This window comes from Anolis carolinensis, chromosome 3, assembly GCF_035594765.1.
Source record: "Anolis carolinensis isolate JA03-04 chromosome 3, rAnoCar3.1.pri, whole genome shotgun sequence".
NCBI classification, from domain to species: Eukaryota; Metazoa; Chordata; class Lepidosauria; order Squamata; family Dactyloidae; genus Anolis; species Anolis carolinensis.
The window spans coordinates 117340677-117457042 of record NC_085843.1 but is presented as its reverse complement, the minus strand read 5'-3'; the positions used below and the strand labels follow the sequence as shown (position 1 = coordinate 117457042).

At 39.9% G+C, this 116366-nt stretch overlaps 1 protein-coding gene and 2 long non-coding RNA genes across 7 annotated transcripts; 2 read left to right on the top strand and 1 right to left on the bottom strand.

The window, feature by feature from the left end:
- The first annotated feature begins 7168 nt into the window (after positions 1–7168).
- Positions 7169–9517, top strand: LOC134298075 (uncharacterized). The gene is made up of 2 exons (XR_010005048.1): positions 7169–7661; positions 8519–9517. It is a non-coding gene; the product is annotated as an uncharacterized LOC134298075 (long non-coding RNA).
- A 45615-nt stretch (positions 9518–55132) lies between these two features.
- slc5a7 (solute carrier family 5 member 7) lies at positions 55133–98451 on the bottom strand. Of its 5 annotated transcripts, none has more exons than XM_003218763.4 (11): positions 98296–98451; positions 92070–92194; positions 90167–90390; positions 88799–89024; positions 76532–76645; positions 75041–75196; positions 69553–69701; positions 68304–68447; positions 67799–67952; positions 66441–66658; positions 55133–64271 (listed from the first exon to the last, which is right to left on the bottom strand). In XM_003218763.4, the coding sequence occupies exons 4-11, from the start codon at positions 88974–88976 to the stop codon at positions 63651–63653; spliced, it is 1734 nt and encodes a 577-aa protein (XP_003218811.1). In that variant the 5' UTR covers positions 88977–89024; positions 90167–90390; positions 92070–92194; positions 98296–98451; the 3' UTR covers positions 55133–63650. The 5 variants fall into 5 exon arrangements, with proteins under 5 accessions (XP_003218811.1, XP_062831478.1, XP_062831479.1 ...); XM_062975408.1 differs by having other exon boundaries at positions 90167–90307; XM_062975409.1 differs by lacking the exon at positions 90167–90390.
- Positions 98411–113960, top strand: LOC134297556 (uncharacterized). The gene is made up of 5 exons (XR_010004346.1): positions 98411–98711; positions 99402–99465; positions 104746–104879; positions 107243–107288; positions 111848–113960. It is a non-coding gene; the product is annotated as an uncharacterized LOC134297556 (long non-coding RNA).
- The last annotated feature ends 2406 nt before the right edge of the window (positions 113961–116366 follow it).

The window sequence follows — 116366 nt, the reverse complement described above, 5'->3', positions numbered from 1 at the left end:
AGGATGTAGACCCACCATAAATACAGAAATGTGTACATCATGCAATTTATTAATGTGGAGAATATGTTAATTTTACAGAGAAGCACATGGCTATGTTGACCTTATTAACTAACTGCATTTGCTATTTACACAAAACCCAGAATTGTTAATAGATATTTCTTAATAGTCAGCTCTTCATGGCATGAATTTTGATGGTCTGTTATTGCAGTTTTGAAAACCTGGCAAGAGTACATTACCAAGAAGAAATACTTAATTCTGGAAACCAGCGGTCTGGTTTCCACAATTAAGCATTGTGTGAATATATTTCATGCTATGGTCTTGAGGATGTCATCTCAAGTTTGGATCCAGTTTCATTAATTTGGTGGTGTGTATATATATGTGTGTGTGTGTGTGTGTGTGTATGGTCATGAAATGTCAGGGCGAGTCCTATATACTTAACACTGACCAGACTAGTGCGAAGTTCTTCCTGAAGAAAGCAACAGCTGTCTTTCTTCTATGAAACCTACTGTTGTTTGAAGGAATCTTTTGGTAGTTTGTTTACATCAAGGATGAGAAATCTCTTCCAGCTTGAGGGGCAAATTCAGTTACAAAAAAGTCATTGGGGGCCACATTCTAGGGGCCGGAGGCCAAAGCTTGGAACCCAGATTAGCAGCCTATTTATCTCCAAAACAGCACCTAAACCTTCAAATAGTAATTTCAACTTTTCAGAAATGGAAGGGGCCACAATCAACTAGGGAATCCCACAAGGCTGGCTTGGGATCCCAGGAGGATGGGATTTGACCATAGCACATGATATCGCTCATCTTAGTTTATGTGCATCCTTGGACCCTGTGCAGCCTTAGCACTGTCTGCTTATACAGTAACAAAATACCAATATTTGACATGCATGATTTGCATTGTATTTCTTGTGAATGATACTGTGAATGTAGTGAAATGATATAGTGAAAGGGATGGGTGTGTTGAATCTGCCTCTAACGCCTGTATTGAGGACACTGACCTAGAATGATCTGTTTGATTCCAGAATCTCTCTCTTTATGCAGCAAAAATATGATGCAAGCCAATGTAGCACAGAGTTTGCTAGTGCAGCATTTACATAAGTGATCACACCCTATTGTAGGAGAGAACATACTGCCGCCTTTTCATGGCCCACAATATGCACTGGTTATGCAGCCACCTTTCTGGACCCTGTCGTCAATTTATTTTTTGGCAGACCACATTTGCCACAGTGAATTCAAGAAACCTGACGTGGAGGATGCTATGATGTGAAACGCTGTCCTGTACCTGTCATGGAGTGTGAGCCACTTGTCAGTTCATTGTGTGCACAGTGAAATGCCAAGAATGGGTTCTCTTTGAAAGTTTCAAAGGTTAGAAACCTGAAACTTAGAAGTTTTAAAAGTGAAAAGAGTTTGTCAGAGTCAGCCTTTGAAATGACTGAAGGAAATACACAAAATTAGCCACTGTATCTCTAAAATAATAAAGCAGGATTTATTGGTCTTCAAATGACTTTCAAAAACATTTTAGAACTACTGTATCTGGAACTGCAAATTACTCATTTTGATCAAATGTGTGTTGGTAAAAATTCTAGTTATGGAAGGCGGAGGAGAAGGATCATTGTTCAGGCTCATGTACCCTCTTTTCATTAGTACTTGGGGTTCTTCAGTTATGTAATTGAAAGCATGTTTTCCTGCTATCTCTGGGCAATACTGACAAACATTACATGCCACTGTCTTGTAGTAGTCTCCTTTTTAAGAAGTTGGTTTATTTAATTCAGTAAACAGGTCTCAAAAGATGTGAAATCTTACTATCATATGCAGAACTGGACATGCTCAATAGAAAGCAACAGGTTTGTGCACATCAACATTTAATCTGGTATCTAAGTGTTGGTTGATTAACTTCCTAGGTTTTGACAGATTAATTAAAATACTGAAAGTGCATTTTATATGCATCTGGGCTACATGTGGCAACTGGGGAAGACTAGCGGATCACATTAGTCCTCTAGGAGATCCTGAAGAACCACATCCACTCTTCACCTGCTACTACAAAAAACATACAAACGTATCTTTTAACCTCAAATGCTCCCACACCCCTCTAGGGGACATGTAAGCATGTTTGGGTGGGAACCATGAAGCCTTGAAGATATTGGTGGACTGCAATTACCATAGCCCTAGCCAGCAAAACCAATAGTGAACAATATTGGTTCAAGTTCAACAACAACTTCATATATCCTTCTCTTCTTCTCCATCAACAACCCCCTCCCACAGACATTGTCGTCCTCCTCTTCCCTGTTGTCTTCCTTCTGGCAATATGCTTCCTTCTTCTTTGTTTGGACCCTGTTACTGTAGGCTTCATTGGATGCTTTCAATAGCATTAGTTGCTATGAAAGGCAAGTCAAAATTTCAGCACAGAGTGGCAGTCAATGCCTTTAGGAAAGGCAGTGCCCTACAAAAAATAAAAAATAAAAAGACAAATTGATTCCATTTATGAGGATTCACAAAATAAATGCACTTTCTAAAATGGATGCCTCCACAAGTTGTAAACAGCTGAATAGTTATACTACTTACATTGCAATAACTAGAAGTGTCAAATTAAATATCTAGTTCTTTAATTTATATAGTTTCAGAACTGTTTTATTTGAAAATGAAGAACATTTCTTCTTCTCCATATAGGAGAGAGGCTGTTGTGCCTATAGGCACATTTTCCCCTTCCTGCTTATGAAGCGTACTGATATATTTGAAATTGCAGTCAGGCAACCAGCACTTTGGCTGCTCCTGCTATTTAGCTTAGGGCTCATTCAGATGGCTCTAATTTTAGGCTGGATCTGCACTGCCACATAATGCAGTTTGAATCACCATTATATGGTCAGTATAGACCAATGTAATACAGTTAAATGCAGTCAAACTGCATTATATGGGTCTACATTGCCCATATAATGCAAATTCAAACTACATTATGTGGCAGTGTAGATCCGGCTATAGTAAGAGTGTGTTGCTTTAGTACTTATTAGCACAGTCATAGAATTGAATGGGGGCCTGGTGGGCCATCTAATCCAACCATCTTCTCAGTGCAAGACATCCAAACTTAGAGTATCACCAGCAGATGGCTGTTGGATCTCTTTTTGAAATCGTCGAGCAAAAAGGCACCCACCTCGGCTTCCATTGTTGAACTGTGCCAAAAGTCATGATATTTTAGCCAATATGTACCCTTTAGTCACTGAAGCTTGCTAACTCTAGAAATGCCTTCTAAGGCAGTATAGAAAAAGGCTTTCTCTTTGTATGTGACAGCTCAGAGAGTCAGCATGGTGCAGTGATTTGAATGTTGGACTATGACTCTTGAAACCAGAGTTTGGATCTTTACTCATCCATAGGTCAGCCTCCAAGGAAAGCAAAGACAAACTATCTATATATATAAAAGAGTGATGGCATCACGGCGACCCACAAAACAACAAAACTACAGGCCCCCCAACCTCGAAATTTGACAACACAACCCATCATCCACGCCTCTAGGTTGATACAACAAAAAGAAAAGAAAAATAAAATCTTAATTAGAGAGAGAGGAATAATTGCTTTTATCCAATTGCTGCCAGTTAGAAGGCTAAGCTCCTCCAACTTGGTCTCCTAGCAACCCAATAAAAAATAATAAAAAACACTAAAAAAATTGATACAATAAAATACTATAATAACAGAAAATAACTAAAAATAATACAAGAAAATAATAAAATATAATAAATAAAAATACAACTTACAATAAAATTAATAAAAAATGCAAATAACGTCAAATAAAAATTACACAACAATTTTTAACCAATACCACCACCACTTTGCCAGAGCAACGCGTGGCCGGGCACAGCTAGTTTCTGAATAAATCTTGCCAAGAACATGCTTTGACATGTTTACTTTAGGTTAACCTTAAATTAGAAATGATTTGAAGGTACCCAACCACTGACATTTTTTTATCATCACTATGTTCATGTAGTAGTTCTGATACCAGTGGGATGGTAAACCAAATGCGAGCTGTTACATACAACACAACCTGAACATGTTATGGGTTCCTTATCCCTCATGATGAATCACTTGTGAGATCTGGGGTTGGGCTAAGAGGAGTAGTGATGACAGCTACATGTCTGCTGTCTCTTTGGTGACTGGTATCACAGTGCTTGGCTTGCCTTAGCCTGTCCTAGCACAGCAAGACATCAGTACAAAAGGCTACAAATTGACTATATCAGACATGTTCCCATGGCTAGTGTGAGTTTAACCTCATTACATTCTGCATGATCTCATTCAAAAATAAATTCTGAAGAGAGAGCAATGCAGAAATCGATGTTGTTTAAAGTCGGTTCTGACCTAAGGTGAACCTATTTTCTTGGCAAGAATTGTTCTGAGCAGTCTTCCTCTGAGACTGAGAGATTTTCCCAAAGTTATCCAGTAGGTTTCCATGGCCAAACAGAGGTTTAGATCCTCATCTTCAGAGTCCTATCCAACACTAAAAACACTACAAAGGCTAGCTCTTATAGCCAATAGGGCAGATTAAAGATTGAAGAAAGGGGATTTAATGTCTTATCTAGGTGGAACATCATGCTATACACGTTGAACAATTAGGGCATGTAGTTTGGGTGGAATTTGATCCTTTTGCCCTGGGATTGCTCACTTACTCATAATAACCAGCTTAAGAGCTAGGTACTAATGTAATAGATCTTTTGTGGTAGGACAGCATGGCAACTTCAAAACCACGGCCAAGTTGTGTTATCAGGGAAAAAAAGGTTTGAAACCAATCAGAGTATGGTTACACACCTCAGGTCAATCAAGCAATTTCCTTCAATCAACATTACTTTTTCAACATCTATCTTTTAAAACCAGCCAATCTAGCCACCACATTTTGTACTAGTGAATTCTAGACTTTAACAATATTCCATAACTGGCAGAACTCCTGTAAAATTCTAATCACCATAGTCTGCCCTTAAAATTAAGCCTGATTGCAATCAATGAAGCATGATTACATGTATGGTGGAGCACTTGACTGAATCTTATCTTTGTATTCCATTTAAAAATGTTTTCCTTAAACATCATTTAATAACAATATGTCTAGCAAAAGTTTCCTGGGCAGAACAACTAACAAGGTATCTTTGCACCTGCAGATTACAAATTACTTCCTTAGGCCAGAATAGGGATGCTGAAAAAAGGACAGTAATCCAAAGGATTCTAGATATTGAAGCCCAGAAAGACATAGCCATCCTGTAAAACACAGGATCTCTGAAGTGGTTAGGACACTTTAAACATAATTTCCAGCGGGCGCTGTACCTAAAAGCAGATATGCCAAGACACCTAAGAATCGCTTTCACCAGGGCAAGATTTGAACAAATGGAATCCATGGAGAGATATGGCAGATTCAACCACATCCCACGCGAAGACAGACTGTATCTGTGGCGCACCGGAAGTCGAAAATTTGAACCACACTTTGCATAATTGCAACCTATATGAAAAAGAAAGGAAACAATACTTATGGCCTTTTATTTGTAATAAAACATGCTGGGATTTAGCGCCCAAAACTTCATTTTTATTATTTTGTTGTCCCATTCTGACAACAAAAGTGGCCTTGTATTTGTTTAAAGCTGCTAAAAGGAGATCGGAGTACATAGATCAGATTGGGGTGCAGTGCATGGGAGATGAGGATAGTTGATGCATATATCTATGGCTAAGCTACATTGGCACGAAGCTGGCAAATACCTGTATATCTGTATTTTATTTTAAGTGAACTAGATGTATGTTGGGTTTGTACTGTCTGTTCTTGATAAGGCCAACTGGCTAATCAATAAATTGTTGTTGTTGTTGTTGTTGTCCTGCAAAATACATTCACACAGATGTTATTAATAAATGTTATTCTATTAAAAATGTGAAGCCTAATGATCTTCTGCATGCCTATTTGGAAATAAGCTCTATTAAGTTTAAGCATGTATAGGATTGCATCCATAGCTGATTCATGCATGCACGAGGGTCAATTTTAATGAAGAACACTGTGGTCTAGTAGTTCTGATATCTATTAGTATAATAAAGAATTTGAAGAAATAAATAAAATGTGACATTTCCTATTAGTATTGAGTGATTCTTTACATTTTAATGTTGTTTCTCAACAGGCCCCCAAACAATGTATTCCAGGTGAACTCTGGATGCAACTTTAATCCAACGGGTGAAACATTAATTTTGTTCGCTCTTCCTATCATCAGGCAGAGTGATTCGACTGTCTTAGGGCATCAGGAAAGATTTGAGAAGACTCTGGCTGGCATCTTTGTAGCTGATCAGGACTTCATAAGTTATACTTTGGACAACTAATGCTATTGAAAGCATCCAATGAAGCCCACAGTAACAGGGTCCAAACAAAGAAGAAGGAAGCATATTGCACAATGGCAAATGACCCTGAAATGCACATTAAAAGCCAATCAGTTATCTGAATTGATGGAGGACTATGATGCTGCTGAGTGGGACACTGTGGGATGACATGAACAGCCCCTTTCCACCAGCCAGTGCTTTTAAGGTCAGTTTCAGGGGCTGGGTGGGGAATTATAATGCATTTTAAATTGTATTATTAATGGATTTATATGTATTGTTCTTATTTTATTTATGTTTTTGGGCATTAAATTTTGCCAATCTGTGAGCCGCCCTAAGTCCCCTCGGGTGAGAAGGGCGGGGTACAAATGCTGTAAATAAATAAATAAATAAATAAATAAAACTGAATATAGCTCTAATACAGGGTGACATGTTCGAAAAACAAAAGGATCCTGTACCAAACTTATACAGTCACATTCTCACTTCACAACTCCCAAATTGCCCAAAATCATGGCTGAAAGTAATTTGGCCCCTGTTCAATAGTGCTCCCATTGTACACTTGCCCATTCTGCAATTGCCCAATCACAATTTATATGATCTGAAGGGAAAAAATAGGAATGTGATATTATCTAGAGTGTGGCAATCAACACACATCCTCTTAGTCAATTAGCAAGATGAAAATATGATAGGAAGGCATGCTAATGTTTAAAATTACAGCCATTAAACTGTTTTAGTAAAGCTAATTGAATGCTAAACAGTCTTTTCAGGAAAGTTGGAATCTTCTCATTAACAATTGGAAATGGCAGATACCTCAATGTCTTGATCTTAAGTATCTTGAGTATAAACTGACTACTAAGGATATACTATGGAGCAATTATGGAATGTTTTCATATAGTATATTTCTCTATAAGGGCGTTGTATGTGTGTGTGCATATGGCTCCCCCCCCCCTTTGTTTATTTGGTCACCTTGGATCTGACCGATCCAAGGTAATGGACTGATTTATTTTTTGTTCAAAACGTAAGGAAAACAGCCAAACTCTCACATGTAGGAAGACGTTTCACAGCTTCTTATTCTGCTCTGTTAAATTGATGTACTTCCCAAGAACTGTAGGCACTTCAAGCTTCAAAAAGGAACCAAGAGAAAAGGGATCAACATTAGCTGTTGTGATGGAATCTTCAAGTAGACATACTACTAGTTGTATTAGAAGAGGTAGGAAGACTGCTCGTGAGCAAGACTCTGATGAGGAGCAACAAAGGAAGAGAATCTGGGAAATACTTATGGAGCCCTCTGATGATGATACCTTTGAGGGTTTTGAAGGGGATTGTGGGACTGGGAGTCAGGAGGTGTGATGTCTCATGGGCCATGTAGTCCCCTTCCTAGTGTTATTGTGGCAGACGAAGAGGAAAACTTGGGTTTCCCACCGTTTCAGCCAGAATTGGAGCCCCTGCACCTGCAAGATGTTTGCCCACAAGAAGTCAGCCAAACAAGCCTTGAGCAGAAATCTCCCCCGTTCTCTCGCCGGGATAATTATAATCGAGATAGAGGCGCTAGGGAGGCGAATCGCCGAAGTGCCAGAATCGCTGCCAGACAATTAGATGATTAAGCCTGTTTCCCTTGGGAAATCTTAAGGAGTCATGCATCTGGACACAGTATGGGTTTCGCTTCTTGTTCCCCAGGGAAAATGTTCCTTGTTTACCCGCAAGGAAATCCTTGCGGAGTCAATTCGTTAGCTTCAGGAGTGAGATCGTGTGTGGACTACGCTACTCCAGTTCCTTGTTTCCAGGACCTTGCCACGGACCTTGTTCTAGTTCCAAGCCTGCCTTGTCCTCTGGACCTCGCCACGGACCTCGTTCTTGCTTCTTGCCTCTTGTTGCCATATATCAAGTCTTGTTTGCCAAGAATCTAGTTTTGTTTCCAGCCTTGTTGTCAAGCTCCATTGGACTAAAGGACCCTGTCATTTCCCCACACTTGCTCGGCAAGTGTGTTGTTTCGGTTATTGGATTATAACTTTGGACTCTAATATCACATATTGGACATTGTTTTCCTGGACTATATTTGACCTTTCCTGAAAGGTCTACTTCTGAACTATATTCTTCACTTGTTTTTATTGACTTTATATATTCCTTTAATAAAGATATTAGATAGAATCTGGCCTCTGCGCATGGTTATTGGTGCTCTGTAGCCTGGGTCCTGACAAGAGGATGGGATGTCAGACTCTGGGAGTGAGATGATGGATTGGACTAAGGTCCAGGAGATCCGGGAGATTCTTGAGGAGCCCACAAGCAATGATACATTTGAGGGATGGCACGGAGAAGATACAGATGGATCCTGGGGAGTTATGGGTTTGGATAGAAGGTGGTCTGGCTGGAGAGATCATAGAAGGGCTGCAGCTGGAGGTGGGGCATTGGGTGACTCCAGCTCTGATGAGGATTTGCAGCAACCAGCTGTGGATGGGGCGTTGGCTGGCTCAAGTTCAGAGGAGGACTTGTAGATAAAAGTAAGTTTGTTGCTAATGTAACTTTGCAATCGGCAAGGTGTTTTGTTGGGCTCTTTTAGGGATCTCTGTTTCAGAAGATGTGTTTGGAAGACTGCTTTGGGATGTAAGTGTTAACCCAGGTTTTTAGTGGCAACGTGGGCTGGCATTGTGTGGGTTTGCGCTGGATTGTTTTGTGTTGGTTTTATGCATTAGCTGCCGGCTTGCCTCTGTCGCTTTGGCTTTTTGTGTTTACCTTGGACTGGAATTCGGTGACTGTGACTTCTTCCTGACAACCTGGGCTGGAATTCGGTGACTGTGACTTCTCCTTGATGACTTGGACTGGAACTCGACGCCTGTGACTTCTCCCTAATGATGCAGACCGGACGTGGCAGCTGTGACTTCTCCTTTACAACATGGTTTTGCTTTAGCAACATTTTGGGGCATTATGTGGCTGTTGGTCACTGTGGGTTACTACTGGTAGCTTTCATGTGTTTGTTTAGCTCCAACCAGCAGGTGGAGCGAGTTTCCAGCCTTTTCAACTAAGTTTGTTTTAATCTGGATTACTTCCCAGGATAATCCAGATTATATCCCAAGTTTGGGTCTTTTGAGTTCTTTTTGGACATTGTTACCTCACACTGAAGAGAAAGTGTTTTGAGCCTCCTTTTGGTTGTTTCTTAGGCTCTTTTGTGTTGTTTTTGCAATAAACTGAGTTGTTTATATTGGCTGGTGTCTGACTCATAACATTAGTAAATAATATATAGCTCAGCATGACACATTCTTCAAGGAAAGTAGATTAATTAAAACATTATACTCAAAAATATTCTGCTATCTTCCATAGAAGCAGGATACAAAAACATTAACTTGTTTGTCAGGTGGTACTGATTTAAAAATAAAATGAAATGATTTTTCTACTTGAAAGTAAAAAAAAATGGAAAAAATCACTAAAGGATAAATAAGGCTTATGGGAAACCACAAAGCAAACATATGTTAGTCTTCTGAGAGGTTGAAGTCTTCATTCCCACATCATATCTGTCTTTCCAGTGCCCACACAAAACTGAACTGCAGTTGAAACAAAAATCTTATCTTTATCCTAAGTACACTGTGCACAGTGTCAAAAGCAGTAAAGCCCACAGTAGGTCAAAGTCATTGGTCCTGTGAAGTTTTAAAAACAGCCACATGGCAACTCACTAAAGGAAGAAAATCCAACAGTTCTGTGCACAATGGGATAGGTGTCTCCCAAACACATGGGGTCGACTATGAATAGCACCACTGGGAATAGCAATGCAATAATTAAGCAGTGTTCTTAGAAGAGTTATACCAGGGACTTTTATCAGGCAGAAATGTTCTGGTAGATAGGGGCAGTAATTACCATAACAATAAACAATTCTTCTGAAAAATTAAATTGCCAGTTAACTTGCACTGAACAATGATGAAAAGTACCCAGATTCTTATGGAACTTAAAACACATAGTGGAACGTGGACGTGTTTCATACTTTTTCTTGGAATTCTCAAGGTGCAATATTTGAGCTGGCTAAGTGGGGGTAATCAGAAAGCATTTTCAGACATTTGGAAAGCAAAAGTAACTGCAACTTAACAGTTAAATTAATAACAAATAACTTGATAAACTATCTTCTGGAGTGCTACAAGAGGAACATGTACTGATAATAATGAATAAATAACTTATTTTTAATAGTAGCATTCCAAGTTCTATTACTCTCAAGTAAACATTCATAAGGGCAATGTATACAGGAATACTGGATTAGATGGAACAGGTTTTGATGCTACAGATTTCCCTAAACATGCTGAATTCACCTTCTTGTTTTCATGGCTCCACTTTGATTACCTTGCATCACCTAAAATTCTGCTGTCTGAGGGAGTGATGGGACAGCAAGTGTAAAGCTCTTTTGGAACCTGTTATCTCCTTTCTCCGGGCTCAATAAATACTACTTTTCCCCATGTGAGGTAGTTTTATGAAAAACTAATGATGATAAATCACCTTGTACTGCCCTTGCCACAACATATAAGTATTAATGAATTGTACTAGTACCATGTTGTAATAGTCTTGACTTAACAACTTAGTAATTTCTCAGTCTAGTTGGTTTACTAGGCACTTTAATGCTGCAGTTTGCATTACTGCCTATAAAAACAATTAAACAACAATAATTTTACTATTATACATTTGCACTGTAATGAAGTTGCTGCCACATCACCTCATGCTATTTTGTCTGCACAATGGGACTATAGTTTAAAAAGCATATTCATTTAGTGTACCTTCCCTCAGACAGAAATAAAGTCAGTCACAAAATAAATTGCACTTTGCTGGCTGTTTTCTCTACTGACGACAGAGCCACATGAAAAAATATTATGACTTGGTTCTGTCGCATGCAGCGGAGTGAATTACTCTGAAGCATCCCTATTCCTGTCTTCTATTACATTTCTTGTCGTGCATTATGCCGATCATTCATTATAATTGATGGCTGAAAGCGGGAAGGCATCTCTCTCTTGTCGTCCTCTGGAGGATTTCAACTTGGGAGATTTTTTTAAACATTCAATCATAGCTAATAGCTCTTCTGGCACCAATTCAGAACAGTGTAATTTTTTTTTCCTAATTGTTATTTTGAAAAATGAATAAATGGGGTGGGGGCCAAATCATGGATGCCAGGAATAAACTTATGAAAACCACTTATCCATAATGTTGGAAAGACTTCATTTGTCTTACAATTGCCTCTGATAAAAATTTGATTCTATATTGACAAACTATTAAATGTTTTGGTTTCCCTACATTTATGGCAAGTGCAACCTGACAAGTTGAAAACAAAAGCCAATTTAAATTAAAATACAGTATCCCTTAATTTCTAAGATGCACTTTTCCTCACATATAAACATCTCTAAAAATTGGGTGTTTCTCAGAAACATGGGTTAAACTAAAATTAGTGTGTGTGTTACAATCGATGGCATCTTAGCATCAAAGAAATATGGCAGTATCAGAGTTAAATAACACTGTATTTGTGTTTTTCCCCCTCTAGTTTCTACTGCACAGCTTCTTTTCTGAACAGGTAAGAGTGCAATGATATGTGGGCATGTAATTCAGTGTTGACTGCATTTTTCCCCAGGAAAAATTATTTTAGAGAAAAGGAATACAGAGCAGAGAAGTGTGTGCTTTATACTTCCCACTTACAAACTGCTTTCACCTCAATCCCATTACTTTTATATTTATGGAACTGCAGAACCATAGTAAAGTTAAGGTTTCCCCCTGAAATTAAGTCTAGTTATGTCCAACTCTGGGGGCTGGTGCTGAACTCCATTTCTAAGCTGAAGAGCCAGCGTTGTCCGTTGACACCTCCAAGGTCATGTGGCCGGCATGAATGCATGGACCTCCATTACCTTCCTTCTGGAGCTGTACCTATTGATCTACCCACATTTGCATATTTTTGAACTGCTAAGTTGGCAGAAGCTGAGGCTAACATTGGGAGCTCACCCTGCTCCCTGGATTCAAACCACCAGCCTTTTGGTTAGCAAATTCAGCAGCTCAGCAGTTTAACTCGCTGCGCCACAGGGGTGCAGAACCATAGGACAATAGGAGATGTTATGTTCCTTTAGCCAACCAGTGATCTAGATTGGTGATATAGCATAGGCCATTTTCTTATATTAATCCTGTGGACTTAATATATAGTTATTGTTGACATGTATAACTACAGTTGTAGAAGCCACAAAAGGTAGCAGAGCTCAAAAAATTGCAACTAGACTCCCTTGAGAGTTTCCTTCTTGTCTCCTTCCCTGCCTTACAGATAGAGTTAGGTCTGATGACACTTCCTCTAACTATTTTTCCGATAGAATGTCTTATCCTGTAGGCAGCAGATTCAGTCCTATTTTGTCTTTAAAATGTGGATTTTTTTTTAAAATATGCTCTCCTTAAGGCAATTTTTGATACTGATTGCAAGTAGCCAGGTTCCTTTGTTATAATTCATTAGAAGTTATGTATCATTTCAGGGACATGGCTACAGCGTCATAAGATTACAACTGTAGCATCTGATGCAGGATCTCGGCCATTTTTAAAATCTTTGGATTGGGTTCTTTGTTACGTTTCCTTTAACCATTATACTTTGGAGCAAGCAAATCCTAAAAGGTTGTTAATCATCACATTTTTGAGAATACCCAAGATCAGGATTTATTAACGACCAAAACAGATCTTTCTACTCTAGTGCTGATAAAATCATTGACTGCAGCTGTCAAAATATAAACGACTCAAAGACAGATTGTCTACTTACAGGGGCCTTGCTTCAGTGGTCTGGAACTTACAAGCATTTTGGGGATATCAAAGCAGTAAAACCCATCTACAATTATAACATCACAGAAAAAATGCAACCAATATTGCTTAATGATTATCCTTTTGCTTATTAAACCAGTCCTACACTGCCATATAAAATCCAGAATATCTGATTTAAACTGGATTATATGGCAGTGTAGAAGGCATACACTGCAATATAATCCAGTTAAGAGCAGATAATCTGGATTTTATATGGCAGTGTAGAAGGAGCCTAAATCCCGCTGACCTCCCTAGTAAATGTTCTTTGTATTGTAAGTAATGTCTGCAGCCCTATACTCACTCACATGAAGCTTGAACTCTCACCATGAAATAAAGAGACCCGACACAAGAAAATGGATCTAAAGGGCAATTTTCTGACCTATTTATTGAAATAACTCTTAATAACCTGTAAAGGGAAAATTTGTAAACACATAAAATGTAACTCATGGGTTAATGGCCACCTAGTGAGCCTTATCCCCGGGCCTGGTGTCACTCCCTCTGATCACCTCCAAGGACATGTGTGCACCAAGGATCCCAAAGGCCAACCAAAATTCTTTGGCTGCACCTGTCAGCCGATCATTGTTGGCAGACCATCCTGAGGGTGCTCTCTCCCAAACCGCAGGGTTTTTTAAAGAGTGAGAACCCTCAATTCAGCCCCAAGGGTAGCTCCCATTTTATGAAATTTATAGGGACTTTTGTGGGAGTCCACCCTTCGACCCCTAAGGCAGAGGTGCCACTGTGCCTACAATAACTATTTAACCTTTATCATGCCTTGGAATCTTATTAATGACTCAAGGAAACCTTTTTAAATGATGCCATCCCAAAGCCAATTCCCACACCCATCTGAAACAGTGTGGGGCAGGTGAAAAACCCCTCAGTGCAAGCTAGGGAGCGGGATTCCTACCCGGCCTTTGTGCAACCAACCAGTCTATACTCACACTGTCCATAAGGTGAGAGGGTGGGTCATGCTGGCATGAGGCAAACTGAAAGAGGGGAGCAGAGCAGCCTCCTACAACTTGTTGCTCTGCCCCTTCACATGCATGGGACAGCAAACAAGCTAGCCCCAACCAAGTCTGACTCCTTCATGGGGTCATTCAAACTGCCCACCCCGGACTCTAAAACTTGCTTGGATGTGGGTGGGGCAACTGAGGGCCCTCCCAGACAGGCCTTTAATTCGAAACCTGTCTCACTTTTATCGGAGGCATCCAAATGATGCCTCTGATAAAAGTGAATTAATGTTGAGTAAACCCGGTTCCTCTGTTTTCATTAAGATCTGGATCTCATGAGGTATTGGGCCTGTGTGGATTGACTCTTGGGATGCCTCACATGTTTTACAAGGGGTCAATCCACACAGCCATCTCCCACTTTTGGGTCCCATTCCCCCCAAGCCCCACATTTTCCTTCTAAAACTTACTAAAAGAGGGTCCCTGGCAGCCATTAAGTCTCTCTTCGCATTGTTCTGAGGCAGTGGAGACCCTCTTTTAGTAAGTTTTAGGGGGGAAATTTGGAGTTTCGGGGTGGCTTCATGCTATCCGATTTCAATTGGGATAGCATGTAGCCACCCCTGCAGGGAAAACCCAAGTTTTTGGTTGGGGGTGGGGACTAGAACACAAGTGGAACTCATTTCCACTCTCATTTTAGTATAGTGTAGAAAGGCTATGAATTAATGGAAATTTAGGACTCATCTACACAATAATATAAAATTCAGATTATTTTTTTGAACTGGATTATATGGCACTGTGGACTCATTTCATCCACTTCAAAGTAAATAATCTGGATTATCTGATTTGATAATCTGGATTAAATGGCAGTGTAGATCCAGTTCAAAGCAGATAATTTGGATTGTCTATGTAACATGATATTTGTTTCTGGGTTATAAATGTCATTTCTTAATTGATTCTATCATAAAAAACAGGGGAAAGGTTTATGAAACTGCAAAAACTTTGTTTTTGCAGGACATCCTGCAGCACATTTCACTCAATGAATATCACATCAAGTCTCAACCAATTCAACATAGTTTCTGGCAGCCACAAAAACAAAATTTTGCAAAATTTTTGCAGTAATTTTGAAGTGTGTACTACACAATTACACAGGAACAATGCTTTCAAACTAGGAGAATTTTTTTTCCAAATTTTGTTGCATAGTATAATCTGGATTACAGACAGTCTCTGAGTTACAAACATCTGATATACAAAAGACTTATAGTTAAGAATGGAGTGAGATAACAGGAAATGAGAGAAATCTACCCCTAGGAAGGGAAATTCACTCATGTTACCACCACATCCTACGATGCTTCCACTCCAACTGCAAGTTGGATGGGCACTCTTCACTCTCAACACAGGGGGCTATCTGTTTGTAACTTGAGGACTGCCTGTATATGGGAGTGTAGGTCCCTATCTATACTGCCATAAAAAATCAGTCATGGAGCTCCATCCCCAAGACAGGGTGGAAGTGTCGTAGAACATTGATCTATGTGAGTGCGATGAGATTGTATGACTTTGGAAAACTGAATTTGAATCACCACTTAGCCATTGAAATCCACCTGGTGGCCTTGAGCAAGTCAAAGTCTTCCAGTCTCAGAGGAAGGCAGTGCCAAAACCCCTCTGAAAAAAAATCTGGGCAAGAGAACTCTGTGAGAGGTTCACCTTAAGCGTCACCATAGGTCACAAACAACATAAAGGCACACAGCAAGCTTCAAATCAAGCATTTCCTGCTTGTGCTCATCAATAATACATTGCCTTGAATCATGGAGATATCATTTTGTTTTCATGGTTAAACAGATCTTGAAAACAGTATTTTTATTTACTATGTCTCCCAGAATCTCCTAGTTAGCATATCGTCTGACTATATTGGCTTGTGGTTTCTTTGTGCCATAATCTCTCAAAAGGCCAAAAAAAGTAACTTGAGGAGACCAAAAAAATTTAACTTTTTCTAATATGGGTTATGCTTTTTTTATTTGCTTACTAGGAGAAAACACCATTTTGGAGTGAAAGGAAAAATAATAATTTTGGTCAAATGTCTGTAAAGTGGTAATGACCAAAATATTTCTTTTTAACAAGACAAAACTTAAGAAACAAAGCAACAGTATGAAGCAGGAAAGGAAAGTTAGAGGCTATGGCTATGAGCTAATCCTGTTCCCTGAACAGACTGTCTGCTTTTTGATGAATGTTGGAAAGTCTGCTCTTTGTCTATATGAAAGATGGAAAGAATGGCTGAGTCTGTGTCCTACCAGACCTATCAGTCATGATCAAGGGAAGTTGCTAACATATTGTCATACACATTCCTTCAGAATCAGGTTGGTAATATGTAGGTCTTCAGATGATTCCAGACTGCAGTTCACCATTGGCACAGCTAATGGTGAACAACTCATTTAAAGTTCAGACTAGCAACCTCATGAGATGGGGCAATTTGTCCATCATGCACCATTTGCTCTCCCATTTCACCACAGAACCCATTTCACAGTGCACATCTACTTTGGCTGGGCTCCGTGGCGAAACAGGAGAGCAAGTGGCGTATGCCTCTGCTGCAGGAACATGCAGCTTCCCATGTTGCCTTTGAAATAATGGGGGAAAGCAAGATAGTGGACGCTTCCCCCACAGGATTGGGCCAATGGTGTATCGGGCAATGTGGGACATGGGACATATGCAGGAAGTTTTTTTCCTTATTGATGCTCAAAGATGCTCTGCACCTCATAAGCGCTGATGCAGATATAACAAAGTGCACACAAGCAGGTTTATTGTCATTGTCTGTCCTCACCCTCCTGATGCCTTCAAGTTTGCTCTCTTGAACCCTGTTTTCCTTTGGGGTCACTTGCCTGCCATGCTGGTGCCCATTGTAAATTAAAGCTCTGTTTAATTTCAGAAATATGAGAACAAAAGAATGGTTGGAGTTGCCACGGGAGCTGCTTTCTTCTTGTGTTTCTATTTGGCTTCATTTGTTTACATCCCTCATAAACTGTTTTGGGATTATCAAATGAGGATAAGCGTTGGAACAGTGTACACCAGTGTATTGCAAGGAACTGTCATGTTTTTTTTTAAGTGCAGGGATATACAGTGTTTCACAGCAGCGCATTTTCTCCTATTGCGGAATTTAAACAGAAGGTTTTATCATGGTTTTTTATGCCATCCCGCAATCCAAGATACATTTTCAGTGCGCGTCATCTAACCCCCTTTTTACTCCGCTTTCTTTTGGAATTTAAGGTCTGTGTAGAAGGAACCTTAGTTATAGCTGTTGTGTGCTATTTTATTAAGATGTGGTGCAAAAGGTTTAGCATATGGAGGTCATATAGATGAGGTGGGAAGATGCCTAGAAGAGTAATTGAGCCTACAAAATTTCCTCCAGGTCCAGAAAAAATCATGGGGTCACATGGAACAGGGGCAATGATCAGTTATGCTTTATTTGTTTTAGTGACATCATTATACATTTTCTCCAGCCTGGTTTTTCTCAACTAATTGAAATAATTAATGTGTGTTTGTGTGTATGGGGAGGGGGGGGGGGAAGAGGAGAACAAAGAGGAGGAAGAAGTTGCTATTGTTGTTATTTAGCTTGCACACCTTTGCTCATCTGGCCCAGATGTAGGAAAGGTTACTTTTTTGAATGACAACTTCTGAAATTAGCCACTCAGCATGGCCACTTATGAGAGTTATGGTTTAAATTGCTAACTTTTTCTGCACAGATTGAGCATGCTTGTGTATGCTTGCAGAATCCGGGGCATAAGGTAGGAACTTTTGACTGAGAAAAAGTCCCACTAATGTAGAAATACTGGTGACCTCACTTTATTAACATTCTTTGTTACCAAATCACTGTGTTTACTACTACTGCACTTCTATTGCTGTGCCTCCATCAGTAGACTCCCCCTTAATCAAGGACATAACATTTTGCGATGTAAACATCTGATGCTGGAAGGAGCTTGAAATATGTCCCCTTGCTCCAATTCCATTAGGTATTCCTTTACTTAGTGCAATAATGTAATTAACATTGCAGGTCTCCTGGCCCTTTTTAAAGAAATTAGGCCCTATGACTCACTTGGGCATTATGTGAACGAACTCCTCCGACTCAAAATGATTCAATCACCAAGATTGAAATCTGGCAGCATTCTGAGATACATCCAGAACAGAAGAGACAGCACTTAATCTGATTTAGGGTGATCTCCAATGTTTTTCACCCTGTGCCAAAAATGTCTTTGGTGGGGGGGGGGGGGGGGGAGAGAGGAGAAAAATGTATTATTTTAGGTACACCATGGATTCAAATTTTCCATGCAGCATTATTTATCCTTTTAAAATAATGAGATAATGTTGTTTAAAAATAAAAGGCCAACAAAACTGAAGTAGTATTTGCATCAGAAAAGGGATGGTGTTTATTGTTCCAGTGCTGAAATTGGAATTAAAAAAAACACTATTAGTCATTTAATTTGATTTATTGATTCTTTTTTTACATACTAGTGTAGCAATGATATTGCAATGCATGATCCACAGCATGATGGAAAAATGCAGAAATATTAAAACACAACACGTGGAAACATTTAAACACAAAATGTGATTTAAAAAACCTTTGTACTTGGACAACAATACTAAGAGAATAACACTATTGTCCTTTTTATGCAAATAAGACACTGAGAAAGAGAAACGTTCAAGGCATCTTTGCGGATATGATTTGTATTTGAAAGTAGCACAAACAGCTTGCACATTTAGCATCTCATGTTGCTCTCTCAGTGCTCCTTTCTACCATTCTTTATACAAACATACTGAAAAAGAAGCATTTGGAGGTAGGTATCGACCTTTGGAACCTCTTTTTTCTTGATCAGGTAGGAATATAACACATCCAGGCTGATTAAAAGACCAGAAAGTCCCAGAAATTATTCCTGTTTTTTATGGTTGAATTTTATAGATCCATATACATTCTTTTTATCCCCTGGATAGTTTAACCCAGTATAAAATGGGAAACGGTAGGAACAAATTCTGAGACTTTCTATTACGACCTCAGCAGACAAGGGCCAAATTGGCGGCATGTGCCAGTTCACCTTCTCCATTACAACTGAGCCCGCCAGCTCCCATCTCACAGTGCACTTCCGGCAGTGCTCTGGCGTAAAGAAGAAGATGAACTGGCGCATGGCGTGGTGGTGGCAACATGGGAGGCTTCCCATGTTGCCTTGGATCAACGGGGGGAGCTGGGCAGTGGACGCTTCCCCCTGTGGGATGGGGATGTTGGTGAATCGGGCGATGTGGGGCATGGAGTGAAGGGTTTACCATGTCCCTGGATGGACACCATCAGAATTGCTATGATCTGTGGCGATTCCAGTAGCACATGTTAAGAGTTCAAAGTCTAGATGTGCCCTGTATCTATTCAGTTGCCCCTTTTTCTAACATAGAAATACTGTGCGTGAGGTACAGGCAAACATAACTATCCTAATCTTTACTAAAAGCAGCACTATACCTTTGGCCCATCTACACAGACCATTTAATGCAGTTTCAAACTGGTATTGAAGAAAGTGGTTTGTGCATATGATTACATTATCAATTCTGGAAGCAGTTTGAGACCTAGATGGTGATTACACAAACTTATGTGCACTAGGGGGTTTCTTTTGTGTGTTTTTGTTGGAGTTTGTTGTCTGGCCACCACAGTTTGAAGCTATATTTGCATTGCATTAAGCCGTCAGTGTAGATGGGGGCTTGTGTCTAATGAGAGGTCCATCCCACTAAGAGGGTATCTACACTATAGAATTAATGCAGTTTGACAATGAAGACACATCTGGCTGAAATAAAGAACACTCTTGGCTGAAATGAAGACCCAGCTGGCTGAAATATAATTTGAATAATTGTTAGATGAATAATTTCTGTATTAAATAGTCATTTTGAGATGTTGCTTCAGTAACACATCACAGATGAGAATGAGAGTTGGTTTCCAAAGCAGTGGGGAACATTCCCCATATTCTGACCCTCAAGCAGCCAAAAAATTAAGTTGGAAACTGAGAAAAACAACTACTTCATTGGGAATCTCACACATGTTCTGTGAGGCTAAGGGGGAAGGACAAGAGCAGGGTGTGGAGCCGGGGGTGGAGTTGAGAGGTGGGGTGAAAGAATGTTACTGTGTAATGTATGTCTGTTTGAACATGTATATACGGCCACCCGTTTTGTAAGCACAGGTGTGGCGTTATTCTGGCATTACATAAAACCACTATGGGTTTTGCTTCTGCAGAAATAAAGCTTCTATGTTTATAATCTACTCGTTCCTGATCTTAATTGGGAAACAAGGCCAGGAGTATATTTTTCAACCATCACTTTAACAGCCATGGTTCAATGCTATGGAATCATAGGGGTTGGAGTTTTCAAGGCCTTTAGCTTTTTTCTGCCAAAGAGTTCTGGTGCTTTACCAAACTACAAACCCCAGGATACCATTGCATTGAGCCACGGCAGTATTAACTGTATTAATTATACAGTGTAGTTTAGTGTAGCATACTCCCAGGTGAATGTTTCTAGAACCCCTTCTATACTGCCATATAAAGCCAGATTTTCTGCTTTGAATTGGGATTATATGGCAGTGTAGATTCATATAATCCAGTTCAAATCAGATAATATGGATTATCTACTTTGATAATCTGGATTATATGGCAGTAGAGAAGGGGCCTAAGACCCATCCAGTGATTGGTGCTTTGGTGAATATATGTATCTGGGAATCAAGGAGCCACTGTCAAAACATTTGTCTCCCTCAACCATGCTTTTACATATCTGTTAACCACTCTTCGCCCACAATATTGAGAAAACATACCTTTGGACTACAATTCCAATAGGCTGTCTGGAGATTCTGGGCGTTGTCGTCCAGAAGGCAACTATTCCTATGCCCCTACCAAAATATGGGGCATTGGCATTTTACTGCTAATGCTGCAACTAGGCTGCCTTCTTTTTTCTGAGACTCCTGATAAATTGAATTACATAATGATGTTGACCAAAGCTCTAAATGTAATTCATGATCTGAAGGCACTATGATCCCATTGGGTACTGTAGAGTCTCTAGGAGATTAGCAAAGAAGAAAGATAAAGTGGAACATATCTATACAGTTTAGAGTGTACACAGCAACTCCCAGATCAATGCACATAATAGAAAATCTACTGCCTTTAGTGGTTTCTACAATGTGATATAATCAGCTTTGATTTCTGTACATTCTTTTCCTCCCCCATTTTTTAAAAATCGGGCATTACTGAGAAGTTTAGCCCCTCTCTGTCATACATATTTACCCAGCAATTCACATGTAAAACAGTTTGTTGCCAAAGGAGTAGATGAATAGGTGTTTCAACACAATTACTAATGCACAAGCAGCTTTTAGAAAGAACTATTAAACTACTGACCACTGTTTAGTGCTTTCCCATCTTGCTGAGAAACATGTCAGACTACTACAAGGCAAGCTGTTTGTGGCCTTCATGGACCTGAAATCAGCATTCAATTCCACCTCAAGAAACAAATTATGGGGGAAAGCTGAAAAAGACACTAAAAGACAAAAGACCTAGGTCTTATCAAGGCCCTATACAGGGACAGCAAACTTCAGATCAGATGTGGCAATCTGGGCCAACTCTCTGGTGAGATATCCATGTCTAGAGGGAAACGTCAAGAATGTATCCTTACCCCCATTCTATTCAATATATCCATAAATGACATGGAGGAAACCATTTTGGACCCCAATTGACACTTGCCCAAACTAGAAACTAGGAGAATCCCCTTATCATCTGTCATCATCTCATGCTCCAGGGCAGGTTTAAATTACTTACTAAGGAAATTTCTGAATTATTGTTCCCAGAACGACCTAAAGATATCCTACGTGAAATCTAAAATTTTGGTATTTGAAAAACAAAAACAAAAAAACAAAAACCATTCCCCATGCCGTAGGTCTCTTGATGGACATATTCTAGAACAGGTCAAATGTTTCCAATATCTGGGGCTCTTTTCCCACCACAGGCTGTCCTGGTCTACTCATATTGCTTCTATTACACTCAAAGCTCAAGTAAGCAGTTCAGCCATTTTGCATTTTACCTCTACTAAAGGGGGCAATTCATACCTTCGGCAACTAAAGTCTTTAACACTAAGATAGCTTCCCAGCTGCTGTATGCTTCCAGCATCTGGGTTGTTGGCTTAACATCAAAAATAGATCAACAGTAAAAACATTTTTGAGGACCCTTTTCCAGCTCCCCAGATGAATACCATCCTGTGTCTTATTACTTGAATCCGTGTATGCTATTTCTCTTCTGTCCTAGGATTCTCTATTTTAACTTACTTTCTCAGACCCCTTTTACACTGTCATATAATCCAGATTATCCATGCAGATAATCCACATGATTTGCTTTGAACTGGATTATATGAGTTTACACTGCCATATAATCCAGTTCAAAGCAGATAATCTGGATTGTATATGGCAGTGCAGAAGGGGACTCCGTACTTCCCATTTCTTTCAGTGTATCCAAAGAATGCAAAAATGATGTCATCCATCTTCCCCAGAGACTGGAAGAATCCCAGTTTTCATTAATAGGGTAATGCAGCATCATTGATTTTTACACTGCATTTGTCACTAATATTGAGGGGCTTTAAAAATCAATAGTAAAAAGGAGACTCTTTTTCTGTTTAATTAAGACATGCTGTATATTCTCTTTACCATTCCTGAAAGATAAGATGGTAGAAGTAAAAAGCATGGTTGTTAAAAACATCAATTACAACTCACCGTGAAACCAACTGCTCTGTAGTATTCAAATTTGTTATATTCCCACCTTTCCATTCTTTGAATAGCTCCTTTTGGACTAAATTTTGAACTAAAACCCAGAGTTGATTCACTGTTCCCCTGACCTTGGATCCGTCTACACTATCATATAATGTAGTCTGAAAATTACCCTATCTTTCCAGGGGGACTAAAAAGGTATAACATACTTGAAGTGAAGGTGCAGCAGTGTCATCTGTTAAATGTCTATCTGCCATATCGCTTGGGAGTCCAGCCAAGGAAAAGCAGCTACTCAATATAATGATAATAGGCATATGGAAACTGCTGCCAGAATTGATTGTAATTACATCAGGGAAGAATTAAGCATTGTAGAAGACTGCATAACAAAATAGTGGTACAGACTGTGATGAACTATATATTTCTGTTAAGTCAGCATTGTAATGTACTGTTAGCATGCTGGCAGAACAAGGTAACCATGTGAAAAAAAGTGGTGACCCTCACGTCGATTAATTATCTAGAGTTTGTAGCTGTAATTTTGGTTAAATAAAAGCAGGGGCTTATTCTGAAGATGGTACAATAGCTCCCTCCAAAAAACAGCAGCACTCACTCTTAAGAGAGGGAAAGATAGGTGATGGGTGCCAACCAGGCTGGAAAATGGGTCAGAAAAACGAGGGGAAAACAGACTCTAGCACTCTCAGTAAGTGGATTCCACAATTTGCAGAAGTTACAAAATACAGTCATTCAATGATTCTTTAAACAAAAAGCTATGAAAACACCTCTACCCTCCAAACATATCAGCTCCCACAAAATCTAGCTCAGCAAAAAACTAAACATATCAAATGGTAATGATATTTTGAGGGGTGATCAGAAAAGAAAAATGGGAAATGTAAGAATGGGGGAGTTTGATGTTTTGCTCTGGCCTCTTATACTGAGGTAAGCCACACATAGCCCATTGGCTTCCTATGGTTTTGCCACACAATTTTGTGGTGTTCCCCTATTTTTTTGCTTCTTAAAAAAATTAACGATACAAAACCATGCTCCCAGAAAATTCGAGGGAATGCACTTTACCTTTGAATCACATTGTGTATCTGCATCTTTTAAAAAGAGTAACAGCTTTCAAGAAAACCAAGATTATGGACACCAGACAGATTGATAACTGGCAAATAGAGAGAGAAAACGTGGAGGCAGTGACAGACTTCGTAAGCACAAAGACAGACTGCAGCCAGGAAATCACATTTTTTGTTCATGCTTAATTTGTTGTCCACGAGGACTCCAAGATCTTTTTCACATGTACTGCTGTCGAGCCAGGCGTCCCCCATTCTGTATCTTTGCATTTCATTTTTTCTGACTAAGTGTAGTATCTTGCATTTGTCCCTGTTCAACTTCATTTTGTTGGTTTCGGCCCATCTCTCTAACCTGTTAAGATCGTTTTGAATTCTGCTCCTATCTTCTGGAGTATTAGCTATCCCTCCCAGTTTGGTGTCGTCTGCAAACTTGATGATCATGCCTTCTAACCCTTCGTCTAAGTCATTAATAAAGATGTTGAACAAAACTGGGCCCAGGACGGAACTCTGCAGCACTCCACTTGTCACTTCTTTCCAGAATGAGGAAGACACATTGGTGAGCACCCTTTGTGTTCGTTCGCTTAGCCAATTACAGATCCACCTAACTGTAGTTTTGTCTAGCCCACATTTTACTACTTTGTTTGCCAGAAGGTCATGGGGGACTTTGTTGAAGGCCTTACTGAAATCCAGGTACGCTACATCCACAGCATTCCCTGTATCGACCCAGCTTGTAACTCTATCAAAAAAAGAGATCAGATTAGTCTGGCATGACTTGTTTTTGGTAAATCCATATTGACTATTAGTGATGACCGCATTTGTTTCTAAGTGTTTGCAGACCACTTCCTTAATAATCTTTTCCAGAATCTTGCCTGGTATCGACGTGAGGCTGACAGGAAGGTAATTGTTTGGGTCGTTGTTTTCCCCCTTCTTGAAGATAGGGACCACATTTGCTTTCCTCCAATCAGCTGGGACTTCTCCCGTTCTCCAAGAACTCTCAAAGATGATTGCCAGTGGTTCTGATATAACTTCAGCTAGTTCCTTCAATACTCTTGGATGTAGTTGATATGGCCCTGGGGACTTGAATTTGTTTAGAGTGGCCAGGTGTTCCTGGACAACTTGTTTCCCTATTTGGGGTTGGATTTCCCCTAATCCTTCGTCCATTCCATGTTACTGAGGTTGAGGACGGCTTTCTTTTTGTGAGAAGACTGAGGCAAAGAAGGCATTAAGTAGTTCTGCCTTTTCCCTGTCCCTTGTCACCATCACCCCATCTTCTCCTTGCAGTGGCCCTATCGCCTCCTTGTTCTTCCTTTTTCTACAAACATAAGCAAAAAAGCCTTTTTTGTTGTTTTTTATGTCCCAGGCAAGCCTGAGCTCATTTTGCGCTTTAGCCTTGCAAACCTTTTCCCTACAGGAGTTGGCTATACGTTTGAATTCTTCTTTGGTGATTTCTCCTCTTTTCCACTTCTTGTGCATGTCACTTTTGAGTCTTTGCTCAGTTAGAAGTTCTTTGGACATCCATTCTGGCTTCTTTGCACTTGTCTTATTTTTCTTCTTTGTTGGCACTGTTTGCATTTGCGCCTTGAGTATTTCACTTTTGAAAAACTCCCATACATCCTTAACTCCTTTGTTTTTTAATATTGGCGTCCATGGAATGCCGCTCAGTAATTCTTTCATTTTTTGGAAGTCAGCTCTCTTAAAGCCCAGAATGCGTGTTTGACTTGTCTTAGTTTCAGCATTCCTTTGTATTGCAAACTGCAGGAGCACATGGTCACTTGCCCCTAAGGATCCAACCACTTTGACTGTATTGATCAGGTCTTCCACATTTGTTAAGATGAGATCAAGAGTAGCCGATCCCCTCGTTGCCTCTTCTACCTTCTGGACCATAAAATTGTGTGCAAAGCAAGCGAGGTATTCCTTTTATTTTTAATGTGTTTTTTTTGTTTCTAATGCTGAAATTTCACAATTGTGCTAAAAAAAAGGAGCCACAGAAAAGTTATGAGAGTGAGTGGAAGTATATTCACTGGAACAGCAAATTGGCATAACTGAAGAAAGGTCAGTATTGAAGGGGTTTTTTCATGTCAGAGCGACTTGAGAAACTGCAAGTCACTTCTGGTGTGAGAGAATTGCCCGTCTACAAGGACATTGTCCAAGGGACACCCAGATGTTTGATGTTTTACCATCCTTGTGGGAGGCTTCTCTCATGTCCCTACATGGGGCGCTGCAGCTGACAGAGAGAGCTCACCTGCTCTCCCTTTATTTGAACCGCTGACCTGTCAGTCAGCAGTCCTGCTGGCACAAGGAGGCTCCATTACAGAAGGTGGTCAACTTGGTATGCATTATTTATGATAATGCAGCTGCAGTGTGTGTGCATAAGGGTTTAAAAAAAAACATTTTTAGCACAATTGCACACTGAAATAAAAATAGGTGAAGATATGTTTAAAATATCTAGCTTGGCCTTCCCAATTCTGCAAACATTATATGTATAAATTTTGTTTTCTTATCATACACTAAATGTACGAAGTGACTCAGCTCTAAAACATTGTAGACTGACCATAGTACGTAATGATCTGTGACATTGACTCCAAGATAGTTGCTCCCATTATAGGAGAGCTATGGGCTTTTGCATGTGTTCATTCAAAACATTTTTCTAAACTAAGCCATATTGAATGCCTTAATTATATCCACTTGTGTTGTGCTCAGTTGGCTTTATAAGTCTCTAAGGAAATGCATGCAACTGTGTGTTCATTTCCCTATTAGTTTTATGATGGGGAAGGGACCATGAATTTGTATTGATTCCCCCTTGGCACAATGCTAGCTTATAGCCCAAGTGAGAGTCTTCATCTCATTAGAAATGGGCAGTTTAATGTTGACCCTTTCAGTCTGCTAGAAGTTGCACCCAGAGTTGGAGAAGCTACTAAGAACAGTATATTTGATTGCATTAGTTTAGAAGACAGCAAACATTCAGATGCTAGTGAGATGGAAAGGGAGCAGAGACCTTGGCAAAATATGGAATTTCTTGGCATGATGCCAAATGCTTACAACAACTAGACTGAATTGATAGCTCTAATGTGGTTATTTAAGGAAAAACACAAACACGATGATCAATGTGTTTGAGAAAGGAATGCATTTGCGTGCCTTAAATTAACTGGGCAGCCCACCTCTTGGAAATCTAATCATTCTGGGACAATTAGAGACATTTCATGTTTCTGCTTTAGTAGTTTTCCAAGACTATAGCATCTGGATAGTCTTAATTACTGATTTGGCTCAGTGGGAAGGAGAAGACAAAAGTTGTACTCGCATGATTAAGAATCTCTTTTCTTCATTAAGGTTTCTCTTTCTAATGTAATGTTGATACTCAGTGTGCATCATCTGAAAGATCATTATAGTAGAATTATTCTACCTCAATGGGGCAAAACACTCAAATTGAGTTAAAGACAATGACGTGGATCCTGATTAGTCTACTGAGAACACAGTCTCCTCTTGTGCATGGCTGCAATTGTTATGTGTCTTCAGTTCCAACTTTGTCTTTTTCTACTATCGTAGGGTTTTAATGGTACATTTTACTTTGAGGAAGTTTACCACCACCTTTCTCTAAGGCTGATAGAGGACCTTGCTCATGGTCACCCAGGGGTTTCCAGTCGAGATTCAAATTCTTGTCTCTACTGAAACTCTACATCATGCTGGTTCTGGTGCTATACATGGACTCCACTTAAATAATGTGACTCTCATTTATTTGTCTCCCTAGAGTCTCCCTATTCAGTTCTAGAGGATACCACATTCTCCAGAGCAAGAAGGAAGAGGAGCACAAGGTTACAGAAGGAAGAGGGAATTGGTGAATGTTGCACTCCCACTTATTCTGAGAAAAGAGGTCCCCAAGCTGAATTCTGCTCTGGGGACATTTCTGCCAGGGAAATCAAGCTCGGAATTTGACTTGTAAATTCAGCAACACCCGAATAATTCAAAATAATATGCATTCCTTCATTAAGCAAGGGAGAACAAGGAATCTTACTAATATTTAATGTAATTGACAAGATGAATTTCATTATGTAAACAAACCACATCTAGAATACCAGTAGGTGTTGCTGATGTATACAAAATCTGAATATTCATTTTATAACTCTGGATGGGATTATGAAAAAAACTCAATTAATTAAATCAGGGAAAGGCAGGAGGAGGATCTGTAGCTACTGGTACATATTTGGATGGTTTACAATAATTAGATTTCTAATTATTTACCCAAAGTAGCAACACTTGACTCTCACTCACATTGTACTATTCAAATAAAGAAAGCTTGGAGAAATCTAAAGTAGATTTTTGTGTGTAGATGTACTATGAGCTCGATTTAGTCCTGTGACTCAAAATAAACACAATCCCTCACAGTATATTAGTTTGAAGACTTTTGCATCCATGTCCATGCTGGCTGGAGCTTTCTGAGGATTACAGTCCAAAAATATAGCTTAAGACCATATCACACATCATATAAAATGTCTTTTCAGCAGGCAATATATGATTTAAGAAGGCTAGCAGAGGACTGGATACATGAACAATCACAACTCGTTCTCTCCTTTTTGTATCTTATAAAATAATGCACCCTTGACTTATCACATGGCATCCAACCCAGTCCGGCTCCATCACAGCTTCTGGGTCAGGACTCCAAATGGGATAGCCATAACTGTATATTGGGGTTACCTTCCATTCTGTTCCATTCATGAGTGTGTGTCTCCCCACTTTCCCTTAAAAACATTTTAGGTAAAAAGGGGTTGTGAGTTGAAAAAGTTAAAGAAGTTCTGCCCAGTGTGGTGGATCTTGCATTGTGGGAACATCTTATTGTAGGAACAGAGTTGTCCAGTTCCATTTTAAAATAAATAAATAGGCGACAATAATAGGAAAGTGAAAAACATGTATGGCTTTACTCAAGGTCTTCCTCTGATTGCACTTGAAATATACTGCTGGCTGTTTTCGCAAAAGAGAATCAAGTGGGATGAGAAAAGCTCTTTCCAAACAGCCCTGAAAGACACATCATTGCCAGAGAGGATGACCTGCAGTTGAGTGTACTATCACACCCAAAACAACACATATCTGATATGCACAGAGTAATAAAGGACTAATGAAGTTGATTGTTTCCCGTTTTACAAAAGGTACTGAAAACAGATTCTTTTCCTATGACTGCGAATGAGTTACCAATTAAATGGACCTTACGTCATACAATGGGATTTGTAGGCACCAATAGTCAAAGGGCATCAGAGACAGTGTATAAGGCTGTGTGATAAGATTCTTATCCAAACTGTATAAAATGGCTTAGTTGATGGGCAGAGATTATACCAGCATTTTCTCAGCAGGATAAAAGGAGGGCTATCTACACCTTTATGTAAGAAGATGAGTAAAGATTAAAATGGAAGTTTCTGAAATTAATTTTATTAACAAAGAAAAATAAAAGGAACCAACACAGACAACAAACTAAGAAACAAAAATACAAAACAATCACATAATATCCCCACTCCCTTACCCCCATCCCTGTCAACCAAAACTAAAAGCTGATCTCTTTCTCTCTCCTTTTTAAAAACAAACAAACAAAAAAAACCTAAAAATACAAAATAGAAAATAAAAAAACCATGAAAAACATAAATAACTTTTCTCCTCAAGCAAAGGTGACTATTGAACTATTACTTATACTTGTTATACTTAATTACATTTCAGCTTTGGATAAATATATATTTAAAATTCATCCATACCACAAGTAATACTCATATCAACTATTTATCAATTTTAACTGAGGTTCAAATTCTTGTAAATTCATCTTTAGTTTTCTGATGGAGATTGATGTTTTGCAGGCAGAAACAGACTTGAATTTAGTAATAATATTTATTATTATTTATTATGTTTGTTTATATCCCGCTTTTTCTCTCCATACAGACACTCAAAGCAGCTCACAACTAAAAGCATTACAATACAATTTAAAATATACAAATATACAAATATTAAAAACAGTATTAAATGTCATTAATATTTAAACAATTCAGCTTAAAACAATAAAAGCATATAAAATCACAGAAGCCCCTGATGATCTTAAAAACGTTCTTCTTTAAAAGCCTGTCTGAATAAAAGGGTTTTAGCCTGCTACCAGAAGAACAACTGGGGTGGGGGGTGAGGGTGGGATTCTGGCTTCCCTGGGAAGAAGGAAGTTCCAGAGTCCAGGGGCAGCCACTGAGAAGGAAGGCCTGCTCTCTGTTTCCCACCAACTGAGCTTGTGATGGAAGTGGGATCGAGAGAAAGGACTCTCCTGAAGATCTCAGGGCTCAGGCAGGTTTGTACAAGGGGATGCAGTCAGCTAAATAGCTTGCGTTTGAACCGTCTAGGACAGTGGTTCTCAACCTGAGGTCCCCAGATGTTTCTTGTCTTCAACTCCCAGAAATCCTAACAGCTGGTAAACTGGCTGGGATTTCTGGGAGTTGTAGGCCAAAAATATCTGAGGACCCCAGGTTGAGAACCATTGATCTAGGGCTTTAAAGGTCATAAACAGAACTTTGAATTGTGCCCGGAAACAGACTGGCAGCAAGTGGAGCTGCTGTAATGGGGGGTGGGGTGGGATTGTACGCTCCCTGTAGCCAGCTCCAGTTAGCAACTTGGCTGAAGCTCTTTGGATCAGCTGAAGTTTCTGAGCACTCTTCAGAGGCAGCTCCACATAGAGCACGTTAATCCAGATGGAATGTAACCATGGCCTGATCTAGCTTCTCAAGAAATGGGTGCAGTTGGCACACAAATTTTAATTGTGCAAAAGTCCTCCTGGTCACCACCAACACCTGGGCCTCTAGGTTCAGCGCTGAGTCCTGGAGGACACCTAAACTGCAGACCTGTGTCTTCTGTGGGGAATGTAACCCCATCCAGCACAGCTGGATCCTTATTCCCTAATCTGCCTTACTACTGACTAGGACTACTCCATCTTGTCTGGATTAAGTTTCAATTTGTTTGCCCTCATCTAGTCCATGACTGATGACAGACACTGGTTTAGGGTCAGGACAGCTTCATTGGCATTAGATGGAAAGGAGTAGTAGAGTTGGGTGTCATCTGCATACAGGTGGCACTGAACTCTAAAACTCCGGATGACCTCTCCCAGTGGTTTCATGTATATATTAAACATATGGGAGATAGCACAGAACCCTGAGGAACCCCACAGGTCAACGGCCAGAGGTTCAAACAGGAGTCCTCCAGCACCACCTTCTGGGAACAGACCTCCAGGAAGGACCGGAGCCACTGTAAAACAGTGCCTCCCAGTCCCATCTTAGTGAGATGACCCAGAAGGATATCATGGTCAATGGTATCAAAAGCTGCTGAGAGATCCAGGAAAACCAATGGGGACATACTCCCCCTGTCTAGCTCTCTGCGTAGGTCATCCACCAAGGCGACCAAAGCTGTCTCTGTTCCATAGTCAGGTCTGAAAATAGATTGAAATGGGATGATGATGATGATGATGAATTTAGAGCTCTAAAGTATTTTTGAATGGTTGCTGTATAAACAATAAATTCTGTATGCTTTTTGGATGAATATGCCTACACTGATATTAAAGTTATTTTTATTAATAAAGGTAAACTTTATTAATAAAGGTAATAAAGGAGCCTCTAATGGCTTCATTCTCATAGAAACCAAATTGAGTTACATATTGCACCTGTGGAACTTCCAACACTGAAAATGTGCAACACATCACTACCTTGGGGTGGAAAATTATTTTTATTTAATTTTTAAAAAGGACATTCAGAGAGATGCAGGTTGCTTGTTAGCAGTCCCCTACAGTCTCTCCTGCTGTTTATTCCATTACATGGTGAATCACCACTTAGGTAGCAACATGTTGATTTGCCACTGTGAGAACGATTTCTTTCACAAGGAAAAGCAATTAATTCACTTCAAGGGAGTAATTATCAGTCCTTACCTCCAAAAATGCACTCTAGCCTCCACTCAGGCAGAACACATATAAAAGAATTCCCCATCTGAATGAAGTTCATGTTTCTTGGTTTCATTCTGAATAACCTCCCAGACAAAAGAAACAAATATAAATGTCTATGTGCTTCAAGTTTCCAATCCATTTATGGCACTTCTATGAATTTCATAGTGTTTTCTTAGGTAAGGAGTAATCAGGTTTGCCAGTTCCTTTCTCTGAAACACAGCCTACACATGGTTTTCAGCAGTAATTCCCCCATCTGACCCTGCTTAACTTCCAAGGTAAAACAGAATTGTAGTTTGGTGAGATACTAACACTTTTTGGGAGAGAAGGCTGAAGACCTCACAAAACTACAACTCCCATGTTTCCATAGCATAAAGTGGTGTCAAACTGCTTCTATTCTATAGTGTAAAAGCATGTTTCAACTGCATAGCTTAGTGGCTCTTATCCCCTCTAAGATTAAAGGGAAACTCACTTTTGGACATTCATTTCATGACTGCCATCTGTGTCTTTAATGCTTACCTGTATTAATGTGTTGTGCTATTTTCATGAGACAAAACATTGAAAGGAAGAATAATGATACAGGTGAATGAATTTGCAGATATCATATTAACTTTACAACTTTTCTTCGAATCTAAAAAGTCACTTATTCAGGATGCCCGCTGGCACTATTATCCCACCGCCCGCAAGAGTTAAATACTTATACATTTACAGAAATCCTATTTGGAAGAATAAACCTTTGGCAGATATGACTAGAAGGTTTTTATTGTTTAGACCTCTAATAATTGCATGCCCTTTTAAAATGCCATGTTGTTTATTAATACAGCAAAAGTAGGGGTAGCCTAATGTAGAATATGCACTCCTTCCATGGATGCTCATAAATCATTTTTCTATGAGGTTATTTTTCCATTATAGAAATCAGCTAACTAGTATGACAAACAACCAGTTTTTTTTGGGGGGGGGGGCTGTGGTTATTATCAAGCCCCCCATATATTTATATATCATCAAGAAACTCCAAACAAGTTATATGATTTTTTTCTTTTTTATTACAATATTTTCTGCAGCTCTGAAGTTGTGAAATATTGAACCTCTATCATATCTAACTCCCTAATAAACTGTATCAACTTGATGATTTTTGTATAACCGGTATCCTTTATGTACTGTGTCAATTCTTAAAAGTATAAACTGTATTGAATGAAATATATCAAAATGTATCTAGAAGTCAGCTACTTCTCTATGCCCTCAGTTTACATAATCCCTTAGGAAAGGAGATTATGGTTAGGGTACCTCTAGCTATTTCCCAAGGCAGAGAAATATCAAAACATTTGTGTGTGTGTGTGTGTGTGTGTGTGTGTGTGTGTAGATAGAGCATTCCCTTTGTTACCAAGATGAACACAGGATGTTTTCTCATTCAACTTGAGGCTGAGATTTTACCGATCCCATGGAAGAGAGGGTTCAGTAGATATGACCACTGGCTCTCAATAAGAGCAGCCAAGCCCTTGATTGTCTGGAATCATTACCTTTGTCGCTTGGGTCTTGCACCCTTTGTTTCACATGGAACTGAACACCTGAGTTAATCAGGGACTCATCAGCATGTAACAATGTCCTCCTGGATTGTGCCCTTTTAGAGAGGTGTCTCCACAAAGGACCTACTCTTTAAACTGTCCAACCACCGACAATCCGGGTGTGGATCCTAGCCTGCATCTCTTTTCAGCCAATCAGAGGAGGAATCTGTTTTCCCCCTCCAGATTTTGCTGACAATACAATGGAGAAGAAATGGGTGATAATGGCTCTTGTCTGCGCAGCACTTTTTCTGTTTGCTGTAAATCCCTTTTTAAGGCAGCCGTGTAACTATAGACTCATTGAAGTCCTAGAGAAAGCAGAGAAGCATCCGTGGGGAAAGTAATTTCAATTATTCTTTAATTGATAGATCTCATAAACAGTATTTCCTTGAAAAATACACATAATCGATAACCACATCAACAAGTTAATTGAACATTACAAAAGTTGCTGGATTTATCCATCTACCCTCTTTAAAAGCTAAACTCATTAATACCAAAAAGAAAATGGAAAGAAAATACAATCGCAACACAGTATGACTAGTTGTGAAGCTATATGATGTGATTGAAAAGGATACATTGACGCAATTTATCAAAGAAGCATAGTTAGTATATTTCAAGAAATACTGAAATGTAGTGAGGATATTCCTGCCAACCTAGCAGTTCGAAAACATGCCAATGTGAGTAAATCAGTAGGTATCGCTCCGTTGGGAAAGTAACGGCGCTCCATGCAGTCATGCCGGCCACATGACCTTGGAGGTGTCTACGGACAATGCCAGCTCTTCGGCTTGGAAATGGAGATGAGCACCAACCCCCAGAGTCAGTCACGACTGGACTTAACGTCAGGGGAAAACCTTTACCTACCTTTACCTTTAGTGACGATATATTTGAGAGAATTATGGGAAAAATCCATAGTCTGGGACATTGAAGATTAGCAGATTATCCGAAGGGTAGATTAGTTCCAAAGGGGGGGAAAAATAACTTTTCACATTTAGTAGAAGAACATTGGAAGATTACTGTTAAGGTAAAAGATAGACTTTAGAATTATTACCTTAGCATAGATGGGAAAAGTTAATATCTTCTTTTTTAATGTACATTATTTTATCTTTAGTGTGTGTGTGTGTGTGTGTGTGTGTGAGGGGGGTTATGGCTGTGTAACAATGTTCATATTATATGATGTATTGATTTTACATGTGAAAAAATGTGTATATTTTAAATTGTATGCTGATGCTTTTATGTTAAGCCGCTATGAGTCTCCTTTGGGAGAGACAAAGCTGGGAATAATAATAATAATAATAATAATAATAATAATAATAATAACAACAACAACAACAACAATAATAACAATCGTCGTCATCATCATCATCATCATCATCATCATCATCAAGGTGGAAGAGCAATAGAGTAGTGATGTGACTACTTTCAGGCGTTTTTTAAAATAATATTTCAAAAACTATTAAACATAATTACATGAGCTAAAACAAATGAAATTACAAAATAAAATCTATGCTTATGTTCAAATTTCACAAAAAATGTTGATTAGAATAAGAGATATAGCATTTTGAAATATCGCACATAATTCACGTATATATAATAAGTGAATACATATATATTCACTTTAGATTGGAATATCTAAAAATCAAGATCAATGACCCATACTTATTATCACATTTTTAGAAACTACATAAAATATCTTTAATCTGGTATTTAGTTATTTAAAAAATACTTGATAGTTGAGAAGAAATTAAAGTACAGTAGAGTCTCACTTATCCAAGCTAAACGGGCTGGCAGAAGCTTGGATAAGTGAATATGTTGGATAATAAGGAGGGATTAAGGAAAAGCCTATTAAACATCAAATTAGGTTATGATTTTACAAATTAAGCACCAAAACATCATGTTATACAACAAATTTGACAGGAAAAAGTAGTTCAATACGCAGTAATGTTATGTTGTAATTACTGTATTTACGAATTTAGCACCAAAATATCACGATATATTGAAAACACTGACTACAAAAATGGCTTGGATTATCCAGAGGCTTGGATAAGCGAGGCTTGGATAAGTGTACTGTATAAGTCTACTGTATAAACTTTTAAAGTAAGCATAAATTATCATAGTTGTATACCTGGAAACATTGTAAATTGTATTTAAACTTAAGTTTTTCTTATGCAGTTTTTTGTTATTACAATCCCCCATATGGACGAGGCTTATCATAAGACAAAAGCACAGCCCTGAAAGACACTACCAGGATATTCACCATAACGAAGTAAGTAATATAATGGAGATTTATATTTAATCTGAGTGTGTATATCTTAGGCCCCTTCCACACAGCTGTATAAAATCTACATTAAACTGGAATATATGGCAGTGTGAACTCAGATAACCCAGGGCGCTTCCAGACTAAACTTAAACCCACTACGGAGTGAGTTTAAGTCCCCACACCTCCCCCCTAAAGCCTGGGCTTTCCCTGGTGGGTATCCCCATGCCATCCCAAAAACTTGGACATCACGTCACCCCCCCCCCCCCACACAAAAGCCTTAAAATAAAATAAAAACCTTACCAGGTTGCCATGAGGCTGCTCTGGCAACTCTCCTGGCATGTAAAAATGATGCTCCAGGAGGTGTGTGTGTGTGTGGGGGGGGGGGGGCAGGAGCAATTCCCCCCACCCACCTCTTGGTGCGTCATTTTTATGTGTTAGGAGGTCTGTTGCAGAAAGCCCAGGTCTAATAGGGTATCTAAATAATTTGGACAAAGCAGGGTTTACCTGCTTTGTCTCAATTATTCCTCTTTTACCTGAGGCACTGTTTGGACACTTCAGATAAAAGTCCCACAGGGCCCACATTTTGGGCCCTGTTTAGAAGGGTCCCCAGTTCAAAGAAGATATAATGGATTATCTGCCTTGATATTCTGGATTATGTGGCCATGTAGAAGGGCCCGAAGAGAAATTGTGTAAAAGATGAAATTAGTTTGTTTTCTGCTGTTTCAGACTAGAATCACAGAAAAACTTTTTGTAACATTACAAATGGCACAGAGAAAAAGTGAAACATGATGAATAGTGAAACCACATGCTCATACACACAGACAACGATGGTGTTTAGCTATGTTCTGTCCTGTTGGGGATCCTTTAGAGGTAATTGATTTATCTTTAACTTGTCCATAAATTCAATTTGCCTCTTTGACTTCCTATATTGATACAAATGGAGCAAATCAGAATATGGCTTAAGCAGTGTCTTGGCATGCATTTTTCATCCCTGTTTTGTCAATTAAATGAGTTGCAATTGAATTACAGACGACTCTGCTCCTAAAGCCCATAAATATTCTTAATGCATTCTGTCTAGTGAAACCCAGAGTGACGCAGGCAACTGCACTTATGACCCTTTCTTTTTTTATTCCTTAACATAACAGCTTGGACAGTTGCAACGTGTATTTTGCTTCTTCAGATGCAGGAATCTCAAAAAAGGTTGTTTTTCTTTGTCTTCATTCACTTGCTTATGCAGGAACATATTGTTTGGATCTCTCCACTCCCCTTTTTTTGAAAACCCCTTAGACGTCAAAAGATTTAGCTAGAAGCAAAAATGTTATAAGAGCAAGGAAAATAATTCTGGGGCAACTGACATTTGACACTCAGAATTTATTTTTCAGGTAGCTCCTTTCATAGAAAACTCAACTCATATAGGACAGATAGTGGTATCTTGCTTCAATAAACTTTCGAGAACATAGCTAAATTTCAATGATGAATTAGAGATAAGACAATCTAGAGAACACCCAGAAGAAGGTCATCACAATTTAGGGGCTAATTTAATTACTTCTTGGTGCCACAACTAGAATATTAGAATCATAGAATAGTAGAGTTGGAAGAGACCTCATGGGTCATCCAGTCCAACCCCCTGCCAAGAAGCAGGATATCGCATTCAAAGCACCCCCGACATATGGCCATCCAGCCTCTGCTTAAAAGCCTCCAAAGAAGGAGCCTCCACCACAGTCTGGGGAGAGAGTTCCACTGTCGAACAGCTCTCACAGTGAGGAAGTTCTTCCTGATGTTCAGGTGGAATCTCCTTTCCTGTAGTTTGAAGCCATTGTTCCATGTCCTAGTCACCTCAGACAATAAAGAAAAGAAGAGATTACTTTTTCCTGACAGATAAACTTGAGAAGAAATGCTACAGATTCCAATGGGAAAGCCCAGAAGGAGTGATGGTATCTTACAAAGGACAAAGATATTGGCTAATATCAGTAATTAAGGCCCATGTTTTTATAAGAAATTAAAAAAGACCTAGATTCAGAAGAAAGATCAGACCAAGGAGAAAGAGAACACTGTGTCTTACTAACACTTTATCTATATTGTGTATTGATATATAAGAGGAAAGATAAGGAGAGTATTGTTTTTTGAGGCCAGAAAACATACCAATACTTTTTAAAAAAATAAAGGGTTGCACAATGCATTGCTTTCTGTCCTTGCATGCCTATCTTGACACACATACAGAAAATTAAAATCTAACAATGATAAACTTCCAGCATTTTTTTTTTAAAAAAAACACATTTTATTTTTGTGCATGTACAACTTGGTGTTGCAGCTAGTGAATTTACTCAACAATATTTTCAATGTTATTCTGTTGTCAACAAATAGACCACTTCTACTGATGAAACAAGCTGCTTCAGACTAAGTGAGAGAGAGACTGCTGTGGCTTGAAGCACAAAAAGATATTTCATTGTGTATACCCCTGCAGAGTGCAAAAGTAAAGGAAAGGGAAAGAAAGCTTGTGGTGAGTTTTAAATTGACAAAAGAACAATTTTGTCTTTAGTTAGTTATGGCTTACAAAATCCTCACAACAGAAGACACCATGGTATTAGCATGACTCTCATGAAGTGTTCATATGTTCATTACTACTCAACAATCTTAATTTGGTGGAGGCACACCAATGATAATGATAATGTTTGGAATTCTACAGTGTGTGCTTAGTTATGTATGCATGACTAAGTAACATCCTGTGGCCAAACCTCCCCAAACCGACTTTGCCAAGCAGCAGCAGTATCTAAAGATGGAGATCCATTCTTCTGGTGATCAGGGTGCAGGTGGGCGAGGTTTCAGCTCTCTTCCCACCAGCAAGAAAGGTTGGATGAAAAATTGCAACAGAGGTTCAAGTTTTGACGATTACAGGCTCATTCACTGGAGGGAAAGGGAAGTGGAAGCACCATTCTCCTATGCCCCAATTGTAAGCATAGCCAACTTCCTTGTCTGATACCTGATAAAGCAGGTATCAGACCACAACTAGATAGAAATCATGGGACAGTTATGATGGGATACTGAATGTCAGACACTGTCAAAAATAATAATGTCAGACACTGTCAAAAAAAAATGACCACTGCAGGCAGACATATACAAATAGGCAGTACATTTTGTAATCAGAGCATTATTTGTGTACTTTATACAAATATTTCAATGAAATGAAATATGCCCTATTGGGAAGATACTATTATATTGGTTTCATTCACTACAGATATGGCATGATTTTTTTGGGCTCTTTTAGCCACTGCAATTCAGGAATGGCACAGATAATCTGTAGGAAAAATCAGAAGATATTAGGCATATAAAGACCTAATATACAATCTGGTAAACACCTTGGAACTGGGAAAAAACACAGAGGTGGCTAATAAGATTGGGGGGCGGGGAGCTTCTTCAGTTATCATAACTCTTAAATTTAGCAATAGCTGGTGGGTCTCATGCCAGTGAATCTATCCCAGGTTTCTGTCTGAACTTTCTATGATTTACCTTGGGTGCCAAATCTAATTCAGAAATAGATTCAGTACCATGGATGGTGCCTTTAAAGTGGAGACTAAACTCGAGAATGGCATGAGCTTCTACTGCTGAAATCTGAACATGTTTTAGGCATCCCTCCCCACGCTATAAGGAATCTGTACTGTATTTATTGATGCAACATTTGTCAAATAGAGTAAGAATAATTTAAATTTTGACCTTTTATTTATTTGAATGAATTAGAAATCACACCAATGAAACACACATAGACATACATAAGTATGTCGGTCATTTTGATGGGGCTAGGAGCCAATTCCATTTTTTTTTGCAGGGGTCTGATACAGGTCACAACCTCTGCCTTGGCACCCCACTTTTGTAGTAAAATCTTCAACTATTGTCATAGAATAATTCAACTATTTGCTGAACCAAGAAAGAGTTTTGGAAGGGATTCTGTGGAGAAATAATGCACAATCACAAATAAAATTTGTGGTTACATATTCAATTTACATAATACATTTCAGACTCATAAGGCATATCTCTTATTTGAGATTCTTAGTGCAAAATCTGAAACCCTCTGACAGAAGACCTTTTCTTTGTTTTTAATCATTACTTGTTCAGTGCTGGTGAAAAATTGCATTGCCTGTGAGTTATTGCCGATGTCTCAGAACACAGAGTACATCTTTTTGCTTTACCCAGGGCAAATAAAGCTGATTATTCATCCTTTGGGAAGAGAAATGTGCATATAACTAATAGCTGCTGTGGATGGTTCTGTACAGTGAGACTGACAATTAAACTGGTGTTAAACATGAACTGTTTTTCTTCTCCTTTTTAGGACACATTTTCTTACAATTAATAGCAAATAATTTAATGAAGAATATCTTTTAGTGAATGGCTTTAATTTAAGATTGGCGATGCTAACATAAATCTTGGTGAAATTATCCTGACAAAATGAATCACTAAGAGTCACTACAGAATATTTTTCAAGGCCTCTTAAAAATGTAAATAGCTTGTAGCATACTGGATTATTGTTTGAAAGTGTACAATATGCTTTTTTTGTATAGTTAGGCCTTGGTATCCATTGGGGTTTAGTTCCAGTACCCCCTGTAATGACAAATAATTATGGATAAGCAAGTCCCGTGATACACAATGGTAAAAGTGTGTTTTGGATTATTATTATTTGAATATATCTGCTAAATTCAGTTATTTGTTGAGGAAGGCACAGAGACGGACGTAATTATTTCTGTATGACAGTTCTCAGAATCCTTCAGCCACTGGACATTCAGACTTGGGGAATTTGGGAGCTCTAGTCCAAACACTGGCTGTGTCAATTTTGGAAGTGTGGCCTTCTGTTAAAAGGCTGTCAGTTTGCATGTAGAATCATCTGTTTTTTCTTGTGAATGGTAGTTTCTCATCTTTTTTCAACCTTTTCCCTTTTTTCTCATTTGAGTTTGTTAAATATTTCATAATAGAGGAGAAACTTTGTCTATTTCTGTCTGATGGTTCAGTCCTCAAGGATGGCACTTTGTCCAGAGCTGTAACAGAAATGTTTTATACTTAAAAACAATTCAATATCCTGACCCTTTTTGATTTCAGTAACAGAAGGAGGGGAAGCTGTTTAGCATGTCAAAGGCAGAATTCTCTAGGGAACAAAAATCACATCTTCATGTAATTCACTTTATTCCTTACAGACAGCATATCCTAATGGAATATGGGACAGCCCCTTTCTTTGCTAAAGGGCACAGTGGTTTTCTATACCACCAGCCCTGCTTGCCTTGCACCATTTATACTGCTGGTTTTAATACATTGGTGTTTCCCTGTTGTTTGAAGTTCTGTCTTTCTTCCACTGTGAGATTCAGTTTAAAGTCCTTGTGATCAAGTAGGCAAGTTTCCTAGCAAACATATTTTCTCCAAATCATCTCTTTCCAGATTTTCTCTCATCATGGAAAGTGAGATCTCTCTTGATAAACCTATCTGTGCAGTCAGTTGTTCGCCTGCGCTATTTTAAAAAAATCTTTTGGGGGTTGTGATCTTGACCAGGAAATGATGATGAAAATAGCAACTGAGGATTCTTCCTACCCAAAGTCTCATACTTCTTTGCAATATGTCTCAGTAACATTTTTCCAATCTAGATATATGGGAAAGGATGATGACCCATGGGATTCATGGGTCCTAGGAACATTTCTGATATAGCTTGGATCCTTGCACTAGAATTAATCATATCAAATTAGTACAATGTAGGACAACATGTAGAAGACAAAGGCACCACATTAATTAAACAACAGACTGCCAAGCTCCTTAGAGTTACTTAAGAATAATATTATGTCCAAGGGATTTAAGATACATGGGATCTTACTAAGCAGTATGTCCTTAAAACATGAGTTTCTTGGAATACTGGTAGGAGGTTCTAAGCAGCTTTAAGTCATGAGTTTTTCTACTCATAGGTATTTTTATTGTACTCTTTTATTACCAAATATTTATAATTCTTCTGTCTGTGATTGAGAGAGAGAAACTGTCAATAGCATCATCCGGGATTAATAAGGAATGCTATTTACAGAACTTGAAATATTTTGGATTTTTTACATTAAAAATACAATTAGGCTCCTGTCAATTGATATGCATTGGATACCATGTCACAATATTTAGTACACAAAGCAATCCTCATCAGGACAGAACATTGTGTACACATAGTGCTCATTTCACATTTCCAACCATCTACTTTCTGAGGAGTAAATAACAGCAGAACAAGAAATAAATCATGGAATAGAGCAGTGGCTTGATGAACAGTCAATAAATCATTTGTGAAGAAAATACAATTCAAGAGGTGTTATTTTTCCTTCTTTTTGTGAAAGAGGCAGTGGCTATTATCATCATGAGCAATGGTTTAAAAAGCAAAACAAACCTCCAAAAGTCAGCCACTAAAATGACCTGCTAAATCATCTGGGGTTAGGGCCAACTAGAAATGAGGCTCCCAGCTAGGATAAGCCACTCACACTATAAATCACACAGGCTGATGTTCCTGTGGTTAATTTAGCAATGATTGCACCAATTCACTTAATCAGTATGATTGCCTTGGGTGCTTTGCCTTTCTTTTTTAAAAAATTGGGACGAGGGTAAAAATGTGCAGGAATATACCTTTATCTAAAAGCATGTGTGAAAATACAAGATCTGGCTCATACTTAGAATCATAGAATCATAGAATAGTAGAGTTGGAAGAGACCTCATGGGCCATCCAGTCCAACCCCCTGCTAAGAAGCAGGAAATCGCATTCAAAGCACCCCCGACAGATGGCCATCCAGCCTCTGCTTAAAAGTCTCCAAAGAAGGAGCCTCCACCACGGCCCCGGGGAGAGAGTTCCACTGTCGAACAGCTCTCACAGTGAGGAAGTTCTTCCTGATGTTCAGGTGGAATCTCCTTTCCTGTAGTTTGAAGCCATTGTTCCGTGTCCTAGTCTGCAGGGCAGCAGAAAATAAGCTTGCTCCCTCCTCCCTATGACTTCCCTTCACGTATTTGTACATGGCTATCATGTCCCCTCTCAGCCTTCTCTTCTGAAGGCTAAACATGCCCATCTCTTTAAGCCGCTCCTCATAGGGCTTGTTCTCCAGACCCTTAATCATTTTAGTCGCCCTCCTCTGGACGCTTTCCAGCTTGTCAACATCTCCCTTCAACTGTGGTGCCCAAAATTGGACACAGTATTCCAGGTGTGGTCTGACCAAGGCAGAATAGAGGGGGAGCATGACTTCCCTGGATCTAGACGCTATTCCCCTATTGATGCAGGCCAGAATCCCATTGGCTTTTTTAGCAGCCGCATCACATTGTTGGCTCATGTTTAACTTGTTGTCCACAAGGACTCCAAGGTCTTTTTCGCACACACTGCTGTCAAGCCAGGCATCCCCCATTCTGTATCTTTGATTTCCATTTTTTCTGCCGAAGTGAAGTATCTTGCATTTGTCCCTGTTGAACTACATTTTGTTAGTTTCGGCCCATCTCTCTAGTCTGTCAAGATCGTTTTGAATTCTGCTCCTGTCTTCTGGAGTGTTAGCTATCCCTCCCAGTTTTGTGTCATCTGCAAACTTGATGATCGTGCCTTCTAACCCTTCGTCTAAGTCGTTAATAAAGATGTTGAACAGAACTGGGCCCAGGACGGAGCCCTGCGGCACTCCACTTGTCACTTCTTTCCATGATGAAGACGACGCATTGGTGAGCACCCTTTGGGTTCGTTCGCTTAGCCAATTACAGATCCATCTAACTGTAGTTTTGTCTAGCCCACATTTAACTAGTTTTTTTGCCAGAAGGTTGTGGGGGACTTTGTCGAAGGCCTTACTGAAATCCAGGTACGCTACATCCACAGCATTCCCTGTATCGACCCAACTCGTAACTCTATCGAAAAAAGAGATCAGATTAGTCTGGCATGACTTGTTTTTGGTAAATCCGTGTTGACTATTAGCAATGACCGCATTTGTTTCTAAGTGTTTGGCAAAAGTGGGTTAGGAATGGGTCAAAATGGTCCGTATTACTTGGACATGTCTGATTTTGGAAGTTGCTTTTTTCAGTGGGAAAGGGAAATCTCCTTCCTTCCCACAGGCTGCCATTCAAGAAATAAGCCTTTGTCTCATTGTTCTCATATTAGGTAAGAGATGGGACTGACAATACATTTATTGACATCCCTAGAGCTCCTAGGGCCCCTGGTGGCACAGTGAGTTAAAGCACTGAGCTGCTGAACTTGCGGACCAAAAGGTCCCAGGTTCAAATCCCGGGAGCGGAATGAGCGGCCCCTGTTAGCCCCAGATCCTGCTAACCTAGCAGTTCAAAAACATGCCAATGTGAGTAGATCAATAGGTACCACTCCAGCGGGAAGGTAACGGCGCTCCATGCAGTCATGCCGGCCACATGACCTTGGAGGTGTCTATGGACAATGCTCTTCGGCTTAGAAATGGAGATGAGCACCAACCCCCGGAGTCAGACATGACTGGACTTAACGTCAGGGGAAACCTTTACCTTTACCTTGCCCACAATTGGACACAGTATTCCAGGTGAGGTCTAACCAAAGCAGAATACAACCAGCTGGTAAACTGGTTGGGATTTCTGGGAGTCGTGGGCCAAAAACATTTGGGGACCCCAGTTTGAGAGCCATTGCTCTAGCAGTTGGATTAAGGCCTTTGTAAGTACATTTGGATTTAAAAAAATGTAAATGACAAGACGTTGGGGGGGGGGGGGTCAACAGTATTTCGTAATCCAGACACCCCTACATTTCCTGAGACTTTTTAATGCTGAAATGTATCTCCTATCTCCATGCTTCAGCCTTACTTTCCTATGACTCATGTTGGAAGCTGGAACTCTGTGGAACACATCCAGATGTGGATGTGACTGTTTTATTAATAGGGCAAGAAAAGTATGAAACTCTTTGATAAACTCAGCTGGAAGGGTTTGGCTTATTCTCAATACAATTAGCTGTAATGAAAATGCACATTTGTTTCTGGAGCCTAAAAGCCTGCCATTGGGCAGGTCAGCCACTGTGCAATGTTTAGTGACACAAATTGCTAATCAGTCAGAGGACCTTTTAGCCAGCTAATGAAAACTCTCCCTTAACTAGAAGTGCATTCAATCATTCACTGAGGACTTAGTGGAAAGAAAAGATATCATAATGAGCAGACTGCATTGCATTGCAAAATATCTTATACATTCTGAATCCACATAATCAATCTTTTTATAAAGTCACAACAATTAGCCACTTACAGTCTCGTCTTGCAACGTGCTGTTGCTGGTATATGTGTGAATAGCTAATTTAACAAAATGGCTTATATATTGAAATACAGTCTTGGTAGTGTAGGAGAACATCATCTTTTTTTGTAATTGCATTTTAGGGTTATTTATTTAAAATGACAGATGTAAAATATTGCTCCTATGAAAGTAGTGGTGGGGTGTATACAGGGCTGAAATCATATTCTCTGGCTGCTCTCATTGGGTAGGGGAAATCCCGATTAATTTTCTGTTTTTTTTCAATTACTTAAAAAAATACTTTTTCTCTCTCTTCCTTCTATCATCCTTTAGTTGCTGCAAATTGAGCCCAACATGTAAAAGTAGTGTACACTCATAAAATTCAGGTCTAGTCTACACTTACCTGGACTCACCTCGAATTCACCATTGTTTTTCTCCACACCACACAGCAGCCTCCACTGAATTTCCTGAGTTTAATCCAATGTTTCTCTGCCTTAGGGAAAGTTGAGGTACTCCAAAGTTTGTCAGAAATTCTAGAGTATCCCAAGGCTTTGTGGCAATTTGGACAGCTGGATCAGATCCATTTTGGCCTAAGTCCTTGTCCAGATGGACACCACAATTTCTCTGTGCTGATCAGCCCAAGGGGAAGGGGGTGGCATGTTCCCATGTCACTACCACTGCTGCCTGCTGGCCACAGAGCTTTATGCAAGTTCTTGGCCATTGTCTATTATGTCTGCTGATATCAGAATGGGGTGCTCATGTGGCCAGCAAGAAGGAGTGGGTTGACTTCCTTTTTCTTGCTGATCTCATGGATATCATGTTCTGACATCAGCAGATGTGACAGGCAATGGCCACCAGGTGTTTACACAAAGCTCTACAGCGAGCAGAGAATGATGGCGGCTACACAGAAAATGAGGTGATATCCCAGTGGGGCTGATGTGATCCCAACCCATCTGGACAGTGTTCAGATTCAGAATGTAGGTGCTGCATCTGGGTTGCTCCTGGTCAGATATATATCAGAATAACCTGCCCAATGTAGACAGCTTCAGTGGGGGGAGAGGACAAGGGACAATGGAATCTTGCTCTTTCTTGTAGACTAAGATGTTATCACATTAGCATTTTAAAGTAGGGACTTCCACTTTCCTGCAGAATTCTAGGAAATGTATTTTAGGACAGGCCAGAGAGACCCTCGGCTTTGCTAACCTATATTTCCCACAATTCTGCAGGAAGCAACTACACAATATGAAAGTGGGATGCAAAGAGACCCCTTAAACCCTTCAAGGATTCATTATATATTGCCACACTGTATTCCTTTGGGATTGTACCCCTTTTGGAAGTGGACCATTAAATGGACTGACACTTCAAATTATCTAATGGCAGTTTATTGAATTTCCCACCATACAAAGAGCCAGTCAGCAAAGACATCCAACAGAGTCCTGAGCTACCCAGGATGCAGATTCTAGCCAGATAGTTTTTCAGCCGATCAGAAGCTGGTGTGGGTTTCTTGAATAGCTGTCAAGTGAAATAAAAATGCTCTGTATTTGCAGTTGTGGTATGTCAGTACTTTGGAGTGCTTTCTCCACTGACATCCTCTTTTGCCATTGAGAATAAATCTCTGGTATTGCTTTCTACTCCATCTGATTTGGCTTTCTGGATTAGTTAGACATGGTGGGTTTCTCAGCCTATGGTACTTGTGGTAGCTGAAATCACTCAACATCTGGATAAGGGTTGCTCAAGCTGCGCACACTAGCCCATAGACTAAAGGCTCAAATATAGCAAGATTTTTTTTACCCCTCCCTCCCTACGAGAAGAATAAGAGAATGGCATAAGCAGACCTTAGGGGTGGATTTATCAGAGTTAAATAAAACTCTAGCAAAGACAACGCAAAAAGAAAGAAAGAAGAGAAAATAAAAGTGGCTTTCCTATGGGATTATGCTCCGTTTTATGCATAATTCTTCTAATTTCATGCATCAGGTTAGACACATACTAAAGAAATAATAATAAAATATCCCCTTGAGATGAATGCTTTTCAACGAACATATCAAAATTAATTTAATACACCTCTGAATAAATAACAACTATGTTTATTCAGTTCGAGGAAATGAAGGAATACCAATATTTTGACAGCATTACTTAAAGGTCTGTAAACTCAGTGACATTTGGGACCTTGAGAAAACAAACACATGCATAACAAATATACAGCAGAATATGGGCAACAATCTTTTGTGTGATATATTGCTGCTCAATAAAGGAGTGCCTTGGTAGCAATACTTTCCTGCTTGCTTGAGTTTCAATCTCTGCTAAAAACCACATAACACAATTTTATTTCTGTGCTCATGGGATTACTATTTTGGTCTTTTAATGCATGTTCCATTGTGTAGCCACCATCACAAAGTAAGCTTAGTTGAGTCTTGAAGGTTATCCTTGAAGAGAAAGGCAATTGCATGATGCCTTTGTCATTTGCTTGTCTGTCCTTAGGCTGGCTTTCTGCTTTTATAAATGATGAGCTTATTAAGGCCTCTGCTTCTTAGCAGCCCTGGGGGAAGACATTTGTCTGACTATTTGCCATCATGTATTTACAGGTTACAGCTGCAAGAAAGGGAATATCTCCTTTCTCAGGCTACTAAGATACCTTACATATTATAATGTACTATATTTGTGGTGGAGGTGCAGAACAGTTAACAAAATGCTACTAGAAATTAAATTCTTTGTCTTTGAAGAGAGATAATAGTTACATCTTTCTGAGTTAGCAATTAATTCACCTAAACCTTGTGATTTCTTTATCTACTTAAGACAATAGATAAACTTTAGTTTGTAAAACATTTTTTCCTGTGACACAGAACTTTTATCAGATTTGAGCCTCAGTGAACTACTGCCAATTTATGCATCTGATAAAGACATGCTTGTTTTGTATACTGTAAGCATTTTCCTTTAATGCACTCAACCAATTGGATATGGTAGTGATACCTTTTAAACAGGGTCTCCCAGCTTTTGGTGTTTCAGGTGTTTTTAAAATACAGCTCCCAGAATCCATATCCATTGGCTAAGATGGCAGAGTTTATGGAAGCTGAAATTCAAAACATCTGAACACAAAAGAATCACTTATAACACACACACAGAAATGTATTTTTCTGAAAGCATAATTCCATGATATTCCACAATCACTGAATGGCACTCAGTCACCTCTGAGAAAGGGCAAGAAGGTGATGTAGAAACAGGAACCCATCTACACTACATGATTATAGTGTTATGATTTCATTTTAATAGCCATAGCTACAGTCATTGGAATCGTGAAGCTTGCAATTTGAACTCTCTCTCTGGCAGATAATTCCAAGTACTCCTCTTTTAATAACAATTCTTGTGTTTCCATAGGATGTTGCCATGGTGATTAAAGTGGAACCATAGCAATGGGATTCTGGCCTGCATCAATAGGGGAAGAATAGCGTCTAGATCCAGGGAAGTCATGCTCCCCCTCTATTCTGCCTTGGTCAGACCACACCTGGAATACTGTGTCCAATTTTGGGCACCACAGTTGAAGGGAGATGTTGACAAGCTGGAAAGTGTCCAGAGGAGGGCGACTAAAAAGATTAAGGGTCTGGAGAACAAGCCCTATGAGGGGCGGCTTAAAGAGCTGGGCATGTTTAGCCTGCAGAAGAGAAGGCTGAGAGGAGACATGATAGTCATGTACAAATACGTGAAGGGAAGTCATAGGGAGGAGGGAGCAAGATTGTTTTCTGCTGCCCTGCAGACTAGGACACGGAACAATGGCTTCAAACTACAGGAAAGGAGATTCCACCTGAACATCAGGAAGAACTTCCTCACTGTGAGGGCTGTTCGACAGTGGAACTCTCTCTCCCGGGGCCGTGGTGGAGGCTCCTTCTTTGGAGGCTTTTAAGCAGAGGCTGGATGGCCATCTGTCGGGGGTGCTTTGAATGCGATTTCCTGCTTCTTAGCAGGGGGTTGGACTGGATGGCCCATGTGGTCTCTTCCAACTCTACTATTCTATGATTCTATGATTCTATGATTCACTATAATTATTTAGTGATTTTCTAGGCAGTGAGTAAAGGCAGTCACATAAGAAGCTGTGGTCCTTGACTTAGTATATCTACAGAACAGCTCAGAGTACAAGAACAGCTTCAAAGTTGCCTTCAGTTTTACAACCTCATCAGACGGAGCTGTTTTTGGTGGTAATGCCAGTTCCTCAGCAGTTTTGCAATGGAGACCACTGGCTCCCATATTATGACGTAGAACTACTTCTGGCAGGGCTCTGTTGCAAAACTGCAGAGGAACTGGCATTTGCTGCTGTGGCAACAACATGGGAGGCTTCTTGTGCTGTATTGGATCAACAGAGGGAAGCCGGGTGGTGGATGCTTGCTCCTTGTAGGATGAGGTGGGGAAAAGCTGGCTAATATAGGGTTTGTGCTGACGGGTTTTCCTCACCCCCACCAGGCACCACCAGAATGGTCACGATCCATTCGATTTCGGTGGTAAGTCGGATGAGGTCATTCGTCTCAATTTCTAAGGTTGTACATCATTATTGGGGGCCCCAGTGGCACTGCGGGTGAAACTGCTGAACTGCTGAACTTGCTGACCAAAAGATTGGCAGTTCTGATCTGGGGAGCAGGGTGAGTTCCTGCTGTTAGCCCCAGCTCCTGCCAACCTAGCAGTTCGAAAACATGCAAATGTGAGTAGATCAATAGGTACTGTTCCGGCGGAAAGGTAATGGCACTCCATGCAGTCATGCCAGCCACATGACCTTGGAGGTGTCTACGGACAACACTGGCTCTTGACCCCACCTCAGGTATCCTAGATCCAAAATGTGGCTGAACATAGCTTCTGTAGAGATGATACAGGAATCTGGCTTCACTTCCAGATTCACAATGGTGAGATTTGAAGTTTGGCTGTCATCTCACGCCTTGAAGCTCTATATTTCTAAGCTTCTAATCCATTCAGTCAAATAGTTTCTCTTACCCATCACTAATGCCCCATGTTCTCAGGCATTTGGAACTGTTACAGTGAGCTTCTGCCTGTCTTCTCGTACCAGGTGCCTCGTGGAAGGAATCTAGCTATGAAGGGTCTGATCATTCTCACTGTCAAATGGCACTGCTGGATTCATGCTAGCAGCACCCTCGTATAAGACTCACACGTCCCATTATCAGTGCCTAGAGTGATATAGTCTTCTTTAATTAAAGTCATATAACCTTTAGTTAATCTATTTATATTGTAGTCACTCACAAAAATGACATGCTGTGATTTACAGAGTGCAAGAAAATTGGCAAATAGAAAACAAGTAAGGACATTTATTGAGTAACACTTTATACTTAGCTTCAGATACAGAATAATTTCAGTTTTGAAAACACGCACCTCTTCTCTAGCATTCAGCATAGTAAGCATTGATACAGAGGCAAAAAGGACAGGATGTTATGTTTAAAATAAATGTGTTCGGACACTTTTGTGGCATCCATAAAAAAGATTTCATTGGAATTCTAGTGTCTTTTCAAATAATTTTTATTGCTTAAAATGCACCATAGAATAGTTGTGTGAACACACAAAGGAAGGGAAAGGAAAGGAGAGAGAAAAGTAAGAATACAATAGAATTTTAATAAAATAAGTAATTTGAAATGTCATATCCCACACATACCCTGCATCCCCAGCTTTATGAATTACTAGCTTGGGTACCTGGCAATGCCCATGTTATTTTAAAGGGGCACTGTTTGTTTTTGGATGTTAGGTAATATCAGTTTGATCATATGTTACATTATTTCCTAGGAAAAAACCTCAATCTTTCCTGTTGTTTTTAATGAATTCTCCCAATAAAAATGCATAAGGATGTAGGTGATTTACAATTCCCAAAAATCTTGAGTCAATCATCCCCAAAGCCTGCAAGTATGCAAAGTTGCCTGTGTTGGGTCTGTGTGCCAAGTTTGGTCCATATCTGGCATCAGCTGGGTTCATTGCTCTCTGGGTAAGGTGAATTTCAACTCATATGTGAAGGACAATCACCCCCAAACTCCACCTGTATGCACAGTTGTCCATATTAGATCTGTGTGCCATGTTTGGTCGAGATCTGACATCGACTGGGTTCAGTGCTTTCTGGACAAGGGTGAACTACAACTCCCAGATTCCCAGGGCAATCTGGGAATCTTCGTTCACCCTGAAACTCTGCCAGCATTCACAGTTGGCCATGTTGGGTCTGTGTGCCAAGTTTCGTTCAGATTCGTCACTTGCTGGGTTCAGTATTCTCTGAACACAGGTGAACTATAACTCTAATGCCAAGGTCAATCATCCCAAAGTCCACCAGTATGCAAAGTTGGCAGCATTGGGTCTGTGTGCCAAGTTTGGTCCAGATCCGTCATTGGGGGTGCAGAGGCCTCACGGAATACAGGTGAACTATAATTCCTAGAATTAAAGGTCAGTCATCCCCAAAGTCCACCAGTATTCCCAGTTGGCCATGTTGAATTTGTATTCCAAGTTTGGTCCAGATCTGTCATCAGGTGGGTTCAGTGTTCTCTGAACAAGGGTGAACTATAACTCCTGGATGTCAAGGTCAATCACCCCCAAACCTCGCTAGTATGCAAAGTTGGCTTGTTGGGTCTGTGTGACAAGTCAGTTCCAGGTTCATCATTGGTGAGGTTCAGAGGGCTCTTAGATTGCAGGTGAACTGTACATCCCAGTCCCTACAAATAAATCAAGGACAATTCCCCCCCAACTTGGTCCTGGAAATTCTGTGTGTCAAATGTGCTCCAGGACCATTGTTGGTGGGGGGTCACAGTGCTGTATCTTGTTGCAGTGTGAACTACAACTTCCATCCTGTTGAGTCAGTCCCCCAAGCCCCTGTTCAGTTGCTGATCAATTCCTCTGTTTGCTGTGTGCCATAGGAAAGGGTAGGAAAGAGTTAAGGGAGAGGCAGTGGGCGGGGTCATGCAAATAGAGAAAGGAACCCTGGGATGTGGTTCATTGTAACCTGCAATGTCCTTGGAGGGAGTGACTTGGTGGCTCCTCAGCACTGGAAACTATAGCTTGTTTGTGGAAGCCACAGTCTGTCTGTGTAACTAGACACCTCCGCCCCATACACACATACACATTTTTCACTTTTATTATGTGTAGAGATGAGAGAAATGGAGACTGCTCATTAGTTTGGAATTTCTATCATGAAAATTCTGGAGTCATAACTGATAATGCCAAAGTTCATTTAAGGTTTGTTTAATTTAGGTCAGTTACCATGATATGATATACTTTGGGATCCTTCCTCTCTTCTTTCTGTTCAAGCTCCCAACCTTTCTTTCGCTTTGTACAATACAGAGCTAGATGGCCATCAGATCTGTTAACCCCTTCTCCTTTCTCTTTATTCTCATACCACACAACATTCAGTGGAGGAAACAGAAACTGAGACATTTTTAAAGCAGCTGAAAAGGCGATAGGACAGAGGATTACTCAGTACTGCTTTTGCCAAATTGGGACAGTTGGAGAAAGAAATTTATTTGCTAGGAAATTATCTTCATGTCCACTGCCTCTCTGTTTGTAGAGACATGAAAGGGAAAGAAGGAGAACGAAAACTGGTCTGCCTTCACTTTTATCACTCGAGGAGGCCTCCTGCCTTAAAACATGTTAAATTAATTCTATTTCAAAATGTTGGTACATGGAAAGGAACCTGGTAGTACCCAGCAAGGGCAAAATTTGTCAGCACACCACCAGAGTGCATGATCAAGAATAATGTATTTCTAAATAGACTTTAATTTTTCAGAATTAAATTACACTTTGTGCCTACCTCTGCTAATTGGATACCTGCTATTTATCACTTTACCATCACTGGGATTCATCAAGCATTCACTTTTAGAGGTTTATCTTCATTACTTCACTCAGAAAAGGAAGCACTCGCCACACTCTTAATATTGCAGGCTGGATGTCAGCTGTCAGGTCTTCCATACTAACTTGGTGTTCTCCCTCCTCCCCTTTTAAAAATGATTTTATGACATCTTCTGTCATAATGCAAGTGGCAGGTTCATTACTCTCTGTCTGAGCTGCTCTTTCAATTTACATTGCGTTTGCATTGTAGGGCATGTAATAAAGCAATCTTATGAAATATGGTAGACAGAGCTACAGCCTATCTTACTTTGAATTTGGTGCACCATGGGCTTGTTTTACAGAAAGAGCAAGAAGGAATATTCAATATGTGATGATGGTTAAAGTACAGAATTTTGGTTATGGGGAACCAGAGCTTGGAAACTGTTATTTTTGGGTTTGGCTCCCAGAATTCTTCTACTACCATCATACTGTTTGGGGTCTTTCTCAAGCTCTGGTTTGTTGTGAACAACTTGGTATTGGTTTCCTTATTTATGCTGGTCATCATCTTGTGTTAGGCTTCATAAGTTTCTATCTTCAAAGTACATAGCAGCTGAGAGCTGGAGTAAATTAGCCAAAGCTGTGCTTCTTTCTCCCTCTATTATTTCAAATTAACATGGAGAACAAAATGAAAATACATCGCCAGACCCTTTACCACCTGCTACCTATTGCTTCCGACATATTTGGCAGCTGTTAGAGAGGCGATGTCTTCTACAATTAGTAAGTAGTGGAAACAGGAATATATTGATTAGTTCAGACAAAAATAAGATATTAAGTGGGGTTAATCTAAGGTTATCGCATGCTTCAGAGGTAACCTCTTGAGTCTCAAGACCAAACCTCTTGTTTCTGCATTGCTGACTGTGTCATTAAAGGCCCATCAATACAAACAACTCTATTTTCTGAGTTAAGGAGTCTTCCTTGATGACTTGCCCAAACTTCTGTGTTTCCAGTGCTAGGAACTAAGGACAAGATCAGATTTGATTTCTACAACAAATTGGATTGTAGCCACTTTATCACACTCACTGTCAACTTCACACATTTTTGTGTCATTTCCAAGTTTGTTCTGTATCCCCCACCTCCAACCCCAATGCCCTTTCTTTAATTATTAATGCCACACCCCGTATTTCAGCAGAAACACATTAACACATTAAAATAGGTGCTTCTGAGCAATGTCATTGTGCAATTGTTGCAGAAGCTTTCCACCAACTAGGGAGATTAGTTGTAGTGGTGTTTCAGCTGCTAGGCCTTTGCCTATGTCTGGACTGAAACTAGATGTTAGGTGAAAATCACCCCCAAATCCTGAGTCACTTGAAATCCTCTTGAATTCATGCAAATGCTCAACCCAACTCCAGAAACACCCTCAGAAACCCAATTCCACTCAAATACCATATTTTTCATTCAATTTCTTGTTCAAGATACCAACTAAAATATCACTATGTCATTTTGTGTTGGCATTTTGAAGGCCAAATGAAGAGACAAAGAAGGTACAAGTTGAGTATCCCTTATCTGAGATATTTAGGACCTTCAAAAGTATTTCAGAATTCCTGTATTTGCATGTACATGCATAATGGGATATTGTAGAGATGACTAAACATGATTTTTATTTATGTTTCATATATACCTTATATATACAGCCTGAAAGTAATTGTATATAATATTGTTAATAATGTTGTACATGAGATAAAATTTTAGTACACTGAACCAGCAGAACGCAACTGTGTCACTATATCAACCATCTACATCAGTGGTTCCCAAACTTATTTGGCCTGCTGCCCCCTGTCCTAAAAAAAATATTACTCAGCGCCCCCTGGAAATTATTTTTTTAAAATTTTAACAGCAATTAAACAGAAAGATATATGTATTAATGCATATGGCAAATGCACCTGTAGCCATCACTGCCCCCCTGGATCACTGCAGCGCCCACCAGGGGGTGATAGCGCCCACTTTGGGAATCAATGATCTACATGGATGATTTTGGAATTCTATATATAGGATACTCAACATGTGTTTTGGTTCATTCAGGGAAGGAGGGTGCAATTTTGGAGAAGTTAAGGGGTGAGAAATTGGTCCTTGCCCCCTCCCCAATTGACCAGGGTTTGTGCTAGGCTTCATTGCATTTTTAAAAAATTGAAAATAAAAAAGAGACTTTTTTGTGGAGATTGTATTAGGGAAAGTAAAGGAGAAAAGGGAACAGGGACAGTAAGTAAAGGCAATCAAATTATTTTGCTGTCCCCTTGACTTTGCTATCTCTGCCCACTCTTTAACTGTTGGGGAAAAATAATGGTTTGGACAGGAAAATGGGAAGAAGAGGAAAAATGTCAAAAAACACCATTTGTGTGTGACAAATAAGCACATATTGCAAGTCTGGAGGAGCCTTGTGTTTTTTTCTTTAAAACTCTGCAAATATTTTACAAGTAGAATTGTTCCTTTTCATAGTATCTTCTGTTAAATGTCACAGACCACACACACTATTTAATAATAAAATAAATGTATATTTTTAATAGCTGGACAAAAACGAAGCCAAAAGTGGACATTTAACCTTTTTTCCTGAATTTCTTGGGCACCATTTAATACATTACACATGCAGAGAGAACATGTATACATCAACAGTAGGATTCTTATTTGGCTTGGATCATTTGTTAAATAGACTTTGACACAGACAAAAATATATATCTTTTAATAAATAATAGCCACACGACTACCCTGTTTAAATAGTAGACGTATAAGATACATTGACGAATTGCACATTTTATTTGATCAACTCAGTTTGGAGAGTTAGATAAACAATTAACTGCATTCTTCCTAAGCTTAAGATATCTGATATATATTTGAAGTATTGAATGGTCCCACACTATGAAAATAAAAGCCTAAAAACTGACTGTGGTGGTATTTGATTAACTTTTGTAAAGTTTACATTCATTTAGTCTTTCACAATGTTCATAATATATCTACATCATCATGTATACACAAAATAATATTTTATCGCTTACTTGGATTAAAGTCTCTGATGTGCTGCTTATGTAACTGCTTGATATCCCGATCCTACCACTTCCTCTTGAATTGCTGGTCTTGCCTAAGACATCTTCCTGCCCAGGAAAATGTAGGAAATGGTGCGTTGTTTCCACTAAATCGAGGCGCAGATTGTATCCATATGTAGCCAACATATCTGGGATCCTACAGAGGAAAATCCTAAAGTACTCTTCCCCACAACAATACTAGTACCAAAGAAGAAATAAAACAAAACACTGAATTATAGAATGACTTGCAAGGATGGTATTCCGAATCAGCTGCTTGAGATGGCTGCTCACTCTGGCCCTGTTGCAGAGCTATCATCACCTTGTAGCTATTCTTCATGTGTAACTCTGCCACTGCTAATAGCAATGGTGGGACCATGCTTTGGGTTTGATGGTTGGCTATATGAGTGGCTCCTCATCATTTCAACCCTGAAAAGGTCTACTGACTGAACCTTACTTTGTTCTTGCACTGAAGAAATCTACCGTATCAGTGTACTGGATCAATGGAATCATCACCAAGCCCTCTGTTCTGCTCACAAAAGCCAGCTAGATTAGTTCTATATCCACACAGGTGATGTGACAGTATTTCCCACCTTGTGGAGGGTAGCAGGTTAGGGCATAGAATACTGGTTGCTTGGAGGAGAATGGCTTAATGACTGGTGCCACTATACCCACTTGGCATCTGCAACTAGAACTAATGACTTCACTCCAACAGACTAACAATTAAATACATTAGGGGCTTCATCACAAAGGCCAGACAAAGTGTCCCGCTTCATCTGGTATTGCAGCAAAAGGAGAGGGGTAGCAGGGCACAGCTCCCTCTCGACAATGCTTTTCCCATCACACGGGAGGAGCGTTGCCCTCCTGAAGAGGATCCGTGCTGGTCCCATTGGAGCCAGCACAATATGGGAAGCCTTCCGTGTTGTGGGGAGATTCTCGAATGATGCTTTTAACCCGGTTGGGGGCAGGGCCTCCACTGAAAGTCGCCTGATGCCATGTGATAGCCAGCATGGGTCTCCATCCATGGGGTGAAAGCATCCTAGGATGCTAAATTCCTCCATCTGGAGGGCATCTGCTTGGGAAAGACTGCTATAGTGCACCTTATGTACTTTTGCAATCATTTTAAGAGCTGCAAATGTAATGAAATGAGGGAATGGCCACCCATTTTTTGGAATCTTTCATGATAAATATACAAAATACATTGAAAAATTCTGCCTTCTTCCTATGTTGTTCAACTCATTTAAATAATAAATTATGCTCAAAGATGTTAAAGCAGTTCAACTTCCAACTGTTGAGATATTCTCTCAACAAGTAGACATTTCTAAATCACAGTAAACTTCTGCAAATCTGTTGCACGTTTTGTCTGCAAAGCAATAAAAGAAATGTTTAAAAGTGCAAAACACGAATTTAATAAAAATGCATATTATTACTTGCAGTTTTACCCTTGCTTGTAGAAAAGCACATTTGCAATCATTGTTCTTAGTTCTTCTCTCAAGAAAGAAAAGTTGTTACTTTCTCACTGCACTTGGATGTCAAGGAACTTTCCTGTTCCTTCTTCTTTTTTTCTTTTTTTTTAAAAAAAGCACATTGTTTGGGATATTCTTTTTTATCTCATGTGTGTACCTGCCTCTCTCCACAACTTGGAGTGAACTACATAATAATGTCGGCTCTGTTCTATGGGAATTGTGAAATGAGAAGGGGAATGATTTGCCTAGATGACTTATGGGGATGTAAACAAAACATCTGAAGTTAAGATGATCTGTTAGTAGTTTTCAACCTGTGGTTCTCCAGGTGCTTTGGCTTACAACTCCCACTAATCCCAGCCAGTTTGCCAGCTGTTAGTATTTCTGGGAGTTGAAGGCCAAAACAGATCCACAGGTTGAGAACCACAGATCTATGTGTTTGGGATGATGCTTATTTACTTTGAATGAGTTATGTCCAGTTTTTACAGTGTTTGAGACATGGTAGAAACCTCGATGTCAAATATAAATGTTTATAGGTGATAATGACAAAGGACTGGATATATTTGCCTTAAAATAGTCATGCTATTTGTTTTTTCAAGGTGGAAGGTCTAATTTATTAAAAAGAAATTAAACTTAAAGACAAGGAGGGATAAATGCTGTAAGGTAAAAGATATATAGGAGATAGATTTAATGTAATATATATATATTTAATGCATAAATTTGGTGGACATTGAGGTTAGAGATACAATACGTAGACATGGTACGTTTTGTAAGGTGATATGTTAGAAAAAAGATGGAAAATCTGCCTTATTATAAAAAAGCAAGATTTTTTTGGCGAGATTGAAAAATCTTGATTATTTTGTCTTTTTTTTTATGAGAAAGAGAACAATACACTAGGAAGATTGGGGCCAGTTCACATATCTCCTCAAATAGACAGCCAGTCAGCCAACCAGATTTGGTTAAACTCTTATGAGTTCAAAGGAGGGAAGAGCAATTCCTATGACCAGAGAATGTAACTGCTGCAAGCAAGGCTTTGAGACTGTTCTGGTTTAGAGTAGATCTTAGAAAGTTACTTTTTTAGACTACGGTTTTCAGCATCTGTCCGTTAGCTTACTCATCGGTCTTGCTGACTGGGGATTATGGGTGCTGTAATTAAAAATTACTTCTCCTCAGCTTTGGTTCCTGGCCAGTACTCTTGGATCAGTAGATTAAATGATGTTTCAGTGTATTTCTTCTCTGCCTCATCTATAGATTTTAAAAAGGGGACAGGATTGGGATCACTGCCATTGTTCAGAAAGACCTCCCTGGTTATCAAATAATTTCACTGTTGTGGGGAAAAGATAATAACAATGTTATCAATGATTTTCTAATGTGGGACCAACAGTTGCAGCGACAGCAGCAGTAGAAATATGTCTCAGCAATCAGACTTGCAAATCAAGTCTTCCAATCATCTTCCGATTTTGCCTTCTTAATTACCAATCACAAAACAAAGTATGTTTAATGCAGGTGTTGGAAAACATGTGCCACAACAAACAAAGATACCTTTCACCACTTGAGAACCACATTCCCCTAAAACTGTATCTAGAATGTAACTTTAAGAGTAAAATCAAAGCAATTATCACAAGCATTTGGCACAGTTTGGCTGTTCTAGGTGTTTGTGCATTGGTAATTACTTTCCATATCAAAATGCCAATCATACTGTTTAGCGATGGTTCAATCCATCCATTTGTTTCAATTGACTTTTCACTTCCCCATGTGCATATTTGTATTTGGTTGTTATCTACATTAGTTGGCAAGCATAGCCAGATTCATCCCCTAAAACTCAGCTGCTTGCATTTCCTTAATATGTTAATATTTGTCTGCAATTTCCCAAGTGTGTTCAATGTTATGAATACAATTTTCCTTATATATTTTTGTCTGTATTTTATGAGAAATAATACTTATGAGTAACCTTTTCTTTAATATAAACATTCTATGTGCATTTATATACAATAAGTGAAAATGCAAGATTCTAATAAACATGGATTTTGACCTATGTGAGCCTTCTGATTCATTTATATATTCATAGTTCTGTATTTGGAAAATTCATACCAAGCACTCTCCTTAATTAAACCCAGATGCTGAAGAGAAAGTATGACTTGAATCACAGATTCTTACCACTTTGTGAATAGACATATTGCTAGTTTCATGAATTTCTGCACACACTCAATAGTTGGTGCAGAGTTTGGTTCAGAGTACAGCAAAACCACCTCTATCCAAATGCTGACTATCTCAGGGCTGAAAGACATATACAAACATGAGGATAATTGGATGAATGCACAAATGACAGCAATTTACCAGGACTCATACTGACACTGGCTACACAGGGTTACACGAAAGGCACACGCTGAATCCACACACAGCTAGGAATATATACAAAGCCATAGTTTGGAAAATAGATTCCTGCTGTGCTTTTTAATCAAGCATTTGACTAATTAGTAATACAGCACATTGAAAAAGATGAGGAAAAGTCCTGGATGAAATATTTCAGATGGAAAGTGCAGTTATTACAAATCTGAATAATTTTTGCATCAAATATACCCAGTATACATGTCAGACTAGAATGGCAGGAATATGATTTTAAGGTAGTCTTTTCTGCGAAATCCAAGTTTGTATTTGTAGGATACCATTTGTGTTGGAAATGGGAAACATCCAAACGTATGACAAGTGAGCGAAGCTCCACCCCACCCCAAATTTGGAAATGCTATAATGATGTGATGAAATCATGAAACTTTGGAAGCACGATGCCCCGGGTTGCAGAGCATCATCCCTTCACTGTTGAGCTATGGTTCACTTCAGCATGAGATTATATCCATTCTTCTTAGAAGCAATGGCTGACATTCTATATTATAGTTACGGATTTGTAACCTAGAGTTACATATCCATAACTGCTCTATATTCAATAGCACTATGTAGTCATGATTGCGGTACTAATGCCATGATTATAAATGCCCTACCAAATCTACTTTACCAGGCATTAAATGAACCAAGAGTCTGAGATCTATTCAGTTGGTGATTGAAGTGCAGGAGGAGGATGCCCTCCTCCTGCAGCAATCAGAAGCTGGACTCCTTCTGCAATGTCAAACCCTCATTTCCTTTCGGTAGTGTTATGGAAACATAATTTCCCTGTATCCCATCACCAACAGAATGTACCCCCCTCTCTTGGTGATGAAAAAGGCGTGTATGTGTCAGACTGCAGATATAACTAAGTAGTCAATGTAGATATGGGCCATTGCTCCTAGCTCTGAACTTCTCAACCATTGTATCATTGAAAATTCATTGTATCATTACAAAAAGAACCCTCAGAAGTTTTCCTGGGGGTCCTATCACATTGCACTGTTTAGCGACCTCATTACACAGGCTGATTTGCCCATCGTACACTGCTTGTTATCCACTTACTGCATGGAGCCCATTAGACGATGCACAGGGCCTTCCGACCAGGCTCTATGCCGAAAGAGGAGAGGAAGCAGTGCTTCCCGCCTCCGTAGCAACATGGGAGCCTTCTCATGTTGCCTTACCAGCAATGGGGGGAAGCCGGGCAGTAGCGCTTCCTCTCATGTGATGAGGGGAAAGCAAGTCGCACCATGCAAGGCATGGGGCATGGCTTTCCCCTTACCCTGCCGGGAGCCCATGGATTTGCCACAATGCAGGGTGAATCCTGAGCCTTTGTGATATGTAATATGGCAACACTCTGGGATTTGCAGTTTAGAAAGGGACGTTTACAATTATTGGCTGGAGAGAGTTTGGGCCTCAGAATTCCACAGAACATTGCCATGGCAGTTACATGAGAAAAACATAATCCTCATTTCCAAGTAGAAAAATTTTACCTTTGTAAAAACAGAGGAGGTAAGTAACAACAGACAAGGTTTACTGTTTTTAGCTGGAAATGGCAATTTGGAGCCTCCTCTAGGACATCATGAGTGTTGTAGTCTTCCCTGCTTTGCACTTTTAAATTCCTTCCTCTCAAATGGAAAATACAATACTACGAGGACTATAGCATTTCTCTCTCCCCCCAATCCAGTCCACCCCACAAAGAAAATTAAAGAAACAGGTTCAAGGGTTCAAGAACAGCCTTGAACCCTAGGACACAATTTTTTCTAGTGAACCAATCTCTGATAACAGTTATTCATGCCTCATTTGCAAAAGTAATTTTTTCACTGCTTGGGAGTGGCAAAAATAACAATAATGCTTAGCAGGAAAGAGTAAGTGAGGTCTAAGAGGGAGAATTGAATAGTTTAAGTGACCAATAGTGCCCTCATTTCTTGTACATCTGTCTGTGGTTGAGGAGATAGGGATAGACCAATAGGATAATTTTGGATAATTTTAGCATAAGTAACAAGTAAAGCCCACTGCAGCCTAGACCTAAACTCAGTCAACTGAGGTTTTTCAGACATAGACGATCCCATTCCAAATGCCGAAGTATGGTGCATCTCCATGTTTAACTTCAACTTTCGGCATGTTCCTAGTCTGAAATTGCACAACCCCACAACAGATGGACCATATAGGATTTAAGGATTTACTGCTTTGTTTTCTTTAGATTTCAAATAGAAGTTCACAGTTTGTGGAGGGACATTACAGGTGTCTGAACACCAGGAACCAAGGCGATTCCTTAGTTTTCTTCTTCTTCAAACAATCTCTGTCCCTTTTAGTGGCTAGGTTGGGCTATGGAAAGAAAGCTGGTACAAATTCTTGGGGCCCAATGAGACTGAGACCAAAGTACAAAGTGCTTTAGGGCAGTGCAGACCCAAGTAACACATTTTAGGATTTAGTGTAAATAGGTACAGTGGGATCCAGCTACATTCACAAGTGACTGATCCCCCAGACCACTTCATATGCAACAAAATTTTATTTAAATTAATACCAAATGCTGCGGGGATCCATCTGTTGTGAGGGCAGCTGATGCTTTTTCTTCCTATCAGCTTCTCATGCCCAGATGAACGACATAATAAGATGTGAGGCAAACCTGTATAAAGCCTCTCTCAAATCTCTCATCAGTTCTCGGATATTGTAAGGTCTCTGATCTCTCAAAAGCCCAGAATTGTCATGAGAGATAATTCTCTCATAAGTCTAGAGGTTGGCTTTTTTTAAGGTCTGCCCCAAATGTTCTAACCATATTTGAGCTGGCTTGTATTGGCACCTGAAAAGACTCTGGCAACCTTAAATGGGAAAGGGCTTGATTTTTTTTCTTCTGGTCCCCAAATCTGCTTTTGATGGCCCCAAGGGTGGTCACAGATGCTAATTTACTAGGGGACTGTCCATGCCCTCAGCTATTTCTCAGATGAAAAACAGAATACTAAACAACATCAGAGTGTAGTCAAGATGGCAAACATTAATGGAGAAGAACAAACATGTTAGGAGAAGATTTAGTTTTCTTTTGCCTTCTGAGAAGGCCAAGACCCCCTCTCCTCTCTCTCCTGCTGGATTAACATTATGCAAACTACTTTTGAACTTTGAATTTAGTTTTCAGCAACTAAGCTGAGGACAAAAAGGGATTGAGGAAGGAGGAGGATAACTAGGGCATTTTATCTATTATCCATCAGCATCTGAAGGATTGGCTGAGCATTGAACAGGTTATCTGGTCATAGCCTCCACTGCTATAGTGAGATGCCCATCTATTTAAATTGCAGGTTTCCCTCTATAGCCACAGAAAATATCCCCATCCACAAAAATTCCACAAAAGCAAAACCCGATTTTGCCCTTTTATATAAGGGACACAATTTTACCAAAGTGTTATAAATTATTGGTCTTGAACATCCACAGATACTGGTATCCATGAGGAGGTTCTGGAACTAATTCCTAGTGGATACTAAGAATCCATGGTTCAGTGAGTATTTCTAAATTATAGGCTGAGAGCCTACTTTGGGATTGTGAGATGTAATCTTCTGCATGTGGAGTTCCCCATTGTTTGTGCTAGGCACCCTTGTGTCAAATGGCAAAAACTGTGCAATCCCAATTTGCCACAGAATACATCAACATTGACCTGCACATCTGCATGCAAAAGGGTACCTGATACACAATTCTGAATCCAGACATTCTGCATTGCACAAAAAGATCCAACAACATCTGTAGGGAAACTCATTCATGCATAAGACACTAACAAGATTTTGGTAGAAGTAATTACTTTAAGTATGACAATTTTATGGAAGTCTTGCCCTTTTTGTCCTCTCTCTTCTGGCAATGTGTTTTTTGGAAAATGCAAAAGTGACCACCCTCTCATCTTCCCAATAAATAGTATTGTTTCCTCCAAATGCAAGAAGAGTGATATATTCTATCATTCTAGCCAACAGATTTTATAATATATGCAATGGTTTATTCTACAGAATATTTCTGCTCCTAGAATTTACTGTAGACTATCTTGTTTGCTCCCTCATCCATTTCCCCTTCAACTTAAATGCCTCTGATCTCCCTTTGTGGCATACCCTGTTGTATTGTGAGGGATATGGAAGCAGTACTTCTCTTCAGTTCGGTCGCTGTCACTTAATTTCTTTAATGGGTTCTTCTGGGCTCGAATCAATATCACTGAAGGCCTCTTTATTAGTGAAGGTGGAGCTCAGAGTCAAACTGTGTCGTGGGTTTACAGGTGTGAGCTCACTGAGAACAATATTGTCACTTTTCACAAGAGTTGTCTTGTCCATGTTCTCTTTGCTATACTTTGCAACCACAGCATCAAGGAAGTCTAACTTTGGCGGCAAAGTGCCACTTTCAAACAAGTATTTTGCTAGATAGGATACTCCAATGTTAGTGAAGAAGGAAGTAAGCATGGCTACTGTCTTAAAAGGGAATCTCTGAATGTATCGGTCCTCATCTTTATACCAACCAGGATAGAAAATCAAGGGTTTCAAGTGCAGATATGGTTCTCCTCCAGTAATTCGGAGTAGAAGGCCAAGCAAATATCCCATAATGGCACCATAAGTGTTGGTTCCTTTGATAAAGAGGACACACAGAAGCTGAGGAAAGATGACGATATACACAAGGTCAGAGCTGAGGTACCAGAGTCCATAAACAGATTGAGTTAGCAGAGCCATCATTGTTGCCATTGCGCCAAACATGAAAATGGTAATTCTCATGACCCAAACAAGTTCTTTGTCTGATGCCTGTAAGACATAGAAACAGTTTGTCAAAAAGGAAAGTGAATTACATGGATCCAAGTCTGATAAAAAAAACTAACATAAAACCTCACCAGAAATCTAAGAATTGGTGTCTTGTAATGAAACTGCCCTATTAAAATAGAGTTGGAAGATACCACAAAGGTGATCCCATACAAGCCTCTATAATACAGGAATAAATAATCAAAACACTCCTGACAAATAGCCATCCAGTCTTTTGAAAAACCTTCAAAGAAGGTGTCTCCATCACATTCTGAAGCAGTGTATTCCACTGTTGAACAGTTCTTGCCATCAAACAGTTCTTCCTAATGCTTAGGTGGAATCCCTTTCTCTGTAATTTGAATTCAATACAGTATAGTCTCACTTATCCAACGTAAATGGGCCGACAGTACGTTGGATAAGCGAATATGTTGGATAATAAGGAGAGATTAAGGAAAAGCCTATTGAACATCAAATTAGGTTATGATTTTACAAATTAAGCACCAAAACATCACGTTATACAACAAATTTGATAGAAAAAATTGTTCAATACGCAGTAATGTTATGTTGTAATTACTGTATTTACGAATTTAGCACCAAAATATCATGATATATTGAAAATATTGACTACAAAAATGCGTTGGATAATCCAGAACATTGGATAAGCGAGTGTTGGATAAGTGAGACTCTACTGTACTATGTGTCCTAGTCTCTGTAGCAGCAGAAAATAAGATGGACTCATTTTCAATGTGACATCTTTTCAAATATTAAAAATTGGTTATCATGTCATGTCTTAACCATCTTTTCTCCAGGCTAATGCATCCACCTTCTCAAGTCACTCCTTAAAAGGCTTGGATTCCAGACCTTTCACTATTTTGATCACCCTCCTCTGGACACATTTCAAGTCACTGCCATTTGGAAAGTACATTTTCTCCATCATCCAATGACCAAGAACCCTTAGAGATGAAGGATGGCCTTATCCTTTACAGCAGGGGTGGCAACTGCCAGGAGTCAGGGCTATTCTTAGTTTAGAAAACTTTGGCCTGAATTCTGTTGCTGTTCCTACCTAAACTAGACCAACTGAATCAATGAGATACATTGACTTTCCATTCAACAATGTGTTGATAGATCTAATGTAGTTGGGACTGGAGCAGTTGCAGGGGTCTTGCAACAGATCTGGGGGCTGCATGTAACCCGTTTTCCCACTCATAATTTTAGAGGATGGATACATCCAAAAATCTGGGAGCTGCATTTGCCTTTGGGATCTCAGAGTTATCCAGAGGAGCCTATTTTGGAGACAAGGGAGACAAGGCTTTGGGATGTATCTATACTGTAGTATTAATGCAGTTTGACACTACTTTAACTGCTATGGCACAATGCTGTGGAAGCATGGGAATTGCAGGCCTTCAGCCTTCTTGTCCAAATGGTACTGGAGCACGACCAACTAATCCTTGGAAAACTCCTTTAAAGGTCAGATTGAAACTTGGAACCATTTACTATTCCATTGATGTGGAAGCCACAAGCCACCATAATTTTGGATTGCATTTCTTCTCTGTTCCCCTTCCTTGAGTGGATGGGTGGGGGTCTAAGAAGGGATTTTTGCAAACAACCTAGAGTTAGAGGGCATGTAAAGCTATCATTGTGGATGAATCTAAGTCGACATCTCTAAGGTCTACATGGATCAACAATTAAGTACTTTTTGTTGGTGTGAATATACATCACAATCTCCTGGTAGATCTCTGGATGACATGCAGTAGATCAGCAAGGGATTCTGGCTTCTAATAGTACAATGATAACAAGGAAAATGAATTTTCTGCCAGACCTTGTCTCGTGCTGATGTTTTGCCAAATATTATGTTGGGCACATCAAGTGCTAGAATCCTTGATGTGTAGTAACTCCGTTGCAGGTTTGCATTTCAATATACAATACTGCAAAACTCCTGAACTGCAGAACGCAACTGACTCCACTGTAGCCCTGATCACCTACTGTTTTGCGCCTAGTTCTCATTAATGAACTGTGGGGATCTAGTAAAACCCAAAATAGATTCCATAAGCAATCTCAAAGTCTGCTTACTCATGGAGTGCTCTTTCTTTCTTTTAGATAGGAAACCTGTAACCAGCCACCAAATGTAATAATGTTGCTGTATCCCACAAAAAAGTTGTTGCAAATTACTCTTACACTTTGTCGAAAGGAAAGTTGGTAAATGTTTCGTGCAAACATGGAGCTTGCCGATAAGATGGAAGAGTCGGCAGAGGACATTACAGCAGCAGACACTGCACCAAGGCCAAAGAAGGAGATATACACTGGGCAAAGATACTGAAGGACAATAGGTAAAATCATGTCAGCTTCATTATTTATCTTAGGATCTGGACCATCGTATGCAGTCTGGTTCCAAGCTGTAATACAAATATACATAGAGAATTATGGATTCTGTGCAAAAGGAAGTTTAAACACCATGGTGACCCTGAATTTTGAAACCTGCATAAGATATATTAATTAAATATATGTATATAAGGATAAATGCTGAGAAAACTTAGGGTGCATCTACACTGTTTCTGCAGTTTGACACCACTTTAACTGTCATCGCTCAGTGTTATGGAACAGCCTCTAATTACACAGCATAGAGCCATGCCAGTTAAAGTGTTGTCAAACATTAATTCTACACCTAATGGTGTAGATGCACCCTTAGGTGTAGATCTTTGCTCATTGTGTGAGTTTGGGAACCCAGCCTCTGATCTACCTTACAGGACTTTTGTGAGGATAAATTGAGCAGGGAGAAAACCATGCTCACTGCCTTGAATTCCTTGGAGGAAAAGTAATAAACAAACATAATCAAAATGTATGTATAAATAAATAATAAATGCAAATAGCATTTTCTTTTGTTAGTTATGCAGGACAGCAAATGGTTTACAACAGGGCTCTGCTTTCTGGACATCTTATATCCAACCAACTTCCATTTTTACTGGTTGAAATTTCACCTGGCATTTACCTCTCATACTTTTAAAAAGAGAAATGCAATGCAATCAAATATTTAAAATAATATGCAGCTTGGCCCACCATTTCCGTTTCAATAGGCTCCCCAATAAGTTATTAGGTATTATTGTCATAAGGCAGGATTAAATATTATACAGACACATTAATTGAAAAAATATGTATTACATATTACATATATAACAATACATATTACAAAAAATACATATTGCATGGTTATGTGTAAACAACTTAAGAAAAACCCTCTTTCTCAAATGTCCTAAACCAAAGACAGGTTTAAAACTGAAAAGGCAAGAAGTGTATGAAACACCAAGGAAAAAGGATCGGGGGGGGGGGGGGGGGAAGGAAAGATCAACATGACCACCAAGGGTGAAATATTCATTTTCCTTAGGGCAGAGATGGAAAACTTCAGGCCTTTCAGATGCTTTGGACTTTAATTCCCATAAAGCAATGACAGCTACAGGTCAAAACCTAGTCATCAAAGGCTTTACCAACTCTGCTAAATCAACATTTTCAAGTCACTATAATCCAGAGATTCAACATACCTGTTGATGCCCCTATTGCACCAATGAGTATTGCAGGTAATGCCATCACAAGGCATCCAAACGCTGCGAGGAGGGATAACACTTGAGCATATGTAGCAGATGAAGAAGAAAGAACTCGCTGGAAATACGCTTGCCAAGGGATTCCTCCTAGCATCTGCAAATAACAGGAAGAAGATGTTCCACAATTTCTGGTCAAGAGCAACTCACTTAAATTCAGCTGAATATATAGTCCTGATTTCCAGTTCACTTCCTGTTTAAACAAATAGCACCTCCTGGGACAAACAGTATGATCATGCTGGCCCCTTTCTGCCTTACTTGTGTAGTACCACTTACAATTCACCAATTCAAGGCTCCTCATTCAGCAAATAAACTCAGTCTAATATTTTCCATAGTTGCTATCTTAACATCAGCTACCTGTTATATTCAGGATAGGGCTAGGCAGTTGTAAAATTCTTAAGCATCTTAACCATTTTGCACTTCTAGAATTTTGTATAGGAGTGCTTACCAGTAACAAGAAATTGTCAACCCATATGAAGATGTCAGGTGTTTTAATGGTTCCAAGCCAAGGTTCCTGAAACACTTCATGTACAGCTGTGTAGCCAATATCTGTCACAGCAGGATGGGACATGGCAAATGGAACACTAATCCACTAAAACAAAAGAGAAGCAATTTAAAAATGGATACTAAAAAGAGAGCAAAGAAGAAATTCAAAATTGATTGTTCTAGCAGTTCTTGTTTCAGAAGCAGATTTCTGTCTAGAAAAGACAGTAATAACCTTTTCTGATTATCAGGATTTTTTTTAACCCAAATAAAATTTGACATTCAACACAGGTAAGGAGAAGATTTGCCTGAAAATATCAAATAAACATATTGCTGATACAGTGTTTTGCAAACTGAGCATCTAGGGAAAAATGGTAAGTGTCCTACCTTAGTAAATCAACACAACTGTTAAATTCTTTTAATTCAACAGCTTTCCTCTAGCTGAAACTAGGAACTGGATTTAGGCAGAGAAGGGAGCAGGAATGGTGTGGGTTTCTAGATATTGTTGAACTGGAAGTCCCAGCATTCTTAAACCTGCTGGGAACTGCAATCCAACAATATATAGAGGTGGAGTTGCCATGTTTTCCATATAGTGATACAGAACAGGTCCTCTTGGTGGCCAGGTCCAGTCCAAACTAGCTGGAATTATATGAGGTACGCCTATATGACGCTTCCTTGAGTCTTGCAAGAGGTAAGTCTTTCATCAGATCTTTGGTGTCCTGTGAGATTTCCAATCTTGTTAAGATCCATGCAAAGTGGAACAGACTTTACAAAACAGGGTGTGTATCTTATATGGAGGACAATAAAATTCACTTGAGGTAGGATAGAGTATATTTTGCCTTAATTTGGATCAAGGGAATTCTGCTTGTATGGATTCCAACAATTCTTCCCAGCTTGGACAATGGAAAACACCTGTATGACTTGTACTCCAAAACCCCTGGAGTACAAAAGGTTTCTCATCCCAGCTGTAGTTCTGATCAATAGGTCTGGAGTAGACTGATGCAGTATATGCAAACGGTAGGTAATAGAAGTAAAACTGCACCAGTAATGTTTGACTGAGAAGACTATCAATTTCACCCACTAGAGCCATCATTTGTCATAACCATTCAGAAACTTTCTCACAATCTAGGTTTTAATAAAGCAACTACTTCCTGCCCTCCACACTCAGGAAGATCACCATAGGGTCAGATATGGAAATATAAAAAGATACTCACCAGTCCCAAGAAAATGCAGAACAGCTGGACAACATCAGTATAGGCAACTGAGTAAAGCCCCCCCACCAATGTGTACAGAACTGCAATAAGGGCAGAAATAACAACCGAAATATTCATATTGATATCAATGATCACACTTATAGTGGCACCTGCAAAATGAGTTAGAGAGAGAAACAAAAAGAAACTCCTCTTAGAAATGCATGCATTCTTCGAATATGTTTCATCAGTTCATAGTTACATATGTTGTTATGGGTTGCTAAAAAGGGAGAAGGTTTGCAATGCTTAAAGAAGGAGAATAATGTATATGGGAGTTCTGTTGCTTATATACATGGCGTTCTCAAGACTTGAGAAGAACTATAAAGTTGAGGATGAGCAGCTGGCCAAATATGAATGGACTGTACTAAAACACTGCATTTGAGGTGATGCAAAGCTTTTGCTTGTAGTGTTATTTTTTATTTTGAAGAACGTGAATGAAGACAGATTCGTTTCTAAGGGTGGGTGGCATGGAATGGGAGCTGCCATAAGAGCACATAGTCTGGGCTCTAAAATTACCTACCATAACTGTTGTCCTGTTGGAGGAATTTGGGGAAATAAAGAGCTAGAGATTGGAAGAGATGACAACAACTCCCAGAACCTACCCACCCTACTCATCATAGCTGGCTGTCCCGTTTCCAGGCTCTGCAAGGAACCTATTCTTGCACACTTTGTTCTCCATAGCCTGACCTCATAGTGTATGTGATCCACTCTCACCCATAATTATTAACAAGTCTCAGTTCCCAGTCTACAAGTTGTTCTTTTGAGAACACAAGAGGCTTAAAAGGCATTTGATTTGCTTGCTTGCTTGTGAAACACCTCAGAAAGATTCCACTTAGAGAATAGTGTGTTAAAAGAGAGGATGAATTTTAAATTTCCTGAAAATTGTTGAACCCATTCAGTTTTCATCACCTCAGCATGGAATGTATTCTCAGACTTTTCAGCACTTACGATGAAATTATGTTTTAAAAGCTCCCCATTGCTTTCTAGCTAATCAGAGCACAGCTGGAGATAAGGTTGATTATTTTATTTTTTTAAAAGACTTTACTGCAAAAACAGCTTTACATGTGCAGTAATGTGGGGGGGGGGGGAGAGAATTTTTAAAAGAGGGAAAACAACTAGCAAACGTTGCAAAGACCACTTAACAGTAATTTTTCTGAAGAGTTTTCCTTGAAGCTAAAAGTGCTATCAAACTATATTCCCTCAAGAGAATGAAAAAAAAAACCCATTTGGAAACCAAATTCCATCAAAGGTTGAGACATCAAATGACAAAGGCTGGGTCTACACTGCCATATAATCCAGTTTCCGATCCCAGAGTATCTTCTTCGAACTGGATTATATGGCAGAGTAGTCTCAAGCAGATAACCTGGAATCAGATACTGGATCATTGGGAGCAATTTTTAATGTAATTCCTGTTGAATTTGATTTTTCAGCTGTATTAGACTTAAATAGTCATGCTGATTTCAATACTGCAGTTAGTTTTCTTCTTTCACATTAAGTTTTTTTCTCTACATCTTATCATAAGGCAGTGGTTGTCAACCTGTGGGTCCCCAGGTGTTTTGGCCTTTACTTACTTAGGCGATCCCTCGTAGCTTGAGGATGATGGCTATCCAGGTGTAGTGTCTTGGCAGTTGATGTGTAGATGGTTGTGGAGACCTGTTCTTGACCTGCATGTTCTTCCACAGTGAAGACATCGGTTTCCAGACACAAGACAATCCCGGTCAGGGTTGGCTTGACATGCCTTCCTCTTGGCACATTTCTTCCTTAAGCCCTCCATTCATGCCTCTTCGAATTCTGCACCTCCAATGCACCTCCAGTTAGAGCACTCAAGGGCCAGGCCTTCCCAGTTCTCGGTTCTATGCCACAGTTTAAGGTTGGTTTTGAGCCCATCTTTAACTCTCTTTTCCGGTCCACCAACATTATGTTTCCCGTTCTTGAGTTGGGAGTATTGTAACTGCTTTGGAAGATGGTGATCAGGTATTCAGACAACATGGCCAGTCTAGCGAAGTTGATGGCATAGGAGCATCACTTCTTTGCTGGTGGTCCTTGCTTCTTCCAGCATGCTGACATTTGGCTGCCTGACTTCCCAAGAGATTTGCAGGATTTTTTGGAGGCAACGCTGATGGAATATTTCTAGGAGTTGAGTGTGATGTCTGTAGACAGTCCATGTTTCACAGGCGTATAGCAGAGTTGGGAGGACAATAGATTTATACACAAGCACCTTGGTATCCCTACCAATGTCCCAATCCTCAAACACTCTCTGCTTCATTAGGAAAAATGCTTCACTCACAGAGCTCCAGCAGTGTTGTATTTCAGCGTCAATGTTGACTTTTGTGGAGAGGTGACTGCCAAGGTAGTTGAAATGGTCAACATTTTCTAATGTTACACTATTCATGGCATTGCAGAGGGATTGGATGGTGCCTGCTGGAAGAGCACTTTGGTTTTCTCAATGTTCAATGAGAGGCGGAGCTTTTTGTATGCTTCTGCAAAGGTGTTTAGAGTGGCTTGTAGATCTTCTTTTGAATGCAGACAGACTACCTTATCATCAGCATATATTGGAGTTCTATAACAGATTATCTGTTTCAAAATGGATTATATGTCAGTGTAATCTCATATAATCCAGTTCAAAGCAGATAATCTGGGATCAGATATTGGATCACTGGGAGCAATTTTTAATGTAAATCCTGTTGAATTTGATTTTTCACATGTTTTAGACTTAAATAATCATGCTGATTTCAAAACTGCAGTTAGTTTTCTTCTTTCACATTAAGTTTTTTCTCTACATTTTATCATAAGACAGTGGTTGTCAACCTTTGGGTCCTCAGGTGTTTTGGCCAGCTCCCAGAAATCCCAGCCAGTTTATCAGCTGTTAGAATTTCTGGGAGTTGAAGGGCAAAACATCTGGGGACCCACATCCATTCTAGGCTGGAATCAAGGGAAGCACTAGTGCTCTCCTATTGGCTGAGTTCAAACCTCTGTCTCTAAGGGGTGGGGGACGACCTTAGAGACCAGCAAAAGGTTCATACTTGTCCAGGCTATTAAGTTACACATGAGACCGTGTGGTAAGAGGTTGTATGTAGTGGTAAGAGGTTGTATCACTCTATGTAGTGAACCATATTTCGAAGTGTAGTCTGAGTTTTTGTCTGTATACAAGGAATTAGCAGAATTTTTAAATTTACATATGAATGCATTTCCTTTCTTCAGATAATGTTTGTCTCCACTATGCTGCATCGTAAGTGCCTAAATAACCCTGATTCGTTTTGTTATATCTGTGGCAGTTTCACCATTCCCAGTGAAAGGACAAACATCAGTGCATTTGTCATGCAAGCCTACTTTGTATATTTTAAAGTAAAACTCGGTGATCAAGATAAGTCTTGGGCCTCTCACAAGGTGTGCAAGCAATGTGCTGAGAATTTATGGGAGTGGATGAAGGCAAAACATGATAAATTGCCATTTGAGATATCTATGGTTTGGTGAGAGCCCAGAGATCATTCAAATGACTGTTACTTTTGTATAGTAAAAAGTCAGGATATAACAAGAAAAATAAATGTAAAATAGAGTATTCTAGTCTACCATCAGCTATAGGCCCAGTGCCTCATTCGGCTGAAATCCCAGTGCCAGTTTTCATTGAACTACCCTCTTTCGAAAAACAGGAGTATGGTAAAGAACAGCAGCAACAATGAAGATTTTGAAACTGAAGATTGTTTGCAAGGAATTTGATCAGCATGAGTTGTATGATTTGGCATGAGATTTGGGAATATCCAAAAAGGCATATGATGGCCTTTTGTTGGAGCATCAGGTGAAATTGTCCACAAATTAAACATCCCAGGAAAAGCTATAAGTGTAATTTTTTTACTTTAATATATATGTTTGGTAGCAGAACTTTACTACTTGTACACCATTTGACTTACAGTAACAATATATAGCCTTTGTGTGAATAAAATAATTCTAAATAAACAGTACATTCAGGTAATTTTTAATTTATTTTCCTTTGTATGTACATTTTGTATTATTTTGGGGACAAAGGGAGGGTATCCTGTACCTTAAAAAGTTGATGTGATAGAAAAAAAATTGGGATCATTTTTGGATTTAGATGCCAAAAGGTAGCCAAAAACAAGTGTCAGAGCTAACTCAATAAAAATGTGTTTCCCAGTGATTTGGCAGCATAGATCCAGCCCAAGTCTGAGTTTCCCTTGGAGCTTAAATTGATAGTCTCAAAGTGTATCTAAACTTAACTGAACAATCAATCAGTTTTAAAGGGCTCTGGAGGTGCTCCAAGCAACCCTGGGAGTATCCTCAGAGAGCCCTTCAGAAATTCACAAGGCCACCCAGACTAAAGGTGCATTGGGGCCACCACCACTATGTTGCCATCAGCAAACAGTAATCTTCCAGAGTTTAGCTAGAAACATCACATTTCTGGCATGTTGCCTGATGCCCAACATGACGTCATCAGAAATGCAACGCTGACAGCAAGACTCTAGGAGAGAGCCGTTTGCTGATGGCAATGCAGTAGTAGATCCATTAGTGGTGTGAACAGATTCTGCCATATCCAGCTGTCTATATCTCCAAAATTACAGGATCTCTCCAGAGCTTTTAGGAAGCTTCAGAGTAAATCCTTTGTTCCACTGTCATGGAGTAATAGCAGGATACTCAATTTTGTAATAGTTCATTTATTTTGCCATTGCTTTGCTTTCAGTGAAGTCAGATTGTTTCCTGCTTAAGTTGTTGGTGGCAGTGGTTGCTGCCATTTTAATGCAACAAATCAAGTGTTTGCAGCAAAATGTAAAAAGCAATAAAATTAATAATCAGATGCTTGACAATGTTGAGTCCTCCCACGTAACTGTGGTCCTTGTCTGTGGCATAAGTATGTGTTTACATTGCCATCTCTATCATCTTTTCCATTTTATATTATTTGATCAGATAGTTCACTACAGTATGATTACATATTTAAGCAATCCTAGGTCCTCTAAACTTGTAAGCACAAATAATGAGATATATTATTGCTGGATGTTTAGATCTTGCTGTTTTTACTAGGAAGATTAAATGGCTTAATATGAACAAATACATTTTCTGTTGCAACATAATCACCTCAAATCTCCTTAAAGTTAAAGCAAATTGTAAAGTCAAAGTCATTTGTGATGAAATTCCCCAAATGTTACTATAAACAGAAGAACACCTGACATTTCTGCAGAATGTTCTACAATCAGATTTTGATACCAATGTACCTCTGTATTGTTGTTAGCTTGAGTTTCTGAACGGATTAGTGAGTGTTTGTGACTGCATATACACGCACACCAATGTTCATACGCTTCTCCTTTTGGATGTTTACTCTGTGCTACAAATAGCCAGCTTTTCATTTAATCAGAATTATTGTCTTTCCCAAAAATGTGTCCAGATACCACCAGCTAATGATCTCTCTACTTCATTCTATGAAATTACTCCTAGGGTTCCTTACCTAATGCAGAGAAGATGGCAGCAGCCCAGAACATTTCTCCCATCACGGCAGGTATGAAGATAAGCCCTCCCATCCTTTTCCCATAAATCTGCTGAAAGGGGTCCAACATGGTTACATAGCCTTTGGAACGCATGGGCTTTGCAAAAAACAAGCCACCTGAAACACCAAAAACCAGAAATATCATACATATCAACACTGCTTGAATTATAATTCCCATAAACAGGTATCTTCCACAACCTTCCAGGTTTTTCCTCAGTTCCCAGGTGTCATTGCTGTGCACCCAAGCTGCAGGAAAGCAGAATGGTTCTCAGATGCTGCCACCCACCCCTTTCTGCTAGCCAGTAAATGGGCATGTGTGTGTGAGTCCATCAGCTAAAATGTGGATTAGAAAGATGTAATTCCTTCTGATGAGACTTCACAGCAAGCCTCACTGATTGAGGATTAGAATAATGATAATAATGATAGTAATAAATGTTTATTTAATATCCACCACTCCTTTTGGCTCAAAAGCAACAGGAGCCCTATCCCATATTTTATCTAGCAACCCTAATTTCCATAACATTTTGGAATCAGCATATCAGATATACTCAGACACTGAAGTAACATTTGAAGCACCAAAATGTGTATTGGCAATGGCTAGCATTATATGAAACTATGAAATGAAATTAAAAAATACATTTTAAAATGGGAGAAATTAAATTTGTCATAGCTAGGATGAATTATAGTGATGAAGATTATTTTCCCCTAAAATGTGATTGTTATTTCAAACCATATCAGTTTTGACTAATGATAATTTTAAGAAATGGAAAAAGGATCTGTCCATGCACTCTTCTTAGAAAATACAAAAAGAAAACAACAAAATTTCAGAGTATGACAGCCCTTAAAAAGTGTTTTGCAGATCAGCTGAATACAGTTTGCCAGAGACCTGGAACTAATTCTTCTTCCTCGTTCCTATTTCCCATAAACTCATCAACATGAAATGCCAGCAAAAGGATAGTGAGTCAAAGTGCTGTCTGATTAATGGATCCAATAGAAAGATTAACTTCAGCTGGCATTATTGATAACACAGCCCAACCAAAACCATTTTTCCTCGGTGTCCTGGTTTTTAGGCCTGTTCCTGAAAATATTTGGGATGCTGATCCAGAAAATTGCATTGGATAGACCACATCAGCTCTAGTTTCTTAGATATGGTTACAATTCTTTATGGGTGAGCAGATGGCAACTGGTATATGGCATATGTTCTGTATCTCAAAAACTAGAGCTGACAGGAGAAAACTGGTGTCATTTTTTGAACCAGCAAATCAAATAGTCCCTTTTGGGGAGAGAGGGTGGGTGTATGTATGTATGTGTATATATATATGTATATATGTGTGTATATATATATATATATATATATATGTATATCATTATTAAATATACTAAAAAAAACAGGGCTAACATTTGAGGCACCAAAATGTGTGTTGACCAGTGAACTTTGCATGTTTAACTTACCAACAACCAGACTGAGAGAATATCCAATGGGTGCCTGGGCCCAGGCCAGTCCGAAGCCTGGTACATATACAGCCTCAGCCGTTCCATTTATATAACCTCCTCCAACCCAGGTGGCTGAAGAAGAAATAGAGAAGAACTTTTAAAGGACAGAGTAGATGGGAGAAGAAAGGCAACAGAATTCACCTGTGGTATTAATTCAGAATAATAGAGAGTGACATTGTGTGCAGCCGCGTCTCAGCTAAAGATTTGTTAGTTGACGTGCCCTTAATATGCCTATGTACATTATATGTTAAAGATGCATTCTAAAGAACTAGAGATAATTTGAGACTGAGAGAGAGAGAGAGAGAACTGTAATAGCCTCACACACTCAAACATATTTACTTTCATATTCTTTGTTATGCATTCTTTGTTGATAGATTGGACAACAGTGCAAGATTTGAGAGGACAATTTCCTGCTCTTGGAACCCTGCAGGACCTATATAGGTTGCCAAAAATAGCGAAATGCAAAAACAAAACTTTGGAAGTGCTGGAAGCCCAGTTTCAGTTTTGAAGAATGGTTGCAGTTCCATTTATGTCTATAGGCATTTTCTAGGTCCTCCAGCATGATTATGGTATTCTTGAGCAGAAATTCCTTCATTTCAATAGTTTATTATTAGTCACAGTTTCATGCGTCCATGCAAAATCTGGGAACGTATCCTCCATGGATATGAGGGTTGTACTGATTTTTATATTTAAAAAACATGAAGAGAAGCTCTACAACCTATTTAAAAGTATGACATCCTCCAAAATCCTAGGCTTGTGTTTGTTTAGACTCATTTCTGAATTCAACTGTGCCTTTATACAAACATTTTGTCTTCACTCAGTTGTGAAACAGCAACATTTGTGGTATAGCTTTGTCCTGTACGACTAATGAGGTGATGCTCAATGGCATCTCTATCAAGCAGACAATGTAGAAATATCTAAAGTGCCTCGCCTACAGAAACATTGTACTTCATGCTGGGCAACGTTTCCATTTGAATTGATGTAGTGGTTTGTTTTTCTTTGTTTTTTTCCTGTTGGAAGTCTTGTTGTGAATTGATCTATTTTGGAGTTTCTAAAAAGATTTGCACCTCCATTTGTTTTATGTAACACCATTTTTTTAAAAAAAAAACCCAAATGTAACAAATCTTTAAAGCAAGCAAAATGAAGTGTGGGACTTCGGCACTGCCAGAATCAGAATGTCGAATAAAATCAACAGGGCAAATTAATTATGATGGTTCACCTAAATCTCATTGATCTGAACTGATTTGTTCTATTTGTGAGTAAGTCAGGATCTAACTCTGTTTCAAAGGAACAACAACAACCACCACCACCACAACAATATGTAAGGCACTATTCCAAGCTGCCATAATATTAGCACAACATTATATTGTAATGGTGAGCATTTTGTTGATCCATACGTATGGAACCTGTAGATTTCCAACAAAAGTTATCCTTCTTCTACAGAATGGGTGGGGAATCACTCTCACCAGTCCTTACCATTGCCTAGGCTGGTTAGGGTTGCTAGGACTTACAGTCCAGCACTGTATAAACAATTGCCAAATTCTTACCTCTGTCCTGCCTGTTGGCCTGAATTGACTTCTTTCCCCCTCTCTCAGGCTGGATCTACTTACCAAATAATGCATTCAGGATGCAGGTTAATCTGAATTCTGAAATTACATTATGTGGCAGTTTAGATCACTTACCACAATCAAAGTTTAAAGGACTTCAGTACATGGAGTCCCTGAGTTACAAACATCTGACTTCGAAATTACTCATAGCTAAGAACATAAACAAGAGGAAGTGAGAGAAATCTACCCCTTGGAAGGGAAATTCACTCCTGGAAGGGTTATCACAAGGAAAAGGTGTCTCAACTGAAGCTTTATCACCAAGCCTTGTTTCCACAGTAAGTCCAATTTTTCAAAATCCAATTATCACAGAAACAGAAAGTGAGGGAAAATCTCCTGAACAGAGGTGCAGACAGCAAAACAAACAGCACAAGGGCATTAACCATACCCAATGCATTGAAAGCTAAAAAAAACAAAAAAAAAAAACCTTTTGGCTGGAGTTACACTTTAAAATGTACCTGTTCTGACTTACAAATTCAACATAAGAACAAACCTACAGAACCTATCTTGTTTGTAACTTGGAGACTACCTATATAGATCTTCATAGTCTCACATAGTCCCAGCCTTCAACTCAAGTGTGGTGAATGGGGTGAGTTTGTAGCCTTCTAGGGAACCATTCAGTTTTTATGCTAAGCATCAGGTGATAAGGCAACCCAGGTAGTAAAATGGAGGGAGAAATGTTTGCCTAGGACCTTTTTGCACGGCCCCTGGGGTTGTGCCATTTTGCCAGCAAAAGGGCAGGTTTGTAGGGTACCTCGTGGTGCTCTGTGCACCCTCCCTCCTTCCCCCATCATATGGTCAGGACGGGACTAGGTGCATTGGCGTCCTACTCCTGTCCCCATCATATGAATGAAAGAGCAGCAACACACATTGACGTGTTGCCCTTTCCCCGCTTCTAGAATTCCCTCCCAAAAGAGATCAAAATGGCCCGCTGCTTCTTCACTTTTAAAAACAATAAAAAAACTTCCTTATGCACTGAAGCATATAGAGTGGAGGAAGCATAGACTTATCAATGCTTAGATACTACGGAACGGAAATGACTTGTCACTCTGGCTACGTTGGCTTTTAAATTTTTTAAATCTTTATCTGTGTTTATCTTCCAGTCTATTATTAATGTTTAACTGTGAAAACTTAACTTATTTATTATTATTTTATTTATTTACCGTATTTATATCCCGCTTTTCTCTACCCCGAAGGGGACTCAAGGTGGCTTACATATGGCAATTATTCAATGCCTTAAAAACACATATAAAACATAAGCTTAAAATATAAGCAAATTAAAAATTAATACATAACATTTTTAAAATATTACATTCAGTTAAAATCACGGCATCCAAAAATCGTAGTCTAAAGCCTTTCATTGCACATATTACACATCTATTATTGCACTGTGCTGTTATCCAAAAGCTTGATCCCAGAGCCAGGTTTTTACTTTTCTTCTGAAGACTAGGAGGGAGGGGGCTGATCTTATATTACTAGGGAGGGAGTTCCGAAGCCGAGGGGCTACCACTGAGAGGCCCTGTCTCTCGTTCCCACCAGTCACACTTGCAAAGTGGAGTCCTTGTGGACAACAAGTTAAACATGAGCCAACAATGTGATGCGGCTGCTAAGAAAGCCAATGGGATTCTGGCCTGCATCAATAGGGGTATAGTGTCTAGATCCAGGGAAGTCATGCTCCTCCTCTATTCTGCCTTGGTCAGACCACACCTGGAATACTGTGTCCAGTTCTGGGCACCGCAGTTGAAGGGAGATGTTGACAAGCTGGAAAGCGTCCAGAGGAGGGCAACTAAAATGATCAAAGGTCTGGAGAACAAGCCCTATGAGGAGCGGCTTAAAGAAATGGGCATGTTTATCCTGAAGAAGAGAAGGCTGAGAGGAGACATGATAGCCATGGACAAATACGTGAAGGGAAGTCATAGGGAGGAGGGAGCAAGCTTGTTTTCTGCTGCCCTGCAGACTAGGACACAGAACAATAGCTTCAAACTACAGGAAAGGAGATTCCACCTGAACATCAGGAAGAACTTCCTCACTGTGAGGGCTGTTCGGCAGTGGAACTTTCTCCCCCGGGCTGTGGTGGAGGCTCCTTCTTTGGAGGCTTTTAAGCAGAGGCTGGATGGCCATCTGTCGGGGGTGCTTTGAATGCGATTTCCTGCTTCTTAGCAGGGGGTTGGACTGCATGGCCCATGAGGTCTCTTCCAACTCTACTATTCTATGATTTTATGAAAGCAGGTGGGACCGAGAGCAGGGCCTCCCCAGATGATCTTAATCTTTGGGGTTGTTCATAAGGGAAGATATGTTTGGACAGGTAAGCTGGGCCAGAACTGTTTAGTTATGTCATTGTCTAATATTTGGGGCTGTCTTTATTATTATTTTGATGTGGATATTGGGTATGATAGGACCGGGCTGTGGCGCAGTCTGGAAAGCAAGCCAGCTGCAACTAATCAACAAATCACTCTGACCAAGAGGTCATGAGTTCGAGGCCAGCCCGGTGCCTGCGTCTTGTCTCTGTCTCTGTTCTGTGTCATGGCATTGAATGTTTGCCTTTATGTGTGCAATGTGATCCGCCCTGAGTCCCCTTCGAGGTGAGAAGGGCGGAATATAAATGCTGTAAATAAATAAATAATAAATAAATGATTTGGTATCTGGGTGATTTTGGTTAGTTTGTTTTTTGTTTAGTATTGAGATCCTAAGTAATGTTATGCTATACTTTCTGTTTTGCTATTTACAGAAGGAATGGGAACCAGGTGGATTTCAAATTGGTGGAATCTGACGCATTAGTGTTGGTGTGAATTGATCAGTTTAAGAACCATTATTTGGGATCATTATGGAATAGAACAGTCAAGATTAAGCCATACATTCTAGATTAACCCAATATATTTTGTTGCCTGAGGTGAACTGCTAAACTCTCCTGGAGCATCAGTAAGCATGAGTCATAATACGTTTGTAAGTGAACAATGGCTGCTTTTTCAGCATGCCCCAAATTGAATTTTGCCTGAGATGGCCGGCTCACTATACCCAATATAGGGCCAACCTAACATTAGGCACTCTTCCCATGGCTGATATAAGGAATCTAACTAACACATCCTTTCCAGCGAAGAAAGCCATGGTGCTTTTATGGACAATTATGGAGAATCAATAACTCATCTTTTTAGTAATGTTTTTATGCTATATAAGCTGGTTGAGAAACTCTTTTTACAGAAGGGGAAAGGAGTAATTAAAATATTTAAATAACAGAAGTATCCCTACTGTATTCCACACTTGCATTTCTCCATCACTTCACTGCCTTTCCAACAGAATGCTTGAATACCCAGAATATAGTGCTGCTCCATAGAGATCTCAACAAGATTTTAAAGGAAGATAGTGATTTTGGAAGTAGAGTTTGGCCATGCTCCCTGAGAATTTTGGGAGTTATAGTCCAAAAACTAATGTTTTGAAGAAACAAAACCTTGGTGTTGTTATAGATGTGGCTAATTATTTTTCCTGTGATTTTGCTGATGACAACAGATGGTCTATGACAAAAATACAGAGTCGTTGCTGAGGCTTTTAATCAGTGTGTGCTGCATTTTTGAAATGCATCTGCTTTTAAATTACTTTTAATTAAATTGTGGATATTATAATTAGTTTGTGTTTTAGTATCACAACTTGCTTTTAGTTGTCAATAATTGTTTAATAAATAGTTATATGTTAAATGATTTTTGTTGTGGAGAGGAGAGGGCATGGATGAATTAAATAAAATATAAATGTGCTTCTTCATCTAATTTAGGCTTTGAAAAACAATAATTTTCTAGCTTTTTGGACATAAAAGACCAGAAGCAGAAAGAAACATAGTTGGTAGTACTGAATTATTGGAGATATAGTCAAAATCATCTAGATCAGTGGTTTTCAACCTGTGAGTTCCCAGAGGTTTTGGCCTTCAACTCCCAGAAATCATAACAGTTGGTAAACTGGCTGGGATTTCTGGGAGTTGTAGGCCAAAACACCTGCGGACCCACAGATTGAGAACCACTGCTCTAGATCACTGCTTCTTAAACTGTGGGTCCCAACCCCCAATGGTGTCTTCATAGCTCAATGGTGGGGTCATGAAAATTTTGGCAACAGTAGGTTTCTTGCAGTGTTTACTGTGGCTTCTACAGAAAATGCTTCAGCAGTGCTCCACAAAAAAGGAATCAGCCTGTGCTTATACCTATTTTACATATCTATATAGCTGGGGTCACATAAAAAAGTATTTGAAGGAAAGGGGTTGCAAATGGGAAAAGTATAAGAAGCCCTGATCTAGAGGTTCAAAGGCTCACCATCCTTTAACTAGAATCACCAAGATGAAGGAAGGCTGTCTAGGAGTTTGTATCCAAAAAGTATTCCTTAAAAAAAACCACTTTAAAATCAGCAATAGTCTGTCAATTTGCCAACCATGACACGGCTACAAGAAAACTGTGAAACTCTGTTTACGTTACAACCAGCTTTGCTTGTGGTGATTCTGGATTATATTTTATTATTGTTTTTCCTCCTCTATTATTATTTACTATTTTAATTTGGCAAATTAACCAGATTAACCTACCATGTGTGCAGCGTCATTGTGTGTAAAAAAAAAGACACAACAGCACATAAGGAATGGTTAAGGCCATGGCTACATTCAGTTGGTGAAAGGTAATATGGGTCAATTCTTGATCATCTTTATCCGAAGAAACAAAGACATGACCCGTGAAGGGATTGCAATCAATTAGCAAAGCCGAGCTCGGATAGCTTTTCTTTTTCAGGTAAATTTCATTTAATGGATGTTCTGCTCTTACATGGGAAATCCATTTAAAAGGAAAAGCTAAGATTACTGGATATATCAAGATTGATTTCAGTTCTACCGATTGTCAAAATAACATGATTTTCAAACAAAGCAGAGGTATAAATAAGTGTGGACTCTATACTGAAGCAATTTGTGGGAAAATGGGGGCATTATTATAGGACTGGATACATGAGGATATTGTATTGAACTAACAATTCTGCCCCCACCCATGACAATTTTCTCCAACCTCTAAATTTCTAGCATCTAAGTAACCTACAAATTTATCTGATTTTTTAAAAAAAAACCCAATTTAGACAGCCCAAGAAAAGACGGAAACAAAGTAACCAAAGAAATACGAACCCAAATATTTCCAGTGTCTCACTCTTTGCAATGATAAAAATTTGAAAACTAAAGGAAAATTTCATTGGGGAGCAGAATTCATATTGGGGGGCAATGTACCACCATATTCATAGCTGGTAAAAAGCCAAACAATCCAGAATATGCTCAGTGGGCACACTGTTAGTGGCGATGGGTGTAAGGTATGAAGGAATGGGAGAGAATATCCTGGAATGAGGCACAGCTGAGCGAAAGTGCTCCGCACTGCAAACATTTATTGCATCTCCCACCCATATTGACATATTATCCTTTAGTGCTGCTCAAAGTACTGGCTCATGGAACATGGAGAGTTTCCAGGAAACAAAGAAATAACTGTAGCCAATGGGCAAACTTCAAAAAATGTGCTGTTTCTCTACATAAAACAGCATTAAAAAAACACTCAGTTCACATCTAGTCTCAATACCATGCTGGAAACATCAGCATTAGCGTGAATGAATGAAGTCCCATTTTAAACAAATTTACCCTGTTCATTTTTCAGAAGTCCATGCGCTATCTTGATCTCTCCCTTGTTGACCAACTGATGGCACTTTTACAATTATTTATTTTTATTACATTTCTAAAATACCAAGTAATTAAGGTTTGATAAAGAGCACATAAACACATTAAAGTAACACAAATAATATAGCTCAAGATAATATTAAAGTAAAACCAGCAGCCACAGGTAAAATAGTCATGCAATCTAAGGGCATGAAAACAATTTCTAAAATCTATACACTGCACACTTCAGAGACTGAATATCAGTCAGTGTTCATATCAGAGAAAGCCTGTCTCTCATACAACCTGGTTACAGATGTTGCTAAAGGCACAGAGATATGTCAGCTATAATTATTTCTTAGATGTAGCAACTAATTTTCATAATCTCATATATTACTCCTCTTGTGGCATTCTCAGTTGGCACTTGGGGTTCTCAGCAAAAGCTTACCAAATAGATAGGCATCTAAATCATTTGCTTTTAGGATCATTTTTAAAGGGCTGGTGATGACAACATTTAGAATTTAATCTCTGTAAAATTAAAATCCAAATCAGGATTTTTAATATGGAATTTTATTTTGAAATAAAATAATTGCAGGCAACAAAAAGAAATTAAGAAATTAATTTCTCAAGAACAGGAATTATGTAGAAAAGGATATTTCCTTAGACTACAATCCTTCGTGTGCCATGGATGAATTTGTAGTTACAAGTAGAATACATCTAGCTAACAAGGAAAAGCTGATCTTGAGTAATTTTGGATGTGCACATTATGTGGCTGAAATGAGGTACTAAGAAAGAAACAGACAGATAAAATTCAACTGGACTGTGATAAAATCAGGATCTCAATGCAGCCAGGGTCTGACATTTTAACATAAATTTGTTTTTTTAGTAGGAAAAATGTACCAGTTGTAAATCCAGTACAAACTAAGATATATTTTGCTGCTCCATGTCTCTAAAGATGCAATTCTACACAGCCTATTTAAAAGTGATGATCATGCACTTAAGAAGTCTTACTTCTACATGATAATGCATAGGATTTGCCTGAAAATATATTTCTGTGTTGAAATGAAGCCCGTTATTTCTTCCTATTTCCCAATTTATTTATTACAAATTATTTATTATTGCATTTTCTTTATTCTGCCTCCCCCCCCAATAATTTGGATTTCTTTAAAAAGAAATCTGATTATTTTATAGAAGTTATTTTTGAAGAAATACAGTTACAACTTTCTAAATATGTAGTAGTGACCATAATAATACATTGTAGGCAGCAGATGCTGCTTGGTGAAATTTGGATTGCTTTCGGAACTGGTAGCCTGTCTATTGATAGAATTAACTGGAGTTCAACTTTCTGATTTTAGAAACCATATCTCCTGTCTGATAAAACACTAACTGGCAATTGTTTTCTATGGCCCATATGTTTATACAAAATATTAGTGTGAAATCAATGTGACAAAAATATTAGTCTGATGGGATTCCTTAGGAGGTGGGTGTGACCACAGAATCTTTAAATCAAATCTGATAGTTTAAACTGGTACAATAAAATCACAAGAGCTATTTCTCTTGATGGATACAGAATGGCAACCCAATGTACCTTCAAGTCATTTCCAACTTATAACAGAGTTTTCTTGGCAAGATTTGAATCAGAGGGGGTTTCCCTTTGCCTTTCTCTGAGGTTGAGAGGGTATGACCTGCCCAAAGTCAACCAGTGAGTTTCCATGGCTGAGCAGGGTCACTCCAGAGTCATATTCCAATGCTCAAACCACTACACCACTTTGGCTCTCTCCTTAAACTAAAGGGGAAATGAAATCCTACATTTTGAGTGTGTGGGAGAAGACACTATTTTGCTTAAGTTAACTGGCATCCTAGATAATTTTCTTATTACAGACCTGTAGTCCCATTTATAAGTGAGTGAAAATTTAGGCCTCATCTACACTGCCATATAATCCAGTTTGACCTGCATTATAATCAGGGCCGGCCGGAGATAATTTTTAATGGGAAGCGGGGGTGCTGAAAAGCGCCCCCGCCACCGGCCCCGCCTCCCGCGCCCTGGCCCCGCCTCCCACGCTGCGTGGGAGGCGGGGCCATGGCGATTAGTGAGGGGGCGGGGCCACAGTTGGCCCCACCCCCGCCCAGCGTGCCCTGGCCCCGCCTCCCACGCTGCGTGGGAGGCGGGGCCAGGGCACGCTGGGCGGGGGGGCGGGGCCAGAGTTGGCCCCGCCTCCCACGCTACTCCCACTCGCCCGTCTGGCCTTCCTAGCAGGCCAGAAAGCAGCGGAGGTCCCTCCAGGCCGCGATTGCGGCCTGGAGGGACCTCCGCTGCTTTCTGGCCTGGTAGGAAAGGCCAGACGGGCGAGCGGGAGTAGCGGAGGCGGAGCCAGCTCTGACGCCGCTCCCCCCCCGCCCAGCGTGCCTTGGCCCCGCCTCCCACGCTGCGTGGGAGGCAGGGCCAAGGCACGCTGGGCGGGGGGGGAGCGGCGTCAGAGCTGGCTCCGCCTCCCACGCTACTCCCGCTCGCCCGTCTGGCCTTCCTAGAAGGCCAGAAAGCAGCGGAGGTCCCTCCAGGCCGCGATTGCGGCCTGGAGGGACCTCCGCTGCTTTCTGGCCTGGTAGGAAAGGCCAGACGGGCGAGCGGGAGTAGCGGAGGCGGAGCCAGCTCTGACGCCGCTCCCCCCCCGCCCAGCGTGCCTTGGCCCCGCCTCCCGAGGCAGGGCCAAGGCACGCTGGGCGGGGGGGAGCGGCGTCAGAGCTGGCTCCGCCTCCGCTACTCCCGCTCGCCCGTCTGGCCTTTCCTACCAGGCCAGAAAGCAGCGGAGGTCCCTCCAGGCCGCAATCGCGGCCTGGAGGGACCTCCGCTGCTTTCTGGCCTTCTAGGAAGGCCAGACGGGCGAGCGGGAGTAGCGTGGGAGGCGGAGCCAGCTCTGACGCCGCTCCCCCCCCGCCCAGCGTGCCTTGGCCCTGCCTCCCACGCAGCGTGGGAGGCGGGGCCAAGGCACGCTGGGCGGGGGGGGAGCGGCGTCAGAGCTGGCTCCGCCTCCGCTACTCCCGCTCGCCCGTCTGGCCTTTCCTACCAGGCCAGAAAGCAGCGGAGGTCCCTCCAGGCCGCAATCGCGGCCTGGAGGGACCTCCGCTGCTTTCTGGCCTTCTAGGAAGGCCAGACGGGCGAGCGGGAGTAGCGTGGGAGGCGGAGCCAGCTCTGACGCCGCTCCCCCCCCGCCCAGCGTGCCTTGGCCCTGCCTCCCACGCAGCGTGGGAGGCGGGGCCAAGGCACGCTGGGCGGGGGGGGGGGAGCGGCGTCAGAGCTGGCCCCGCCTCCCACGCTACTCCCGCTCGCCCGTCTGGCCTTTTCAAGCAGGCCAGACGGGCCAGGGCGCACTGGGCGGGAGGCGGGGCACCGTCAGGGCGGTGCCCCGCCTCCCGCCCAGCCTGACGGCGCCCCCCCGGGCCTGCGCCCGAGGCGGCGGCGTCAGCTGCCGCATGAGTGGGGCCGGCCCTGATTATAATGGCCAGTGTAAACTCATAATGCAGATTGAACCACATTGACACATATGAGCCTAAACTGTCATATAATCCAGTTCAATGCAGTTAATCTGCATTCTGAAATTGGATTATATGGCAATGTAGATGGGGTCTTAATTGAAATCAACAGGGACATTTTTTCAGATTCTGTACTAATTTTCTAAAAATATTTCAGAACTGAAAATAATAATTAAAGATTAAATATGGCAGCAAAAGAGAACATTTGAGTCTGAAACAGGTTCTCTCTTGAATATATGTATTCTACCTCAAGAGTTAAGTCCTTTCAAAAGTAGGATGGAACTATTTCATATCTAACATCTCCTTTGCCATTATTCTTGAAGTGACATTTTGGTAACACCTGTAAATGATCGCCTACCCATGAATGCTTTAAGAACGTTGCTGCATTGTGACTCACCACTTGACCGCCTTGTCATTTTTGATGTCACCCTGGAATTAAAGTGGCTGGAAGGAAAACGGGGCTCCTGATCTAGCAACCCCCTTTTCTTTGTCAGTGCACACAACGATATTAAGGGTGCAGTTCTATGAAATAACTAATTCACGTAATGCCAGAATATAAGACTACAGCATCTTCTACAGTGCCCAATACCCCAGGACCTGATCCCAGATTATCTGCTTTAAACTGGAATATATGAGTTTCCACTGCCAGATAATCTGGGATAAGAAAATAATCTGGAAGTGTGGAAGGGGCCTAAGATGTGAAGCCCTGAATCATTGCGTTAAAATTGTCATAAGGCTAGTCATGCTCTTTAAAGTCAGCAGGTACTTATGCTTCAGATTTAAAGCATTGCACCTAGAATGGTCTTTGTGCTATTATATTTTGATGTTACCCTGTATGGATATGGATTTCTTTCATCCAGTACAGTATTGTAAAAGAGGTTTTGAAATGATAATTTTTCTTTACTAACATGCTAAAGGAAAAGGGAAATTCAACAGTCTTCCTTTTAATATTAAAAATGGAAAGTGTAGTTAATTATTAGCAAGATTCTATTTAAATGGTGAAGAGAACTATTAAGTTGCATATTGACACAACATGCTGCTAATGATGCATTAATTAACAAGACCATCTGGGTAATTTTTCAAAGCCAAAACGAAAACACAGAAAAACCTCTTCTCCATGTGTATCCTCAGGCCCCTTCTACATTGCCATATAATCCAGATTATCAAAGCAGATAATCCACATTATCTGTTTTGAACCGGATTGTATGGCAGTGTAAACTCATTTAATCCAGTTCAAAGCAGATAATCTGGATTATATGGCAGTGCAGAAGGGGCCTCAGAAGCAACTTGTTGAAGGTTTTCTGTTTGTGCAGCTTAGAGTATCACTAAAACTCAAGCATCATTCTGTAGATCCTAATCCTGTACCCTTTGCAAATGATACATTTACATCGGCATGAAACCAATAACACCCTCAAGTAAAAAGTAAAAAGAGAGGAGCATACGTACCGGTCATGGTAAACGCACCCACCAGCATGCCAATATCTCTTCCTCCTACTATAATAGCTTCACTACGATCTACTTCACTGCCGCTGTTTCTGGTTTTCCAAGCAGCCCATATTCCAACCAACAGGATGGCCAAGTAAAACAAAATGATAGCTACCAGGCCCTCCACGTGGAATGACATTTTGAAGGTATAACAATTTCCCGGATTGCTATTTCATTACCATGAAAGCTGGAGAAAAGATAACAGTTTATTATATATTGGCTGGACAGCAATAGCACACTTTTGTGTCCAAATCATACTAATTCATTTAAAAATTCATTTTGTTTTAACTAAACATTTATCACCATAGGATAACTCTCTTCCAGAAATAATTGCGTTTACCTTTCAGACAATCCATATGTCATTCATTGCAATTGTACTACCTCTGAATAAATATTTTAGTCTTAGAATAAGGGTGTGGCTGGCTCATTGTTTTAGCTTTCATTAATTTCAGCAAGACAAGTTTATTGGAATTGATTTTTTTTTCTGGAATAGATTGATTTGTGGAACATAAATGTGGGTTCAGAATCAAAAGTTTCTCCATAGACCTCAAGAATATGGAAAACCAGTTTAACCTTCCGTAGCAGGAAACATTTTTTCACTGTTCTGGGAGGTAAGTGAACATTTAACTCCTGCCTCCCCACCCCCGCTGCCAACCCCCCCCCCCCCATTGTTAAAAGAACAAAGACCAGAAACGCAAAGACTAAACCTGCCACTTTTGCAATATAGTTTTCATTTGATAAGAATAACATTTGTTTCACTGATACAGGAAAACATTTAGAGCATAAACAGAATCCAACACTGTCACCTGCTCTATAAATGAAAGAGTAGAAACTGTTCGTCTGTACAAATAATATACAAAACATTAATATATATTGCAACCCTGGCTCATCTTGTTACTTTTTCTTTGAAAAATTGCCTACTGTTTTGAATCAGGAAATAAGCAATATATTTCCATTGAACCAGAGGGTATCCTAAGTGTTACATAAATACCTTAAGAATTTAAGTCCAGTATTATCCAAGCATCTTCCCCAAAAGCTAAGATAAATTATTTCTTTCTCCTGCCTCATCTTTAGTGAAAGTTGTCTTAAAATTTCATGAACAGTTTTTATTTAAAGTTCCAGCAAAAAATAAGCACCTGGAAGAAATATTCCTGTTCACACTGGGAGTTCCTAAAAACTCCCAGAGCAGCTTCAGTAACAAGTTGGATTCCTTTTATTACTGACACCCAGAAAAGACAATTATTGTTCACTGTATTGTTAGACAAAACCTCCCTCTCTGGCCATGACCTCCCTCTTGTTTCCGTTCTCCCCATTCCTGCCCCAATTCACCTCTTGTTCCAGCAGGTTTCCTCTTTTGCCTTCTTCCACTGCACTCCGGCTGTACTTTCCCTTGATCTGGCATCAAGCAGCTCAATCTCCGCACCTTGTGTTCACCCACAGAGGCAGAGTGTGAGAAGCAGCTTTTCCTGTCTTTAAAGGGACAGGCACATTTGCAAAGAGCTCCAGTGCCTTACAAGAGCATCACATAGACTAGTCTAGACACATGTAGAGTCCTGGGCAGAAAAGAAGCCAAGTACCCTAGGTCAGCTAAGGAGCTGGATTTCCTCCCAGTCTTGCAAAATGTTGTTTCCTCTTCTTTTCGAACCCATTCCTGATTGTTCTTCAGGACTATAGCTATGGATATACACAGCCAGACCATCAGCCAGCCAACCCCAGTGGGAAAATTATCTAGGGCTTCTCTCTCAAGGGATCATCAATTCCTTCTGGATGCAGTCAGGAGAAGCAAAACAGAAGGCCCTTGGCCTGGATGCTCCAGTTTCTCTAGCTCATAACTCAAGGTGGTGGAAAGATCCCCTTTTCTTCCTTCCCTTCCCGGGCTGTCAAGTGCATGCTCGTTTGGGCGCTTATTGGATTAAAAGAAGAGATTCCATTATAAAGGAATGGGGTGAGGAGACAATGACCGTCAGAGCTGGGAGAAACACGTCACAGGACAAACAGGGACTATGGGGCAGGGATGACTCAACAGAGCATGATCAGCTATGTGGGAGCCAGTGATGGGGGATGAAGGGAAAAAGAAATGAAGGTGAAAATGAAACGTGAGACAAAATAGTAAGGGAGTGAGAAAGCTTTATCTTCAGATACATGTACCTACTGGGAAACCAGAATAACACCACCTGGCAAATTGAGAAATAGTGGGATTTGGGTTCAGTTATAAAGACCACACCAAAGTGAAAGACAGTTACAAAAATGTGATGGTTTTAACTGAAATTCTGAGTACTTCAATGAGTCCATGACAAGTGTATTCATGAGTATTTTAAAGCCACAGGTATTCTGTATTGTTCCAGCAACTATTTTACATATTTTAATGAATTGCCTCATATATTATTCTTCAATTCCCTAATGTCAACTTTCTATGCCAAGATGACCCATTAAAACTGGACATTTATTTATTTATTTATTTCCATCATTTATATGCCACCCTTCTCACCCGAAGGGACTCAGGGCGGCTCACAATCTGGCAAATTCGATGCCGGTATACTGTACAAAAATAAACATAGCAATTAAAACAATCAATTTAAAACAATCCAATAAATACATTTAAAACAGTATAATAAAATACTTAATCCATTCGTTCACATAAACCTTGCACGTAAACCTTAGTCCGGACCGAGTTAAAGCCATCATGTTTGTCCCTTCTCCGATTTTTCTTCTAGTATCTCATCAAACAGCAGCTTTCCTATTGTGTGGGCAGGCACTGACATTGCAATCCTAGGTGTACCTTTCCGGCAATGAGCTCTATTGAGTACAGTGATATTTCTGAAGAAATATATTTGAATAGGATTTACACAAGATAAGGGCCCTTGAAATGTTATCACCACTGCATGAGATGATGCAGGTAAGGCTTTTTGGTTCCCTCCATATGAAGTCTATAACATATAATTTTGCCATCTGACATCTTCAAAAGGGAAGCAAGTAACAATGAACTCGTTAAGTTAGAACCTACCTAGTAATACTTCATAACAACAAAGGCCATAGAAGTACTCTAGAAAAGAGTTCTAAAATTAGTTAAATAAGCAATGTACTCATTTAGAGTTTCTTCCATAAATGTGATAGTAGTTTTACAATTTGTGGGAGGGAAGGGATAATTTTGTTTGAGTTCACTGATCTTTACACTGTAGATTGATATGTATGTATGTTTGTTTATTCACAGGATGATCCACTTGTTACTCACCTGAAATGACCTCGGTTTTCTGAGGAAGCTTGATCATTTCTTCAGTTCTTCTTTTTGTTATTTTTTTCTACAATGGGACTTCTTTTGTATCTTCTTCTATGGCTTCATATTTCATCTTTTCTTATCTGCAATAACATTTTTTTCAGGATACATTTCATGTGTAAATCAAACGAATGCAGCCAATGGAAAGTTAATAGAGCTGTGCAAAAATGTGGATGTGGATCGTAAGTCATGCAAATCCATACTTACGACCTGATTTACGAAGCAAGAGCTGTGCCCCCGCCAAATGCAAATGAATCAAAACACCCATTTATGAAGTGTCATAAGAATTTCATTAACTTCCGTAAGTTTTGTGAGTTAGGTTGTTTTTCAATGCAAGAAAACTGCCCTAGGAATTGCACCAAAACATGGTATGTCATATGATCTGCTCAACCTATCAGCGCTGAGGGAGAGGGGAAGAGAGGACGTGCTGCTGGCGTTTCCCTTAAATGTAGGAACCACACTGCCTCTGTCGCCATTGTGTAAGCTGGGAGGGAGATCGAGGATAGTGCAGGAGCTCAGTTTGTCAGTTCTCAAATGCTTTTTACATTCAGTCGTTTTTAGCCTAGCAATGTAGGATCTTTTAAGGGTCATTTTAACAGCAGCCATTGAGCAGTTTACTGCTGCCAGAGCTTAGGATCCTTTTAGGATCCTTTTTCTTTGTGTGCTCGAGAGTTTTCCTTTTAGGATTCACTTTGGGGGGTTTTCTGTTTAGTAAGAATTTATTTTGGGAGTTTTCCATTTTTTCCCTTTGGATTTCTTCAATTGAAAATTAATTAATTCTACAAACTGGTTTCTTTGTTTTTTGTAGCACTGCCAAGTATCAACTGCAACTACTAACCTCTTTCTTTGCTTTCCTTTCCCATATTAAACATATATTATTGGTTCAGAAGTATAATTCTGCAAAGTGGTTGCTTTATTTTTTGCTTTCTGGGAGGAAAATCCCTTGCCAGGGAGCTGCTGCAGGGCCATATCACAAATAGTTTGGCATCAATTGATAATTCTAGTCTATCAACCAACCTGATCCTTTCCTTTGCCATATTTTCAATTGTAGTACTAGTGTAGTGCAAGTGTGCCAACTTGCAAGTTTCATCCTGATAGATGTAAAAAAAACAACAACTGGAAAGGCCAATGTTCTCTGAAGTTGTGAGAGGGAGACTCGGCCAAAGGGCTGAAATTGAAAGAAATTCCCTAAAAATCAGTGTATGTGTGAATCTTCCTGAAATTTGGCAGCATGATGCCCTGGTTATGTTGTGACATTTTAGAGGAATTCAAGGGGATAGCTCTTGTAGTTCTTTTAAAAAGATGTTGTTCAAAAAACTCTTTAAAATTCCTGAAAATCAGTGGATGAATGAAACATTCTGAAACTTGGGAAGCTTACAGTGGTAAATGTGTCCTACAAGTGTAGCAAGTGTCATCCTGATAGCCATAAAAATGACAGAAAACAATATCCAGAAATGTTCCCATTGGAGCGAATGGGCAGAATAAAACGAAATATTAACAAAATTTCGGAATCTCAAATTCAAAACAAAATGGACCCCTCAAGATAGTTTAGAAACACAAAACAAAACATTGGGACATACTAAATTCGTATTTCAAAACAAAATAGATTTTTGGCATTTGGCACAGTTAGCTGTACCAAAAGAAAAGAGATTTCTTCTTCTAAGCTATCCTTCTGAGCTACTAATATGAGATGTTCAGGGGTCATGACAGTGAACTAACCAAGGTACTATTTCAAGCTCCAAAAAATAAATAAATTCTCAATTGCTGTATGGAGAGGCTTTGCTAACTTGCCTCAGACCATACAAAAGCAAATGTCTTGGATCTCCTGCCTGTATCATTGGTCCTGACATTTTGTTGGGAGGAAGATTGTGTTGGGCATTCAGCAGCTTTACAACTCAGCTAATCAATAGCCACAAGGAAGAACTAACACCAACTAAGGAAGTTTTCTATCTGTGATTAACTGTGCCTCTGCCAGTTCTTAGATGATATGTGCTGTCTTGGTGAGTATTTGGGATTTGCTCTCTTTCCTATTTGGTATAAATGACTTGTGATTGTTTACTACAGTGGGCTTCCATGGCTTCTGTTGTGGGAGGACCCCATCAATTATTGGCCAACTATGGATTTTAGTAACTTCTTTTGGAAAATTTTCAATAAGGACCAATATGTAATTTTATATGCTTTGGAAATTACCACAATAGGTGGAGTGTACCACTATAGGAAAGTTTCAAACCACTTGAAGATGTACTTTGCATTCAGGATTCCATAATCTGCAATCAATGTGCCCCCGGTGGCAAAATGGGTTAATGTCTTGTGCTGGCAGGACTGCTTACTTGAAGGTTGGGTTGCTGACCTGAAGATTGCCGGTTTGAATCCAGGGAGAGTGCGGATGAGCTCCCTCTGTCAGCTCCAGTTCCATACAGGGACATGAGGGAAGCCTCCCACAAGGATGGTAAAACATCAAACATATAGGCGCCCCCTGGGCAACATCCTTGTAGACAGCCAATTATGTCACACCAGAAGCGACTTGCAGTTTCTCCAGTCGCTCCTGACACACACACACACACACACAAGCTAATACTTGACTTAACTGACTTTAGCTTAGTGCAGTATCCCAAATTCATCTCTGTCTTTGCTAATGTACAGGCTCTTATGAAAATCATAGTGTGACCTTGGGCTAATCACTTCCAGCCTACCCTTCTTCATAGGACATTTGGGAAGAGAAAGTATGAAAGAAAGAAAGAAAGAAAGAAAGAAAGAAAGAAAGAAAGAAAGAAAGAAAGAAAGAAAGAACCTTGCATGTTGCTTGTTGTTCTTTGGAGGAAAAGTGAAATAGAGATGTCATTGCTAAGTAAGTAAATTCAACTTTCCTATCTCTTTCTCAATAATATTTAACAGGAGATGCAATGTGGATTAGGGAACAACTATTCTAGAAAAAGAAATAATAGTATGCCAGATGGCAACTTCTTTCGTTGAGGTGTTTTCATAGTTTATTTTCTGTAGAGGAAATAAAATGCTTCACTATAATGCTATTATCCAAACGCTAAAAGTGAAGCAAATCTCATTTGTAATCAGTGGGTTTGTGACCAAGAAACTTATCACTGTGATATATGAACTCACAGGGACTTGAAGACTGCAGGAGTGCAATTGTAACCACCTCTTCCCCCAAAGTAATCAAGTGATTACTGATTTCATTGCTATATATCTTCTATTTCCTACTCATTTACCCCCTTAGCTCCAATTCCAGACAGGTGGCTTTTCTAAGCAATGCTTGAATAATTTCTTTGGGGACTACATAGTTACTAAAGTAAATTGGAGTGGGACACTTGTGATGAATGACACCCCCAAAGCAGCTATTTGATTCTCTTTAGCCATAGTTACAATATATTTCACTCAATTGGAAAATAGCCTCCTGAGACTAAGCCCTGCTTTTGTTTAAATAAGTGTATTTAGAGTGGATGTTTCTTTGTTTCCTTTTTTCACAATATTTTCCCCAAACTGTAAGTTAATGCTGCTCACTATAAGATTTTTTAAAGAAGATACAAAAATACTACAGAAATTGTGAAGAAGTAAGTTGTAACGTTGAGCCAATGTGCTGCAGTGACTTATGTGTTGGACTATGGATGCATCTTCAATGTCAAATCAATGCAGTTTGACACCACTTTAACTGCCATGTCTTAGTGCTACAGAATCCAGAGATTTTAATTTTATGAGGTCTTTAAGTTTATCTGTCAAAAAGTGCTCATGCCGCAAACTACAAAACTTTGATTCCATAACTTCGAGCCATTACAGTTACAGTAGTATTAAGCTGCACTAATTCTACATTGTAGAATCACCTCAAGGAGACCAGGATGTGAATACCAGCTTAACCATGAACCTTGGGCAAATTACACTCTCTTATCCTCAAGGCAAGGGCAAATTGCTTCTGAACAAATCTTGCCTAGAAAATTCTGTGATAGGTTTGCTGTAGGATTGTCGTTGATTAGAAACAACTTGAAGGCACACAACATCAACCAAAAGTTAAAATATTAAAACACAATTAAACCAATTTTCTTATTGAAATAATGCCAATGAAAAACGATTTAAAAATCTGCTTTGGTAATCACCAATAGTTAGGTTTATACTGTCAGCTTTATAAATCACCCATTGATGCTATGCAGTAGTATAAAATAGTGTAATTACTGGTCCTTCTGATTATTTTTTTATGGAAACGCTAATGTGTTTCTGTGTATCTGTCACAGGCAAATAATAATAATAATAATAATAATAATAATAATAATAATTATTATTATTATTATTATTATTTTAACCCACCCTCTCTCCCTGAAGGGACTCAGGGCAGCTTCCAAGAACAAAAATGGCAAACATTCAATGCCGCATGCAATCATAAAATTAAAACATTTACACATGCAATCAAAACAAATTAAATGACTTTGGCTAAAATATATAAATCAATCAGTCAGGCATCATAGATAGTACAATAGACACTTAAAATCTGTATAAAAATATAAGACTATAGCTCTTCGATAAGTTAAATGGTAATTGTCAACTTTACCCACCAGGCTGGAATCAGTGATATTATTCATTCTCCTCTCCATAGGCCAGTGCACAGAAAGAAAATTTTAATTCTTTCTTGAAGGAGAGGAGTGAAGGGGATGTTCTAAGTTCTTTAGGGAGTTCCAGAGGGAAGGGGTGACCATGAAGAAGGTCCCTTCTCTCATTCCCACCAGCTGTGCTTGAGACGGGGGTGGGACCAAGAGGAAGCCCCCCTCCAAACATCACAAAGTCAGAATGGGTTTGTAAACGGAGATTTGGGTTGTCAAATAATCTGGGCCTGAAATGTTTATATCACCCAACCTCTTTTTTGTGCAGTCCCTCAAGCCCAGGAGAAGGGGAAAATGCTGACATTTGGCAGCATGACTTATGACCAGTGATTGGTGGTAGGGTGGGCTACTAATGCCCCATCTACACTGCCATATATTGCAGTTTGAAACTATATTATATGACAGTGTAGATTGGGCCTAATCTTTGGCTGCAAAGTGTGATAGTTCTAAACTTGCAAGGTGGAAATTATGTCAGCCAATTGTAATCACCAGTGGGGTGGTGGGCAAGTCCCTTACCCAGCTACTCACTATTGTGTTACCCTCATTGGATCCATACATTTTAAGGTGGAATCCGATTGGGTGATCTCACTGCTACTCTGGGTTTGGAAGGCCTGAAGGAGATTCAAACAGTGATAGCTACACTTTCAGAGTTGGTCAGCAGATAGAACTTTGCTTTTTACTGCACACAAACTAGCTATTGAGATGTAAGGATCCAAACTGAACAGCCAAATTGTGGTATTTCCCCTATTAGACAAAATGTTCAGGAAAGAAGTAAAAAGAGTGACAATGATACTGTGTGAAAGAAAGAAAAAATCAAGTTAAAGGGACAGTCAATAATATAGGGTACTGTATATAGTGTTGTAGAACCTCCCTAGATGTCACCTCATCTAGGTGTTCCTCAGAGCTGGCAGCATCTGTGAGGATAAGAATGGGAAATGCTGGGACATACTGTTTGAAATCTATAGTTTATTAGTTATATTTATATCTCTCCTTTCCTCTAATGAGATGAAGGCAATATACATCACTCATCTTCACCACATTTTATCCCCTCCACAATCCTTTGAAATAGGTCAAGGAAAGAGAGAGTAACTGGCCCATCATCAGGCATGTAGCCAAGGGGGGGGGGCTTGAAGGGCTTCAGCCCCCCCCCCGAAATTCTCAGGGTGGTCCGTGAGAAGGCCTTATATTTATTATTTAAACTTATGTTTATTCATATCATGATCTGATCACCATGCTCAATATATCCCATATGCATGGGGGTATTGGGATAACGATACAAAAGGTTTGCTAGGGTAGATCCTCTCTCACTCATACTCAGCCCCCCCCCCCCCCGAACCAAAATCTCAGCCCCCCCCCCCCCAACCAAAATCCTGGCTATGGGCCTGCCCATCATGGTAGCTAGAACCCTCTATTTTCTAAGATCTGGTCCAATACTGTACTCTGGCTCCAACACTGGCTCTCTCACTGGCTTGTGGATGTTGCTTAGCAGGTCTCCTTGCCTCAAAGACTCAACATGACAGCTGTAGTGCAGAAGCGATATCATAATGAGAGCTCTGTTCCCTCAGTGACATCTCACTCCTTACCTGATTGTAGGCATAAATCCAGTTAGCAAGGTTGGAACTGATCTCAGGTTTAAGATGGTCTTCACCGGGGGACAACCCCCTTTCTTTTCTTATCTGCTATCCATTCTGTCATATGCCACACCTGAAGCCAACTCAGACAACTTCTGTGGATTAGCTGTCATAATGGCTGGGTCATCTGAGGCTGCTGTAGCCCTGCTGGCCACAGGACTGCTTTGCATCTCTGCAGACTTGTGCATTATAAGGAACCATACCTGTGAAACACAAGTATTTTACATGAATGGTTGAATCTGCATTGTAATTCATAACACTGCTTGAGACTGGAACTAAGTCTTATACATAGCTTCCGAGGCTTCTACAATCTCATCCTTTTAAGGCAGCTACTAAAAGGGGCCATAGACAGAAGTGCTCATAAAAAGGTGAGACCGAAAGGCAATAAAGGCAATAAATTAGGCCAGTTTTCATAAATTTGCCTTTCTTTTTTAATGCATCACACTTCTATAGATTTATTATGAAGTCGGCATTGCAGCCTCTGCTTTTTATAACCTAAAACAAATTGCATGGAAAGAATATGTTTCTCCCCCGCTGTAACCTTTTTACAAAACCATTTTTCAGAGTGGTGCATAATTGATTATGTATACACAAGAGCTATACAACTAAGCCATCATACCCAGTTGTGTTAGACGTAATGAGAAAACATGGGAGACCTTATGTCATTCAAATAGATGGAATGAAAGCTTACAAGGCCTTGAAGTATGCCTAGCTAATGTTCAAGGAATGTCAGCAAAGTATAAGTCTATCAGGTTTCCAAATGCTGTTTGTTATTCATATCATGGTTGCCTATATTCGTGTGAGTTCAGATTATTTGTGTGAGAGTTTCTAATAATCAAGAATCTAATAAATTAGTTGTTGTTTTTTTTGCCCAGATAAGGGTCTAAGCAACAACCCTATAGTCTCCCATCATAGGCTCTGCTGACTAGCACTGAAAGGAGTTTTATTCCAACAAATGTTGGTAATTTAATTTATAGCAAAGTCTCCTGAAAAGGTGTTTTTCTAGGTGTATGTCTTGCTGATGTTTAACTCTCAGCATAACTACTTTTTTCAACCAGGTCTCAGAAGCCCCTGGTGGCACAGTGGGTTAAATGCTTGTGCCAGGCAGGACTGATGATGAAGGTATGTTTTTCAGAAATATTGAAATTTAACAGTGTATTTTTAATTACAAAGATTATATACAGGCATTGAAAGGGTTAAAAATGGTGCAATGACTCCGTTACACCAGTAGGTTGTTATAAGCAGGTGTGCCTGTGGCTTGGGCTGTGGCGCAGGCTGGAGAGCAACTGCAATGAATCACTGCAATGAATCACTCTGACCAGGAGGTCATGAGTTCGAGGCCCGCTCAGAGCCTATGTTTGTCTTGTCTTTGTTCTATGTTAAATTGCATTGAATGTTTGCCTATATGTGTAATGTGATTCGCCCTGAGTCCCCTTCGGGGTGAGAAGGGCGGAATATAAATGCTGTAAATAAATATATAGAGAGAGTAAAGAATGAAGGAATGGGCTGCTGTGTTCGGAGTAGCCGATGCTGTTTTGGATTGTTTGTAGTTTGGGTCATCCACAATAGAAAAAAGAAGATAGAAGAAAGATGAAAAAGCCTTGGATTGAGTAAGCAAAGATAAGGCATTGGATTTATGCCTATGTAATGAACTTTCTTTGTGATGGAAGAAACCATATTTTGTAAATACTTCAAGAGTGTTATTTTTGCAACAAGAAAAAGCCTTCAGAGGAAAAGAAAGGCAAATTAACATGGTCTGTGTGTTTTTGTTCATTTGGTCACTTTCTATCCGCTGCTGAGTTACATTGCTGTTGTTAAACTGTACTACAATTTCTTTACGAGGTGGGTCTTTGGTTTGTAAGCCCACTCGTCCAACAAAGGTTATGGGCCCAGTCTAGGCCAGGCAGAGAACGATACAGACCAGTATAGCCCAGTGCAGACTAGTAGAGAAGATTGTGAGGCTGAAGAAATATGGCAATGGCATTTCAAGCAAGTGGACTGCTTTTTGAAAGGCTGAATGCCAGCAATTATGCCACATGGTCATTTATAATGATGAACTATTTGTTAAGAGACAATTTGTGGGCAGTAGTTGAAAATCCTCCTGATAAAGAAGAAGAGGATGATGAAAAGTTGATGGCAAACCAGCGTGCCAAGGCTTCTATAATTTTGGCATTGGAGGACAGTCAGCTGCCATATGTCAGAAATGCCCAAACAGCTGGTGAGTCTGAAGGAAATTTATCTCAGCCAATCATCAGGCATGAAAGTTTTGCTAACCAGGAAGCTATACAATTTAAAATTTCAGAAGGGGAAAAATGTAACAAACCACCTGCAGCTCCCTCTATCAGCTCCCACAAGGATTGTAAAAGCATCAAAATATCTGGGCATCCCCTGGGCAACATCCTTGCACATGACCAATTCTCTCACACCAGAAGCGACTTGCAGTTTCTCAAGTCGCTCCTGACACACACACACACACACACACACACACAAAACAGGTCTCATCCATTAACCATTCAAAAAGATTATTGTTCAAAAAGTCAATGCTAAAAACCCATCTGCTATTTTCCAATGTTTGATTTAAATTTAAATTCTTTGCCACCTTTTATTGATCTGTTACTGTACTGCTAGTGTTACATTGATTTGGTTATGTTAACTGAAAATTGGCTGTTTGACTTACTGTGTGTTGTGTCAGGAGCTGTGGCTACTGCCTGCCAGGTGAAGTAGTTGCTCATTCCCCAGTTCCTTGGTGACCCAGGAGATCTTTCAGGGTAAGGCAGTATTATCACAACTCTGTTGAGATGGTTGGCATGGGTCATGGAACCATTATTAAGTGCATAGTGTCTACAAGGGATTAGTTTAGTAGGGGGTTCCCTTGCCAGGGACTTGAGGCATGTGTCTTACCCGGCAGTGGGGGACACACTGACTACCCACCCTGATGGCTGAGAAGCCAAGTTTGGGAATCTGTCCAGCTGGCCCCTCTCGTGCTATTCATATTTGACAGTTGGCTGGATTGCAGGACTGCAAGGTCATAGATCACCACTTGAATTAGTTAATGTCTGGATCTAGACCCATGTGTGCACCAATATCATTTACAGCTGTAACCAATAAAGTTATGGACCGTTTCTATCCAATCTACTGTATTTGATCTTTAGGGGAGTAGAGGAGGGAATCTTGACCCAAGGCATGCAATGTAATGTATGCGTATTGGTGTTTTATTACTGCTGTTGCTGATTGAGATCAGCATTGCCATCAGTAAAGCAGCACAAAAATATATACCGTACTCTAATTTAACCTAATGTAATCTCATTTTTGTCTAATTTAAAACAAGTTCTTTTGTTTTTAGCCATGATTGGACATGCTTGAGTCCTATGAAAACCAAATAGAGATGTTAACATTGAAGTATGGGATATCTGCAACTCTTTAAATTTCTGAGAACAACTTTGTGTCAATATTTTTAGTCCATAATAAAATGTGTGCTGGGTGATGTTTGACAGAGACCAGATAAAGTTGCCTTGGGACTGCATCCAACCCATAGGCTGCCAGTCTTGGACTTTTAAAGAAAACTGCCAATTTTCATTTTTGTTCTCCAATTGCCATTCAATTCAACAAAAGTTGGGACATGAGACATCCAAATAAACAAAACAACACAAAGAAGTAATAAAAGCAAGGAGAAGGGGATTGGTTGAGGAATTATTTATTTGTTGTGTCTCCCAAACTGAACTTTTTATACACTGGTCTGGAGCTGGTCTAACCAACTGCTCTTATGTTTTCATCATGTGGAAAGAAAAAAGAGGTATGAGAAATGCTCAGGACTTCTGTCCTCAGTGGGAGAGATGACAGTATTGTGGAGGTGTATATAGGTATGCCTCATTGCTCTCCTGGTATAACCTGTTTAGGATTTCTCTGCCTATTTGTTGCACTTCCTTATTTGAATCTGTTATCTGGATGTTTCTTCCAAGGAGATATGTGGGTCTTGAGTCACTGCTCCTTCTCACATTGATTTTACTGTGACCCAAATATGACCCATTGAGTCTGCCTCTAGCCTTTAAATACACTGAAAAAGTGTTTAAGGGCATCGATGCAAACAGTAAATCCTGTACAGTTACTGAACAATGTCTGGGGTTGCTTTTGATGACCTGTGATGTAATGCAGCCTTTAAAACAAAGATCTTACCCATTTAAATAATATGTGTACAATTGTGTGGGCATTTTCCTCACTAAACATTGGGACAGAAAAGCAGGGATAACAGCACAATGGGAACAGTTGTGGCTTACTATGTATGATAAGAGGAAATATTTTTCTCTGAACTTCTGTTATTCCCAGGAGGTTTTGCTGAAGTTATTTCCAGGAACCATATGTACCAGTGGCTACATGGAACATACATGAGTGCTTATTTTTCTTTCTTTCTCCCATGAGTGGTGTCATGTTCTTATCCCCTGTTCTATGATGGTCAAAAGTAAGGATGAAGGAGAAATATATATCATTCTATTTGATAGAAAACACACTTTTCTACATTTGAAGCAATAAACAAACAAAACCTCTATCATCCCATGAAATACATGCTTCTCTGAATTTTGCAATAGAATTTGCCAGTCAATGAATGCATACCAAATCCATGTATTAGGGGAAAGTGAATACAAAAGAACATATATCCATGAAAATAATTATGAAATGTACATGTCTCTAGAAGACTTGCTTGATAAAATGTATACGTTAGGCCAAACCGCATAGATATATGTATATTAGAAGAGATGTATGCAAAAATGTATATGGACTGACAGGCCTTTGTTAATGCTGGTTAAGGAAATCTGGAATCTGCAGTATAAATAACATACATTTTCTAGGCTATGATGCAAATTATTTCACCAAGGGAAAACCTCTAAACAGATAAATCAGTGTGCAACTGTTGACATGATGATTCTCTCTCTATGAAGTCTAACTGACATCTTTTTTTCTTTAATAAGCATGAAAGTATCAGATGGCACTGTTTGCTGTGAACCAGAAGGGCAAATTGTAGGTCTTCCAAATGTTGGACATCAGCACCCATCATCCCTGAACATGCTAGCTGGGACTGATAGTTACTAGAGTCAACATATGCACCAAGGTTGCTTTCAGGACATAATATAGTTAGAAACCACAAATGATTTCAGATATCTCATAGCCTGAATGGACTTGTACCAGGAAGAAATTGAAACTCCTGACAGGTGACTGGAGGATAGTACTTACTGAAGCACTAGCATCTGTCTAATACCATTCACCTTCTCAGACACTTTGCAGTTGGGCAAGATATATCTCAGAAGTAACTAAATATGGTAAAAAGCAAGACATAGACCAGGTCCTGCTAAACCCAACAGAGCATTTGGAGAGGGAAGATTTCAGTTTACATCCAATTACTAGTCCCAGTTAGAGTAAATCCATTGAATTAAAGGTATTACATAGTTTTTGTTTTACCATTTAGCAATTGATACAATAGGTTTATTTTAGTAGGTTTTAGCAACTAAATTTATGCTAGGTAGAAATAATGTGAACCTTTTGATATTATTGAATTGCAGTTCCCAGTATGCCTCTCTAATAGCTATACTGACTATGGTTAATGGAAACTGCATTTCAACATTTGGAGTGTCCATGATTTAGATCCTAAAGTACAAGGTGATGACTGAAGGCAACTTTTCTCCCACTAACCTTCCTTTTTGGAAACCATTTCCTTTGTAACAGGGCTATTTAGAGTCGTGAAGCCTCATTGTTTTTTGCCGAATGTGCGGAAGGCAGGCAAGAGAAGCATTCATTCAACCCCTGCCCCTCTGCTTCTGGCTATTTTGCACTTTGAATGTTCCTTTGACCCTTACTACTTTTCTGGGATTTAGTGGTTACTAGACTCTGACACATCGTGTCTACTGCTGTCTTCTGCACTTTGTCTGTCTGCTAAATGTAATACAGTTACGTCTTGTTTTCCCCCCAGCTTGGTGAGTCACTTCCCCCTTCTCTTCCTCTACATTACAATGAAAAAACATTAAACTGAGTATATATGATAGGAGAAAACACGGGTCTTATCATTATAGATCTGGATTGTTTGTTTTCCAATAGATGCAAAAAATACCCCTGATATTTTCTGCTCATTATTGAGAAGAAATCATATTCAAAATGGTCAGCACCATGGACAGCAACATGCAACCGTAAGCTTTTAGAACTGGATTTTTAAAATAAATAAAAAATCATCCTAAAATCCCAAATATTAAAATATAACTAGTTGCAAATACTGTGAGGCACTTTTAATTAGAAGATTTTGATCAAGCACAAACAACAATGTCATTTTTATTTATTGTATTTATACTCTACTCTTCAGACAAAAAGTCTCCCAAAACTGCTTAGAAATTGTTAATTTGATAAATTTCTTGCCCTCAGGACAACAATCTAAATAAGGAAAGATGCCTAAGGAAAAGTGGTGCTGGGGAATGAGTCCACCAGATGCTGACTGCTCTTGTCTCCCTCAGAGCTGGGACAATGGCCGTTAAGATGATCTTCATCAAGGCATCATGGTACTGCTCTCTCTCTCTCTCTCTTTCTCAAAGGTCAGCTGAATAATGGCAGTTGGAATATGAAATACAAGTCTAGCACTAGGTGTTGGAGCGAGGTATAATAGATGCTTCTCTCTCCCATACAGGTTGGAGCAATGGTAATTTGAACATGGTTGGGAGCTCTCATCAAAACACATTTAATTCAACACACATTTAATTGGAAATAAAATATCCAGATGATACATACAAGAAGTATATTCAGGAAATGTCTTGGGAGTGTGCAATATTAGTTTGGGAGAAACTTCCTGTGTGCCTGCATAATGGAGCCTCAGTGGCTCAGAAGGTTAAACCGCTGAGTTGCTGAACTTGCTGACTGAAAGGTTGGTGGTTCGAATCTGGAGAGTGGGGTGAGCTTCCACTGTTAGTCCCAGCTTCTACCAACCTAGCAGTTTGAAAACATGCAAATGTGAGTAGATCAATAAGTACCACTCTGGCAGGAAGGTAACAGCGCTCCATGCAGTCTTGCTGGCCACATGACCTTGGAGGTGTCTGCGGACAACGCCGGCTCTTTGGCTTAGAAATGGAGATGAGCACCAACCCCCCAGAGTCAGACACAACTAGACTTAATGTCAGGGGAAAGCTTTTATCTCCCCCTACACATACATATCCACACAAACATGCACACATACATATATGTATATATACAAACACACAGTTACACTTCTGGGCACCTAACAGGGTGGAGTTTTGCATGGCACCTAAAGGATCAGTGCAGGGTCTTTGAAGCAACAAGAAACAAGTTTGCTCCCTTCTTAATGCAACATCCTTGCAAATATTTAAATGTGGCTTTCATTACTCCGCTTAACTTTCTCTCGTCCAGGCCAAACATACCCAGGTCATTATAGGGCTTGGTTTCCAGATGTTTCATCATTTTGAGTGCCATTCTCTGGACACATTCCAACTTGTCAATATGCTTCTTGACTTGATTTGACTTGAGAGGCTTCATGAAACCAATGCAGCCAAAAAAATGTGCATACCATCTCTGTCATGTGTTCCTGGCCCGCCAATACTGCCTGTTTCTTTCAGCTTGACTTTGGGCCTCTGATTGCTTTGATTCATGAAACACCAGCAATCTAGTTTAATTGGGGAAGAGCTGTGGCCAATCCCACAGATTGTGGGTGCGCAGGGGCCTCCTGTGAGAGCAGAAACAAGAATGAAGAGGGAACATTGGTGAAATCCTTCCCCACACATATGCATTTGTGGAAGAGAAGATCAGTATCCCTGATTTTCAAAAGGAAAACCAACTTGCTCTTTTCCTCATGCAAAATCACTTTGATTTCCTTTCATCTCTCTGGGTCCTGTCATTAGGGTGCTTTTGTTGATGACAAAGGGCAGGAAAGTGGAGAAAAGAGGAAATCTGCCCTGACACAAACCCCAATGCTCTGATGCAGCACAACAGTGCTCCCTACAGCATCTTTTACATTTGGCAGCCTGACAACCAACCTGAAAAGCAGACTTCCTGGACTTTGAATAGGCCTCTTAAAAGCTCTTTTGTACATCAACCCTTACCCAATAAGGTTAGCTGTGTGATCTGCTAGCTAAATTAGACATGAAGGATAGCACATGTCTGTACAAAATAATACTTCCTGCTAATTGGTATTTTTTACTTTATAAAAAAATCTGAGCACAGATTCCCATAAAAATAAGAGTTTGTTCACTCTACAGGAATTGTCCCAGTAACATCGGTTGGAGACTATCAATGCAGTAGACTTTCTTCTTCACAATAAACTGTAAATTCTAGAATGCAAAAGCTGTATTCTAGAAGACAACATGTAACCAGCCAAACCAGACTGACTTTGTATCTTTTATTTTGAATTATCTGCGTTTGTGATTGTCAACTTACCTTATATACACTTCAGGTCCAACCTGTCTTTGAGACCACATCTCCTTCTATGGACTGGCCTGGGCACTGAGATCTGCTGGGGAGGCCCTTGTCTTGGTCCTACCACTGTCTCAAATACAGTTGGTGGGGACGAGAGAGAGGGCCTTCTTGGTAATGGCTCCCTGGCTCTGGAATAATCTCTCTAAAGAAATTAGACTAGCCCTCACCCTTCAAGCCTTTCGGGTGAGTTTTAAAACATAGCTCTTCAAACAGGCCATTGAGCCAGTGTAATCTGGCCAGCTCGATGACCCACTGATTGTGCCACTCCACGCTTTGCTATTGCAGATAGCCAGCTTTTTCGCAGGTTCGTCTGCATTTTAGGAAATGTTATAATTTTTACAATTTTTATTGGGATTTTACATGTATTGTTGTTTTTTTATACTTATGTTATATATTTATACTTATGTACTTGTGCATTGTTCTTTATACATGGCACTTACAGGGCTTCTGTGAGCTGCCCCGAGTCCCCTCAGGGAGATGGTGGTGAGGTACAAATAAAGATTTATTATTATTTTCTTCCTACGCTATAATGAAATAGTTTCTGTGTATGAACTTTGGCCTTGTCTGACAAAGTGTGCTGGTGCCTTACCAAACTACAACTCCCAGGATTCCATAGCACTGAACCATGGCAGTTAAAGTGTTGTCAAACTGCATTTATTTTAGAATGTATTTGTACCCTTAATCTTGCCAAGGCTTACTATAAGTTGGAGTTGATGTGAAGGTACACAGCAGCAATGGCCAGCATCCTGTTGACGGAATAACAAATACATAACCTACAGATTGGAGCCCCGGTGGCGAAGTGTGTTAAAGCTCTGAGCTGCTGAACTTGCAGACCAAAAGGTCCCAGGTTGAAATCTTGGGAGCGGAGTGAGCGCCCGCTATTAGCTCCAGCTTCTGGCAACCTAGCAGTTCAAAAACATGCCAATGTGAGTAGATCAATAGGTACCGCCCTGGCAGGAAGGTAACGGCGCTCCATGCAGTCATGATGGCCACATGACCTTGGAGGTGTCTATGGCTCTTCAGCTTATAAATGGAGATGAGCACCAACTCCCAGAGTCAGACATGACTGGACTTAACGTCAGGGGAATCCTTTACCTTTACCTTAACCTACAGATTTGCATTTGTAATTGATATGTAGTCATTATTCTTAGTTTAAGAGCTAGGTAGGGATCACAAAAGTCGCACAAGCCCCTCTTACCAAGAAGCAGCCACTGGGATCAATTGGGGTCTGTTCTCTTGTCAATCAGTTTGGTCGCTTGACATTCCTACCCTCTTGCACACGCAGTCTGCAGCACAAGGGTGATTTGTAACAGGGATTCTTTTTCTGGTGGTGGTTTTGGAGATTGCTCATGGGACTGAGGTCAACTATCAGGCAGCTGTTTTTCAATTGACATGAACGAATTCCCATCAATACCACTGGAGGCTTAGTTATAATCAGGATTTAGGGAATCTGTCTAGAATCAATAATAATAATAATAATAATAATAATAATAATAATAATAATAATGATAATAATAACAATAACAACAACAACAACAACAACAGCAACGACATTTATTTATATACTGCCTTATCACCCCAAAGGGATTCAGGGAAGTTACAGGGCTACATAAATGTAATCATAAAGAATTCCACCACTGTAATTCCATTGTCACAAAAAATGTTGCAGGCAGAATGAAAAAGAACCTTAAGTCAGTTAAGGAAAACAAATAATGTAAATCATAATTCAAAGAAAATTAGGCTGTCAGTGTTTTCTTTGTGTTGTCGAAGGCTCTCATGGTTGGAATCTCTGGGTTGCTGTGAGTTTTCCAGGCTGTATGGCCATGTTCCAGAAGCAGTCTCTCCTGACTTTTCGCCCACATCTATGGCATGCATCCTCAGAGATATTTTTAAAAACCCTCTAAAATCAGGATAATAAATTAAGAACAACACTAAAAAAACAGGGGAACTCCACATAGGAAACAATCAGGGTCAGCTAACAGCTCCCAACAAAGGATTCCCCCAGGCAGGAAGCAGTCAGGCTTTGAAGCTGCAAGGCTCTTCAATGCTAATCAAGGTGGTCAGTTGCAACATTCACACTCACCTCAAACAGACAAGGGTTCTTTTTCCCACCCTGGACATTTCACAGATATATAAACCCCACTTGCCTAGTTTCTGACAGACCTCACAGCCTCTGACGATGCCTGCCATAGATGTGGGTGAAACATCAGTAGAGAATGCTTCTGGAAAATGGCCATACAGCCTGAAAAACTCACAGCAACCCAGTGTTTTCTTTCTTGAACTCTTGAATCAATTCATTTCTTTCAAAGTGTTTTTCCTCTCAGTTTCCATTTTTATACAATGATCCAGAAGAAAATATAGCCAAGTTAAATTGCCTGAGAAAACACAGAGAGAAGAGCAGGATCATTTCATTGTGTAGAGAAGATGATAGAAATATGATAACTTGGAAATCAATTGAGCAAGCAGCAACAAGAGCAGCACAAAACAAAACAAAACATGAATAGATTGATGCTTGCCCAGGACTCTACTAACTGCCTGAAATGTGCTTAGTAGGCTTGCTCAAATAATTCGTTTTCCCCGTTAACCGTTATTAATTCGTTATTTTCGTTTGTTTTGAAGCAATTTTGAAGCATTGGTTGTCCACACGTCTGGATATCGCGGTTTCGAATCGCAAGAGGCCGTTTTTCGTTATGTTGTCGTTTTTTTCGTTAGGAAAAAAAAGCTTTTGCAAATCACCCAAACTCCCACCATTCAGGCCCTTTCCTTTTGCCCCTCAGCAAAAGGGGCGTCACGGGCTCAGCCAATGGGAGGGGGCGAGGGGGAAGGAGGCCGAGGAGGAGGAGGAAGACGGAGGGGGGAAATGGCCGCCGCCGCCGCCTCGTCTCAGCTCAGGCCTGGTGTCTCTCTGTGAGGCGGGAAGGCGGCGGATGGAGCCGGGAATGGAGAGACCGAGAGAGACAGAGAGGGGCCCGGCGGTGAGGTTTTGACGTCTGTGCGAAGCTAGGCAAGTGGGGTTTATATATCTGTGGAAGGTCCAGGGTGGGAGAAAGAACTCTTGTCTGTGGGAGGCAAGTGTGAATGTTGCAATTGGTCACCTTGATTAGCATTGAATAGCCTTGCAGCTTCAAAGCCTGGCTGCTTCCTACCTGGGGGAATCCTTTGTTGGGAGGTATTAGCTGGCCCTGATTGTTTCCTGTCTGGAATTCCCATTTTCTGGGTGTTGTTCTTTTACTGTCCTGATTTTAGCTTTTCTGTAGCTAAAAATGCATATAAAATTGATTCTATAGGGAGGATAAATGATTGGATTTCAACTCCTACAGCTTAGCTTTCTCTGCCAATAATGGTACCATATCAAACTAAACCTCCCAAGATTCTGTAGCAGTGAGCCATCTTGGATATTGTAAGGGATTTATTATTATTATTATTATTATTATTATTATTATTATTATTATTATTATTATTATTAGACCTTGCTCCCAGGAAGGTGCCTTCGCTGTGGCTCCCAACTTATCTATCTACCTTTCCACATATTCTCCACATTGTGTGTATGTGTATGTATATTATATATACATGAGCCCCGATGGCGAAGTGTGTTAAAGCACTGAGCTGCTGAACTTGCAGACCGAAAGGTCCCAGGTTCAAATCCCGGGAGCAGAGTGAGTGCCCGCTGTTAGCTCCAGCTTCTGCCAACCTAGCAGCTTGAAAACATGCCAATGTGAGTAGATCAATAGGTACCGCTCTGGCGGGAAGGTAATGGCACTCCATGTAGTCATGCCGGCCACATGACCTTGGAGGTGTCTATGGACAACACTGGCTCTTGGGCTTAGAAATGGAGATGAGCACCAACCCCCAGAGTCAGACATGACTGAACTTAACGTCAAGGGATACCTTTACCTTTACCTATACACACACACACACACACACACACATTATGCAGGGACTATATACACAGTATATATCACACACACACCAATTTAACAAAGTTTCAGCCACAAAAACAAAGTTTCTGAAGTAGAACAATGACTTTCACAGTAAAGACAACCCAATTTAACAGGAAATAAGACTTTCAAACCAGGAACAGATTTCTGCAATTATTAAAAAATGGTTTATTATAAAAGCTATGAAAATTCGTCAAAAATCAGAGGATAAGGGAAACGTTCCAAATTTTGGTGAGCTATCAGTGTTAAATGTGTTCTACCACTGTACCAAGTTTGAAGAAGATCACTCAAAAAATGAGGGTGGGAGAGTCCTGTAAAGTCCTCTCCCTCTGTGCTGTTTTTGGGAATTGCGCATGCGAATCCGCCATTAACGAATTAATTTAGAAAATAACGAATTTTCGTTAATTTCGAATTTTTTGGGGGGCCAAATTCGGAAATACCATCAGAAACGAAAAGCTGCCCCCCTCTAGTTTTGAAACGAGTTTAGAATCAAATTTTTCGTGGATCGATCAAGCCTAGTGCTTAGATGATGATATGCATTAGGGCAGCTGTTCTAGCAAAATATCAAAGTTATGAACTTGGATGAACCCTAGAAAAGCAAATATGGTTATTCCATCATGAATTTGAATGCCATATGCCCCAATTCAAAAAGAGTTTCCTTCTCATTGAAACACAGAGTTTATGTGCATATAGATTCACATCTGCATTCATACCAACAGCATTCAGGTCTGTGCAAGCACAGATGTTCAAGTTGGGTAACCAATTGAGGTTTGCTGTCTTTCATGGATTTGCCTCCTGCTTTGCTTTAGATGAGAGGCATGTTTCCTTTTGCTTTGGAGGGGAGGCATGCAGTTTGATTGCCTCCTATTAAAACAACAGCAAATCCCCACGTCTCTTTTACACTGCTGCCATTTTGCCTTGCAATTTACCCACCTTCCCACATAGGCATAATTATGTACTCTTGGGGTGACAATCTACTTTTTATATTTGGTTTTCTGACACAGGGAGAACTATTTCCCCCTATTTGTCATGACATTATGATGCTGTTTAATGTCACATTGAGTATTTGATATTAAAACTGTCAATTCTTTTCTTCCCTTTTTTTGCAGCAAGGTGCAACATAGCACAATCTGTTTTGTTTGCCTCAAGGTGATTCTCATCGGTTTATAGCCAAAATAAATTGACTGTGTCAGAAAAATACACTTCGGCTTTAATAACAGTTGTGCAAACATTTTATTCACTGAATTGGGGGAAACGTGTATCCAGTTTTAAAAAGGACCATCCGTAGCAATTTAAATACCTTCGCTTTATGACATGTCTTCAAAAATAATTCATTCAGAATGCCTATCCATATTTGCATATAAGCTGTTGTTTATTAATGTGAATGGCTTGTTGAGTTTTTATGGAAAAGAATAGTGAGCATAACCACAAAGATCCAGAGGGCTAGAAGCTGAAGGGAAAAAAATCCTGCCACAGAAAATAGAATTATATGTCCCTGTTGAAGGGAGCTCTAGTACAGGGCCGGGCTGTGGCACAGCTGGCTAGTAACCAGCTGCAATAAATCACTACTGACCGAGAGGTCATGAGTTCGAAGCCCGGGTCGGGTTAAGCCCCCGACCATTAAATAGCCCGGCTTGCTGTTGACCTATGCAGCCCCGAAAGACAGTTGCATCTGTCAAGTAGGGAAATTTAGGTACGCTTTATGCGGGAGGCTAATTTAACTAATTTACAACATCATAAAAACTGCCAGCAAAACACGAGAAAAGGAATGAGGAAGTACAGCCACTAGTGGACAGTGAAGCAACAGCTCCCCCTGTGGCCGGAATCGTGAAGCTGGAAAAAAATGTTAAATGCCTCTGTGTCTGTCTATATATGTTGTTTGTCTGTTGGCATTGAATGTTTGCCACATATGTGTTCATTGTAATCCGCCCTGAGTCCCCTTCTGGGTGAAAAGGGCTGTGGAACTCCCTCCCCAGTGACATTCGGCAGGCCCCATCCCTTTGGGGTTCAGAAAAAAACTGAAGACCTGGCTATGTACGCAGGCATTTGAAGAATAAGCATGTGTTGGCTTCGACGCAGTCTGAATTATGGCTCTTGTATAAGGTCTGGTGGACGAATGACATAAGCACTTTGCATTGTTTTAAACTTTGTATATTGTATTTTTTATGACTGTTTTAACTGTTTTAATCGTTTTAGTTTATTGTATATCAGTGTAACGGCATCAATTGCCACTTGTAAGCCGCCCTGAGTCCCCTCGGGTGATAAGGGTGGGGTATAAATAATTGAAATAAATAAATAATAAATAAATAAATATAAATACTGTAAATAAATAAATAAATAGTACATGGGTGTTCACTCCATAATACTTTGATTAGCTTTTAATAAATAGCTGGACAGATAGTAGATCTGGAATGGCCTGTTTAGTAGCACTCTAATTCTTTTGCAGTTGATATGTAAACATCTTGAGCTTGAGTAGAACAACTGCAGTAACAAAATACTCTGTGAAAAGGAAGAACACCTGGGGCAGCTTGGTGTTGATCTTGTTTGAGCTCTTGTTCTAATATTCAGGAAAAAAAATCCTTGCTTCAGAATTGCTTGATTACAAATTCTTGTTTTTTTCTTCCCTCTAGGATGGGGAAAGAAGGGAGTGGATCTTGTGCTTTCTGAAGCACAAAATAGATGTCACAAGTTCAATTTTTTTCATTCCTGTTGCAGTTGCCAGAAGATGTAGTTCTTCTGCAACAAACTTATGGGGCAAACTCTGGAAATTACTCAGCTCACAGTTCTGCATAATGAGAAACAGTAACTCTAGAAGACCTAAGTCCAGTGTTTCGTCTATTATCAAGTTCTAAGTCCATGTGCACAATTTCCATGTTAGTGCTGTGACTGCATTAAGCCTTCTACTTATTGTGCGGGTGTCTATTGAGGAAGTGGCAAAAAGAAAGTGGTTAAAGTTAAAGCCCCTTTAACTCTGTGGTAGTGAGTTAAATTTAAGTAGTCAAGCACAACTCAAAAATATAGGGTTTGGTATTATCCATAATTTCAGGAATCCATGGTGGGTCTTGGAATGGATCCGCTGTGGATAAAGAAGTGTGTACCTTACTGTATTTGTAATAGGTTTTGTTGGATTTATTTATAACAAGCAACATCATAAAAAGCATCATTTAGGTGCTATTACTTAAAGGGCTCCTGGGGTCATATCATATAGGTGGATATCATTTTTTCCAAGTTCTGCTTTCAAAAATAGTTCAGCAAATATTTTTTTAACTATCATCCTTCCTTCAAGCCAGTTCAGCATAGAACCCATGTTGCTATTTATTTGTTCAGTCGCTTCTGACTCTTCTTGACCTCATGGACCAGCCCATGCCAGAGCTTCCTGTCAGCCATCGTCGTCCCCATTCCTTCAAGGCCAAGCCAGTCACTTCAAGGATACCATCCATCCATCTTGCCCTTGGTCGGCCTCTCTTCCTTTTTTCTTCCATTTTCCCCAGCATCATGACCTTTTCCAAGCTTTCCTGTCTTCTCATGATGTGGCCAAGTACTTCATCTTTGCCTCTAATATCCTTCCCTCCAGTGAGCAGCCGGGCATTATTTCCTGGAGGATGGACTGGTTGGATCTTCTTGCAGTCCAAGGCACTCTCAGAATTTTCCTCCACCACCAAAGTTGAAAAGCATCTATCTTCCTTCGCTCAGCCTTCCTTATGGTCCAGCTCTCGCATCCATAGGTTACTATGGGGAATACCATTGCTTTAACTATGCAGACCTTCCTTGCCAGTATGATGTCTCTGCTCTTCGCTATTTTATTGAGGTTGGCCATTGCTCTCCTCCCAAGAAGTAGACGTCTTCTGATTTCCTGGCTGCAGTCTGCATCGGCAGTGATCTTCATGCCTAGAAATATAAAGTTTGTCATTGCCTCCACATGTTCTCCCTTTATTTGCCAGTTATCAGTCAGTCAGAAACATTAATGCTGGCTTCCCAGTGACAAAGGATTCTTGCCACACCCTGGACTCTCCACAGATATATATTCTTTCCTTTCCTTATCTAGTTTATCCATACCTCACAACTTCTGAGGATGCCTGCCATAGATGTGGGCGAAACGTTAGGAGAGAATACTTCTGGAACATGGCCACACAGCCCAAAAGACATACAACAACCCTGTGATCCCGGCCGTGAAAGCCTTCGACAACACATATCAATCAGTCTGATTGCCATAATCTTGATTTTCTTGATGTTTAATTGCAACCCAGCTTTTGCACTTTCTTCTTTCACCTTGGTGATAAAGCTTCTCAGCTCCTCCTCACTTTCAGCCATCAGAGTGGCTCCTCCTTACAAAGCCATCAGAGAGGTTGTTAATGTTTCTTCCAGCAATTTTAGCCTTGGATTCGTCAAGCCCTGCATGTCGCATGATGTGTTCTGCGTACAAGTTGAATAGGTAGGGTGAAAGTATATAGCCCTGCCATACTCCTTTCCCAATCTTGAACCAGTCTGTTGTTCTGTGGTCTGTTCTTACTGTTGCTACTTGGTCTTTATACAGATTTTTCAGGAGACAGACAAGGTGACTTGGTATTCCCATACCTCCAAGAACTTGCCACAATTTATTATGATTCACTCAGTTGAAGGCTTTAGAATAGTTCAATAAAGCAGAAATAGATGTTTTTCTGAAACTCCCTGGCTTCCTCCATTATCCAGCAGATATTGGCAATTTGGTCACTCGTTCCTCTGCCTTTTCTAAACCCAGCTTGTACCTTTGGCAACTCTCCCTCCATGTATTGCTGGAGTCTGCCTTGCAGGATCTTGAGCATTACATTACCGGCATGTGAAATAAGTGCCACTGTATAAAAGTGAGCATTCTTTAGCATTTCCCTTTTTTGGTATGGGGATATAAATTGATTTTCCCCCCAATCTGATGGCCATTCTTGTGTTTTCCATATTTGCTGACATATGGCATTCATCACCTTGACAGCATAATCTTTCAAGATTTTAAACAACTCAGCTGGGATTCCGTCGTCTCCTGCTGCCTTGTTATTAGCAATCCTTCTCAAGGCTTATTCAACCTCGCTCCTCAGGATGTTTGGTTCTAATTCAAAAGAAGCCATGCTCCTTTTTATTGTCGCAAGTTAGACTATAATAAACAATGTATTTAAAATATTTTGGAATTTAGAGCTACTTTTAAAAAATAAAACACATGCACAGCCAAGTAAGTGCACATGACCCCAATTGGATTGGGACCATGATGTATCTGATTTAAGAATTCCTTCCAGAATTGTTTTTTTATTTCACCTCCTGCAATTTTGGCCAAATAAAAAAAGAAGAAATAACTATTAATGGCCATGTCTTTCATTTTTCTCATCTGGAATTTGTAGGATTTTTTTTTAAAAAAACACTTTATTTGAAATAAAAGCTGGCTGGGTGAAAAAGAGTTTAAACCTCATCCAACCAGGTGTGATGGTCCTTATCCAAACAGGGCTGTACGGTTTACTTATATATAAAAAGGAAAGTGATCCTAAACTTCATGGTACATTTTTAACCAAGGGTTATAGTCTGAAATTGCTTTGAGTTCCAAGCATAGGACACTATTCTAGTCTCACACTTGCTCACATTACTGGAGTCTTCTCGTGTATCACATGT

Excerpts from the sequence above, each read along its gene's own strand:
- slc5a7 (XM_003218763.4), bottom strand. The coding sequence starts at position 88,976 with ATGTCATTCCACGTGGAGGGCCTGGTAGCTATCATTTTGTTTTACTTG. Across the intron at positions 76,646-88,798 it reads GGGTGCGTTTACCATGACCG|CCACCTGGGTTGGAGGAGGT; the intron begins GTACGTATGCTC and ends TTTCTTCTTCAG. Across the intron at positions 68,448-69,552 it reads TCTGCATTTTCTTGGGACTG|TGGATTAGTGTTCCATTTGC; the intron begins GTGAGTATCTTT and ends CTTTTGTTTTAG.